Here is a 144,179-nt window from a genome sequence, read left to right as displayed (position 1 = left end):
TTGTGGAGGCAATTTGAGTGGGAGCAGGGACTGGAAGAAGGAATCAGCCTGGGACTTTTGGGTCAATGCAATAGCCGAGGCCATTAGCAATAACAATAAGCACTAGAACTTAGTATAAGCTACAGAACCGAGGACAATAGCTGCAATGCCTCAGAGCAATAAACACTTTAATCTTATCGTTTACAATTGGCTGGAATATTTTTAACATTACTAAACAATCTTAAAATGTGTGTTCCGTTAATGAGGTTCCTCTCGCCACTGCAACACATTAACTTCACAAAATCAGCCAAATGATCACACCTAGATTCAGGTAATAAAATGGTCAAACTCACCACAGAGTTATGGAGGTGGTGAGTGAGAAGAGAAGTCCCAAAAGGCCAGAACATTGCAAATCCATCCATCCATCCATCCATCCATCCATCCATCCATCCATCCATCCATCCATCCATCCATTTTCTTCCACTTGTCCGTTGCCGGGTCATGGGGGCAGCTGTTGGAGCTGCACCAGCCCCTGTGGCTCCTCCTGTAGGTGATGGGTCCACAGAAGGTTCAAACCGGGCCTGTTGGTCTCTCATAAGGGGCTTCTGAACCGCTCTCTGTCTGATCCGTCACCTAGGACCTGTTTGCCCTGTGAGACCCTACAGGGGCACGAAGTCCCCGACACCAGAGCTCCAGGATCATTCAGGCTCAAACCCCTCCACCACGTTAAGGTGGCGGTTCCGGGAGGGGACATTGTAAATCCTTTCAATGGAAACCTGAAGCTTTTCCAAACTGCACTGATGACGAGGAGCAGGAGGGTCAACTCCCAACATGCACTTCTTTGCAAACATTTGTCTAAAAATATAAGGTTCTGTGGGTCCTGGAGGGCGTTACAATAAACTCTTTTCACCTATAGTGACAAATATGATGCGAGGGACAGGAGTAATGTTGTGTTTACTCATTATAAGAGATTATCTGGGAAACAACTCAAGAAAGTGCCAACAGCGGGGGATAAAAGGGGTCAGATGCCTCTGGTGGATGAGTTGTGAAACTACATCCAAATTATGATATGCACGTCATCAGTAGAACTTGCAGTTTCTATTGTGGGCCGGTGTGGTCCAGTACGGTCCAGTCCGAACGGCCCAAAAGTATGTCGGCCTGCTGGACAAACTCCCGGTGCTCCTGATGGCCAGTCCTGTGTAACTGTTGCCTCCACAACGATCATTCTCTAAAAGTTGACTAATGAATGAATGCTGGTGACATCACTCCTCATTGTCCTCCTCAGACGTCACGTTCATATTCCGTCCTCACTTTGTCCCCATTCATTGTGTCCGTGCATGATTTCTGTTTCCTGAAGTTAAAAAGGTGTTGGACGAACCATAAACTGTCCTGAACACCGGGGCCGTAACTCAGCAGGTAATGCTCGGCTGTTTCCTCCTGAATATTTATGTGGTTGATAAAAGCCCGTTGGAGCTGGTCCAGGCAGGAGCGTCCACACCTCCTGTCCTTGAAGAAGCGGAGATGACGAAAGACTTTCTCACTTCAAACATGTTTACTACTTTTTACATGATGTGCTTTAGTTCATGAATCATGGAGCGACTCTTTAAAGGAACAGGCCGCCGTTCTTCCAGACTGAGATCTGTTCTTCCCTGAGCTTAGACGAGTTGAATCCTGCAGCTGTAAGTTCCAGTCAGGGGCGGGACTTAAAAACGGCCCTGGACTCTGACCAGTCTGGCCCAAATTAGCGTAAATGCGACACTTCCACAAAGACATATGCTAACCTCTTACCACCCGCCTTTACCGACCGAGTGTATTTTCTCCAGTTCGGCTTTACCCAAATCTAAAAGCTTCATTACTTTATTGCGGCTTTGTCATGTTCTTTTTTGTTGCCTTTCCACATTTAGTCACGTTTTCATCTTTGTTTTTGTCGCTATTTGATGCTTGTCTTTTGAGCTTTTAGATGTGGATAAAGCTCGGTTAAAGGTGCGTTCACACCAAACGCGGCCAAGCGTCAGGTTTGAAAATACATGGAGGACGTGCCTCAGGGAGCGGCAAAATATCCCGCAGGACGCCTTTGGCGCGTTTTGAAGCTTTTCGCGCATGTTAAGGTTTTGACGTGCCTCCAGGGCATCCAGTGCAGCCCATGCTAGAGTTGAGAAATGTTGAACTTTCTGGAGAAATTTGCGAGCGTCGACCAATCAGGAGCTTTCCCCAACAGTGGCGTACCTTGTAGCTGAGCTACCGGGGCAGATCCTGTGCCGGCCTTCAGATGTAAACAAGTCACAGAGGTTTAGCTTCATTGTGAACCGGAGCTACAGCAGCTCTGGGACTTTTGCAACGACACACATCAGTATTTCATTACCTAAACACCCAGGATTAAAGACGGTGAAAAGAAAACTTATTTCAGTGGCTGAATCTGCGCTGGGAATGTGTTTGGGCCTCGAGGATGCCTATTGTAGCTGACGTGCAGCCAGAGCGTCTTGATGCTTGGTGACATTTGTGACGAGCGTCTGACTTCAGGTAAACATAAGCGTCTAACTACGGGCTTTAGGCGTGTTTTTGACACCCGAAAAGCGTTTGGTTTGTACGCAACTTAAAGCAGGGGGTAGGAGGTTAAGGAGAAAATTGAGAGGCCAAACCGGCGGCCCCAGAGCCAGTGGCCCTTCGGTGCTCTTCCAGAATGGACATATGACCAGTCCGCCCCTAGAAACAATAAGCTACAATTTCTTTGCAACTGCAGCAGAACTCTGCAACTTCTGATCAACTAAATCCTTTTCATTTGGCAAATGTGCATTCGAGCGGCGTAAAGAGAGTGGCTGCTGAGCGGAGGGACAGATTTCTTTCTTTCAGCTTTACAATTAAGCTTTTGCAGGACAAACTAAAACTACATCATTTACAGACAGGCACGAAGAAAGTAAAACTTACACTGTAGATGAGACACAGCGCCCCCTTCTGTCAAACCAACAGGCGAACAGACTCGGGACCTGAGAGGCGACAAACGTGGCCCCGTCCGGTGTTTACGTGTCACAAACCGTGTCCTAGAAAAACCATTACCAAACTCCGGCTCTTTGCTGAACTCTCGACCCGCTGACGGCGCTGGAAAAGTTAGTTTGGAGCCATTTGTCCGCGGAAGAAAGCGAAAAATAAACATGTTTCCAGTGTGAGTACATGTGTTTGTGTGTACTCCTGTGTACTCGCTCCGCCGTTTACGTCGCCGCGCTCGGGCCCTGACTGATGTGGTCTAAAAGAGGCTTGTTTATTTTCCCGCCGTAATTGCACGGAGGAGTGATGGCGTTTGGGAAGAGCGGGCTCGGGGAACAACAGAGAACATGTAAGCAAAGGCGAGGGATGAGAGATGGGCTCCGGAGTCGGCCATGTTTGGGGCCGCGGCGAGAGGAATAAACAGGGATTTACTGTAAACACGTCTGTGGACTTTTGGAGCGCCCGACCTTTGGGGATTTTCACGACCTTTACATCAGTGGTTCCTAACTGGGTTCAGAAATAAAACTATATAACCAAAAATAAACAAACATCTAGATACAGCAAATCTCCCATTCACAAACCGAGCTACAAACTAACCAGCTGCTCAATGTAAATGCAGAGTATACAATTCAGGATCGTCGAATCATGGGATTTGCAGCAATAATAAAGTAAAGGAGATTTTAAAAGGTAAAATACTGTAGTTACTGTTCACATTATAACAATTGGACGCAAGAAGAACTTTATTTTGTAGCACCTTTCACAGACATGGTCACAAAACGCTTTTTTCACAGATTTGTTCGTCACGTTAAAACTGTTTTTTAGACATTGTTTTGCTGCATGCCATTCACGAAAATCCGATCAGGATCAAATGTTTTCTCAGAGTTGTAACCAACGGGTGAGGAAAGAGTCAAAGCCCTTCTCTTTGGTCCTCATGGTGGGGAGCTGACGTTGCTGTAACACTTCAAAGGAACAGGCCACCGTTTTTACATACTGAGATATGTTCTTACCTTAGCTTTGACGAGTTCTTTAGGACCTGTCTGATCTTCCCCCGTGCCTTCAGTCACGTAAACACAGCGCAGACGGCGTTAGCATTTAGCCTCTCCCTCTCTCCTCTATAGCTCCAAAACAGGTCAAGATAGAAGCTACCAAGCTCTTCCACGTTTTCTCTATTTAAATATGGTTACGTGAAGTTTTACACTACAAAGTATAATTACACAAAATTAAACAATGTGGATTTTCTAAGCGGATAAAAGGGGGAACTATATTGTAAGGCGTAATAATACCAGGAGTAGTTCGAAATCCGCACAGTAATCTTCACTTTACTCCTTTTGAGCATCATATCCACGTTATTTATTTATCTTTTTGGCTATTCACCTACGCATGTATCTTTCTTTTGCTTGATTACTGTGCTGAACTCTGTTCCTATGAAGAACTTTGTGGAACTCAGATGCTCAAATAAAAAAGATGAATTGAAAAATGTAATTACTGTGCGGATGCCAAATTACTCCTGGTATTATTACGCCTTACAATATAGTTCCCCCTTTTATCCGCTTAGAAAATCCACATTGTTTAATTTTGTGTAATTATACTTTGTAGTGGAACACTTCACGTAACCATATTTAAATAGGGAAAACGTGGAAGAGCTTGGTAGCTTCTATCTTGACCTGTTTTGGAGCTATAGAGGAGAGAGGGAGAGGCTAAATGCTAACGCCGTCTGCGCTGTGTTTACATGACTGAAGGCACGGGTGAAGATCAGACAGGTCCTAAAGAACTCGTCAAAGCTCAGGTAAGAACATCTCTCAGTATGGAAAAACGGTGACCTATTCCTTTAAACAGCATTATCGTGTAGCTTTGGACCTCGTTTAACCCTAGATCACTATTGCCGGGTTTTCACCCGAGCAAACACATGAATGTGATTTTCCAAAACACACTTTTTCCTACAGGCACATAGGCTGATCTTCACACAGCAATAGTGAAGGTAGGTGCATTTAATCAGGCTCTTGCTCCTTTCAAGATTGACATTCAGGACTGACACATTTACTTTGCTCCTGTCACAGAGTTCGGTGTCTTTGGCCTCGCAGTAAGTGAGGAGCGCACAGATATGTTAGTCAGCTGGTCATATTTACCCATTCAAAATCAGACATATTTAGTTTCTCTGTACTGTGGCTGTTTGGGCCAAGAACACTGAGCTTCACCAGTGTCATGTATTGTCACGTTTTATCGGGTGTATTATCTTCACCCGGCGTTAGTGATGGTGTTATGAATTTGAGCGATAGTGTTCTAGGGTTAAACGGCTTAAAAGTTTGGCTCCAAAGAGTCTTATTTCTTTCTAAAAATCGCTATGATCCATGTGACAACGCTGGGCAAGGTGTCATAACTTTAACTGTGCTGGTTCTTGTGCAGCAGAAACAAAAAGTTGAAGTCTAAAGTCTGAAGTCTTTATGATTGACTGGTTTTGTATGAGGAGATTGAGCCGCCATGTTAATTTCACAGACCACACAGGATCACTATGAATGGAGCACCGGTCATCTCGTGTATATTATGTCTCTAACATACATCACACGGCTTGTCGAGTTGCACTGAATGAAAGCAATGCAACAAAAAGTTTAAATGCAGTTTAAAGGTCCTATATCATGCAAAATCGACTTTTTAGAGCTTTTAGCCATGTTGTTATGCTATTTCCTTATCAAAAACACCCCCAGAGTGGTTTGTGGCTTCATTCACGCAGCTCTCAGTAATCCTCCTGAATCCTGCTCTCTGAGGCTCCGCCCTCTCCTGGTGAACGACTGAGTGTTCAGTTGTGTCGTAACAGCGGAACGGAAGTGCTCGACGTCTGTAATGTAATGTCTTACAGCCGGATTTAAATTTGTAAAACAGCTTTTTCATATTTCTGTTGTAAGAGAGAAACAAAGAGAAAAAAAAAAAAGTGAAGGAAAAAAAAAAAAAAGGATGTGCCGAGGTGCTTCCAGGTCAGCTGAGGCCAAAACAAACACATCCCTGAGCGTCTGAACAGATCAGTCATGTTTTCGCTGCAGCTGAAGATGGAGCTCGTTATAACTGGACACACCTGTTCTTTATTCTTACCTACGATAATGTCACGGAGAAAAAGAAGCGCGTTTGTCTACGAGGACGAGTTTATTCAACCTTTTTCAGGAAGAGGCCACTCAGCTGTTTTTTTCTCCGGGATTCAGCGACTTTCACCAAAATGGTGTTTTTCTGTGACTGTCACTGATGGATGTTTGGTGAACCTTCGCCAGAATCAAAGTGGATTAACTTTTATAACCAACGCGAGTCCCATAATGTGAACAGCGATGGACCAGAGCAGTGAGTCAATCCAAACGCGGGTTAGCTTGTGTGTTAGCATATTAGCTTGTGTGTTAGCATATTAGCATGTGTGTTAGCCATTTATGAAGCTTTGTTGCAGATGTCAACTCCGTATAACTACATCGTGAAGCAATTTCACTTATTGTTGTTTATTTATATTACGGTAAAGTATGTGCGGAGAGAGGGGGCGGAGTTAACTGAATCGAAGCGTTGTGTCTTCCGGGTTTGAAAAATACCTCCAGAAAACACTTATATTTATCACAAAAATGAGTGCCCCATAGTGGTAGAGGTACAATATATCATATATATGCCTGTACTTAACTTTGGAATGGCTAAAATAGCATGATATAGATCCTTTAAAGCAGCCTGAAAAGTTTGGGAACCCATCTGGTCTCGATATAGCTTTTATTTGCCAATCCTTTTTGCTTTCAGTCAAATCTCCACTTCACGAGCTGTAAGATAAACTACCCAAACAACAGGTCGATATCTGTAAATGCATAAATAATGGCACGAGAAATCCGCATTTACACTGACATCTGCAGTCCTGTGGAAACTAAAGCGAGTGAATATTCAGCACACAAACAAAAATGTATGGACGAAGCTCAGAATCTCCAGAACAATTGGAGGCCTGAGAGGGTTGTTTGTGTAAACTGCACAGTTTTAGCTGCAGGATCTGGCAACCGGCAGTGGGACTCATTCAGCGTTCTGTCAGGAAAACCAAAACAGAAAACGTGAACACGAACCGCTCTCACATGGATAAAATGCAGCGGATAAATCGAGTCTCAGCGTATACTTCATATCTGAGGACACGGGGAGGTCAGACCCTACGTGCCCTCGATTTAACGCTTGTTTTGTTTATATATTGAACGCATTCTTCCCAGAGTCTGGCGCGCGCCGTGACATCTGCTAAGACTTTCCGTGCTTGTAAATATCTCCCAGGGATAAAGACTTTGCACGTCTTCTGAAGGCGACGTCTCCGTGACCCGGCGAGTCCCCGGTGAGTCCCAGTGAGTCCCCGCGAGTCCCCGCTCCGTCGCTCCGTGAGGAAACAGGTGTCGCCCCGTCCGATAAATCAGAACAGCATGTGGAGCTGCGGCGGCTGGAGGCCAGAGACACGGGGTCAAGTATGAGAGTTCTGAGCGTCGCAGAGATCCGCCCGGGGAGATGTTTAAGTAATGTCTTTATGAAAACGTCCCCGTGTCCCTCCAGCTCCAAAGAACTTGGACTAAGCGCAGCCAGTCATCGCGGAACGACTGCACTCACAAAGGCAGGAAATTTAAAAGACGGGGGCAAAAGGACACGGGCGACCGAGATCCTCAGAACTCCAGGTTTGTTTGTCGACCAATAAAAAGTCATAAAAATGAAAAGGAGGGATTTAATACGACTAAACCTCCGACCAGTTTGACATTCACTGCCAAAGGAACAAGTGCACGGTCCGTGTGAGAGAACATGAATGAAGACGCTTTCAAAGTCATTAGTCAACTGTGCCAAAATCAAGGCCTGAAAGGGACTATACAGGGTTTAAAAATGTTAAAATTTAGTATTTTCCTACATGTTCCAGCCGTGTCCTGATGTGCAGAATGAGCTCAGACCTGTTCACCACACCTGCCTCTAAAATCCTGCACTGTCACTCAGAAAGGTGTTAATTCAGGTCTGAAGTGCCGTCATGCACGAGCTTAATATAGAAGGCGCAGCTACACGTATGGCCTGAGGTGGCAGTAGTGAGTATAAAATGGCTAACTTGCATCTAGTCCCTTTAAAAAGTTCAGCTTTACCAAATCTACAAGCTTCTTCATTCTAACGCCTCATTTTAAAGCTAAGACCAACAAAAACTGATTAACCTCTTTACTCCCGCCTGAACCGAGAGGATCTTTTTCCTCATGTCATCATTTTTTTGTCATTTTTTTCGTCAATTTTTTATCACATTTTTGTCCTATTTTTGTCACATTTTGTCATTTTTTTGTCATTTTTTCGTCTGTTTTTTATCAATTTTTTATCAATTTTTTATCATTTTTTTGTCACATTTTGTAATTTTTTTGTCAATTTTTTGTAATTTTTTCATCAGTTTTTTATCATTTTTTAAAATCATTTTTTGGTCATTTTTTGGTCATTTTTTGTTATTTTTTTGTAATTTTTTGTCACATTTTTGTTTGTTTTTTGTCATTTTTGTGTGGCATTTTTGCCACTTTTTCATCAATTTTTTGTCACTTTTTGTCAATGTTTTATCGCTTTTTTTGTCAAATTTCCATCATTGTTTTCGTCTCAGTTTTGTTGCTATTTTCACAGTGTTTTTCCCAGAAGCTTTTTGATTGGGGTAAAGCCAAACTGGAGAAAATCTGCTCGGTTCAGGTGGGAGGTAAGGGGTTAAAGGATCTCACGTTGTTGCTGTGTTGTCGTCACTTTTTTCACTTTCTTGTCCACCTCATGTTCACCACGTTCGTGTTTTTTATCACCTTTTTGCTGCACTTTCATCTCTATATTATTTAGTCTATATTTATTTACCCGGTGGTTGTTGTTAGGGTTCGCTGTTTTTATCAGTTATTAATTATTATTACAGAATTTCTGAACAGAATCGCGGAACATGAATTTTGCAGCAGAAATGTGTTAAACGTGTGCGTAAAAGTCTCAAAGGAGGACGACTTTTTCAGAGCATCATCTGCTCGTCAATACATGCCTTTCAGTCATGTGACTTTTGTTGTTACGGCGGCCATTTTGAAAACCGAAGTACAATTATGCAGTACAACATGTAACGATGTCTTTACACAGGAAGAAAATGAAAGACAACTGATTGACAGTGGCATTTTTATGTACTCGTAATCATTGCTCAAGACGCACGTTTATGTGAAGAAACGAGTGAGTTGGTGTTTAAGTTGCTCAAGATGTTAGCATGCTACCGGTTAGCATTTAGCTTCAACGGCTCAGCTCTGCCCTCTCTTGGGGAGTGTCGTACTGAGCTGAGTGTAGTATTTCCTCGTAGTGGAAATCGTAATGAAGCCATTGTCAATAGTTGACAGTCGCTAACCAGTAGCATGCTACCATCTTGAGCAGCTTAAACACTGACTAAGACTGAGACTCTGTTGACATGGCAAACTGTAAAAATCACAGAGAAAGGTTTTTGTTCATTTAGAATTGTAAATCCTGCTGCAGCTCGACAGACCGAGATTTTCTGGTTATTTTACATAAACGTGCGTCTCTGGGGCCGTGTTTTTACATACTTTCATTTTCATCCTGAGTATAAATATTGTTACATGTTGTAGTACTGCATAATGCTACTTCGGTATTCAAAATGGCCACCGGACTATGTGTGCTGTCAGATTTCAGTATCAGAAACAATAGAACTAGAGTCTTTGAAATCTTACCTTCGCATCTCTCTCAGCTCTCTGTGCTTCGTGTATTTTATCCGAGTCCTCTCTCTCTGCGGCGGCGTTAGCATTAGCATCATGTTAGCCCCGGGAAAAGGCTCTTTAAGTCTGTGCGTTTTCTTCAGAAACTTCTCCACGATTCTGTGTAATTAAAACCCATCTCTTTGTTAACAAGACAACAAAGCTAAACAGGAAACAGGAAACATAACCGCCGTCAGTGCGTTTTACGATCACAGGATTCCATCCACTCACCTGCGCATACATTATTTATACACGTCATTATTTTTTAAAGGCGAAACTTCATAATGAACAGAGAATTTTCGCTCTGAACAGCTTCAGGACTCGGATAAAGACATTTATTATGGAGGAATGTGTGTATGTGGTCAGGGATTTAAATGACTCCATGTTTATTATTACAGACTTTGTGGAGGACGCAGTGATTGGGTAATTGGCCAATAGAAAGTTTATGGGCATTGAAAACAGACTGGGTTCATCATTCATTTCACCTCAGGCTCGGTTTAAACTAGATGTACAATAGATCTGATGATTGGACGAGGAAAAAAACAGGGACTAAAACCTAATACTTGGTTTAGGGACAGGACACTTACACAGCACTCACAGCACTGGATCTTTGGGATCTGCTCATTTCAAATTGGCTCAAAAAACTGTTGTTTTGTATTGATTGATTTTAACTTTTGGAATGTGTCATGTGATCAAAACTTTGGGAAAAACTGTAAAATGCTTAAAGAGCTTGAATTAAGAAATAATTGTTGATTTTGCGCAGGTTTGGAGTGACTTGAAGTAAGAGCCAATGGAATGAGCTTTAAAGGGGCTAAATGCAAGTTGGCCATTTTATACTCACTGCTGCCACCTCAGGCCATATGTGTAACTGCACCTTCTATATTAAAGAGGGGGTATTCTGCTTTTTTCAATCACATAGCGCCAGTCTATATCACACTACAATGATGACAAACCTTCTGTTGGTCTGTAAATGCAGTAAATTAGAATAACTGCCTTGTATAAAATGTCTCTCTCAAAATGGCTGTAGTGAATGTCTTGAAATAGGCCTCTGTCTCTTTAAGAACCTCTGAGCCTTTAGACACGCCCCCTCCACTCGCTGTCTGTGGCATCAGTGGGGAGGGGGTTCTGCTGAGGAGCAGTGGTTGGTTACTTGGCTGGTGACGAAAGCTCGGAGGCGTCTCCGGGAGGTGGGGGCGTTCCTAGGAGGACTCAGGCAAACCTACCCCTAAAATGGCCGCCATCAGAGTTTTTACAGATTACACAGTACCACAGTTGTGGTGAACAGGTCTGGGCTCATTCTACACATTAGGGCATGGCTGGAACATGTAGGGCAGGGGTGTCCAAAGTGCAGCCCGGGGGCCAAATGCAGCCCTCAGACCAATTTTTGTTGGCCCTTGGCCTTTTTTCTGAATCCGTAAACATCAGAGATAATCCTTTTTATTTGAAATGTAATAATTCGACACAATTCTAACCTAACAACTAACATTTTATTGTGAGACAGAGCTGGCATGGAGGGAGATCACAGGAAGTGATCAAAACTAGGTAAACAGCAGGTAAACTAAACCTTCTGTCTTTCTAAAAGAACTATAATAGGCTAAGAAGACAGGATGAACCTTTTACATAACCTGGCACAAAGGTTTTAAGCATAAATTACGGTGTGGGGCACATTTTAAACCTCTGCTTGTCAAAGGTTTCATGGCACTAACCACTGATCTATGGCCCTTCACCCCATGTACGCTTCATTATGTGGCCCCCCATGAAAAAAGTTTGGACACCCCTGATGTAGGGGGAGGAAAATACATAATTTTAACATTTTTAAACTCCCTATAGTCCCTTTAAAACACAAAATAAAATAAAAACATACAACACAACTTGTCCTCACATTTACATTAGTAATGGTTGTAGCTCAAAGCACCATTCACGCTCTCACTCATACACCAGTGTGCACAGACACTGAAGATGAGGAGGGTGAAGTGTCTTGCCCAAGGACACAATGACAGTGTGTGTGATTCATAGAAAACTTTCAATCTGATGTCTCTAAAGGATTATTACCTTTACCTTAACCGTCTGAACCTCCACATGGCGCCCGGAGCTGGGAGTGGGTGCTCTGGCGCCGACGCCGCGTCCATCATTAGTTTCTTTAAATCTTGCCATAAACCTCTGGATGTGAGCGGAGCCGTATGGCACGTCTGATCGCCGCTGCACAAAGCCCGTATTGAGCGCGCGGCTCCGCTCATGTAAAAGCCTTTGTGTTTCCTTTCCCTCCTCGGAGAAGTGTGTCTCATTGGGTTTAATGGGCCTTGAGTTTTTCACGGCGCTTTCGGAGCCAGAGACAGAAACCCGAACGCGCACCGGACGCGGATTTGTTAGAGCGAACTCCGATGATCCGTGGTTGTTCCAGACGCGTCGCCAAAACATTGACATTTCCCCGTTCGCACTCACTGCAGGGATATATATAGATTTATGGACGGACATAAAGTCGCTCTGACCAGTCGCAGCTCCAGCCAACTGTAGGTCCTACATGCTCCTTTAGTCTGGCTACCATCAGTCAGGGAGGTTCTGTGGGAGATGATACGATACATGGCTCACGATAACCTCAGGATACACCGATACTGCGATACTCCATACATGGCACATAATTACCTACAGCATATCATTGTACTTAAAGGGATATTTCAGGATTTTTGACATAGGGCCTCATTTCCTAGTTATCCAGAGTGTTGCTGATTTCTGGAGATATTTTTTTTGTTATTCATGCAGTTCTTGTATTTGAAGAGCTTCGTGGCGCTAGGCTAGTGCATTTCTATGGTATCTGCTAGCCTGCATTAAAAACAGTGTGACCCGCTCCACAGAGCACCTGAGGCAAATCACTTATAACACCAGACTAACCATATAAATGTCTGTGTCCATTAGGGCTGCAACTAACGATTATTTTGCTAATCGATTAATCTACCGATTATTTTAACGATTAATGGTGTATGAAAATTGTATTTTTTCATTTATTTTTAATCACATGAAGCTAAAGTGGCATCTCTTGAGGACATGTTGATGGAGTAAAAAAACTGTGTTGTTAAGTGTTTTTGTAGTGCCAGTTCTGCTTTATTAATTGGATGAGACACAGACAGACATCTATGAAATTTTCAATGTACAAAACTCTACAGACCCTAACTTGAAAAACAAAGTAGGTTTCCATCAAAAATAAAAAATGTTCATGTAATTTTTGCTCTTTTTAAGTCTGTGTTTACTAGACAACGATTAATCGATTGTTGAAATAGTTGACAACTATTTCAACAATCGATTAGTTGTCGATTAATCGATTAGTTGTTTCAGCCCCAGTGTCCATAGAGTAATTTTAACAATTTTGCATTTAAAATACCTTATATTTGAGCAGCATCAGCTTCCTGGTTGTATAAGCTAGGCGGCGGTGGAGTGATCTGCTAGAAAATAGTCCCTCAAAATGCGATCATTCATGTGATGCAGGTCAGTTATATTCCAAACATGATTCTATGGACACAGACATGTATATGGTTAGTCTGGTGTTATAAGTGATTTGCCTCAGGTGCACTGTGGAGCGGGTCAGACTGTCTTTAATGCAGGCTAGCTGATACCATAGAAATGCACTAGCCTAGCACCACGTAACTCTTCAAATATAAGAACTGCATGAATTAAAAAAAAAATATCTCCTGAAATCAGCAACACTCTGGATAACTAGGACATCAGGCCCAATGTCAAATATCCCTTTAAGTTTCCTCGTCATAGACTGTTTATATAAATGGACAGCTTCTCCTCACTCCTCCCTGTTTACCATAATGACCACGCTCGTGGGGGAAATCATGCCGGATTTACAGGCTCTGATGAAGCATGTTCCTTAAGGGCATAAGGGCGGGATCTTCACTGTAGACTCCGCCCTTGTGTGACGTGTAGCTCGCGCAGCTCCAATGCTAACAGTCCGACCCTCATTAAGTACGAGATTTCTGAAATTCTTCTTACGAAAACCAGCCTGGTCCCCTTAATTGCAACTAACCCAGCGTTATCACAGGAGGAATATATAGCTCTAGATAGCTCCAAAAAAATTGGGACCAGGCTTTGTCAGGTTAAAACTCATTTTTGACATTTTGCTGTTGATTACTGCCATAAATGTGAGGAAAAAATGAGTTATCATATAAAATAAGGCCTTTTTTACGTAGAAATGGCCAAAATTGCCTTTATATTTGACATCCAGGCATTAATAAGGGATAGAGCCAGGTTTAAATTTATGGTTTTATTTTGTTCCATGTTGTTTGTGAAGATATTTTGGGTTCGGAGCACAATAAATCAAGCTGGAAATAGATATTGGAAAAACAGCTACTTCTGACTCTATTCTTCGTCCACTGGAATCATTATGTTCTCGAACTGCGACAAAACCCCATTCTTTTCACTTGCATATTTCCTCTGGCGGCGCGCGTGTCTTTCCGATGCCTGTCCTTTGCCTAAACCGCGTGTTTCCATGTCGGAGCCTCATTACGGAGTCGCTCAGGCCCAGGTTAGATCTCCCCGAGAGGCTGTTACTCACATGAAGAGCGTGAGAGTCCGACAAGACGAGCTCAGCTTTCTGCAGGAGACACGGGGCTGTTACTGTTGGCAAACCAGGCAGAGGAACATTCTCATACCAGCTCTGAACCGGGCCCACCATTCCAACGCACAAATATTCTATGTTTCCCTGAAGATTTCCCACTAAATAATGCAAAAGGTACAGTTTGAACCATGTTGCTGCGTTGTTCTATCGTCAAAAGGTCGAACTGGAGTAGAATTCTGACTCATTTTCATTTCTTCCACTGAAGCTCCGGTCTGTAGATTAAAAAATAAAACTGTTCTCCACATTTTTAAGGAATATTCAGAGAGGAGGGGCGGAGGAGGGACGCAGCACGCTGGGAGGCGGGGAATGAAGTGCTGAACCGAGCATATTTTCTCCAGTTTGGCTTGAATCTAAAAGCGTCTTGACTGGAGAGTGGGAGAGAGGGGTGGGGAACCTTTTCACATCAAGGGTTAAATAAATATTATAAAGTTCTTGAAGGGCTTAGCTTAGGCCATAGTTCATACAACACTGAGGTAGGACTGATGGTTTGGAGGATAATCATTTCTATGTCAGACTCACATAATGCAATAGAATTGTTTATTCTTTGTCAGTTTTGTGAAAGCTGCTTGCTCTTGACAAAGAGCATTCATTTTATCCAAACGCATTTGTTTTGAGGTGTAATGGTGTAATTCGTGTAATTTGCGTTTTTTCATCACTGCCAGACCCTCGCCACATACAGTGGTATACAAAAGTATCGCCCCCCTTGAACTTTTCTTCACTCACTCTTAGTGGTCGATGCAGCACATGTCAATCAAGTCGGTCCCTGCTGTGCAATCCGTCACTTAACCTCTTACCACCCGCCTAAACCAAATGCATTCTGTCCTCTTTGGCTATTATATAGGCCTGTGTAGCACCTCATTTGAAAGCTAAGACCCACAATACTGATCTTTTTCCTCGCGTTGTTGCTGTGTTGGGTCACCTTTTGTATGTTTTTTCTTTCTTTCTTTTTTTCCATTTTTGTGACATTTTGTTGAATTTTTGTCATTTTTTTCCTTGAGTTTTTATCACATTTTTGTTGATTTTTTGTTGAATTTTTGTCACTTTTTGTTGAATTTTTGTCACATTTTTGTTGAATTTTTGTCACATTTTTGTTGAATTTTTGTCACATTTTTGTTGAATTTTTGTTGCGTTTACATCCTTGTTTTCTTCTCATTTTTTGTGGCTATTTTGTGCTTTTGTCCCAAGAAGCTTTTTGATAAGGGTAAAGCCAAACTGGAGAAAATGGGATCCGTTCAGGTGAGAGTTAAGGGGTTAAAATCACATGACCGTTATCTATACTATAGTAAATATGAGAAAAGCCTTGGGGGCCCGGTCATGTGGTCTGGTGGGACGTATACGGCCCTGGAGCCTGAGGTTCCCCATCCCTGGTGTAATTAATGTCTCATTCAAAAACTAAGGCCTACCTGTTTTCGTCTCTTTTTCTCACATTGGGTTTTTCTTGCATCCTTGCTATTTTGACGCTTTTTTCAAGAATCTTTTAGATTTGGGTAAAGCCAAACTGGACAAAATGACCTCAGTTCACAAGAGGTTTTTAACTCTATGCCAGGATTTCTGCTCACGTTCAACAACCTTTGCTGTCCCACAGATAATGTTGCACTGCTCTGATAACCACATGCAACAAAGATCAAAGTCTCTACATGACCTGTGGAGTCCCCCAGGGGTCAGTCTTGGGACCCCTCTTATTCAACTTGTACATGCAGCTCTGCTTGTATCCAAGTCTTTTCATGGTTTAGTCCAGCTCTGACATGTTACAGCCGTATGAACCATCTCGGGCCCTGAGAACTTCAGGGAGGGGCCTCCTGGTTGTTTCCAGTGCCAGGACTAAACACATTGAGGCTAAAGCTAAAATCTGGAACAGTCTCCTTGAGGATGTGAGACAGGCCTCAACTCTGACAATGTTCAAACCCAGGCTGAAAACAGTTCTTTTTGCCCATGAATATGACTGAAAGTATTTTATCTGCACTCTTGCCTTGTCATTGATTAGTTAATCTGTTTTCTTGTAATTTTATGCAACTGTGAAGCACTTTAAATGGCCTTGTGTGTGAATTGTGCTCTACAAATAAACTTGCCTCGTCTTACATTCAAACATACTGCTCTGTTTGCTCTGAATGCCACGAATGACACAACCCTGAGTGTCATGTTTAAAAACCCAGAGAGTTTGGAAAACAAGCACCTTTCCCTTTCGTCGAGCGTCTCAAATTCCCTCGGAGACGTCGGGTCGAGCCGTCCGTCGCCGCCTCGGCCTCGGCGTCCAGGTGGTCCGCACCCTTTGTCCCGCGCAGGTGTCTCTATTCGCAGACGCTGAAAGACGCGGCGCATTCTCGCTGCGGAGAATGAAGAGACGTTTTTGAGAAACAGATCGGAGACGTGGGCGAGGTGAGCCCCAGGTGTGGCAGAGGTCAGCGATAAGTCCGTCCGTCCACGCCGCATTCCTCACGGAGGGCGAGCACAACGCCGTTTCTGTGGCGGCTCGGGCGGGAAACGTGGAGCTCAGGGAGAAAAGTCAATTTGAAATCACAAATCTAGACGTCATTTCAGTTTTTATAATCAAAAGCTATCAGCAAAAGGGAGAAAAGGGGAAAACATGACTTATTGGTTCATACGGCTGTAACATGTCAGAGCTGGACTAAAACATGAAAAGACTTGTACACAAGCAGAGCTGCATGTACAAGTTGAATAAGAGGGGGCCCAAGATTGACCCCTGGGGGACTCCACAGGTCAGGCTGTAGTAAAAGGCAAAGGTGGGTGATAGGGATTCTATCTAAAAAAAAAAATGTAATTTCTCCATCTGTGAGATCAATAAAGTATCATCTATCATCTATAAATGATGCTGCTGCTTTACTGTGTCTAATTTTTGTCAGTAGGTGTCAGCACTGTCACAAAGTTGGTATTTACAGTCATGCACGAGCTTAATATATAAACGGCAGTTACGCGTAAGACCTGAGGTGGCAGTAGTGAGTAAAAAACAACAACTTCCAACAATGCTCGTGTCCTGAGTCAAAGAGATGTGGCTACAGCCCGTCCCGCTGTGGGGCGTGGCGGCGCTCGCTCGGCCGTAAATGTGTTAACGTGACCAAAACATAAGTACATGTTCACCCCCCACAACCCCTCTCACTCACCCTCCCCGCGGTGTCTGGTTGGAGGAAAAAGGCGACATTGTTTCTCCAGCCCATGTACTTCCCACTTAAAGCAGTACTAAGTAACTCTTGCCCCTAGAGGCCATAAGCGCCACTGCAGGTGTCGCAGCAAGTTGTGATTTTTTTAACTTGTCCGTGAGAGTAAATCCTACGCTGACAGAAAAGACAAAGGGACAGAGGGATATTGTTCATCCAATTACACAATGGAAATATTTTTTTTCACTCAAACTTGGCTGTAAATACTGTTTAAGTGGCGCTAGCCCGCAGTTAGCTTTGCCCGTTAGTCTTTTAGCTTCTTCTTCGTGATTCCATTAGTGTGCATTGGTGACTCCAACCCGGAGGCAGTCAAGTTGCAGTTGTGGTTTTCTGGCCAGAGACACCAGGGGGAGATGAAAGACCCTCCAATCATCCCATTAACACTTGTATTACCCCCAGAGGGACTACGGGAAGGATTTATTAAGGTAAACAAGTTACTTAGTCCTGCTTTAAATGTGCTATGTCTAGGAGCGGCAGGATCTGAAAGTGCGCTCCTAAGAAACGCAAAAAGTTTTGCTTTTTTTGGCATTTAGAACTAGGTTAACAGTGCAGAGCTTTTTTTCCCCCGCAACCCTTGAACGCCTCACAGCCTCCCGGTGCTTTCTGTAAATATAGGGAGGAAAAAGACCAAACGGCTCCCTGTAGATATTGGATTATTAAACAAACAGGAGGATTTCAGCTGCATCAGAGCAGGTCGCTCAGATGTTTATCAGTTCACGGAGAGTAGCTTTAATGTTCTCCTTCATCATTTAATGTTTCCTAGTTGTTGTTAAGCCGTTGTTGAAGAAATGGAACTGGCCCCAAACTGCCGCGTGTCCTCTTGAACGAGCCTCCAAAACCCTCGTGTTTTCATTCAGACATTTCCTTCGTGATTGATGTTCGCTTTTCGAGGCCATGCATTCTTTACAACACCGACTGTGGAAAAAGCCCATGGGTCTGCGGTCCCGTTTAGCCCTCGCTCTAGCGTAACCTCGGCCCTGACCCCGAGAGCGCGCCCGGGGACTCGCTCAGACACTTTCCAACAGCGTCAGGGAGAAAGAGAAGAAAAAAAAACACACAGGCGAGGGCGAGTGCGGTCAGGGATTACCCAAGGACCAGCCCCGTCATCCGCCAGGACTCTGACACGACTCCAACGCACGAGCCACAAGAAAGAGACGAGACGGATCTGCAGAAACACGGCGGAAAAACGAGGCCGAGGCCGGAGGCGGCGGGAGGTCACGGCCTCAGACTGTGACAAAGATCTTACAGATAGCACACTGAAAACACCCAAATCCGACCCACCGCTACATGTCGGAGATCGTTTCCAGGCTGACTCAAATGTGACTGTAAAAATGACCTCACCTTCCCCTGAGCCTGCCCCGTGCCCCCGGGTTCGTGTCCCGCTCTGGAATGCTGAGAGGCACCGGTGACCGTGTTGGCCGTGCGAGCGCTGACAGACGGGTCGCAGAGTCGTCTCATGTTTTTAACCGTTTCCATCTGAGGCGGTGGGTTGTTCACACACTGACGGGCGAGCGGCACCCGCCATACGCAGCTCAGCCTCTCTGCCTGCTTCACATTCACATCTGAAGAGGTTAACGTTGTTTAAAATGTCACTTAAAAGTCATTCAGAGACGACTATAACTTCAAATCAACCCTTTTAATGTCCTTGTGTAGCCTCCTCCCTCCATCCAGTTTCCAGGTTTAAAGGATGTGTGGAGTGACGACGCCGTGTTCCTGGAGCCGCTGTGAATCCGGCAGAACATTTACTTGACCTCTGACCTCTGGATCGTCCCGCAGAGCTCCGTCCAGTCTTCCTTTCCCCCTCGGCTGCGCCTGGTTTAGCGATCACAGAGACGAGCGCGGAGTTTAACCCGGGATGCCCTGACTCCTGAACGCTTCCACACACAAACGGGCCATACGTCGCCTTCAGGTCCAGGAGCTTGAATCTGAAGTTTAGCATCATCACACACATTCACTTATATATACTTTAGTAGCAAACTCACTTTTTCACAACGCTTATTTTATGATGTTTTGTGATGTAGTTTTCCAGGAAGTCACTCCAACATGGCGGTGGCGCTCACTGCTCTTTCCCACGCTTATTCATTCACAAACCCTGACATGTTTGGTATCCATGTGTAGTGCTAACATACATGTAGAATACGTATTTAGAGCAACTGTATTCAGGTACAGTTACTTTTTCATTTGAGAGTATTAAGAATAGAGTTACATTCCAAAAATTAAAGGAATACATCACAGTACTCAATCATTACATTTCATATTCAAGCTGAGCTCTGTCCTTCTGGGCTGTGTGCATTTGCAAAGTGCTTTTACCACTAATTTTTGTCCAAATTAGGGGTAAATAAGTTTGTGGCATGTAACAAGTCATAATTATACACTGCTTTTATGCAATATATTATGCAAATCAACATGAAAGTATTTACAGCACACTGATTAGACCACATGTGTCAAGGTCAAGGTGATGATTTAATGTGGCCTTTGAGGACCATGAATTCCTGAGCATTTAAAAAAGAGTAAGTCTCTAGTCCATTCCTGTGCGGAGCTAAAGAAATAAGGCAAGACAAGGCAAGCCAACTTTATTTATACCGCGCATTTCGTACACAAGGCAACTCAATGCGCCAAATAACCGGTTTGCTCTCTCCAGCCACTAGGGGGCAGCTTAAAGGAACTATACGGTGTTGAAAAATGTTAGAACTAAGTATCTTCCTGGGGGAAACATCTTCAGAATCTTTTAGTCAAGTCTAAATCAGGTCCATATGGATATTTTCCCAGCGGATTGTTCAATCGAAGCGGAAAAGCGGCAGCCGAAGTAAGATCTAGCTTTAGCATTAGCACGATGTTATTTATGTATTTATGGGCTGTTGAAGCACTTTGCTCCTCCCCATGTCTTTGTATCTTTATTGGGTAGAAATCTATATCAATATTTCAGCATTTGTTAAAGTAGTTTTTGAATAATTAGAGAAAGTTTAAATTTTTTTCAGTTGTTATTCATGAAGCCACAGTCCTTTACAATATATGCGGCCCTGGACCCAAACGAGTCCATCTATATATGGTCATTTCCTTTGTGGGAGACGGCAGCGTCTACAGACTGCACCTTTTATGTTCAAGTGTTATTGCTGCTTTTAGATTAGGGTAAGCCAAACTGGAGAAAATGCACTCGGTTAAAGCGGGGGTTAAGAGGTTAACAATAGTATTTAGCCTACAGTCATTATTAGATATTGTTTTCTTTTATTATTGGGGAGAATTGGGGATTAATAAGGAGGCTGCAATGTCTCGGACTTTGGGCTAATGGACTGAAAAATGTTCAGGACTCGGATCGAACGACATTTGAACCCCTTTGCTCCTCTCCTTGTCTCTGTATCTTCATGTAGTACAAATATACATTCATAATTCAGTAGTTTGGTAGTAATGGGAGAAAGTTGAATTATTTCCCTTCTTCTGACTGCTTCAAACATGACTTTTTGGGCGATTCCAGAGCTGCCGTCGTGAGTCCAACACGAAGCAACAGAGACTGAAACATGTGGCTCTGTCTTGAGGTTGAAACATCTCGCCTTGTTCCTCGGCCTGGGCCTCGTCTGATCTGGATTACGTCCCTCTGCGATCGCCCTCTGCTCTTCAGCCCCACACAGACGATGAAACGGCGGGCGGAAGGAATGCAGAAGGAAATGAAGAGGGAACAGTTTGGTATTTGGGAGGCGTCTCGCTGCACTGTTCACCTCAGAGACGCAGGGTCAGGGCCGGGACAGTCTGGGCGGCTCCTGGACAAGTGTCGCGTCTTCAAAGGGCCACGTTATGTCCTAGATCTGCAGGTTTAGAGTCTCTACAAACCTGCTCCCAAAGGTGTTCGATTCTCGTATGAGCTTAGGAGTTCATATTTCAATGAGATGTAGCTTTTAGCATCCGGGTCATTTCAGTGCGGTGAAAGCAATAGTGGTATTAGAAAGTGTTTTTGCCTGTGAATGACAGATTGCATTGGATAAATTGAGTTTTCTCAGTAAATCCTGCATAAATTCTGTTGTGCGCTTGGATGTTCCATTTTGTCAGACCTACAGCTTCAGTCTTGTACTAAGTTAATGATTAGAATCGACGTCTGCAGATCGAAACAAACTGTGTGGATTATGTTTTAAAGTTTAACGTAACTGTACCGGAAACATCAGGCTCCAGATTCCACCATTTACTTTATTAAAAATAAGTCAATCGTTTATTTATTTGGTAAGGTGTATTCAGACCTGCATTGTTTGGTCCACTTTAAACGGACCAGAATTCGTTTTGAACGCTGGTCCGGGTCTTTTATGCAGGTGTGAAAACAACAAACCAATCCTGGTGCGGATCAAAGAACCGAGACCCACTTTTTCAGGTGGTCTCGCTTCCAAACGGACTCTGGTGCGGTTCGCTTCAGGTGTGAATACAAACCAGTGTCGAGCCGAACCAACTCCAGGATGTATGCGCCTTTTTGGGCTTAACAAGCCACCATAGCAAGGCACTGTGGGAAAAATTAGCCCTTCATTGCTGCTAACGCTCATACTGGATGGATGCTACAAACAATGAGCCGTGGACAGAGACACGGAGCCTCCTGGATATTTGGGCACAAACCAAACTGCTAGAAAAGACACAAAAATGTGTTTGTGTTTAGCAGTGAGAAAGTGAAGGAGAGGCTTCAAGTGGTTTCCTGAACAGCCACGTCAAAGTGGAAAAAACTTCAATGCCAAACTTAGATGAAAGTACGAGACGCATTAAAGAAGAGGAGGAACAAGAACAGTTTGTTCCGTGGACATAATAGAAACAAACAGCTCAGACGATCCTTCATCCACACTAGGGCTGTCACGGTATGAAAATTTTACCTCACGGTTATTGTGACCAAAATTATCACGGTTTTCGGTATTATCGCGGTATTTTTTTTAAATGTGTGTTAATATGTTCAGAAAGCATTGATAGTCCTGCACAAACTGAAACCATTTCAAAAAAGTTTAACAGTGCTTGTTACATAAAAAAATACAGACAAAGCCTTTTCACATCAAAGTAAAGGAACTATAACGATGTGTTGTTGATGTTTCGAGGGTGTTACATGTACTATTTATAGCGTCAGAAACGAAGATAGACCGTCTATATCAGGAACATTGTTGTTGTCCTTCCAGTGAGCTTTCACTTTGCAGATTTGGGGAAATACCATCATTATTAAATTCATAAAACTGCGGCGAGAGTGAATCTATTGCAATCTGCCACCGGGAGCTTCGTAACGCATTGTGCCATTGTGCGGAGGTATCCGGACACGGCTTATGCTGGCGGTGGCGCTGCAGCCGCACTATGAGGCGACTCGTTACATTCTCCCACAACCCAAAGTCCCACATCAGCATTTCAGCTAAAACGCTAACGTTAGCTTCCTGCTATAGAGCTGTGGAGACGGTCACGCAGGAGAGTCAGAGGTTCGAAGTATTGCTGCATTTGGAGACACTTTTTCCTGCACGTTCCACAAACTGAACTCTGAGGCTGATAGATCCTGCGCTGTCGTGTCGGACATGATTCCAGCTTCGAGAAAGTTTTGTTTGGGTTGCAAACAACAAAGTGCGCATGCGCGGAAACTGCAGCAGATGAGACGGTGTCTGGTGAGGCTCACCGTGCCGACACCGCGGGTGCGGTTATTCACCCAGATAATAATAAAAACACAAAACAAGACGTTAATTTTCACCGTCAAAATTTTTACCGGGGTTTACCGCTACACCGGTTACCGTGACATCTCCAATCCACACAAAACTCCTCTTCCTCCAGCTGCTCCGGTGAAACTGAGGTTCAAGGTCAGTGGTTTAGAAGAAGAAGATCTTTATTTATATAGCGCCTTTCACAGACATGGTCACAAAACGCTTTTACATGAGACAATTGTACATTCACTCCATACTCGGTGGTGTAAACTACGTTTGTAGCTTCAGTTCCCCTGGGGGAGACTGACAGAGGCGCTTTCGCGACTGCACACGTCTGACCACCACCATACAATCACTCACACACATCATTCATCCTGGCCTATTGTGCATGTTTTTAGTGGTAGGGGAAACTGGAGCACCCGGAGGAAACCTACGCAGACACGGGGAGAACATGCAAACTCCACACAGAAAGGCAGGTGGGAATCGAACCCGGACCTTCTGAAGCGAGAGCACTAACCGCTGCGCTACCGTGCCGCTCTTAAGTTTCTTTTATTATCATAATAAGCGTCAAATATTCATTTTTATTTCATTTGTTGTGGTCACTGCTGCTCAATGGGAGCCTCGATTTTCACACACGTGTCTGTGTTTACAAAATATAGTTCACTTGCAAAATATAGTTCACTTGCAAAATATAGTTCACTTGCAAAATATAGTTCACTTGCAAAGAGTACAGTCTGAATGCAAACTGCACCAAACGAAAATAAAAAGTCATCTTTTGATCCGGACCAAAGGACTTTTCTGGTCTGAATGCATCATGCTAAAGCCGAATAAACTAGAAAGAACGAAGAGCTTCTAAAACATTTTCTCGTCAGTATTACGTTATCGTATTCACCTCCGCTTTATTTGTGACGTAATATCATAACTATTATTATATTTCAGAACATAATGGTCGGCTCCACAGTCTCCCCTCATGACATTATTTTGGCACAATGACTTGACTGAGTTGCTGTTCCGTGTTTTCTTGCTTGTTCTGGCGTTGACCTACATTTTCTCGCTCCTGCGCTCCTTCCTCGCCTCCGTGACCCTCCTCCGTGACCTCCCCGTGCGCCCGTTATCCCGTTCACTGCCCCCCTGTGGCTCGTTACCCCGGGTTTCCCACGCCTCGCCCGCCTCGCCCGCCCGCACTGACCCCCGACCCGGGTCACATCTCACAACATTTGGGTTAAAACCTCAGCACTACGCCGTTTAAAACCTTACACAAACACGAGGAAAACCTTTGACAAATCCCCGCGACCCCTCCCTCTCTGTGAAGAGTGTCAGGAATCCGTCCAGTTTCCGTCCACGGGTCGGACGGGGTTTTGGGCGAGCGCTAACGATTTGTTTTAGCGACGGGGGGCATGTTTGGAGAAGCTTTTAAGGGCCCATTCGCCGCGTCTTACGAGGGGTTCATGAACTGAGGCTGAACCCGAGCGGCAGAAGAAGAAGAAGGAGGAGCCCAGCCCGTCTGAAGTCCACACGTCCTGCAGAAAAGAGGCTTAAAAACGAAACATTGATATTTAACGTGTGAGGAAGTGGATTTTTGAATGATCCTGGAGAGTGAAAAACAACTATTCCTTCTAAAGGGATCATGGATGTCGCCTTTAGATTTTAACCTCTTACCAATGGTTGCTCTGCTTTATGACCACGATGCTAAGTAGATACTGCAGAACCTCCATTTAGGGGCGGCAGAACAAGCTAGTTCTCCATAAGCTCCATGAGGGTTTTCGAAAGGAACATTTAAGAAATCTCGTCTTTTAATGAGGGCCGGACTTTGAATGACAGGCCGTTAGCATTAGAGCTAATTGTGTGGGTACGATCGAACTACACGTCACGTGAGGGCGGAGTCTACAGTGAAGATCCCGCCCTTATGCCCTTATTAGGAACATCAGAGCTAGGGAGGAGGAGTCTTTAAATCTGCCAGGGCTGCTCGATTATTGAAAAAAATAACAATCACGATTATTTTAGTCATAATTGAAATCACGATTATTCAAACAATTATTTGTTGCCTTTAAAAAAAAGACTTTTATTTATATATGTATTAATCAAAAAAACTAATCACTGAATATTTTCTGTTTTCTGAACAGTCATAAAAGTACAAATGATTTCAAGTTTGCCTTGATTAAGGAGAGGTCTCTGTCTCACACCTGCGCAAGTAAACTGAGCAGCGCGGCCTGATGACATCATCACACAGCGCCGTTTGTTTTTATGTCAGGCAAAAGCATGAACCGTGGCACGTGGAATGTGAAGGGAAAATAATCCCAGCGCCGTGAAATAATGCAAGTCTGCGACGGGAGTCTATTAATATTATGTCTATGCCCCTTACACCCTGCCCGAACCGAGCACATTTTCTCCAGCTCAGCTTTACCCAAATCCATAAGGTCACAGTCTATAAGCCACTGTAACGCCTCATTTAAAAGCTAAGAACTGCAAAACCTCCAAATGGAGCTTTTTCCTCATGTGGTCAATCACTTTTTTGAAATCGCTTTTTCGCATTTTTTTTCAAAGAAGCTTTTAGATTTGGGTAAAGCCGAACTGGAGAAAATGTGTTTGGTTCGGGTGGGGGTTCAGAGGTTGAACCCGCTGAGCTGCTGGACTCTACGCCCAAAAATAACCTCTCACTTCTCGCCTTAACCAAGCCCATTTTCTCGACTGGAGCTCACAGACTATAGACCAGACCTCATTTGAAAGCTAAGACCCACAAAAATTATTACAACTTTTTGGTTGCATTTTAAAAGCGTTTTTGTCGTGTTTGACGTCGTGACGTTTTTGTCACTTTCACTCTTTAGTCACGTTTTTGTTGCTTTTTTTTTATCGTGTAATTGTTGCTTTTCCGGCACATTTTTGCCACTCTTTTGCCACTTTTTTGCTTTTAGATTTCATTTCATTAATTCATTTAATTGAATGGGACAGTGCATATTAATGAACAGACAACTATTGCTGTAAATATGCCGGATTTAGCTCAAGGCTAATTTCCATCCGCAGTCCCAGATTTGAGTAAAGCTGAACTAGAGCAAATGTGCTGGGTTAAGGTGGGGGGTAAGAGGTCTAACTGATCAGAAACTCAGCAAAATTGCGCAGAAGTTGTAGAGTTAAAGCAGTACTAAGTAACTCATGCCCCTAGAGGCCAGAAGCGCCACTGCAGGTGTCGTAGCAAGTTGGGGAGATCATTTTCTTCACTCTCTAAATACTCTTTAAGTGGCGCTAGCCTGCAGTTAGCTTTCCCCGTTAGCCTGTTAGCCTCTTCTTCGTGATTCTATTAGTGTGTATTGGAGACTTCGACCCGGTGGCAGCGAATTTGCAATTGTGGTTTCTGTCCAGAGACACCAGGGGGAGATGAAAGACCCTCCAATCATCCCATTAACACTTGTATTACCCCCAGAGGGACTACGGAGAGGATTTATTAAGGTAAACAAGTTACTTAGTGCTGCTTTAAGGAACAGTTGCCAAGGAAATTGCAGATTATTGGAATAGTTTTGGAAAAGTTAATCCTGTAGGGACTGATAATTCTCGTTGATGGCAGTTGAAAAGTTTGCAAATACTGCTCAAAATGTTGAGTCTAGAAAATCTACTGGCTGTAAATTGGGTGTAATATTCTTTGCAAACAACATAAAGGTCTGACCCTGTGGTTTACAGTCCACTAATGACCTCTGCTGCTGCGCTCTGACAGGACGGGGACAATATTGACTGGCGTCGAACCAATTGCTATAACAACAACTTCTGCACGACACTTCGATGTTAAAATTCCTGCTCCGTCTGCGTCACTTTCCGCCGCCGCGTCCGTCATGTTTCGCAGCTTCACAGAGAAGGCGACGCCGTTTGAGCAGAGCCGTGTTCCGCGGCTTCGACTTGACGTCAGCGAAATGCCACTCTTCATAAAGTCAGCGGAGCGTTGTGTAAATGTGGGAATGTTACAAATCAAACACATGGGCCGCGGAGAGAGGGCCTTGCTTTTGAGTGGCGGCTTCAGAGCGTTTGAGAAATGAGGGGCTAGAACCTTTCCTTAACTTCTTAGTTTAACGTCAGGGAAAAACAATAGACTAAACTCAGCCTTTACCATGTTTATTGTATTATTTCTTGAGTAGCTCTTTGGAGTTTTTCCAGGAAATCTCAACTCAACCTTTGTCTTTCCCAATGCTTATTATTCACATTAAATTAACCTTTGTATCCACTTGACACATGCAATCCTCCTGACAAGGCTTTCATCCAAATATAGTCATTTACAACAGCAGCAGAGACACATACACGAGGCCCATGTGCAGACCAAGTGACTAAATCTGATCCTTGCAGTCTTCAGTATCATACCTGGTGCAGAAAGTGGGCGGGACAGGACTGGACAGACTCTCATGGTCCTCCTCATGCTTTCCCCAGACTGTTTCTGCAGAAGGAGGTGGGTGTGAGGGGGGCAGTTTGTCCAGCAAAAGCTTAATAATGTTTAATAAAGCTGCGCCTCCGCTCAGCTCAGTCAGATCTGAGACGAGCGTGAGGCGGGAAAGAGGCAGCCCTCGGCGTGGGACACTGCTCCAATGTGCACATTTCCATCTATCCATTTTCTTCCGCTTTATTCGGGGGCGGGTCGTGGGGGCAGCGTCTCAGCAGAGATGCCCAGACTTCCTGATCCACACACACCTCCTCCAGCTGTTCTGGGGGGACCTCAAGGCGACACCAGGCCAGCTCGGAGACATAGTCCCTCCAGCGTGTCCTGGGTCTTCCACGAGGCCTTGTCCCAATAGGACATGCCTGGAACACCTCCTGAGGGAGACGACCAGGAGGAACAGATTCCCGAGCCACGTCAGCTGCTCACTTCGACGTGATGGAAACGCAACTCTACTCCGAGCTCCTTCCGGGAACCGAGCTCCTCACCTGATCTGGAAGGGTGCGTCCAGCCACCCTGCAAAGGAAACTCATTTCGGCCGCTTGTATTTGTGATATTGTCCTTGTCATGCTCAAGTTTACCAAATGAAAAGGATTTCATTGATCAGAAACTGTCACACTGGCTGCAGAGAAGTTGCAGTTTATAGGAACAGTTGCTTCAGCTGCAGGATTCTTGCAGCGGCTGCATAATGAAAGTTTGCTCTGCGTCCTGTTGAAATGCCCGACTTAGATTTTGGACTGAGCTGCTCACGAGAAACAGAAAGGACGAGGTTTATTACGACGACCACGGCTGATGCTCCTCATTCATCAGGAGGTTAACACAGCTCCGTGGCTTTACATACGCTGTAAATATAGCATTTTCTCAGTTTTCCAGCGTGGCAAATGCGGCCGCTCAGATCAGCTGCTTGTTTGCATGGACATGAAAGTGTGAGAACGAAGAGAACGCAGCGAGCGCTCATTGAAGTCAGCGCTGCCCTCAGGCGAACGGCGAAAGCGCTGCCGCAAAGTTGTGTTTGTGTAAGATCGTAGACTCGCCTCGACCAAGACTGTCCTCACGCCTGGCACAAGATCTGACCCTTTAGCAAGAATTTGGAGGTTTTTTCAGAGGGATTTTGAATTATCTAATTCCTGCCTGATTTAGTGAGCTTTAAACCCAATAAAACAAGACAAAATTAAACAATATCCAAACTCTTTGTAGCAAATATATCAATAAAATAAAACTGTAAATTTAAATATGTCTCCATTCATTATTTAGTTGTTGAAAATATAGGCAATTTTCAGGTTTTGAAATGAAAACATGAAACATTATGCCTTCACATTTAAAGTATGTTCATTTTCATCTCTACATTTTATTATCGCCCTGATGAACAGAAGAAAAGAAAAATACTATTTAATAACACTCTTGTGAATACAAAGTCTAATTGCTAATGTGATAACTCCTAAAAAGATGTAATAATCTTGGCGTCTGAGCGCAGTAAAGTGGGCACATCGGGTCCAAAACTATTTCCCTGAATGAAGCCACAGCGCGGACACTTAATGTCACTCCTCTTCACTTGTAAACAGCTCCATAAAAAGCCCTAAGTGTTTTGGATTTACAGTGTCGCTCCAGCCGCGCGCCGGCCCTGATATACGAGTCACGGGCGGCCGACGCTAACCCCGGCGGCGAGCCCCGATGATGTCAGCGCGTCTGGGCCGTTTAAAGTGAGCGTTTGGCCCCGAAAAAAGGCGCGCAGTAAATCTCCGCCGCCTCCCGAGGACGAGGCCGATGCCGCGTGTGCAATTAGCGGCGGTGAAATGAAACGGGAGCGTGATTTACGGAGAATTAGCCCAGATCAGAGGCGGCCATTACGCGGCGCGCTAAATCACGGACATGCTAACGCGGCGCGCTGTGGGTTTTAGACGGGAATTAAAGGGACGGCGTTTATATCTGCAGCCACTGTTCGACTGGGGAAGTATAGAAACACGTCTGAGGGCCAGGCGTCTGCGCTTTTTAACACAGGCTACACATCCACTACCTGATGTGCTCACCTTTTACTGTGTTTGGTCCATGTAGGTCAGGGGTGTCCAAACTTTTTTTCTTGTGGGGCCGCATACTGAAGCGTACACAGGGTGAAGGGCCATAGATCGGTGGTTAGTGCCGCAAAACCTTTGACTAGCAGAGGTTTAAATTGTGCTCAACACCTTTATTTCTGCTCAAAACCTTCATGCCAGCTCTGTCTCACAGTACAAGGTTAGTTGTTAGGCTTGAATTGTGTGGAATTATTACATTTCAAATAAAAAGGACTATCTCTGATGATGTGTCCCGATTCAGCAAAAAGGCAGAGGGCCACCAAAAATTGGTCTGAGGGCCGCAATTGGACACCCCTGATGTAGGTGAAAGAGGCCAGCGCTGCCTGAGGGACAGGCTATAAGCACGAGACTCCGAGTGGATCCTGACGAGGCGCTGCTCTTCCAGTCCCGTTATTTACCTTTGACTTTGTAGAGCTGTCTTGTCCTAATAAAGGACAGTGGAGGCGAGAAGTCGAGATGGAACCAGAGGCGGAGGGAGCTGCGCAGGAGGAAGGAGGTGGAGGAGCTCACCCAGGACTGAAGGCAGTACTACGGTTTCCCCGACCTATAAAAACATGCTGGTTCGGTTGGCCCATGGTGGCGGCTCAGGACTAACACCTGATCTACACTATTTTGTTGTACAATTACACAACGTCCAGTCCCTCCAGGATTTTGCGACAACTATTAAAGGAACAGGCCACCGTTTTCCATACTGAGACGAGCCGATAAAAAGGGGAACTATATTGTAAGGCGTAAAAACACCTTAGGAGCACTTTGACTTTACTGCATCGAAGTGCTCCTAAGGTATTGTTAAGCCCTACAATATAGTTCCCCTTTTTATCGGCTTAGAAAATAGGCGTGTTTAATTTTGTGTAACTACCTGCCGGGTAAATAAAAGCCCGTCTCTAAAACAGGCCGGGGCTATTATTAGAAACTATTGATGAAGACAAGAACCAGGAACAAGGGGTTAGAAAGGCAGTTCCTCGTTGACTATAATGCAGCTTTGAGGCTTCGTAGCTTTTATATTTTACGCTTTATAAACTAAACATAGAAAGGACAGATGGTGTAACGACCTCCGGAAACAGTTATTAAGCGGCTACTCTGGGAAACGTTGTATTAACTCTGTATTATGATCAGTTTATTTTTCCTGTAGCATTAGCATTTAGCCTCGAACAGTGCAAATTATGAACAATGCAGATGTTTTCAGCTGTTCGTCATTTAGATGAAGTCAAAGCCGAGTTAGAAGTCAGTAATGAAATAGTTAATAAGAAAATTAAGTGGCTTCTGATTAAAATGTTGAAACATATTCAATTTTTAGCTAATTGTGGGTCGGGTTCACTTCCAACGGCCACTAAACATCATCTAATAATGTGTTTCTTATGAAGGAACATCGTAAATGATATAAATGCCATAAATGGACATTCTTACCTCGCCATAGTCGGCAAAGGCCTCACCGTTCCAGACCATGCGGTGAGAGAAAGTTCTGTATACAGGTCTGTGAAGCCGATTACAACGTAAATGCGCATTTGTAGGAACAGGCTCAGAAACTACCACAGTTTATGTGATTTTCTTTGGTGAAACCTGACAATAAATACCAGTTTTGTGCGTTTGTGGCACAGACGCCCATAGGAATTAATGGAACAGCTTCTACGACGCCAACATGGCGGACGTCGTAACTAGGGGGATACGTCAGAAATACCCGGATTGCAGTCTTTATCAATAGTGGTAGAAATATTCACCATTAGGAATTTGGGGAGGAGCTGATCCAAGCGTCACTTTGACACAGATTTAGCCACTTTTCAAACCTTCTGTGACTATTTGTGGAAACAGTTGTGTGACCCTCCAGGGTTTTAATAAAGTCTCCATCGCGTCTTCAAGGCACGTCCAGCTGCTCCGTGTGCAGGTCAGTCCCACGCCTCAAAATAACTCCTCCCATCAGCGCGAGCGTCTCGTCTTCTCTCGGGTCAGTCTCATGATCGATCACAAACACAAACGCTCCGTCTAAACTCGCCTTTTACACAAGATAACAACAAATAATCCGGTCTGCGGTAAAAACGAAACAGAAACCTGCAGTGACACTGATGTCAAAGCTCCGCTAACAACAACGAAACACTTGTTGTCCCGAAAAAGATAAAAGGAGTCAAAGTTCTGGGAGAGTGTTTGAAATGTTAATTAATAAATGAACTTAATATTTTACGTTCAAATGGACACAGATCTCGTTTTTCTTCATTTTCCTGGTCGTCCATTTTGCTCAAATAATAATAAAGGCCTGTCTCTAATTGTGGCCTGGTTCCAATAAAGGCCTGGTCCTAGATGCCCGTGAGTAAATAAAGGCCCCGCCCGTATTAGAGCATTTACGGTAGACTTGGATCGTGTAGCTACTCATGTAACCGTATTTAAATAGGGAAAACATTTGGCCCCATAGAGGAGAGGAGGAGGGGCTAAATGCTAACAACATCTTTGGTCTTTTTGACTGAAAGACAGGTACGCATCAACTCGTCTAAGCTCAGGTAAGAACAGACCTGGGGTTCAAACACACACATTAAACTCCTCCAGTAAAATCTGATGTTGTCGTTACGTCTTTCCACAAACAAGTTTATTCGCCGTTAATAAACCTGGTCTTGTTACAGCCGAGCGTTTTTATCGTGGGCCATTAAAGCCGATGAGGTAATTAGCCTTTTATCCTGTAAATAAACCTGACTTTTATCTGAACGCCGATATTCGTATCACAGGTTTTATCGTTTTTATAGCGTCGTCCGCGCGGCTCGTAAACAGCTGATTTAGTGCCTGTCGCCGTAAGTGCGCGCCGCCGCTTCACGCTTTCACCATGACGCCATTTTGCCGAGATCCGGGACGGTGCGAGGACTGGGAGGAGGGTCAGGCGGGGACGGGTTTATTGGATATTCACGGGGCAGGGGGGGGGCAGCGGCGGAGAGGCCAGAGGTGACACCAGAGGGCGACACCGGGATTTACAGAGGTGACATCATCACGCCAACAGCTGCGAGGCGTTTGAGGAGTAAAAGTAGTTCAGAGTAAAAGTAGTTCAGAGTAAAAGTAGTTCAGAGTAAAAGTAGCTCAGAGTAAAAGTAGACCAAACTCTCCCATTGTGGCGCTTCAGTGTCTCTCCAACATGGCGGCCTCCCTGGTCTTTCTCACGCTGATTCATTCATAAATACTGACATGTCTGGTATCCATGTGTAGCACGAAAGCTGAGATCTGTAGTTGAAGTGTAGAGCGTTTTGCCTCAGTGATCATCTGAGATCAGGGCCGTTCAGACTCAGGTGTGAGTTCAGTCGTTAGGACTTAGAACTACAAAGACTCATAAGCTGTTAACCTACAGGTGAGAGTAGCTGCTGACAGACGGGAGGGACTGAGCCAAGCTGAACTCCTCCCTGTGGTCGTTATCTGGTTTGCGGGCTGAGCTTAAAGGGGCTGGATGCAAGTTAGCCATTTTATACTCACTACTGCCACCTCAGGCCATATGTGTAGCTGCAGCTTCTACATTAAGCTCGTGCATGACGGCACTTCAGACCCGAACTAACACCTTTCTGAGTGACAGTGCAGGATTTTAGAGGCAGTTGTGGTGAACAGGTCTGAGCTCATTCTACACATTAGGACATGGCTGGAACATGTGGGGGGAGGAAAATAATTTAAACATTTTTAAACTCCCTATAGTCCCTTTAAACTTTAGTGTCACTGACGAAGCCTTTCGGATGAAGAGGCGAAACGTTCTAGACTTCAACTACAGTGTACAGACGATGACTCAAGAACCTTCATTGAAGTTTTCCTAAGTGGTCTTTGCACCAGTGTTAATTTCGTCGACTAAAATATTTAGTCTTAATTTTAGTCAAAGTGTTATTTTTGACGACTAAAATTGGACTAAAACTAAATTAAAAGTTTTTCATGAGACTAAAACTATGACTAAAATGTCCAGATATTTTAGTCGACCAAAATAAGACTAAATAAAAATGAAAAGGAGAGACTAAAATAATCCAAACTTCTATTGACCGTCTGAAAGAGCCTCAGATCATTTAAATTCACTGTCAAATGAACAGGTTTGTGCTTTATTCATGTGGAGCAGCTCCATTAAGTCGAGGACCACGATTAAATATGATTATAATGAATATTATAAATATAAGTCGACTAAATTGGTCTGAATTTTAGTTGACTAAATTGACATGCAATTTTAGTCGACTAAAACTAGACTAAAATTGAAAAGTTTTTTTTGACTAAATCTCAGGTAAAATTAAAATACATTTTAGTCAAAAGACTAAGACTAAAACTAAAATAAAATATGTTGTCAAAATTAACACTGCTTTGCACCTCCCAAACACTGCCTCGCTCCAAAGAGTTTATTGACCCATGTGATGACTCTGGGCTGGGTGTCATGTTTTTGTCCACGCTGGTTTTCGCTCTGTGGAGGCTCGGAGCTGGGGCTTCCTGACTTTATGCCCCTTTAATGAACATGCTCTGTAGGAGGAGCAAGGCGGGCCATGTCACTTTCACAAAAACACAGGACAATGACCATGAATGGGGGGAATGTCTACCCTCTGTATATTAAATCAATCATGCATCCATCCATTTTCCATTGCCGGGTCATGGAAGCAGCTCACACTGCACCAGCCCCTTATGGCGCCCCCTGCAGGTGGTGGGTCCACAGGAGGACGGCCTCACAATTAACCGGGCCTGTTGGTCTCTCATAGGGGGCTTCTGAACCGCTCTTTGTCTGACCCATCACCTCGGACCTGTTTGTCCTGGGAGACCCTACAGGGGCATGAGAGAGCTCCAGACAACAGAGCTCCAGGATCATTCGGGCTCAAACCCTCCACCACGTTAAGGTGGCGCCTCCAGGAGGGGGGCGGTATGGGGTTTATAAACGCCATACCGCCTTTGCGATGCCCAATCCCATCAGACCTTGGAAGCTAAGCAGGGAAGGGCCTGGTCGGTACTTGGATGGGAGACCGTTTGGGAACACCAGGAAGCCTAGCGAATGTAGTGAGTGAGTGGTTGGTGGTGGTCGGAGGGGCCGATGGCGCAGACTGGTTGCCTCGCTTCCGTCAGTCTACCCCAGGGCAGCTGTGGCTACAATAGTAGCTTACTACCACCAAGTTTGGAGTGAATGAATAATGCAATGTAAAGCGTCTTTGAGTGTCCAGAAAAGCGCTATATAAAACCAATGCATTATTATTATTATTATAAAATCATGCAGATGTTACTAAACTTTAGGACTGTTTCTCCAAACTAAGTTTTCATTCCACTCTGGCTTCAGCATCTCCACTTTAGTTGCTCCTACAGACTCCACACATAACAGGCTTGGACTTGATATTTTGAATTTTTTCTTTTCAATATCTAATCCCTGCCTGCTTTGTTGAGCTTTGGACCCAATAATCAGGTTTAGCCACATGTATGTCCCATCTGAATGGTTTTCATGACCCATTTGTTCTGAGACTCCTCTCCACAGCGTGTTAAAGCCTAAACTCCTGAGCGATATGGCCTCCTCTTGTGGACGGCCGTGGCACTGCGGTCTGCGTCTCCTGCTCCTGCACAAAGCGTCCTCTGTGTGGGAGCGAGGCCCGGGCGCTGTGCCGTTTCCATATGGCTCTCGTTGGCCCGCTGCAAAGAAAGACATTATTGTAGCGGGGCGCGCCGTTAAAGCGCCGCAGGGGCCGCTCTGAGAGGATAATGAAAACCCGGCCCTCAGCAACCTGCCTCTTCACCTGCGCCGCAGACACGCTTATACAAGACACACATTTAAATATGAGCCTCTGAAACGCACGTGTCAGTCCCTGCACACTCTAGTCTCTTTAACAGCTTTGATTTAGGGTTTGCTTCATCTCAGTTTCAGTTCCACAATGTGACTTGGACTAAAGTGTTGATGGAATATTCTCGCCTCACTTGTTATTAGCTTAGACACACATCCAAAATGAGAGTTTAATCTGTTATATAAGATGTGTTTTCCTGCTAATTAATACTTAATAAAAGGTAAATGAACCTGTAAAGCTAAAATTATGATTCAAAAACACTTGATAACAGTTATTTTATGAGCTCTGGGCGTGTTTCGTGTTTCTTCCAAAGGTTGTGACTTTTTATCTCCTTTAAACATTCTCCTTTTTACATTAAAATTAAAGATTTCACCCAATAGGACATTACTGCACACAACACCCTGTACAAGAAGGGCCAAAGACGCCTCCACCTTCAGAGGAGGCTGAGGTCCTTCAGAGGAGGCTGAGGTCCTTCAGAGGAGACTGAGGTCCTTCAGAGGAGACTGAGGTCTTTCAGAGGAGACTGAGGTCTTTCAGAGGAGACTGAGGTCTTTCAGAGGAGACTGAGGTCTTTCAGAGGAGACTGAGGTCCTTCAGAGGAGACTGAGGTCCTTCAGAGGAGACTGAGGTCTTTCAGAGGAGACTGAGGTCTTTCAGAGGAGACTGAGGTCCTTCAGAGGAGACTGAGGTCCTTCAGAGGAGACTGAGGTCTTTCAGAGGAGACTGAGGTCCTTCAGAGGAGACTGAGGTCTTTCAGAGGAGGCTGAGGTCTTTCAGAGGAGGCTGAGGTCCTTCAGAGGAGACTGAGGTCTTTCAGAGGAGACTGAGGTCTTTCAGAGGAGACTGAGGTCCTTCAGAGGAGACTGAGGTCTTTCAGAGGAGACTGAGGTCTTTCAGAGGAGACTGAGGTCTTTCAGAGGAGACTGAGGTCCTTCAGAGGAGACTGAGGTCCTTCAGAGGAGACTGAGGTCTTTCAGAGGAGACTGAGGTCCTTCAGAGGAGACTGAGGTCTTTCAGAGGAGACTGAGGTCTTTCAGAGGAGACTGAGGTCTTTCAGAGGAGACTGAGGTCTTTCAGAGGAGACTGAGGTCCTTCAGAGGAGACTGAGGTCTTTCAGAGGAGACTGAGGTCCTTCAGAGGAGACTGAGGTCCTTCAGAGGAGACTGAGGTCTTTCAGAGGAGGCTGAGGTCCTTCAGAGGAGACTGAGGTCCTTCAGAGCAGGCCTCTGCTCAGGACCTTTCATGACTCTGTGGTCGCCTCTCATGTCCACTAAACTGCCGGGGACAAGAACAGACTGAACAAGCTGGTCAGGAAGGCCAGCTCTGTCCTGGGCTCTCCCTGGACTCTGAGGAGGAGGTGAGGGACTTAGCCAAGCTCACCTCCATCATGGACAACACCTCACCCACTGCACAAGACTGCAGAGGAGCTGAGCAGCTCCTTCAGTGGAGACTGAGACAGTATAATAATGTGCAATAACTCCAGTGCAAAACTATGCGCAATAATAAGATAAGATAAGCCTTTATTGATCTCACAATGGAGAAATTGTTACATTCAGCTCTTAGAAACACTCAGGGTGTGCAAATAGGCAGAACATGTGAGGAAATAAACTATTAAATAGTGGTTTCTTATGTATAAAGACTACAAAAAGTATAAAGAGTAAATAATAAGTAAACAGACTATAACAAAAATGTTACAGTCAGTGTTAGCTGTGCAGGTTTACAGTGGATAAAGTGACTCAGATAAAGTGACTCAGATAAGTGATGTAAACACAGAGATTATTGTGTGTATATTAATGTTTGTATCAGCGTCACTTCATTAATCACCATCATCAGTTACAATAATGCACTGAACGTCACAAAATCCCTCAGTGAATATTGACCTGAGCAGGAGCTCCGTCTCCGCCGCCACGATGCTCAGAGACGCCTCAGGGAACGACTCAAAGGTTATTGAAAGAAGCACCAGAGCGACTCGAAGCTCCAGGTCTGGTTTTGATGAGAGAACATGTAGGTCAGAGTAGAAGCAAAAAGGCCCAAAACCTCCAAATGAAAAATGATTTGTTTCACCTGAATCTGAAACAGAAAACAAAGACATTGATACAATCGATCAAACCTGGACTAAACTCTTCTCCTTCGAAAGGCTGTACATTGTGTCACATAAACTGCATTTGAAAAAGGGCTGGAAAGTCCTCTTGGAAAGCGCCTCCCGGTAATGGCCTGGCCTCGCGGCTCGCACACAGAGTTGTATTAAGTACGAACAGGCGGAGTCGACGGAGTAATGTCTCCCCCGGGCTCCGACCTTTTTAAGTGGGATCGAAAACAACGGCGGCAGATTTACTGTGATGGAGTGCGGCGCGCGGGGCGTCCTGGCAGCCGCCGCGCTCGCCTGTTTGTGTTGGTCCCGGGTCTCGTCTCGGGTCTTTCCAGCTTCTCCAAACATTTATTTATTTTAGTCCCGCTTTTTCTCTTGCTACTTTTCTCTCTCTTTTTAGCAACAAGGAGTCAGTGGGAGAAGGTCCTATATGTTTAACACTGCAGGCGTAATGTTGGAGATGTTTCAGATGTCTCAGATGTTTGGCTTCCATCTTCAGAAGCTTCTTCTCTCTCTGTTATAGGGCTGGGCACAGTTACATTTATTTCAATACCAGTACTTTAACGATACTTCAGTACATAAACCTGAATGATACTTTTACTGATACCTATATGAAAATATTTGTCACTTAGAACCAGGAAACAGAACAATAATGTTTGGGAGATCTAAAAATTACCAATATCAGACTCATCTCCAATGTCAAGCAATGTGTGAAAAATGGGGAATAATTTGGGGAAAATGAGGAGAAAAAATGACTGAAAAAATTGGGTAAATTAAAGAAATTGGGGCAAAAATAAGTTTAAAAAAAAGAAAAATGGGGCAAACATTGGGCAACAAAAAATAAAAAAAACTGTGAAATAATTAAAAATAAATTGGGAATAAAATCATTTATTTGAGCTGAAACAACAAAGTCACTTCCTTTAATGCTGCCTCTGCACAAACAGCATCAACACTTGGATCTAAAGATACAAGATTATTTTCAGTTCCTGCTTTTCATACAGTTAGTTTTTCCATAACAGTAGTGCCTAAACCTTTTTTTTTACGATGCCATACTGGTGTCTTTAAACGGTACCAGCCTTTATCCGGAACGGGGTCACGGCCCAGTCTTCCCGATCCTCCAGCTGTTCTGGGGGGCCCCCCAAGGCATCACCAGGCCAGCTTAGAGACAAAGTCCGTCCAGCGTGTCCTCCTCCCAACAGGACATGCCTGGAGCACCTCCAGAGGCGACCAAGAGGCTCCAAAACAGACGCCCGAGCCTCCTCAGCTGCTCCTTTCAACATGAAGGTTCTTCTCCGAGCTGCTCCCGGGTAACTGAGCTCCTCACACTATGAAAGGCTGAGGTAATCCCTCTGTAGTTGGACCACACCCTTTTATCCTTCTTCTTAAAGAGAGGGACCACCGGTCTGCCAATCCAGAGGCACTGTCCTGACCACCACGTGATGGAGGACAGCTGAGGTCTGTCAGCCAAGACAGTCCCACAACATCCAGAGACTTAAAGGAGCTATCCTTGATTTTTTTAAATTTTCTGTATTGGAATAAAAATTGTTTTATCCTTTAGTATATGGTAAAAGCAGATATTTGTTCAAAAAACACTAGTTTTAAAGCCTTTTAAACAGTCATTAAATGTCAGGCTAGTGGGCATATTATACAGTGAAGTGACAGGTTTCCTCCTGAAAGTTGTGAAACCTGGTTTAAACTCAGTCCTTGTGACGAATTGTGATGTTGTAAAAGCATTAGGAAAGTTTGAGATGAGTTTAGACCAGAAAATAGCGATATGAAATTTGAGTGACTCTTTGTACAATCAGGTGTAGCTGCTTCAAGGTACTCAGGCCGGAACTCACCCAGCCCGGGCCCTGCGAGGAGTCCCTCCGAGTCCCAGTGTCTGAAGAAACTGGGCCCTCCACGACGCAAACTCTGCTTCCCCTGCTTTACTGCATGTTCCTGTTCTCCTGTTGTAAAGCACTTTATGACCCCATCTCTGAAAAGTGCTTCAAGAATAAAGCTGACTTACTCGCTTGCACCAGGCTCCATCTTGGATCGATTTGAAGAAGGATTTTGCTCGTTAAGCATCTGTTCAACGTAGCAGTCGTTGATTCTCACAGTTACACAGAAAACCATAAACCATTTTACTCAAAGTAATTACAAATGATTTAATCCGATCTCAGCGTGAACAATTTTCCCCAAACTGCAGAAATGTGTCGCCTGACCTTTCGAACGCCCCCGAAGTCTCCCATTAGTCTGAATCCCGGCGTCACGGGGGGTGTCTCCGCGCCGCCGTGGGACCGGCCTACAAACGGGGAACACATGGATTTGCCTGAGATCGTTTAGCTCTGAGAGAAAATCACATTACGGAGAACAATAGACGCTAAAAGGCGCAGAGGGAAACATGTGTCTGAGGCGGGGCGGGCCAATAAAATGCCCCCGGTGGCTGGGGCGAGAGCTGCGGCGTAATTGGGGGAGAGCGGTGATTGGCCGCTGGACTCGTGCCAACAGCCAGTGAGCGGCCGCGACAGAGCGCCGTTAAAACCACAGGGGGTCGAGCGAGTGTGTGGTCACCCACTACTGCCAGATATACGGCGTATTTAGGGCTCCAGGCGAGGTATTTCTGAGGAATGAGACGCCAGGGGGTACGAAAACTAGGCTAATAACCTACAACATGCTCAATGGGTGACATTCACATCAGTCTATAATAGGTGTAGGCGAGTTTGCTTAGTGGAGGGACGATTTTCTTAATTGTTAAAAGACCAAGGACCGAGCCTGCCAATTTCAACATAATATATGACCATATTTCTCACATTTTTATAGTAGTTTAACTCTAAAATGTTTAAGTTCTCTCTGATTTGTGTAATATTTCTCAAACTCATCTTGAGGGCCAGAGGTTCTGTGCTAGAGGGCCGGATTCTGTCACTGGGCCTGACTTGTCCTGGAGTATTTATTTATTTATATTTAAAGCTGTTTTGCAATGTCCGTCCCTAGAAGGGCATAGAAACATTTACAGTCACATTAATTCTGGCATTACACAAAGGAAGCGCATTTCTATCTAAAAATAATCACACACTTGGTCTCGCTTGAGTTCAATCTCAAAAGTCTCCAGATCTAAGTCCTGTTTCAGCTCAGGAGACGAGGAGCTCCAGAGTTTAGCTCCTGGACAGTAAAGGCCGACTGCCCAAAGGTCTTTTTTCTAAGGGGAACTTTCACATTTTTTCATGAGCAGCTCCTCGTGTGATGGAGCCACAGATCGAAGTGGGACCATGAGCCGTCTAAGAACATCAGGGGCTCGACTGTGCAAAATTTGTACCTTAAAGGGACTATACAGAGTTTAAAAATGTTAAAAATTAGTAGTTGGTGCAGTGGCTTATGGGATGGCACATAGCTCCTAATCACCAGTTAGTTAGCACCAGAGGTTCCTATGCTAAAGTGGCTATGATAGTTAGCATTGAGGCTCCTCCCTCTCACTACTTCCTAACTGACAGCCCAAATCGGAAGCTTCTTATCATGGCGGACGCTGACAAACATCCGGTTTGGCGTTGGAGCTCTTACCAATCTGCTCATTTCGGAAGGAGCCAAGGCCTATCCAAGCTTCAAGAGCTCCGTCCCAGCTTCAGCGACAGACGTGAGAAGAGGGAAATAAAATACAGCGCGTCCATGTGAGAATCTCCTGGTTTCTAATAGGGATGGGCGATTCCACATTTTTTGGAATCAATACGATACCGATACTTTTGGGGTCATTTTTGTCGATACCGATACTGGTCATTTCATATGGGTGAAACTGGTTATCTTATATATTTAACTGGTCAATTAAAATTATATTACTTTAACTGGTTAATTAAACAATACTAATGTGAAATGAAATACATACTTAAATGACAAATAGAACCTAAACCAGAATGATCAGCCTGGCTCAGTTCAATCCTTTGCTGTTGTGACTGTTTTGGCTCAGAACAAAGAAATAAATCATCCTTTTGGGTTGATAATTGCTGCCCCTCCTTCTTTTTACATATGCAAATTAGCATAGATACTTTTTGCCCAATATCGATGCTTAAAAAGTAGCCGTTTGGTATCACCCATCCCTAGTTTCTAATAACCTGGATCGGCATATCCAACTTACTTCAGGATATGTTTACATGACAGACGCCAAAGCAGGGACACTCGAGCACATGTAAACAAACTCACTGATCGTTCACATTCATCTCTGATACTTCGTAAAACCACTTCATTGTTTACAAAATACGCCTCTTGCATCACATCGGGCTTTTCTCTGATTGGTTAATACGCTTGCCAGTCACTCCCGTTGGGAAATTGAAGAAATCCCCCCTGATCCCAGACACACGTCCTTGTAAAGAGCAGGAAAAGTGTGTATTCCAGCTGCTTAGCCAAACCCATTTTGAACGTCGATGCTTTTTCCTCCTTATTTCTCAACGTTCCGCGGCACAGAAGTACAAAACGTCTATAATTGAGGCCGTGAAAGGAAGTGACATCGTTTTGCCGGCGTCTGATTGGCCGTCCCTCGTTCCCTGGGCCCCGAGTCGAAGCAGTCATTGAACTTTTTACTGCGCTGCGTTTAGACCCTCGTTTCGGGAATTATGTGGAAAAACTAATACTAACAGGAGCAGTAAAGTGTGCGTGGGAAATCACAGGAGGACTGTAAAAAAACACCAAAGCAGGAGCGTTTCAAAGAGCGAGGAAAGCGGCAGACATTGTTACAGCCCGTTCTACATATTTGACATTATGTAGGGAAGTGTTTTACCGTGATTCCCGTGAACGCGTCTGGAGGAGGGTCACAGGTATTTGCTGCTTTACGGGAGCGTGTCCGATGGGGATTGCACGCGTCAACACAGACTAAAGCGTATTACGACTCTTATAAAGACTTTAACACGAGCAGAGGAGTTCTTTACGGGTTTATCTGATGGTTACCAATAAAAGTTAGTACGGGGATGAGTGAGCAAAGCGCCGCTGTTTTATGAGCGACAGACGGACTTCAGTTCAGTTACTGCGCAGCTCTGTCCAGATGATGTCTCAGAGTTGCTTTTGCCTTCAGTTATCGGAGTCAGGCCCTATATTTAAGTATGGCGATGTATGACAGGTCCATTTCAGGGCATTTATATCATTTATGTCGATTCTTCATCGCTAACCTCTGACCCCCCGCCTGAACCGAGCGCTTTTTCTGTGACCTGCATTTGTGGTTTCTGCTCCACATTGTTTTTCTGGATACTTTTGTACGTCTTTGCGGTGTAGTTGTGGAGGTTTGGTGGATTTGTTTCTTTTGAGAGTCCAAAATGGTGCTGAAAAAAGCAGCTTTTTAAAGATAAACAAAATGCTAGCTTATCAGATAAACCCATTTGAGGCCTATAAATGTCTTCTTCTGAGACACTGAAGAGGGACCGAGAGCCCCCCCTGCAGCACAGAGGAGGCGTCACAAGAGGAGCTACAGGAAAACAAGGAGGGGAAAAACAAAGAGATGAAAGTGAAAGACTGTTGTGGAGCAGAGGGAGCTGCAGCAAGGCAAGGCAAGGCAACTTTATTTATACCGTGCATTTCGTACACAAGGCAACTCAATGCGCCTATGAGCAGGAAGAGGAGGGAGGAGGAGGTGGAGCTGACCAGTGCTGGACACCACGCTCTGAAACAGGGACAAACCCAGGAGGCGGGGCACTGTTTCAGAGGATCAGAGGAGACAGAGGGCAGACAGGTTTCTTCCGAGTGCTACAGTTTCCCCGAGGAAGGACACCTGAAGTGAACACTATTTCATAATACGCTCGTACAATGACAATAAAGCTCTTAAATATAAAAGTGTAACGCCTCATTTGAAAGCTAAGAGCTACAAAAGTGATTGTTACTTTTTTGTCACATTGTCGCCACGTTTTTGTCAAATTTTTGTCATTTTTTGTTGCTTTTTTGTTGCAGTTTTGTGGATTTTCCAGCACTTCTATTTTTCTTGCCCTTTTGTCTGTTCTTTGTCGCTTTTGTGTCATGTTTTTGCTGTTTTTTTCATTGCTTTTTAGTCATTTTTTGTTGCATTTTTTTTTTAATTCTTACGCTTTTTGATTTGGGAAAAACTGGTAAATATGTGCTGGGTTCAGGTGGGAGTATATTATATATTATAGGATGATGTTTCGGGTCCACCGGATGCAAATCAGACCCACATGAAGCACAAACATAATATGATTTTGCATGTAGCTCAGAGGCCACTTTTATATGCTAATTCTTAACTTCTAGAAAGGTCTGTACATTCATCAATGATTTCTAATGAGGCTTTGACCTCACTTAAATGTGATCGATGTTTTGATATCAGCAGAAAACATCTGGATCATTCATCATTTGTGATGTTTGGTGGCTAATGCTAACGGCTATAGGAAAAATACACTCAACCGGCTAAGGCTAAAGAACTCTGAAAAGTTGCCCCAACTTGCTAACTGTCGTCTTACTTCTGTGTTTTCTGCGCTTCTGTTTTTATTACTGTACCTGTTTTAACCTTGAAGCTAAAGGCTAACGTTAATTTGTCGCTAACAAATGGTAAAATAGCACCACTCTCTGAAATAACTTTTATAAAACACACTCAGCTTCACGTTTATTTAAGTTTTCTCATGTGTTTTAGATCATTTCTCAATTATAATTTACGTTGAAATATTGACAGGAAGTAGTTTTCATCCTTCACTGGCAAACAGGAAGTTAGCCAAAACATTAGCCTAAATCGTCAATGACATTCAAAGTATATTTGACTTGAACTTGCCTATTTCAAATCTGTGTGCATAGAAATGTCTTGTTTACGGATTATAAAGCAAATAAACAAAAATCCTGAGCCTCACCTTTAATATCGGTGTTTCTCAGGTCTGGAACCATCTTGAAACTTCTTGTTTTCTGAAACTGCAATAAAATGAGTGAGTAAAGCAGCACGTTGCACGCCACATTTCAGCACAGACGTCTATTGTGTCTGCTCCTCCGGGCCTGTGTTCTTTGGGCGAGATCTGCCTCAAAACAGTGGCACATCGGGGAATTAGCATTAGCGCTAAAGTGATTCAGCGCCCCGTAAATGGCACCGCTTTACGACCTCCGAGTCCGACCGTAAAAACTTTAAAACGAAACCTAATGTGTTTAATGACCGCGGCGTTATTGTCTTAATCTATTTTTCCGACCCGCGCTCCCCTTGCTTTTGTTTACCGCGTTGGCAGTTCTGACATTTCGCCACATTGCCTCGGCTAAGCTAAGTGTTGTTTTATTGTTAGCGTAGCGGTGGTCGCAGTTGCCCAACAATGGATGGTAAAGTGCGCAGATTGCTCTATAAATCTCGAGTGTGCTCTTATTAAAAAAGCTCTTTGTCCATTGTTTTGAGTTTGGCTCGAGGCGAATGCTTTTGGAGCTGACCACAAACTGTCACAGCACAAGTTATATACTCATAGGTTTCGTTTATGTCGCAACATGCTAAAGACAGCCTATAGTTTAGCATTGAGGCGGCGCAGCTACGGAGTCCACGGTGAATATCTCTGCCGTTCCTGGGCCGATCCACGTGAAACAAAAACTGGCACAAAGTTCAACATCTTCTCTGTCTTCATAAAGGAACTGAAGTTGAAATATCTCATCATAACTTTGTCCAAAAGGGGTGACAATATTAAACAAAAGGGTGATGCTCTTTCAGCCAATGTGCAACGCCACGGGAAATGCACTGTTTTTGAACGAAATCTCCAAAAAGAAAATGTGAAAATGTTTCCCTGATCATAATTTGGTCGTCCAACACAGAACCTGTGGCCCCCAAGATGATTTTGGGAAATATTATTGTGCAAATAAGAGATAAAATACTAGTTAAAGTTGTCTGAAAATGCTAGAAATAGTGTCAGTATTTTACAAATAAGTCAGAACATCCTGCTTGGTCATCTATAATGTTAAACAGTGATTTTCTACTGGTGGGTCGGGACCCAAAAGTGGGTCACAGAACCATTTTCAGCGGGTCGCGAGTCTAAAGGGAACTTTTATTCAACATTTTCCATCTGAAACTGCACAGAAACTCTAACTGTGTCTGTTAAAATGAATGTTATTGGATTGTTTTGATCATAATTTCCAATTTTCCTTGCTGTAAAGCGCTTTGAGTGCCTAATGTAGGTGGAAAAGCGCTATATAAGTTGAGACCATTTACCATTTACCATAATTTCAGTCTTAAAGGGAAATCTACGACTTGTGTTGAACATACAATATTTTATACAATACGAAATTACAGTTTTATTTGGGTCCTCGGTTCGTCATCCGAGGGTAATGGTGGAAGCCCTGCCACCAGAGAACCACGGATGTAAAACATTGGCATTTGCAGAAAATAGTTCTTTACTTTAGGCTACAATGTTGAGGTTCGGCCCTTGGATGTTTAAGCAGTGATACAAATGCCCCCCCCCCCCCCCCAGATCCAGATGCATCGTGGTCATAGCGTTATTTCGATCACATCTCTGGTTTCAGGTGTATCGAGATGTGAATCGCATCGGACAGAGGCCTAACATTCCCATCCCGAGTGTGCAGTCGTGTTCCCAGTGGTTGACTCAGTCGTCTAAAACAGGGACCTCGAACTGGCGGCCCGCAGACCAAATCCTTGTAGACTTGTAGAGCACAAATTCAAAAGTAAAAAAAAAGAGTAATAATGAAAATAACAATAATGCATTTTATATAGCGCTTTTCTGGAGACTCAAAGACACTTTACATTGCACTATTCGTTCACTCCAGATCCGGTGGTGGTAAGCTACTATTGTAGCCACAGCTGCCCTGGGGTAGACTGACGGAAGCGAGGCAACCAGTCTGCGCCATCGGCCAATCCGACCACCACCACTCATTCACTCACTCACGACATTCGCCAGGCTTCCTGGTGTTACCAAACGGTCTCCTGTCCAAGTCCTGCCAGGCCCCTCCCTGCTTAGCTTCAAAGGTCTGACAGGATTGGGCGGAGCAAAGGCAATGTGACCGAGTACGTCTCTAACCCATTCCTGTGCGGAGTTATGAACTTTTAAAGAAATAACCAGAGTGCTCACTCAAGCCACTAGGGGGCAGCTTAAAGAAAGAGAGGAAAGAATTCCACACATGTCCAGCAGAGGGCACTGACATAAGAAGAGATCAGGATAGAAACAACACATTATAGCCATGTGGTAAATGGACAGTCTGCCCCTGGGCGGCTGTGACTACAATAGTAGCTTACCACCACCAAGTGCTGAGTGAATGAAAAATGGGACTTGTGACAGAGGCTTGTAAAGTGTAATACAAGTGTAAGCCGTTTTTATGAGGCTACAGTCCTGTCAGGCTCATTATTATTCGTTAATTGAAAAAAGTTTCCTCAATAGTATTTTCTCAATCAAAACATATTTAACTGGAGCTTTTGTTTATGGACCCCAGCAATGCACTCCCGATATATTTAAGGTGCGAGTTAAAACCTCTCTTTAATGCATCCTGTTGAATGTTTCACCATGTTGACCACTGGTTTGTGTTGCTCAAAACTTAACAAACTTCAAAATGCTTTAGAATGTGGTGAACACACCTGTTGTAATGTTGATTTGTTTGTTTGAAGTTCGAGTGCTAGATCTCGCTCCTCTGTTCTGTAAGTGTTTATTGCTTGTCGTGAATATCTTTAGCTTTACTCATCATCATTATATCAACAAAAGTATTACAGAAACAAACACGTTTCTCTGCATCAAAGTGAGACATTCTGTAATACAGCAAACCATAAAAACCTGGTATTTTCTTCATCCTCTGCCAGGTTCTGTGCTGGCCTCACTTTATGAACTTTCACGTTTGTTTCCCCGAAAGATCCTCTCGTTTACGGCTCGTTCACACGTGTTTTCCCGTCGGCCTTGACTCACGCGGGAGGTCAGAGGTCAGTGAAAGATGCCCGCGGGCGAAACACGTCGGGCGCTTCATTATGGCGTCAAACGACAGACGCCGCTGTTTAGAGCCACAAAGACGTCGACTGTTTGCGAGATCCAGCGGTGGTAGTTTGTTGTGATTAAAGTGATCGTCTGTAAGTTTGCAAAGTGAGGAGAGATAAAGTGAAATCTGAAGGTAAACAATCAGATTCCTCCCCGCCTTAACCAGAAAGTCACCCCTGTTTGCAAAATGAAGACGAGCAGGAACAGAATTTTCAAAAGTGAACGACCAAGCTCCTCCCCCTCACTCACCTGATTGGACCTGACAGGCCGGTTCACAGGAAAAGCTTGTCTCATTGGTCAAAGCGGTATCCCGGGGATTGTGATTAGTGGCTGAAAACGGCGAAGGGAGGGACTTAAAGGGACTATACGGAGTTTAAACATATTAAAATTAAGTATTTTCCTCCCCCTACATCAGGGGTAGGCAAGTTTGCGTCGTGGAGGGCCGATTGTCATCATTGCCAAAACACCCAAGGGCCGAACCTCAACATTGTAGCCTAAAGTAAAGAACTATCTGCAAATGCCAATGTTTTATATCAGTGGTAAAAAGTGGCAGGCTCTGGAACCCAGCATTCCCCTCGGATGACAAACCGAAGTAATTGTAATTTGTCATATATCGTATAAAATATTGTATTTTCAACTCTAGTTTTTGTTGAACAAGCAGTAGATTTACCTTTAAGACTGAAATTATGATCAAAACAACCCAATAACATTCATTTTAACAGACACATTAAAGGCTTCCATGCAGTTTCAGAATGAAAATATTGAATAAAGGTTCCCTATAGACTGGCGACCCACTCAAAATGGCTCCGTGACCCACTTTTCGGTCCCGACCCACAAGTAGAGAATCACTGTTTATCATCATTTATGACCAAGCGGGATGTTCTGACAGGACATTTTTAAAATACGGACACCATTTCTCACATTTCAAGAGTACTTTAAAAAGGTATTTAATCGCTTATTTGCATATTAGTATTTCTCAAAATCACCTTGGGGGCCAGAGGTTCTGTGCTGGAGGGCCGGATTTGGCCCCCGGGCCTGACGTTGCCTACCCCATGCCCTACATGTTCCAGCCATGTCCTAATGTGTAGAATGAGCTCAGACCTGTTCACCACAACTGCCTCTAAAATCCTGCACTGTCACTCACGAGTTTAATATAGAAGCTGCAGTTACACGTATGACCTGAGGTGGCTGTAGTGAGCATAAAATGGCTAACTCGTGGTACAGCTGCATTTGCATTTTTTTACTGCAGAGACTCCATAATGGTCCAGAAGAAGCAGCTTCTGAGCTAAAGACATTTGAGACCGACACATTTCTTCTTCTGAGACACTGAACCGAGAGCCCCCACACCTGCAGCACAGAGGAGGCGTCACAAGAGGCGCTACAGGAAGCAAGGAAGGGACAATAAGTTGTGGGGCGGAGGGAGCTGCGCAGGAGGAAGAGGAAGGAGGAGGAGCTGACCAGTGCAGGACACCACGCTCTGAAACAGGGACAAACCCAGGAGGATGGAGAGGATCAGAGGAGACTGAAGGCAGGACTATACGGTTTCCCCGACCTATAAAAACATATGGCTCAGGTCGACCACAGCGGCTCAGGACTAACACCTGTTCAAATAAAGCACTCACTTATATTTAATCACAATAAACTACGACTTTATGCCTTGCCTTTTTCTTTTCAATAACTCTATTAGATTTGATTCAGATTACATTTTCTGCTGTTTTGCTCTGACAGGACTTGATTCATGTATTAACTTTTATTATTTTGACTTTAATGCTGGAGTATGTTTGTATGTGGGGCCCTGCCCACTGAGCCCCCTCATCTGATCCGCCCCTGGCCTGTGCGCTCAGTGCCTGCAGCTTTGTCCTGACTGGACTGTGCAGGGAAAGGAGCCTCTGGAGTCTGAGATTCTGTCTTATGCTGCATTTGTTACATGTGAAAGAAAAGTCAGTGACCTTTTATAACAGGGGTGGGCAAGTTTGCGTCCTGGAGGGCCGATTATCATCTTTGCCAAAACACCAGGGGCCGAAACTCACCATTGTAGCCGAAAGCAAAGAACTTTTTTCTGCAAATACCAATGTTTTACATTAGTGGTTCTTAAGTGGCATGGCTTCGGGACCCAACATTACCCCATTACCTCAAACAAAACTGTAATTAGTCATTTACCGAATAAAATATTGCATTTTCCACACAAGTTTTTGTTGTACAAGACTGAAATTATGATCAAAACAACCCAATGACAAATATTTTAACAAACTGTTAGTGTTCCAATGCAGTTTCAGATGGAAAATATTGAATAAAGTTCCCTTTAGACTCACGACCCACTGAAAATGGTTCCACGACCCATTTTTGGGTCAAGAATCCCCATTTTACATTATATAATATGACCAAATGGGATGTTTTGCCAGGACATTTATAAAATACTGACACTATTTCTCACATTTCTAGGGTACTTTAACAGGTATGTGCATAATAATATTTCTCAAAATCATCTTGGGGGCCAGAGGTTCTGTGCTGGAGGGCCGGATTTGGCTTAAATTAAATTAAATTACTTCAAATATCGGTCATTATATCGGCCACATTCATATCAGTTATTGGTCTCGGACCCCACGGTCTGGCCCTACTCTGTAATTGCTGGACCCATCCTATTCCCTCTCAACACATTTGAAGATCTGAGGTCACATGACTGTCTTATAAAAGGCGTCCAAAAGCAGAGGTAGTTTTCAAAACGCCATGAGACGAAGGTGGCAGGTTTATGAATCCAGTCACTTCCAGATAATGATCTTTACTTTGTTTGCAGCTTTGAAAAGAACGAGTTTCGGCATTAGCGAGCATTAAATTTAACTCGCTGCTAACCTTATAAAGCCCAGCTCTTCCCTGTCCACGTTTTGTCTTGTTTTCTGTCCGAAACGAAGCACCAATAAACTCATTTTTACGCGCCGCGCTCCTCATTAGCCCCCGTGTTAACTAGCAGCGAGGAATGTACTTGAACGGCCCAATGGAAAAAACTATATAATTTAACAAGATGCTAATCGCGGATGGTTTCGGCGTGTCGTCACCGTCAGCGTCGGGTAAAAATACTCCGCAGATGTCGAGGAGGATGGGATTGTTACGGAATGAGGTGCGCTCTCGAACTCTGGATCGACCCCCGAAAAGACGAGTCGAAAGCACGTGAAGGCGGCGCAGTTGTTTTACATTAAAGCTTCCACACCGCGCTCGTTAAGCTCAAGCGTTTACTTTGTTGTCGACAGTAAAAATGATCCGAGCCGAGAAAGCGCGATTTCAACATTATGCAGCCAGATGGGAATTCTCTGTTTGATATACAGGGTCAGGGGCCACTTAAGGCGAGACGCTGCAGGTGAAAACAGGATTATTCATGTAGTGACTTGAAGGTTTTCCCCGTCAACATCTTAGTTTTAATGTCAGAGTAAAAAAATAGACTTGCCCCTCTTTACGGAGAGGCAAGTCTATTATTAAGTCTATTAGGGATATATTTGCTTCATCGTTAAAAGACGTTGTTAAAGGGCCGGATCCTCCTATTATAGAGTTCGGGAAAGTCCACAGTTACCATGGAGATCCGCCATCTTTGCAGCTGCTAGCTTACATTGCCATTGACGAACATTACATTAAACAGTATAAAAAGTGTAGAAAGCTGCTGAGTTACTGCTGGTAAAAACATCAAACTCACTGTGGTGTCCAAGTGTTTTAATGTGAACAATGACTCCAGTAATGACTCCATTTGTTTAACCTCTTAACTCCCACCTGAACATGTTTTCTCCTGTTCTCCAAATTCTCCAAATCTAAAAGCTTCTTCAAATCAGCGACAAAAAATGACAAGAAAATGAGGACAAAAACAAAAAAGCGATACAAAGTGACAAAAGAGCACAAAAAATCCAGAAAAAAAAGACAAAAATCCAGAAAAAAATGACAAAAATCCAAAAAATAAAAAAGACAAAAATCCAGAAAAAAATTGTCAAAAGAGCAACAAAAAAGTAATAAAGTGACAAAAACTGAAAAATGGAAGATAGATTTTTCTCCAACTTATTTTCTCCACTGTTTTCAAACATGACCATATGATATGGGTGATTCCAGAGATGCCGAGGTTAGCAGATATTTTCTCTAATAAAAAACGTATCAAGATCCCAAATTCCTTTTTTAAATGTACTACATTAACAAAATAAACATCTGTTTCCATTATTTAGATTTTCTCGTTGAATGTTTCAGCCATTTTGGCCATTTTTATTCTTTGTACGACACAACACAAGCATGAAATGACAGCAGAAGTTTCCACTGCACTAAAAAGAGACGTCCGAGGTATTTTCCTGGTGAAGCAAAAGGTCAAATAGTAGAAGCGTTTGTGTAAAGTACAGTAGTGCCGTATTTAGCTCCCGGAAGCGTTCTGTATTTAGCTTTAGCGCCGCCGCGACCTTCACGGCTTGGCGGTGACGTACGTTTTATTCTGAAGGGACTCGGACAGGAAGTGGCCGGCGACACAAGAGCGGCCCGTAAAAAACACTTCAAGGCCGAACGCGGAGGATGTAATAATGATAAAAGCCACGCCGGGGGGAAAAACAAGTCTCAGAAGAAGAGGCGACTTCCTGCGCCGACAGGAAGTGGGGGTCGGACCGACGGGTCGGACTGACAGTGGGACCGCGACCCCCGACACGTCCCACGCCTCGCTCGGGAATCCCAGCCACGCAGCTTCAAAACAACATGTGGTTTACGGGGGGTCTGAGGAGACGGGGGCAGGTCTGACGCTCACGGACTCAACTATATTTACAAGCATTTTTTCATCAGATCTAATTCCAAACCTGGATTTCATGGTGAGTGTGAGTGTGTTTCTGTGGGAGGAGGCAGGTGTGAGGGGATGGTTTTAAATCTGTGAAGCAAAAACCACTTCATAGATAAAGATTGAAGGATTTATTGAAAATAAAACATACATTTAAACCTGGCTCCAGAATTTGTTACAGAAAAAATGGGAAAAATGTTTAGCCATGAAACCTCTTCTTTGTATCATTTGTTTTGGGGATGTTTTAAATATTTCCAAACGTTGTGAAATGTTGCTTAAAAGAACTGTTAAAAGGACTGTTTTTTGTTGTATAATAACATACTTTATATTAAATGGAAGTAGAGACTTCAATCTTTGTTGAGAGAGAGAGAGAGAGAGAGAGAGAGAGAGAGAGGGGGGGAGAGAGAGAGGGGGAGAGAGAGCTGGGGGGGGGGGCTGATGGGAGTCACGGTCGTGTCCAAAGTTTGGATCCATGTTTCAGGTTGGGATAGGCTGGCGCCTCGGTCCGGATCTCGAGAGAGAGTATAGGGGTGTGGGTGGAAAGTGTGTGGGTATGGGGGTGCGGGTGGAGGGTGTGTGGGTATAGGAGGGCGGGTGGTGTGGGTGGAAGGTGTGTGGGTATGGGGGTGCGGGTGGAAAGTGTGGGTATGGGAAGGCGGGGACAGAAGATGGAAATTAGCTTGAGCTATAATCCTGCATTTTAAGTATACCGTACTTTTTGTAAATGCATTGTCCCTTTAAAAAAATAATAATAATAATAATAATAAGAGCTCAGGATATGAACACATTATATAGCCAAGTGTTAGATGGACAGTCTGCCCCGGGGCGGCTGTGGCTTCAATAACAGCTTACCACCACTGAGTGTTGAGTGAATGAATAATAACTATGTAGTACTTTGAGGAACTTGTGACACAGGCTTGTAAAGTACAATACAAGTGTAAGCCGTTGTTATTAATGAAGCTACAGTCAAATCACAGCTCATTATTATTCATTTATTGGAAACAATTTCTCTATTATATTTGGCCCGTGACCCGCCGTGGGAGCTGAATTTCGGCCCGCGACCCTAAATGAGTTTGACACCCCTGCTTTAAGAGATTAAAAAGTTTCCCTATTCACCTGCAGGGTCTTGTCGAGGAGTAAAAATATAATAAAAGAGTAACATTTATTCCTGTGATGTTTTCTCAGACTGAAAGGGTCTTTGAGAAGCGGCTTCACCACAACTGTTTTCCTCCGAGCCGCCGCCACCGCCGCCGCCTGCGCCAGTGGCTACAGCTCGTATTAAACTCCTGCACAAATATCAAACCTAAATGAAGCGTATATTTTCTGAGGTGGATCAGCCTCGCGTCCCGGATCGAGTTCTGCTTTTCCAAAACAACGCCTGACCTCGCCTCGAACCCGCGTCGTCAGCAAAAAAGAAAAAAAAAAAACACAAAACCCCGCGCTGACGGATGACCCCACGAGCGGCGGCCGAACCCCAGCCTCTCGCGCCCCTCGGCCCGGGACACAGGGGGGGCCGTGATGGAGGAGCGGGCGGCTGAACTCGGGGCGACCCTCTGGGCTGCGGTGAGAGCGCGTGTGTGGGCCCCGGGAACCTTGACTCCGCTCCAGGTTTCACTGGATCCGCCGTAGATCAGCGCTGTCCGATAATGACCCGTCCCCGTCGGAAAACTCGCCCACGGGGCTGACAGGTGATCGTTAAAGTCTGCGGTGGATTCGCCGGGATTAGCGGCCAGTGACGCACGATGCCCTGACGAGAATGTCCAAACAATACTTGATGTATATATTTCTGAAGGATTTCTTATTGACTCACTGTAACTAAAAATATTACACGGAATAAAAATCACCTGTGAACTTCTCTGGCCATTCCCCCAGCTCCATGTTACACATTATTAAAAAAGAACTTTAAATATTGACCTGTTTTTCCTCCTAAAATAAAATAAAGATTTAAACGCCTCAGTTCATACAAACTCAAGCGTCACATGATGCTGTATCTGCTGCTCCATTGGCCGACCGAGTTAAGAGCTCATCATTACAGTAGCTTGTTTACCTTAATAAATCCTTCCGTAGTCCCTCTGGGGGTAATAGAAGAGTTAATGTGATGATTGGAGGGTCCTTCATCTCGCCCTGGTGTCTCTGGACAGAAAACCACAATTGCAACATAACTGCCACCGGACCGTAGCAACCAATACACACTAATGGAATCACGAAGAAGAAGCTAACATGCTAATGGGCAAAGCTAATTGCGGGCTAGCGCCACTTAAACAGTATTTACAGCCAGTATAATTGGAGGTACAGCGTAGTATTTACTCTCCAGGACAATTAATAAGTGCTTTAAAGTGCATATGACACATTAGACTACATTGTCACAGGTACGTAGTTAACACAATTTCATTCAAGATTCATGTTAAAATTTTCCCTAACTCTGACAAAAAATACCTTTTTACTTTGGGAAAAAAAAAACACTTCCGCATTGGCCATGGAGACCGGAAGTGACATTGACAAAACTAAAAATTGTGTCTCTCACACAAACATTTAGTGAAACACAACTATATCATCATGAACCTGGGACTAAATGTGACAGACTGAGGACCAACGATAAGAACAAATGTGGAGCTCTGACATTTACAAAGGTCTTGATGCAATGAATGGAGATGAGCGCTGATAACGCAAAGAAGCTAGCAGGCTAAAGCTAACTAGCCCGCCGGCTGCTCGCAGATTCATTCAGGATTAGTTTTTTTACGTCACACCACTTTTATGTTGTGCTTTGCGTTAACGGGAGTGACTCACTCACTGTAGAAATGTAAAATGACAGTGGCTGATGATAAACTTGGCCTCTACTCTGTGGCACACAGTAGCCATTACCAAAGCTAACCACAGTAGCCATTACCAAAGCTAACCACAGTAACCATTACCAAAGCTAACAACAGTAACCATTACCAAAGCTATCCACAGTAACCATTACCAAAACTAATCACAGTAGCCATTACCAAAGCTAACCACAGTAGCCATTACCAAAGCTAACCACAGCAGCCATTACCAAAGCTAACAACAGAGATGACATCCACGCGGCTCACAAAAGCGTGAAAAGGCTCACAAACACAAACCGATGCATCAGACCAAGCACAGATCCACACGTGAGATCACACGTAACCTGTGCCATAAACAGCAGGATTTCACTCTGGAAGTAAAAACACCGCTAGCATCCGTTAGCATGCGGCCGCACACGTCTGTAGCCTGATATTGATAAACATTGGTCTTGACCACAATTCTCTCTTTGAACTATGCACACTGGAGACAGAGCAGCTCACGATTTTACAAACCCGACGTGCATGCAATGTGACATCTAAAATCTTACAAAAAAAATAATTTGCACATTGAACACCAGCCCTAACGAGCTAAGAAGCTAACCTCCACAAAGCAGCAGTATCTTACAGCCACTTGTTGATTCACTAAACATGCAGAAAAACAAAAACTTACAGTACTCACCAAACGCAGACATCGCTCTTCCATTGTGTTAAAGCTTCAAAAGTCCTCAGAGTATCCCATTTATAATGTCCAAGTTTTGGAAAACATCGCCTCCTTAGCCACAGCGTAGGTTTGCCTCTGTTCCACACGCAGCTAAAGTATCCATCCTGGTGGATGCAGAAAAGCTAATCGTCCCGCGGGCAAAATAAAGTCCTTGTGTGCGCAGATAAACTGTTGTTCCGCTGTTCCTCAAAATGCCGATACACGTGTGTCCTGTCAGCATGGTGGATGTTTCTGATACACGTGTGTCCTGTCAGCATGGTGGATGTTTCTGATACATGTGTGTCCTGTCAGCATGGTGGATGTTTCTGATACACGTGTGTCCTGTCAGCATGGTGGATGTTTCTGATAGGGTCCAGTCAGCATGGTGGATGTTTCTGATGCATGTGTGTCCTGTCAGCATGGTGGGATGTTTCTGATAGGGTCCTGTCAGCATGGTGGATGTTTCTGATACATGTGTGTCCTGTCAGCATGGTGGATGTTTCTGATACACGTGTGTCCTGTCAGCATGGTGGATGTTTCTGATACATGTGTGTCCTGTCAGCATGGTGGATGTTTCTGATACATGTGTGTCCTGTCAGCATGGTGGATGTTTCTGATACACGTGTGTCCTGTCAGCGTGGTGGATGTTTCTGATACACGTGTGTCCTGTCAGCATGGTGGATGTTTCTGATACACGTGTGTCCTGTCAGCATGGTGGATGTTTCTGATGCATGTGTGTCCTGTCAGCATGGTGGGATGTTTCTGATAGGGTCCTGTCAGCATGGTGGATGTTTCTGATACATGTGTGTCCTGTCAGCATGGTGGATGTTTCTGATACACGTGTGTCCTGTCAGCATGGTGGATGTTTCTGATACACGTGTGTCCTGTCAGCATGGTGGATGTTTCTGATACACGTGTGTCCTGTCAGCATGGTGGATGTTTCTGATACACGTGTGTCCTGTCAGCATGGTGGATGTTTCTGATACACATGTGTCCTGTCAGCATGGTGGATGTTTCTGATACACGTGTGTCCTGTCAGCGTGGTGGATGTTTCTGATACACATGTGTCCTGTCAGCATGGTGGATGTTTCTGATACACATGTGTCCTGTCAGCATGGTGGATGTTTCTGGTAGGGTCCTGTCAGCATGGTGGATGTTTCTGGTAGGGTCCTGTCAGCATGGTGGATGTTTCTGATACACATGTGTCCTGTCAGCATGGTGGATGTTTCTGATACATGTGTGTCCTGTCAGCATGGTGGATGTTTCTGATACACATGTGTCCTGTCAGCATGGTGGATGTTTCTGATACACGTGTGTCCTGTCAGCATGGTGGATGTTTCTGATAGGGTCCTGTCAGCATGGTGGATGTTTCTGATAGGGTCCTGTCAGCATGGTGGATGTTTCTGATAGGGTCCTGTCAGCATGGTGGATGTTTCTGATACACGTGTGTCCTGTCAGCATGGTGGATGTTTCTGGTAGGGTCCTGTCAGCATGGTGGATGTTTCTGATGCATGTGTGTCCTGTCAGCATGGTGGATGTTTCTGATACACGTGTGTCCTGTCAGCATGGTGGATGTTTCTGATACACGTGTGTCCTGTCAGCATGGTGGATGTTTCTGATAGGGTCCTGTCAGCATGGTGGATGTTTCTGATACATGTGTGTCCTGTCAGCGTGGTGGATGTTTCTGATACACGTGTGTCCTGTCAGCATGGTGGATGTTTCTGATACATGTGTGTCCTGTCAGCATGGTGGATGTTTCTGATACATGTGTGTCCTGTCAGCATGGTGGATGTTTCTGATACATGTGTGTCCTGTCAGCATGGTGGATGTTTCTGATACACATGTGTCCTGTCAGCATGGTGGATGTTTCTGATGCACGTGTGTCCTGTCAGCATGGTGGATGTTTCTGGTAGGGTCCTGTCAGCATGGTGGATGTTTCTGATACACGTGTGTCCTGTCAGCATGGTGGATGTTTCTGATCCGTGTCCTGTCAGCATGGTGGACGTTTCTGATACACGTGTGTCCTGTCAGCATGGTGGATGTTTCTGATACACGTGTGTCCTGTCAGCATGGTGGATGTTTCTGATCCGTGTCCTGTCAGCATGGTGGATGTTTCTGATACACGTGGGTCCTGTCAGCATGGTGGATGTTTCTGGTAGGGTCCTGTCAGCATGGTGGATGTTTCTGATGCACGTGTGTCCTGTCAGCATGGTGGATGTTTCTGATACACGTGTGTCCTGTCAGCGTGGTGGATGTTTCTGATACACATGTGTCCTGTCAGCATGGTGGATGTTTCTGGTAGGGTCCTGTCAGCATGGTGGATGTTTCTGATACACGTGTGTCCTGTCAGCATGGTGGATGTTTCTGATACACATGTGTCCTGTCAGCATGGTGGATGTTTCTGATACATGTGTGTCCTGTCAGCATGGTGGATGTTTCTGATACATGTGTGTCCTGTCAGCATGGTGGATGTTTCTGGTAGGGTCCTGTCAGCATGGTGGATGTTTCTGATGCACGTGTGTCCTGTCAGCATGGTGGATGTTTCTGATACACATGTGTCCTGTCAGCATGGTGGATGTTTCTGATACATGTGTGTCCTGTCAGCATGGTGGATGTTTCTGATACATGTGTGTCCTGTCAGCATGGTGGATGTTTCTGGTAGGGTCCTGTCAGCATGGTGGATGTTTCTGATACATGTGTGTCCTGTCAGCATGGTGGATGTTTCTGATGCACGTGTGTCCTGTCAGCATGGTGGATGTTTCTGATGCACGTGTGTCCTGTCAGCATGGTGGATGTTTCTGATACATGTGTGTCCTGTCAGCATGGTGGATGTTTCTGATACACATGTGTCCTGTCAGCATGGTGGATGTTTCTGATACACATGTGTCCTGTCAGCATGGTGGATGTTTCTGATACATGTGTGTCCTGTCAGCATGGTGGATGTTTCTGATACACGTGTGTCCTGTCAGCGTGGTGGATGTTTCTGATACACATGTGTCCTGTCAGCATGGTGGATGTTTCTGGTAGGGTCCTGTCAGCATGGTGGATGTTTCTGATACACGTGTGTCCTGTCAGCATGGTGGATGTTTCTGATACACATGTGTCCTGTCAGCATGGTGGATGTTTCTGATACATGTGTGTCCTGTCAGCATGGTGGATGTTTCTGATACATGTGTGTCCTGTCAGCATGGTGGATGTTTCTGGTAGGGTCCTGTCAGCATGGTGGATGTTTCTGATGCACGTGTGTCCTGTCAGCATGGTGGATGTTTCTGATACACATGTGTCCTGTCAGCATGGTGGATGTTTCTGATACATGTGTGTCCTGTCAGCATGGTGGATGTTTCTGATACATGTGTGTCCTGTCAGCATGGTGGATGTTTCTGGTAGGGTCCTGTCAGCATGGTGGATGTTTCTGATACATGTGTGTCCTGTCAGCATGGTGGATGTTTCTGATGCACGTGTGTCCTGTCAGCATGGTGGATGTTTCTGATGCACGTGTGTCCTGTCAGCATGGTGGATGTTTCTGATACATGTGTGTCCTGTCAGCATGGTGGATGTTTCTGATACATGTGTGTCCTGTCAGCATGGTGGATGTTTCTGATAGGGTCCTGTCAGCATGGTGGATATTTTTGTTTTGATGCAGGCGACGCAAAGTGAAGGAGCTAATTTCCTGCACAGAACCAACTTCGCAAAAAATAAATATATTCAAAAGAAACTAAATAAGCTGCCTTTTCATATATGCAACATTTTAATGAATGCAAAGAATTGTATAAACATTATAAAGTAAAAAAAATAAAAAATCTACACCTGAGCTGAAGAAAACTCCACTAGAAGTGCATTTTATACAAATAATGGCTGACTCCACACACACAATAACTTACATTAATTTGCAGTAAATTACCAATATCTTGGTGCAAACATGACATCTGTTCATAGCTAATCAAAAAATCTGATCAAAAATATCAAAAAACACAAACACATGTAAATAAGAGCGCCATCTGCTGTATTTTCATTGCACATACCTTCTACGTCACCACTGAAGAGCGTTCTCCTGTTGCTTAGGTGTTGCTAAGGACAAATTCAATCAAAGTTTTGACTTTTTAATCATACTTTCTCCACAAAATGATATTTTATAGGTGTAAAACTGTGATAATTTCCTTATCACAGGTATTATCTCAACAAGCTCACCTGTTTATGGAAACAGCTGTGGTGGAGTCTCTTACACCTGGGCCCCCCCAACTCAAACTTCTATGTTAGACTTTACTAATCCAGCCAAATATGCTGAAGTGCTGGATCATTTTACGTCTGAAAATAATGAATAGTGCCTTAACCGATTTCAGTAGAAATGGAAAGCTCATATTTAACAGCAGGCTAACAGCTGCTCACTCTCCTCTACTTCACATTCATCAAACGTTTTGTTTTGGCCAAAAATATTGAAATTAAACCACCGAATCCATCTCATTTGTTCCTGTCAGTCACTAATGAAGAGTTTATCTGAGTCAGCTGTGTTACGCGTTGCTATGGCGATGCCTGCAGTGGAGTGATATCCCAGTGATTTAAAGTGATAGTCTGGAAGTCTAAATGTTTTACAAATTATATAAATGGTCTTGCATTTTGATGTTGAGTCAGTAATAATATAAATTTAATTAATAAATAAATATTTTTTTTGTCAAGTCCCACCTTCCCGGAGCTCAGCAACTACTCAGAGTCTAGTCTCCTCCCGCGTTGACCAATGAGATGAGCTTTTCCTGTGAACCAGCCTGTCAGGTCCAATCAGGAGGGAAGGGGGAGGGGCTTGATCGTTTATTTAAATTTCTGTTCTTGCTTTCCTCACTTTGCAAACTAAGACGGGCCTTCTGGTTAAAGATGGGAAGAATCGGATTGTCTACTTTCAAATTTCACTCTATCTCTCATCACTTTGCAAACTTACAGTCTATCGCTTTACCGGACCTAGATCCATGACCTATACACGCGTTTCCAGTGACGGCCATTTTGAATACTGAAGTAGCATTATGCAGTACTACAACATGTAACAATATCTCTACTCAAGATGAAAATGAATGCACGCCTGTTTGCACCCATCAGCCAATCAGAATCGAGTATTCACCCAGACCGTGGTATAATAGGTCTTAGCTGTAACCTTTTAGATTGAGCTAAAGCTGAACCGGAGAAAACGCACTTGGTGAAGGCGGGGTTTAAGAGGTTAAAGGAGGAGACGTCTGTGTTGCCTTGAAGCTAAAGGCTCACATTATTTTGATGCTTTATAAATATAGTTATCGAATATGAACAAATCTGCAGTAAAATACAACATTATATCACAAAACACTTTCCATTTTAAAGTGACATTTATTGATTTAATACTGTCGAATATAGTGCACAAGTATTGCTTTTGGATGTGACAAATTCAAACACAAAAACATTCACAAATCTCTACAAAAATACCACTTATATTCCCGCTCGTCTCGTCCGTCTGAGCCGCAGCGGATTTCAACTCAGCGCTTCCGTTTTTTTTCTTTTTTCTTTTGCTTTAGTGCCGTTTTTGCCGCAGACCGGAAGAAAACCGCTGCAGAAAAGGGAATATCTTCAACAGGCTGCAAAGAAAACAACAAGAAAACACTTTTGCTGAAGATATTCCGTTTGTGCAGCGATTAAATCAAGCTTTCACACATATATTTATTCTTTTGGCGTTGTTAGCTCAGCATAGACAGAATCATCAACATTACAGCAGTTTTTACGTGAAGGCAGCGAGATTTAAAGGCACAGCACATGGAGGAGTCCCAGCTCTGTGTGTGGAATGTTCCGGCGAACTTCCGGCTCCCGTAACTGCTGTTTCAGTCTTAATTTACTCTTTAACTCATGGACTGCCAATGACATCTATAGACGTCAATTAGGTTTTTCAATGGGAGCGGCTGCAGCAAAGCCTTGAGCATGTCTGGTGTTAAAATCTTAGTTGTAGTTCTTTTATTGAGTCACTAGGCGGCAGCATTGCGATTGGATGCGATCACAGTCACTGTTTTGCTTGATTACAAAAAGCTCGTTTTCTCAGCTCTTTGGTCAGATTTTCTACAGACGATTACTAAAGAATGGAAAGAGGTACAAACAAACTTCTTTTTTTTTTAGATGAAAGAAGAGAGTCTAATCTGTCTTTTGGTGGGGTTCATGTTGACATAGACCTAGACCTAAATTTTCTGTGGGTCAAAATCCTGAAAAACCTCCGGCAGTGGGGAGCTCTCTGATTTGAAAATGGCTGCCAGTCAATGAGTTAATTGCGTTAATAAATGTGGACAGGAAGCAGTTACACAAACAGGAAGTTAGTCCCAACATTCAACGGTTAAGGCGATGCTTTCACTCTCATAATAAAGGCCATGGCTATAATGAAAGTGTGAGTTTAAAGCTAGTTTTTCCTCTGCTCTTCACTCATTCACTGTGATCTCGAAACATTTAGATTTGATAATTAAATGCCAGCAATTAAATAGTTGTAATTATGTACAAATGTCTTCAGTCGATTCTTAATGACTTTTGTTTTGGCTGGACAAAGACAGTGATGACGTTTGAGCACAAATATAAATCTTCATAAGTTAAAATGACTGGGAGTAAGAATATCTGAGTAAAATCAAGTAATAAGTAAAGTAACTAAAGAAGTATTCCCGCGGGATTAGAAAGATAAAAGGACTGCAGGTAAAAAGTAAAAATGACTGATGGTGGGAGTAAGTCACTAAATGCAAGTCCAAGTCAGTCGGTCACTCAGAAAGTTGTTACTTCGGGGCTGAAGTGCCGTCATGCACGAGCTTAATATAGAAGCTGCAGTTACACGTATGACCTGAGGTGGCAGTAGTGAGTTTATAATGGTAAGAAACGTCTTTTCCCACTAAAGCAAAGCTCATAAACAAACATATTTAGTTAGTACTCGCTTCACGAATGAATTAAAGTCTTGTTGTCATATCCGGGAGAAAAAAAAAAGTCTGATCCTGTGGGAATGGCCATAAAAATGACCGACGTCCCCAGGTCATTCTTTAACCGTGCAAAAAAAGCTGAATCTACTTTTAAAGGAGTCAATCACATTCCTTTTTTTGGTAGTTGTGTACAATTAGTGTTTGAATGTTGAAATGTCCCCTCATCTCTGTCTGATGTAACAGATACATAATCTTATTCAGGTGAAAAATGACTTTCTCTTTACTTACTCAAATCCAGGTTAAAAAAAACGTAAATTGAGAAAATGTAGATTGATTGTTCAGGACGCAACACTTAAAGGTACAATATAAAAACCAAGTTGGAACAAAATACAAGTAAAAACATGCTTTCGAGGCTCGATCCTTCCCTGATGCTTTGTGATTTCTTTCATGTCGTCGCCCTGGTGTTGCTGATTATGTGAGTTCATTCCTTCTTCTTCTTCTTCTTCTTCTTCTTCCTCTTCTTCTTCTTCTTCTTCTTGTTGAAATCCCGAACAGTCTCCTCGGATCAGAGACGTCTCGCCGGAGTTTCCCTGTTTGAAAGTGCGGCGTGTGGAGCGTCTGAAAAACTAACTCAGGGCTGAAGCTGCAGAAACAGACCGACGAATCCAGGGCTTAACCTCGTGAACTCGGCCGTGGACGAGGAGGAGGAGGAGGAGGAGGAGGAAGAGGAGGAGGAGGAGGCGAAACGCAGTGAAATGTTTAAAAAGTAAAGGCAAGCGAGTGGCGGATCCTCATTGTTCGGTCTTGGCCGGTCCAAACGGAGCCACCATCTTCATGGCGGCGTAGTTCTGCAGGAGAAGAGACAGGATTAGTTTAAAACACAGGAAAGACTTCTTAACTGAGCGCATTATCCTCAGTTCAGCTTTACCCAAATCTGAAAAGTGATGACGACAGTTTACAGGCCAGAGTAACGCCTCATTTGAAAGCTAAGATCAACAATCAATAAATAAATGTATAATTATTCTCACTTTTTAGACATTTCTTTTCGTTGTTTTTTTGTTTCTCTATTGTGGCATTTTTGTCAATTTTTCGTCACATTTTTGTCAATTTTTTGTCACATTTTTGTCACTTTTTCGTCACATTTTTGTCACTTTTTTGTCAATTTTTCGCAACATTTTTGTCACTTTTTCATCACATTTTTGTCAATTTTTCGTCACATTTTTGTCACTTTTTCGTCACATTTTTGTCACTTTTTCGTCACATTTTTAACACTTTTTTGTCAATTTTTGTCACTTTTTCATCACATTTTTGTCACTTTTTCGTCACATTTTTGTAACATTTTTTGTCACATTTTTGTTACTTTTTCATCACTTTTTCGTCACATTTTTGTCACATTTTTGTCACATTTTTGTCACATTTTTGTCACATTTTTGTCACATTTTTGTCAATTTTTCGCAACATTTTTGTCACTTTTTCATCAAATTTTTGTCAATTTTTCGTCACATTTTTGTCAATTTTTTGTCACATTTTTGGCACTTTTTCGTCACATTTTTGTCACTTTTTTGTCAATTTTTCGCAACATTTTTGTCACTTTTTCATCACATTTTTGTCAATTTTTTGTCACATTTTTGTCACTTTTTCGTCACATTTTTGTCACTTTTTCGTCACATTTTTAACACTTTTTTGTCAATTTTTGTCACTTTTTCATCACATTTTTGTCACTTTTTCGTCACATTTTTGTAACATTTTTTGTCACATTTTTGTTACTTTTTCATCACTTTTTCGTCACATTTTTGTCACATTTTTGTCACATTTTTGTCACATTTTTGTCACATTTTTGTCAATTTTTCGCAACATTTTTGTCACTTTTTCATCAAATTTTTGTCAATTTTTCGTCACTTTTTCATCACGTTTTTGTCACTTTTTTGTCACTTTTTCATCACGTTTTTGTCACTTTTTTGTTGCTCTTTTCGTGTGTTTTTTTCTGCTTTTTTGTATCAAATTTTCATCATTTATACGTCACATTTTTTGTCCATTTTTCGTCACTTCACTTCACTATTTTTCTTTTTTTCTCTGCGTTTTCATCCTCGTTTCTGTCACACATCTGTCGCTATTCTGACTTTTAGATTTGGGTAAAGCCAAACAGGAGATAATGTCTCTGTTCAGGTGGGGGTTAAGAGGTTAATGCCTGTGCACATTCAATTCTCCAGCTCCTCCCAAAGACCAAGATAATCTCAGTTTAATCACTGCACTTTTGATAAAGCCTCTGCTCAAATCAACGTGTTTGTTTCACTCACGGGGAAGGCGTAGAGGAAGACTCCGAGGAAGAGGAAGAGCAGGAAGAGCAGGAAGAAGAGCAGAATGAACCACTTGAACCTCCTCCACACGATGAACCTCAGAGTCTTGTACGGCGAGGAGAACCAGAGGAACGAGGTCTCAGGGCGGCTGGAGGAGACACACAGGGAGTGAACGTTAAAGAGTGAACGTGTGGATGGTAAAGGTTAAAGAGTGAACGTGTGAAGGTTAAAGAGTGAACGTGTGGATGGTAAAGGTTAAAGAGTGAACGTGTGAAGGTTACAGAGTGAACGTGTGGATGGTAAAGGTGAAAGAGTGAACGTGTGGATGGTAAAGGTTAAAGAGTGAACGTGTGGATGGTGAAGGTGAAAGAGTGTGGAAGGGAAAGGTGAAAGAGTGAACGTGTGGATGGTAAAGGTTAAAGAGTGAACGTGTGGATGGTAAAGGTGAAAGAGTGAACGTGTGGATGGTAAAGGTTAAAGAGAGAACGTGTGGATGGTAAAGGTGAAAGAGTGAACGTGTGGATGGTAAAGGTTAAAGAGTGAACGTGTGGATGGTAAAGGTGAAAGAGAGAACGTGTGGATGGTAAAGGTGAAAGAGTGAACGTGTGGATGGTAAAGGTGAAAGAGTGAACGTGTGGATGGTAAAGGTGAAAGAGTGAACGTGTGGATGGTAAAGGTGAAAGAGTGAACGTGTGGATGGTAAAGGTTAAAGAGAGAACGTGTGGATGGTAAAGGTTAAAGAGTGAACGTGTGGAAGGTAAAGGTGAAAGAGTGAACGTGTGGAAGGTAAAGGTTAAAGAGTGAACGTGTGGATGGTAAAGGTTACAGAGTGAACGTGTGGATGGTAAAGGTGAAAGAGTGAACGTGTGGAAGGTAAAGGTTAAAGAGTGAATGTGTGGAAGGTAAAGGTTAAAGAGTGAACGTGTGGATGGTAAAGGTTAAAGAGTGAACGTGTAGTTGGTAAAGGTTAAAGAGAGAACGTGTGGATGGTAAAGGTTAAAGAGTGAACGTGTGGATGGTAAAGGTTAAAGAGTGAACGTGTGGATGGTAAAGGTGAAAGAGTGAACGTGTGGATGGTAAAGGTTAAAGAGTGAACGTGTGGATGGTAAGGGTGAAAGAGGGAACGTGTGGATGGTAAAGGTTAAAGAGTGAACATGTGAAGGTTAAAGAGTGAACGTGTGGATGGTAAAGGTTAAAGAGTGAACGTGTGGATGGTAAAGGTGAAAGAGTGAACGTGTGGATGGTAAAGGTTAAAGAGTGAACGTGTGGATGGTAAAGGTTAAAGAGTGAACGTGTGAAGGTTAAAGAGTGAACGTGTGGATGGTAAAGGTTAAAGAGTGAACGTGTGAAGGTTAAAGAGTGAACGTGTGGATGGTAAAGGTGAAAGAGGGAACGTGTGGATGGTAAAGGTTAAAGAGTGAACATGTGGATGGTAAAGGTTAAAGAGTGAATGTGTGGATGGTAAAGGTTAAAGAGTGAACGTGTGGATGGTGAGGGTGAAAGAGTGAACGTGCGGATGGTAAAGGTTAAAGAGTGAACGTGTGGATGGTGAAGGTTAAAGAGTGAACGTGTGGATGGTAAAGGTTAAAGAGTGAACGTGTGGATGGTAAAGGTTAAAGAGTGAACGTGTGGATGGTAAAGGTTAAAGAGTGAACGTGTGGATGGTAAAGGTTAAAGAGTGAACGTGTGGATGGTAAAGGTTAAAGAGTGAACGTGTGGATGGTGAAGGTGAAAGAGTGAACGTGTGGATGGTAAAGGTTAAAGAGTGAACGTGTGGATGGTGAAGGTTAAAGAGTGAACGTGTGGATGGTAAAGCTTAAAGAGTGAACGTGTGGATGGTAAAGGTTAAAGAGTGAACGTGTGGATGGTAAAGGTTAAAGAGTGAATGTGTGGATGGTAAAGGTTAAAGAGTGAACGTGTGGATGGTAAAGGTGAAAGAGTGAACGTGTGGATGGTAAAGGTTAAAGAGTGAACGTGTGGATGGTAAAGGTTAAAGAGTGAACGTGTGGATGGTAAAGGTTAAAGAGTGAACGTGTGGATGGTAAAGGTGAAAGAGTGAACGTGTGGATGGTAAAGGTTAAAGAGTGAACGTGTGAAGGTTAAAGAGTGAACGTGTGGATGGTGAAGGTTAAAGAGTGAACGTGTGGATGGTAAAGGTGAAAGAGTGAACGTGTGGATGGTAAAGGTGAAAGAGTGAACGTGTGGATGGTAAAGGTTAAAGAGTGAATGTGTGGATGGTAAAGGTTAAAGAGTGAACGTGTGGATGGTAAAGGTTAAAGAGAGAACGTGTGGATGGTAAAGGTTAAAGAGTGAACGTGTGGATGGTAAAGGTTAAAGAGTGAACGTGTGGATGGTAAAGGTTAAAGAGTGAACATGTGGATGGTAAAGGTTAAAGAGTGAACGTGTGGATGGTAAAGGTTAAAGAGTGAACGTGTGGATGGTAAAGGTTAAAGAGTGAACGTGTGGATGGTAAAGGTTAAAGAGTGAACGTGTGGATGGTAAAGGTTAAAGAGTGAACGTGTGGATGGTAAAGGTTAAAGAGTGAACGTGTGGATGATAAAGGTTAAAGAGTGAACGTGTGGATGATAAAGGTTAAAGAGTGAACGTGTGGATGGTAAAGGTTAAAGAGTGAACGTGTGGATGGTAAAGGTTAAAGAGTGAACGTGTGGATGATAAAGGTTAAAGAGTGAACGTGTGGATGGTAAAGGTTAAAGAGTGAACGTGTGGATGGTAAAGGTTAAAGAGTGAACGTGTGGAAGGGAAAGGTTTAAGAGAGAACGTGTGGATGGTAAAGGTGAAAGAGTGAACGTGTGGATGGTAAAGAGTGAACGTGTGGATGGTGAAGGTTAAAGAGTGAACGTGTGGATGGTAAAGGTGAAAGAGTGAACGTGTGGATGGTGAAGGTTAAAGAGTGAACGTGTGGATGGTAAAGGTTAAAGAGTGAACGTGTGGATGGTAAAGGTTAAAGAGTGAACGTGTGGATGGTAAAGGTTAAAGAGTGAACGTGTGGATGGTAAAGGTTAAAGAGTGAACGTGTGGATGGTGAGGGTGAAAGAGTGAACGTGTGGATGGTAAAGGTTAAAGAGTGAACGTGTGGATGGTAAAGGTTAAAGAGTGAACGTGTGGATGGTAAAGGTTAAAGAGTGAACGTGTGGATGGTAAAGGTTAAAGAGTGAACGTGTGGATGGTAAAGGTTAAAGAGTGAACGTGTGGAAGGGAAAGGTTAAAGAGTGAACGTGTGGATGGTAAAGGTTAAAGAGTGAACGTGTGGATGGTAAAGGTTAAAGAGTGAACGTGTGGATGGTAAAGGTTAAAGAGTGAACGTGTGGATGGTAAAGGTTAAAGAGTGAACGTGTGGATGGTAAAGGTTAAAGAGTGAACGTGTGGATGGTAAAGGTTAAAGAGTGAACGTGTGGATGGTAAAGGTTAAAGAGTGAACGTGTGGATGGTAAAGGTTAAAGAGTGAACGTGTGGATGGTAAAGGTGAAAGAGTGAACGTGTGGATGGTAAAGGTTAAAGAGTGAACGTGTGGATGGTAAAGGTTAAAGAGTGAGCGTGTGGATGGTAAAGGTGAAAGGGTGAGTAATGTCTCACTGCGGCTCCTCCAGGTGAGGGTTCATGTTGGGCTCGTCTCTGCCCAGCCCGGCCGGTCGCTCGTCCTGCTCCTGCTCCGACACCAGCTCCAGGGACAGCTCCACTTTGCCCTGAGAGAGTGGGAGAGTGTGAGCACAGTGCAAAGGCTTCTCCAGCACATCCTCAATGGGGTTAAAACGTGTTAAACCCCGCCTGAACAAGAGCACATTTTCTCCAGTTTGACTTTACCCAAATCTAAAAGCTTAAAGGGACTATACAGAGTCTACAAATAAACCCTGCAGTTACGCGTAAGACCTGAGGTGGCAGTAGTGAGCATAAAATGACCAACTTGCATCTTGTCCCTCTGGTCCCTTTAACCCCTTAACTCCCACCTGAACCGAGCACGTTTTCTCCAGTTTGGTTTTACCCCAGTCTAAAAGCTTCTGGAAAAAAGCTGTGAAAATAGCAACAAAACTGAGACGAAAACAATGATGGAAATGTGACAAAAAAGTGAGAAAACATTGACAAAAAAGTGACAAGAAAATTATGAAACAGTGGCAAAAATGTCACAAAATTGACCAAATAATTACAAAAATATGACAAAAATGTGAAAAAAATTCGACAAAAAAATTGCAAAAATGTGACAAAAAAATTACCAAAATTTGATACAAAAATTGACGAAAAAATGACAAAAATGTCACAAAAAATGACAAAAATGTGACAAAATGTGACAATTTTTTTTTACAAAAATGTGATAAAAATTTGACAAAAAAAAATACTAAAATGTGACAAAAATGTCATAAAAAATTGACAAAAAATGACAAAAATTAGACAAAAAATTGACAAAAATGAGTTGAATACCCAACAAACAAATGATGGAAAAAAAAACCTGATGAAGGGAGGAAAAATATCCTCTTGGTTCAGGCGGGAGTTAAGAGGTTAAAAAAAAGCATCAAAATACCAGCAAAAACTTGATGAAAAAACAATACAATGAAAACACACAAAAAGAAGTGATGAAAAAGCAACAAAATCATGACAAAAAGCGGCCGAAAAGAGAAAAAAACGTAAGAAATGTGACGATAAAGCGACAAAAAAAATGATAAAAAAGAGACAGAAATGAAAAAAAAAAACACAAGAAAAAAACGCTTCAAAAACTTCACAAAAGAAGCAATGAGAAAACAACACAAACATGACCAAAAAGAGACAAAAATGTGATGAAAACGTGACAAAAAAGGAATGGGGAAAAAGCTATGAAAAAGCAACACACACATTAAAAAACAAACAAAAAAGAAACAAAAACACGACAAAAACAATTCAAAATAGAGACACAAAAAGTGGTGAAAATTCGATACAAGAGTTTTGCAGGCCTTAGCTTTCAAATGCTGCTCGCTGCACTTTCAGATTTGGGTAAAGTGCGGGGGTGAAGAGGTGCAGTGTGGTGTGTGGTGTTCCCCTCACAGCCAGGATCCGGGCCCCGTCCTGCTGACACACACAGGGCCACCAGCCTCTGACCGTCTTCTGCTCGAACAGCGACACCCGCGTTTGACCCGGCTGCTCCAGCAGGTCCAGACCGCACTTCTCCGGAGACTTGGCCGGGCGCTGCATGTGGTTCAGGTCCAACACCATGTGGCCTGCGGAAAGAGGAGAGAAGAACACGAACAGGGGGAGCTTTAGCCTTCACTACTTCACTTTAGGGGCCGTTCAGCAGATACATAAGGAGGCAGTGAGTACAGTGTGTGATGGGGACGCCACAGTTAGAAAGAGGAACAAAATGATTAACAAAATTAAGGAAGAAAATACAGTATGAGAACTTCTCCTGACCTTTACAATACTGTCGAAAGGTTCACAAAGAAGAAACATCGTGTACTTTTAAAAATGTATTAAAATGTTAAAATGAAGTATTTTCCTCCCCCTACATGTTTCAACAATGTCCTAATGTGTTGAATGAGCCTAGACCTGAAAGTTGTTGCTTCCGGTCTGAAGTGCCGTCATGCACGAGCTTAAAGGGATATTTCAGGATTTTTGACATAGGGCCTCATTTCCTAGTTATCCAGAGTGTTGCTGATGATAACACCAGACTAACCATATAAATGTCTGTGTCGATAGAGTAATTTTAAGCATTTTGCATTTCAGAGACCTTATATTTGAGCAGCATCAGCTTCGTGGTTGTATAAGCTACGCAGCGGCCATAGAAATGTGCTAGCCTTGCACTAGCCTTGCGCCACGAAACTCTTCAAATATAAGAATTGCATGAATTACAAAAAAAAATATCTCCAGAAATCAGCAACACTCTGGATAACTATGAAATGAGGCCCTATGTCAAACATCCTGAAATATCCCTTTAATATAGAAGCTGCACAGGGGCGGGTCTAGAGGTAAAAGTCTTGCAAGTTTGAGCTTAAGTTTCCTCAGCAGGCTTTGAAAGCATCCCTTAAAGGGGCTAGATATAAGTTTGCCATTTTTTATCAAATCAAATCAAATCAAATTTATTTATATAGCACATTTAAAACAACTGCTGTTGACCAAAGTGCTTCACAAAAAGGCCTACAGTACAGAAACAAATAAAAATATAATAATAAAAAACAAAACACAATATACAAAACAGCAAAGCACTAACAGCTTAGATTTGGCCAGATATGTGCTAGACAGTGTTAAAAGCTTTTGCATAAAAGTGTGTCTTAAGCAAAGATTTAAATTGGTCAAGTGTCTGAGCAGCTCTGATGTGGAGAGGCAGGTCATTCCACAGTTTTGGAGCTGCAACAGAGAAAGCCCTGTCCCCTTTAGTCACATATTTGGAGCGGGGAACCTCTAAAAGCAGCAGATCAGCAGATCTCAGAGCCCGAGCAGGGGCGTGACGGACCAGAAGCTCAGACAAATACAGAGGAGCAGCGCCATGGAGACATTTAAAGACAACGAGTAAAAGCTTAAACCTTATCCTATAATACACAGGGAGCCAATGTAGAGCAGCTAACACAGGGGTGATGTGCTGTCTCTTTCTGGTCCCTGTAAGGAGACGAGCGGCTGCATTTTGTACCCCCTGGAGGCGACAAATTGAACGCTGACCAAGACCAGTGTACACAGAATTACAATAATCAAGTCGCGAAGTTATAAAAGCATGAATGGCTTTCTCAAAGTCACAGGCAGGTAGATAGTTTTTTACCTTGCTTAGGGTTTTAAGATGGAAAAAGCTTGATTTGACAACATGATTTATATGTTTCTCAAATTTAAATTCACTGTCTACAAACACACCGAGATTCCTTGCAAAAGGGTGACAGAAGGAAGCTAGAGGGCCAATGGCGCTGTCACAATTGTCAAGAACATTAGAAGAATTTCCAAATATTACAATTTCTGTCTTATCTTTGTTTAAACTTAAAAAGTTGGCCTCCATCCATATTTTAACTTCTTGAATACAATCCAACAAAGGATTCAATGATCCCTTAGAGCTAGACTTAAGTGGCATGTAGATCTGCAGATCGTCAGCATAAAAAAAAATAAAAAATAAAAAATTTTTTACTCACTACTGCCACCTCAGGTCATACGTGTAACTGCAGCTTCTATATTTAGCTCATGCATGACGGCACTTCAGCCCTGAAGTAACAACTTTCTGAGTGACAGTGCAGGATTTTAGAGGCAGTTGTGGTGAACAGGTCTGAGCTCATTCTACACATTAGGACACTGTTGGAACATGTAACGGGGAGGAAAATACTTAATTTTAACATTTTTAAACCCCGTATAGTCCCTTTAAAGATCAAACTGTCATCAATGTGAATGTCAAGGTTCATTTATAGCTACAAAATCAATAAACTGTTCTTGTTTTGTGATCACTTTAGGTTCTTTCTGTTAGCAAATAACAGACCTTTCGTTTTGCCTGCGTTCAGTATCAACCGAAGACTTTAGAATGGCAGAAGATCACAGAATCACCAGCACCTTTAAGAGCATGGCCCTGTTTGTTTATGTAAAGAGTGAACAGAGTAGGCCCTAAAATGGAGCCCTGAGGTACTCCATTTGTCATGATCTTTCTTATTTCTGCGCCGTTTCTTCAAAAATCTTGGCAATCTTGGCCCGTCTGCTGAGGGATCCTTCGGCCCTGGGTCTCTATAGCCTGTCCGTCCATGGGAGTGGATCTCTCCTTCTGTGGTTCTCCCCAAGGTTTCTCTTTTCTCCTGCCGGGTTTTTGAGTTTTTCCTTGCCGTGCTGGAGAGTCTAAGGACGGGGGACGCCCACGCCGCTCGTCGCTACCTCCTATTGGACATTATATTTGCCTGGATTCACCTGAACTTTAAATTGTCATATTTATTGCTCTGTTTTATTGCCTTAATGTTTGGTGCAGCTGTGAGGCGACTTCTGTTGTGATATTGGGCTATACAAAACCATTCAACTTAAACTTAAACTTAAAAACCTGGTAAATCTTGACGACGACAGTGTGTGAAGCGTGAAGTACGAGGTGTTCCGAGACCAAACAGAGCCCCCACATGAGCTGCAGTGTTTCATGTTTCAGAGCGACTCCTCTCCGAGCGAATAGTGCCGACGCGGTGGAAACGCCCGGGACCTTATTTCAAAGGTAAATGTTATGGCAGCAGCTCGAGCGCGGATCAGCCCCGGAGCGTTTTCGACCCGACAATCACGGCGTCCCCCAACGAAACACGAGTATTTAAGGAGCGAGTCGACAGGGTTCCAGTAAAAGCCATTAGGACGTCAGGCGATATCACAATTACAGGCCGAGACGGAGCTCCTGCTGAATACAGTTTCAACGGGAATAAGAAGAATAAGAAGGTGAAAAAGTGAACGCAGAGAAAGAGGTGAGCGATATATCGTCTACAAGATCGTGTCAAAAGTGCAGTTCGGAAGATGCAGACGGTCGACATTTAGTCCAGTCTGTTTACCGAGATAGTCGTCGAAGGAGAACTTGTCGTTGTCCCAGATCTGGACGGTGAGTTTGGGAGGAATCTTCATCTCCGCTTTGTCCACACTCCAGAAGTGCTCCTGCAAAAGAGACACAAAACAATCTCAAGTCCGAGCCTGTAAAGTGTGGAGTATTTGTGAATGAAAGACCAGGGAGCGACAAAGACATGTAGGTGATACTCATAAAACGTCATAAAACAGCAGCGTAAAGGTGAGTCTAAACTAAGAAGTTCATCTCTTAACCCCCGTCTTAACCGAGGGCATTTTCTCCACATTGGATTTACCCAAATCGAAAAGCTTCTTGAAAAAAGTGACAAAACAGGGACAAAACAGTTATAGAAAAGTGAAAAAAATGTGACGAAAAATTGACAAAAATAAATGCAAAAGTGACAAAAAAGTGACAAAAAAGTGATGAAAAAGAGACAAAAATGTGATGAAAAAGTGACAAAACAGTGACAAAACAGTGACAAAAAAGTGACAAAAAAGTGACAAAAAAGTGACAAAAAAGTGACAAAACAGTGACAAAAAAGTGACAAAAATGTGACGAAAATGTGATAAAAATGTGACGAAAAAGTGACAAAAAGTAACAAAACAGGGACAAGAAAGTGATAAAAAAGTTACAAAAAAGTTACAAAAAAGTGACAAAAAAGTGACAAAAAAGTGATAAAAAAGTTACAAAAATGTGACGAAAAAGTGACAAAAATGTGATGAAAAAGTGACGAAAAAGTGATGAAAAAGTGATGAAAAAGTGACGAAAAACTGATGAAAAAGTGATGAAAAAGTGACAAAAAAGTGATGAAAAAGAGACAAAAATGTGCTGAAAAAGTGACAAAAAAGTGACAAAAAAGTGACAAAAAAGTGACAAAAAAGTGACGAAAAAGTGATGAAAAAGTGATGAAAAAGTGATGAAAAAGTGACAAAAATGTGATGAAAAAGTGACGAAAAAGTGACAAAAAAGTGACAAAAATGTGACGAAAATGTGACAAAAATGTGACGAAAAAGTGACAAAAAGTAACAAAACAGGGACAAGAAAGTGATAAAAAAGTTACAAAAAAGTTACAAAAAAGTGACGAAAAAGTGATGAAAACGTGACAAAAAAGTGACAAAAAAGTGATAAAAAAGTTACAAAAATGTGATGAAAATGTGATGAAAAAGTGATGAAAAAGTGATGAAAAAGTGACGAAAAAGTGATGAAAAAGTGACGAAAAAGTGATGAAAAAGTGATGAAAAAGTGACGAAAAAGTGATGAAAAAGTGACAAAAATGTGATGAAAAAGTGACAAAAAAGTGATGAAAATGTGATGAAAAAGTGACAGAAAAGAGATGCTTTTTTTTTTTTTAAGTGACGACAACAGATCAGTTTAGATCAGTTTTGTCGGTCTAAGCTTTCAAATGAGATGGCCAAATCGGCAGTAACTTTTAGATTTGGGTAAAGCTGAACTGGAGAAAATGCACTGGGTTAAGGCGGGGCTTAAGAGGTTAATTCATTATCAGATTCGTTATGAGAGTCTTGTTTTGATCTAGTGTAGAAACCTGTCTTGTTTGAATTCACTGGAGCCGTTGTGAGTGAAACGCCGTCTAACCCCTGTGCCACCCTCTCCATCCCCTCTGCAGACAGCCACTTCTCTGTCGCCCCAAATTTAGCTCAGACTTTCCACTCCCCTCCGCGCCCCCTCTGCAGTTTGTCTACGCTTTATAAAGAAAAATACCCCAAACGATTGATGCCTTTTCACACTCGAGACCAAATCGCTCCCGGGAGATTTGCAGCAAATGTCAGAGCCATTTTTTTCCCCTCCCTCCAAAACACGAAACCGAGTCCGAGGCGGAGCGCGGGTCCAAGCGTGGATTTGTGTAATCCCGAGCAGAGGTCGGAAAATACCGCCTTTAAACGCGGCGCACAATGTAAGTATTTTTCAGGACTGGCAGCTCGCAGTGGATTTGCCAAAGGAGAAAATAATTGCACCGATCAATTGTTTGTGACATTTTTCCAGCTTTGAAAACCAGACATTTCGAGTAAAGAGAACGGGTCAGATTTACTTGTTTTTGAGGTCATTTTAATGCCACAAAAGCAACAAGTTTGAGGGATATTTAACGCTGTGTTATGCAACTTTTCATCTGGAAAAAAAAGTTGATACTAGTGCGTATTTGACCTTGTAGTATCCCTGAAAATATGTTTATATATGTTTATAGATGCCTGGAAGACTCATTTTAGCGCCTCCTACCTCCAGCTAATGATCGTACCTCCACCGCAGCCAATCATCGCCCTCGGTGCTTTGTTTAACCTCTTAACTCCCACCTGAACGGATCCTATTTCTTCAGTTTGGCTTTACCATAATCAAAAAGATTCTTGGGAAAAAAGCACCAAAACAGCCACAAAAAATGAGAAGAAAACAAGGATTAAACGCGACAAAAAAGTGACTAAAACTCAACCAAAAAGTGACAAAAACTCAACCAAAAAGTGACAAAAATTCAACAAAAATGTGACAAAAATTCAACAAAAGTGACAAAAAATAACACACAAAAAAGGTAACACAACACAGCAACAACGTGAGGAAAAAGATCAGTTTTGTGGGTCTTTCAAATGAGGTGTTACACAGGCCTATATAAGAGCCAAAGAGGACAGAATGCATTTGGTTTAGGCGGGTGGTAAGAGGTTAAGCTCCAGTGTCATGGCTCGACTGTTTTCCTGATGTGCTGCGTCCCACCTCCACCCCTTCACCACCTCTTCTGTCCGCGGCTTCTCCCTGCTAGATCCTTCACCATCTCCCAAACCACCACCTTCAGGGTCCAGGCTCCGGAGGAAACTCTAACTCTAACATCCAGACTAACTATAATCCGTATATAGATAGTTTGGGGTCTGATCGACAACATATTTATGGTAATAAATCTTTCTAATCGCTGCTTTTGTCTCTGAGTCTATACAGGTTGAAGTTTTCTGTTGGTTTATGGCATATTACAACATATAAAAGGCCATATGTTCAGCAACAAAATATAAATAATGGATGGAGAAAGATTTGAATTTAAGGTTTTATTTTGTCGTGGTGAAGAGGGAGCTGAGTCGGGGCAAAGCTCTCGATTTACCGATCGATCTACGTTCCCGCCCTCACCTATGGTCATGAGATCTGGGTAATGACCGAAAGGACAAGATCGCGGATCCAAGCGGCCGAAATTAGATCAGGTGAGGAGCTCAGGTACCCGGGAGGAGCTCGGAGCAGAGTCGCTGCTCCTTCACGTCGAAAGGAGCAGCTCGGGCATCTGATTCAGAGCCTCGTGGCGGGAGGTGTTCCAGGCATGTCCTAGTGGGACAAGGCCTCGTGGAAGATCCAGGACACGGTGGTGGGACTATGTCTCCGAGCTGGCCTGGTGTCGCCTCGGGGTCAGAACATCTGGAGCAGGTGTGTGTGTGGATCGGGAAGTCTGGGCATCTCTGCTGAGACTGCTGCCCCCGCGACCCGGCCCCGGATGGGTTTTATTTTGTTGATATATTGATCACAGAGATTTTTTTTTCAATTTTGAACTAGATATTGAAAAATCTCTTCCAAATGTTGTTGAATCTAAGCCCGTAAGGGTTTTACTGAAAGTTAGAGTTACTGAAATGAAGACGTGCAAGAGCGGAATGGAAACATCTCCACCATTAACTGTATGTTTTTAGGCTGTTATTGCTCCTCCCCCATTTACGTTGATTTGATTTTTTTGTTACTTTTTGATTGTATGAAAACATGTTTTTGTCTCACTTTTGTCACTTCTTGTTGTGTTTTCATCCTCCCTTTCCTTATTTTTTTTGCAGATTTGGGAAAAGCCAAACTGGAGTAAACGTGCTCAGTTCAGATGAGGGTGAGAGGTTAAAACCCGCCTCCTCACCTTCTTGTCGACGACGCAGAGCTGCTCCGCCGGCAGGTAGTGGAACGGAAACACGAATCTGAAGTTGAAGTTTCCCTCTCCTCCCAGCGAGCGGTAATGCACGTCCGTCTTCTGCCGGATGTGCTCGTGTCCGTCCAGCCATCTGCAGCAAACACACGTCAACACAACGGTCACCAACGCCTCTGTGACCAGCGTCTGTAATCACCCTTTGACGTAGATGTCGCTCATCCTCTCCCCCGTGAAGCTGACGTCGTCCAGGATCACGTCCTGAGTGTTCCACACGATGCAACGGAGGAAAAACCTGACAAGAAAAGCACAAATAAGCAATGAAAAAGCAACGTGACAGGAGCGTAGTGAAAACGTGAGCCTCACTTCTTGGCTTTGCGGGGGGTGACGTTGAACGGGGGTCCGGGAGGTCCCATGGACTTCGGGAACAGGTCGACCCACATCATCAGACGGCCCTGAACGGACAGGAGCAACAGCCAATCAGCACGCAGCGAGCACGGGCCGCAGAGCTGAGGGAGGGCGGGCGTTTTACCTGCTGAATGTCGGGCTGCAGCGGGCTGAAGAGGCGCCGCGTCTCCACGTGTTCAGGGACTAAACCCAGGCGTCTCAGACACAGCAGGGCCAGACGCTCGTCCAGGGGCCCGAGGTGAGGGTTCAGCTGCTTACTCTCGTCTGGAGCAGAAACACACGGCTTTAAGGAGGGAGCTCTGAGTGTCTCATAATACAAGGGTTGTGAGCTTGGATCTTGTCTGTTTGAAAGGACAAGATCACGGTTACAGGCGGTCGGAACGATTTTCCGTCGCAGGGAGCTCATTTACCTGGGAGGAGCTCGGAGTAGAGCCTCTGCTCCTTCACAGAGGGAGTTTCAGAGCCTCCTGGTCACCTGTGTCCCACTGGGGGAGGCAGGACCATAGACTATAAAATGAAGAATGGATTTATTGTGAACTTCTTCTTCCTGTAACCGTAAAGAAATGGCGGCTGGCTCCGTAAGTTCCTGGCTCCTAAAGACTTTCCATTGAACCGTCTTTAAGTCATGACGGAACACAGGCTTGTCATTCTGACCTCCACGTGTTTGTCTGAACATGGGCAACATCATCCTAACTTTATCCTTAGTTAGGATGATGTTGCACATGTTCTACTGTATAAATTCTTTATACAGTATTTTTGCCGTATTGTATACTAAATAGCCCCTCTTGGAATCACCACCTTATGTGGTGGAGGGGTTTGAGCGCCCGAATGACCCTGGAGCTCTGTTGTCAGGGGTTCGTGCCCCTGGTAGGGTCTTCAATGACCAACAGGCCCAGTTTGAATTGTGAGACCGTCCTTCTGTGGGCCCACCACCTGCAGGAGGAGCCATAGGGGCTGGTACAATGTGATCTGGGCAGCTCCTACAGCTGCCCCCATGACCCGGAAACGGAAAAGTGGAAGAAAATGGATGGAAGGATGGATGGATGGATGATGGATACTAAATGGAGCTGGCTCTAGTCATCATGAATGGGCTTCAGCCTGCGCTGAATGCTCTGGGGGACGTCCATTCCTGATTATACAGTTTCTGCCCAGGACACGCTGGAGGACCATGTCTCTGTGGCCTGGTGCCGGCTGGGCTGGAAAAAAAAAATGTGTGTGTGGACCCGGCCCCGGAAAAAGCGGAAGAAAATCAATGAATGGATGGAATCTACACATTTCACAATTTTTCTTCAATGTTCTGAAACTTTCACAAGCCGTCTGCAGACTTCTTGTTCTAATACTGTATATTATTGATCCACTTTATCCGGGTCGCAGAGGCCGCAGTCTGAGCAAAGACGCCCAGACTTCACATGCCCAGAACACCTGCCCCGGGAGGCGACAGGAGGCGACAAGAGGCGACTGAAACAGAGGTCTGAGCCGGTCAGCTGAATCCTCTCGAAGGAGCCTCACTCCTCACTGCCTCCCTGTGAAGGAAACTCGCGTTGACCGCTTGTATCCGCGATCGTGTCCTTTCAGGTCGTCGGACATTTCAGAGAAAAGTCAGATTGATGCTTTATCACATTAATGGCCGACTTTATTACACGATTTGCATCTTGTCATTCCCAATCATTATTACGTTATCGGTTCCCACAGGGTCTAAGCTCCAAACTGGACTCACGGAGGTCTGCGGCGCTGAGCTCCTCTCCTCTGAACACCACCTTGTTTCCCTGAAACACGGGTTTGCGCAGGTTTCTCCTCTCGCACACGCGGTTCAGCAGCTGACGAGGAGAGAGCTGGTCCCGCCATCGGTTCAGCCCCGACCTGGGACAAACACAGAGAAAAACCTTCAAAGGATGCTCCAAAGCAGGCCTTGATCTGGTCATTAACTTGGCTTCAACGTTCAGGAGAAGAACAGGTGAACTGATGGATGGATAGATTCCTGTTTCGATCTGTTTTTGTGACATTTTTGGGATGAAACATGGATAGAGTGTCCAGAGTTTTGCGTCTCACGTGCAGTAGGTCTGGGGCAGCCCGCACGCCGCTCCGTGTTTGGACAGGAGGCGGTTCTCCAGGTCGATGACGGTCTCCCCAATCTTCTCGTCTTTGGTCAGCAGGTCGTGGTCGTACAGAGCCACGCGCAGGTCCTTCTCCAGCGGCAGCGAGCAGCTCAACTCGAACATCCTGGAGGCACCGGCAAAAACAACAGGATCTCTACAGGAACTAAAGAGAGCTGACCACATGTGCAGCAGAGGCTCTTAAAGGGCCGGTACGCACTTTCCAAACACCGGCTCCAGGGTGCAGGGGATGTAGTTGTCGTGGTCGTTGATGGTCTTCTTCCCCAGAGTGATCTTCACGTACGGGTCGCACTGAGGTAAAGAAATATAACCACAAATTAAAAAAGATGCATGAAGGCCGCAGTTGTTCGCAGTACCTTCCCGTTGGGGTCTTTGGGCTGCAGTCCGTCCGCCTGGATGACGTAGACTCGCACCACGCACTCCTCCACGCCGTTCGGAGGCAGTTTGGTGAAGTACTTGGGCGGCGTGGGCAGAGACGGGTCTTCGGGCAGAGGGTAGATCTTAAACATGCCCTGGACATGCAGCACCAAAGTTCATTAGTCAACACTGGTGCAAGAGTGGGGATGGATGCCGTTCATATTTTTCAAAAAACAGTGCTTTAACGATACTTGGTTTCTGTTACCAATACCTGAACGATACTTTTCTGATACATGTACTAAAGTATTTGTCGTCTAGAGCCGGAAAACAGGACAATAATGTGTGGAAGATCTGCACATTGACAATATCCGGTTCCAATGTGAGGAAATGGGGAATGATTTGGGCAAAAACGGGAGAAAATTTGGAGAAATTGGGGCAATAATTACAAAAGAAATTGGCAATTAATTGGTAAAAATTTGAAAAATATGGGGGAGAGATACGGAAAATAATGGTGATAAAAAATGGGCAAAAATTAGGGGGAAAAAAATAGGAAAAAAAGAAAGAAATGGGGCAAAATAATTTAAAAAAAAATCATTAAAAATGGGGGAAAACAGGGAAAATATTAATAAAGAGGAAAACGAGAATAAAAAAAAAAATGGGGCAAACATTGGGCAAAAATATCTCAAATTGAAAATAAAGAGAAAAAAAATGGCCACAAATGGGAGAAAAAAATATATTTCTTTGTCACTTTACTTCCTTTAATGTTGTCCCTGGACCAACAGCATCAAAATTTGTATCAGAAGATTAAATAACTTTTATTCAGGCGAGTCGCTACAGGTGAAAACTTACATTTAAGGTAGAAATGACCTGATCTATTTGAATCTAAAGTTGGAGGTTTGGTCTGGTCGTAGATAAACTGACTCAAATGTTTCCCCTTTTCACCTGCAGCGTCTCGCCTTACTGACGCTTTAGGGTCGACTCTATGGCGTCACCTTGAACTCCCCGACCACAGACGGGTCCTCGCGCTCGTCCTGGCTCCGCCCCCTGAACAGTTTGAACGTCTGGCAGAAATCGGACAGGCCTCCGAACGGCTCCACGCGCTCCAGCTCCCGGTCGTACACCTGAGGGAGACACGAGCATCAAGAAACGGAACAGGAGACAAGCTCGCGACGGTTTTCACTCATCTCAGAGTCGGTACAGGCAGCAGGAAGTCACATTAACACGACACGACCAATATCTATGGAACATACATGGGACAGTGAGACAGTGACCTCTGAACCCTGGGAATCAATAGAGAAAAACAGACAAAGAAATGACCCGAGCCTGACTGAGAAGTAATAAACCGAACAAACAAGTGTATGTCACGTTGCTGTTTTGCATTGGTTGCTATAAGGGTTAGCTTCGCTGGCCAGTCACAAGATGGCTGCCATGTTTGCCCTGTCAATAGCGTCACAGAGCTTATTGAATCGTTACAAATCTTTACCAAGGATACATGCATATATCTATCGTAAGGCTGGGCGATATGGACAAAAAAACAAATCTAAATTTTTTTACTGACCAGGAAATACGACCATATTAGTCCAGTGCTCCGGTCTCTGCACTGGCTTCCTGTCGCTCAGAGAACAGACTTTAAACAGCTCTGCTTGTGTACAAGTCTTTTCATGGTTTAGCAACAAAGTACATCTCTGACATGTTACAACCGTATGAACCATCTCGGGCCCTGAGAACTTCAGGGAGGGGCCTCCTGGTGGTTCCCAGAGTCAATAATAAACACGGTGAGGCTAAAGCTAAAATGTGGAACAGTCTTCATGAGGATGTGAGACAGGCCTCAACTCTGACAATGTTCAAATTTTATCTACACTCTTGCCTTTCACTGTAATTGATAAATTCTATGTTGATGTTTTTATTGATTCTATTTGCTTTCTTGTATTTATGCAACTGTGAAGCACTTTGAATTGCCTTGTGTATGAATTGTGCTCTACAAATAAACTTGCCTCGCCTTTACTCAGTTTGGACGATCACGATTTTAATCGATTTTATTTGAAATAAACTTTAAAAAGTCTCCTGATCTTTCATATGAAGAAACTGCTCAGAGTTCTGCTCATTAATATTTCATAATGTAGCTACAGTTAGGCCCACAAACATAACATAACCCTTTATTTAAAAATAGTTATTTCTGTTTTACCCCTCCTTGAGCCGCCACCTTAACATGGTGGGGGGGTATGAGCGCCCGAATGATCCTGGAGCTCTGTTGTCATGGCAAACAGGTCCTATAGGTGACGGGTCAGACAAAGAGCGGTTCAGAAGCCCCTTATGAGAGACCAACCATGAGGCCGTCCTTCTGTGGACCCACCACCTGCAGGAGGAGCCATAAGGGGCTGGTGCAATGTGATATTTGAGCAACTCCAACAACTGCCCCCACGACCCGGCAACGGACAAGTGGAAGAAAATGGATGGATGGATGGATGGATGGATGGATATTTCTGTTTTAGATGTTCCTTGTCTGCTCTAAAAAGTAAAACCTTAAGGAGTTTTCAAAAGTGTTTTAGTTTTATCGTCTTCATGCCTCTGCTCTGATTGACAACCGTCTCCATGGGGACTCAAGGGAAAGGGGCGGAGCTAAATGGTCGGCTCAGAGCAGAGTGAGAGAAAGACACAGGAGCAGAAACTCTTCAAACACAATCTTTATGAAGCAGCAGATGGTCAGAAAGCCTCTGCTTCTCCGCTGGAGTCGTTTCACTGCAGAGCGTCTGAAACCCTTATAAATCGCTGCTGTTTTGTCTTTAAAGTTCTGCGTCTTCTTCCTTTTAAACGTGACTCTGTGTTGTCTCACCCACCGCCCGCTCCTCCCTCACAAACCAATGTCACATAATAAATAGCATTCCGACATATTGAACTCCTTTTCCACTGGCGCCGCCTCAAACATGATGCCATCCACATAAAGCTCAGGGGCAGAAACCCGATATTAGCGCTCGGACTGGCAGCGCCGGTAATTGTAAAAATGATCAGGACGTGGGAACCAACGGGATTTAAATATATATTTTACTGGAATGGATACAAGTGTTTAGAAGTAACAAATCATTCAGTGCATTCTCTCCACTTCAGCTTTACCCAAATCTAAAAGTTTACAGCCAGAGAAAGGCCTCATTTCAAAGCTAAGACAAAACTGTTGTTGCCGTCAATTTTTTTCAACTTTTTTTTGCTGCTTTTTGTGGCTGTATTTGTTGCATTTTCTACACTCTTTTGTTGGGTTTATGTGACTTTTTCATCCATGCTTTATCTCGTTTTTGTCGCTATTTTGACACTTTTTTCAAGAAGGTTTATAGACTTGGGTAAAGCCGAACTGGAGAAAATCTGCCTGGTTCAGATGGGGGTTAAGAGGTTAAAAAAGTACAGAAATACTGTTTTAACCTCTTAACTCCCACCTGAACGGATCCTATTTTCTCCAGTTTGGCTTTACCCAAATCAAAAAGCTTCTTGAGAAAAAAGCACCAAAATGAGAGGAAAACAAGGATGGAAACGCGACAAAAATGTGACAAAAATGTGACAAAAACTCAACCAAAATGTGACAAAAATTGAACAAAATGTGACAAAAACTCACCAAAAAAAGTGACAAAAATTCAACAAAAATGTGACAAAAATTCAACAAAAAAAATGACAAAAATTCAACAAAATGTGACAAAAACTCAACAAAAATGTGACAAAAACTCAACAAAAAAAGACAAAAATTCAACACAAATGTGACAAAAATTCAACAAAAATGTGACAAAAACTCAACAAAAAAATGACAAAAATTCAACAAAAATATGACAAAAATTCAACAAAATGTGACAAAAACTCAACAAAAAAAGACAAAAATTCAACAAAAATGTGACAAAAATTCAACAAAAATGTGACAAAAACTCAACAAAAAAAAGACACAAATTCAACAAAAATGTGACAAAAATTCAACAAAAATGTGACAAAAACTCAACAAAAAAAAGACACAAATTCAACAAAAATGTGACAAAAATTCAACAAAAATGTGACAAAAATTCAACAAAAATTGACAAAAAACTCAATCAAAAAGTGACCAAAATTAAAAAAAAAAAAAAAGAAAGAAAAAAAACATACAAAAGGTGACACAACACAGCAACAATGCGAGGAAAAAGATCCGTTTTGTGGGTCTTAGCTTTCAAATGAGGTGTTACACAGGCCTATATAATAGCCAAAGAGGACAGAAGGCATTTGGTTTAGGCGGGTGGTAAGAGGTTAAAGCAGTACTAAGTAACTCATGCCCCTAGAGGCCATAAGCTCAACTGCAGGTGTCGTAGCAGGTTGCGATTTTTTATCGCATTAATTGTCTTGGAGAGTAAATACTACACTGACAGAAAAGGCGAAGGGACAGAGGGATATTGTACATCCAATTACACAATGGAGATCATTTTTTTCACTCAAACTTGGCTGTAAATACTGTTTAATTGACGCTAGCCCGCAGTTAGGTTTGCCCGTTAGCATGTTAGCTTCTTCTTGTGATAGATTGGAAGGGTTTGAGGAAAATCCATGAACAAATAGCTTAAGTCTGCGCCTCATTGTTAACAGTCATGAAAGAAACACAAGCGCCTGTGAGGAGCCAGAGTCCAGCCGGTCACACACTCTCGGACTCTTGGCGTTCACCTTCCTCTGACTCGGTGACATTTATTCAACACCAGAGTCACACCTAATCCTCACAGCACACCTCAGTGTCGGCCGAGTGTGAGAGAGACGCATTATTTCATCAGAGGAGGAGGAGGAGGAGGCTGGAAACACCACATCACCTCCTGGACCCAGCGAGCCACGAGAACAAGGACCCACAGAAACGCGGGTCAGGAGGAGGTTTATGTCCAGGAACAAACCGGAGAGGGACATTAGAAGGGAAAAAATACTACACTTTAATGCCTCAAACTGTCAAAAGCTTTGCATACATGAGATTAAATGAGAGTCAAATGTGGATGTTTTTAAGGACTTCAATGTGCAATGTTTTTATTTCATCCAGAGCTAATGTAGCCGCTGTTAGCTGAAGATGCTCCTTATGCTTCCCTCGCCTGCTTTAACGTAGTATCTGTTCAAAAGCAGGACGTTTATTCTGACTGACCCACACCCCTGCACTTTCACAACAGGAGAAATGAGAAATAAGGGAAACACAGCACATTTATTTATTACTGATAGGCCTGTCACAAAAACAAACTTAAAATTTGATATATTGAGGCGGGAAAGTATCACAATAAACGATACTGGAAACTGCATAGACATAATAACAGACTGTCCCTCCTACCCTGCTGTGACGGAGCATGTTCCTAAAAAGGGCATAAGGTCGTTAGCCGCGCCCGTGCCATTAGCTCTAATGCTAACGGCCTGTCAATCAAAGTCCGGCCCTCATCAGTATACGAGATTTCTAAAATGTTTCTTTTTCGAAAACCCGCCTGGTTTCTTTAACTGTAACTAACCACAGGAGCAATATCTAACTGTAAAAAGTAAAAAAAACAATTGAAACCAGGCTTTACAGGTGCTTAAAATGTGTGTAAAGCGCAAAGCTAACTATCAGGAAACTAGCATGTTTTGCCACCCACACATGGAGGCACGGTAGCAATGGCGGACATTGTCGGGCCTGAGTGTCGTGGTCTTAAAGGGATATTTCAGGATTTTTGACATAGGGCCTAATTTCCTAGTTATCCAGAGTGTTGGTGATTTCTGGAGATATTTTGTAATTCATGCAGTTCTTATGTTTGAAGAGTTTGGTGGCGCTTGGCTAGTGCATTTCTATGGTATCAGCTAGCCTGCATTAAAAACAGTCTGACCCGCTCCACAGAGCACCTGAGGCAAATCACTTATAACACCAGACTAACCATATAAATGTCTGTGTCCATAGAATAATTTTAACCATTTTTGTATTTAAAATACCTTATATTTGTGGTTGTATAAGCTACGCAGCGGCGGAGTGATCTGCTAGAAAATAGTCCCTCAAAATGCGATCATTCATGTGATGCAGGTCAGTTATATTCCAAAAATGATTCTATGGACACAGACATTTATATGGTTAGTCTGGTGTTATAAGTGATTTGCCTCAGGTGCTCTGTGGGGCGGGTCACACTGTTTTTAATGCAGGCTAGCTGATATCATAGACATGCACTAGCCTTGCACTAGCCTAGCGCCACGGAACTCTTCAAACATAAGAACTGCATGAATTACAAAAAAAATATCTCCTTTAAAGCAGTACTAAGTAACTCATGCCCCTAGAGGCCATAAGCGCAACTGCAGGTGTCGTAGCATGTTGCGGTTTTTCAAGTTATTAATGGTGTGTAAGAGTAAATACTACGCTGACAAAAAAGGGAGAGAGGGATATTGTTCATCCAATCACACAATGAAAATATTTTTTTCACTCAAACTTGGCTGTAAATACTGTTTAAGTGGCGCTAGCACACATTTAGCTTTGCCCGTTAGCCTGTTAGCTCCTTCTCCGTGATTCTATTATAGTGTATTGGTTGCTCCGGTCCGGTGGCAGTCAAGATGCAAGCATGGTTTTCTGGCCAGAGACACCAGGGGGAGATGAAAGACCCTCCAATCATCCCATTAACACTTGTATTACCCCCAGAGGGAAAACGGAAAGGATTTATTAACGTTAACAAGTTACTTAGTAGGGTTGGTCCATATCATACCGTGCACGGTAATACCGGTATAGATTTTGGACACCGGTGTAAACTTTCATACCGCGGTGGATGAGATCATTTGCCTGCGCAGCTCATGTCAGAACCACACGGAGATGCTGCTCAGAGTCACTCAGAGCATCATAAACATGACTGTGGAGCTTCAGGGGCAGCGCTTAAAGAATCTAATGATATGAATGAAGTATGCTGCTTTTGTCGCTCATATTTACGAGGAAAAGGCTCAGGATTTGCGTCTTGGATGAACTCCGGAGAGCTGTAGCATCACCTAGCTCGCTAGCTAACTTTCTGGCGCTAACAACAACAGAGACAACCACGTTGCAAACGCGGTTAAAGGCTAATAATATCCTCCTCATCACAAGCGCTCAAGGAAAAATAGCTGTAAATGAATTTTCCCCATCGGCTAAAGGTTTTGATTTTTATGTATTTTGCCAGGTGTAAATTATATCGCCAAATATACCGTTATCATGATATTTCTTTTTCATACCGTGATATACATTTTTGGCCATATCGCCCTGAGCTATAACGTAGTCTCCCAATGGCCGCTGGTTGCAGTTGCTGTCGCCTCTAAAGCATAAAAATGACAGTAAACCTTTGTTCTAAAAGTGCACTGCATAACCCGGACAGGTCTGCTGTTGTGTAAAGTGTGACTCGCCGTGAGCGTGTCCAGCCCTTGCTCCAGGTACGTCCCGCACTTGTTCTTGACTCCAGTGGAAGCGTAGAACTTACTCCACCAGTCCACGAACTCCTCCACCTGCAGCACACACGAAGAACAAAGAGATTCAGAAACTCGTCACCACGTCACAGATTGACCTTTACGAATCCCAGTGACCTCTGCACTCTCTGAACGAGACATGGTTAATCCAGTTTGTTATGGCCACACACCCGAGCACATTTTCAAAATCACACTCGAGAAACGTAAGGTCAGCTTTTACGGCTCGGAGGGAAATGGAAATGGCACTTTTGGACCGAAGCGACGTCAAAAAAGGTGGAATAAAAAACCTGCATTTAAGTTTTGCAAATATTCCGTTGAGTGATATACAACTGCGGGGCGTATTTACGAGCCTGGGAGACGGGGCATTACCAGCGCGAGGACGAGTTTAGCCAAAGTTTAAGCACCAAACTCTTCAGGCCAGTGTTGGTCAAATACCCAGTGACATAAATAACAAGCTTTTTTGGTCCTGTCGTCTGCGGAGGAGAAGGAAATAACGGGATGTTCATTATATTCACCGTTTATGCTGTGAAGACGAAAGAAATGAATAAGGCAGATCTTTAGTTCATCATGAAATAATAGGAGCATTTACAGTGGGAACCAGATGTTTATATACACTGTATACAAAGACACATTTGTTTTTTTCTCAGTGTCAGACATGAGACCAGAATTAACTTTTATTAACCAACTATTTTAGGTCATTGAGAGTTTTAAACAATATTTATAGTTGCTAAATGCCAAAAGAATGGGAGATTTCTACAAAGTCAGAAGTTTACATACACTAAGATTATTACACCCTTAAACAATTTGGGAGATTGTCATTATCCAGAGTGAAACGAGTCCTGACCCGACAGGGGCTGAGAGGGAATTCTGCAGGAAGAAGCTCTGACTCCAGAAGAAACATCAGAAACACAGCTTGGAGTTTGCAAATAAAAAAAGGATAATGACCATGGTCACGTTTGGAGGAAAAGCCTGAGAACACCATCCAACTGTGAATACAGGGGGGCAGCATCATGCTGTGGGGCTGTTTTGCTGTGGGAGGGACTGGTGCACTTCACACAATAGACGACATCATGAAGAAAGAACTCTATGTGGAAATATTGGAGCAACATCTCAAGAGCAGGGAGTTAAAGCTCGGGGGCAGATGTTTCTTCAAATGGACAATGACCCAAAGCCAAACTGGTTACAAGTGGCTGAAGGAAAACAAAGTCCATGTTTTGAAATGTCATCACAAAGTCCTGATCTCAGTCCAGTTTAAATGTCTGGGCAGAGCTGAAAAGGCATAGGCACACAAGGTGGCTACAAATGTGCCTCAGCTACAGCAGTTCTGCTTGGACGAATGGACCAAAACTCCAACTGTTGTGAGAAGTTTGTGGAAGGAAATCCAAAACGTTTGACCCAAGTTACACAGTTTAAAGGCAATCCTAGCAACTACTGATGAAATGTATGTAAACTTTTGGCTTTGTAAACGTAATATAAAACCGAGTAGAAAATTGTATCTCTCATTCTTCTGGCATTTAGCAAATACAAATAATTTTTAAAATTCTAATTGACTTAAAAAAAAAAAAAAGTTAATTCTGGTTTCATGTCAGACAGTGAGAAAAAATGCATATGTGTCTTTTTGCCATTCGTTCAAACATATTACCATGGCCATGTCCTATCTAGAGTTCTATTAAAGATCTTTGCCTTTGGGTTTAGAACCACACTCTTGGAATTAACTCTGAATGAGTTTCAATTGAAAGAACAGTAACCACGACTTTAACCTGCAGATGTTTTACCTGAGGGCATTATCTGGAGATGTGAACGTTTCTGTCTGTAATTTTCCTCTGACTCTTGGCAAGAGTAAAAAGACATTTTTAATATTTAGAGAGAGAGACCCAGTGACTGGAGTAGAACAAGTGTTAGTGAGTGAGGATGTCATTTGCAAAGCAGTTCATTTTTCCTCATAGATAAATATACATTAGATAAACAGAGTCTTTTTCAATGCCAGTGTAGATAAATATTAATGTTACTAATATTATACTCACCCAGTTGAGCATCTATCGAGCGCATGCAAGAAAACAGCACAAAGTCAGAGACTCAAATGACTTTTACATTTCACAAACTGAACTTTTCACACTGGACCGCACGGTCTACACCAGCGAGACGACAAACCAACACAAATAAACCCGCGCGTTAAACAGAGTGGGTCTTGGCAACGGCGAGAATATCAACCGTGAAGTTTTGAAAATGAGTCACGAGCGTCTGACGAAGCGGCCAAGTGTCAGAGAAAAACGCCGATATTTGCAAACGCCGCTGATGGATCTGTGCGGCAGGTTTGAAAAGTTCTGCATTTCACTGAAGGACGGGTCAAAGAGCGTTCACGTGACGTCACCACATCGTAAACAGACCGTCATTTAAAACAGAGAATCATTCTGCTGTGGTAACTTTGGTTTATGGTTAATATATCTCTGTAACGGCTGGAACTGTCCACATGAAACAAAAACTGTCACAAAGTCCAGCGTCGTCTCTCTCAGCACAGATGAACTAAGGTCACATGATGATATTCAAAATGAGAGGACTTTCAGGTGAGAGTTTTCTCTCATAGATACAGACGGCATCTCTGACTCGCCCTCATATTAGAAACAAAAACGCCTTGAATCAGCTGGTCAAGTGGTCGAGTAAAAAGTCCTCGACCAGTTTGGACTTTCTGATGATGAACAGTTAGAGAGGACGGCACGAAGCTTCATAAAAGACACTGAGCATCCTTTGCATTCAGAGATTCGATATCTTCCATCTGGGCGTACAAACCGCTTTAGGAAAAGTTTTGTTCCCGCTGCCCTTTCCTTGATGAACAAGTAGGATCTAATGGCTTTTTATCTTTGTTACTGTCCAGTGGCTTACATTTCTGCTGCATCTTTAGCCGTTGCCTCTTTTTATCTTTGTATAATGTGTTTTAATGTTTGACTAGTTCTCAGAATTGCAAGACAAATTTACCTGCAGGTACAGATAAAGTAACCTGACCTTATATGGTCATGTTTGAAGCAGTTGAGAGGGAAAACAAATAAGAGAAACACCTAAACTTTCTTTATTTACAAAAAAAACGCTGAATTATGAAAGTACTTTTCTACCCAATAAAGATACAAAGACATGGAGAAGAGCAAAGTGGTTCAACAGCCCATAAATACATAAATATAGGAGAACAAAGAAGCTAATGTGATGGTTCATGTTAGCATCGTGCTACATGCTAACACTAGCTATGACTGTCATTTTATTCTGCTGTAAAAAAAAACATCCATATGGACCTGATTTAGACTTGATTTATTTGTGTGTGATATATAAGTTTAGATTCCACCAGAAAATGGCTAAAAAGAGTGAGAGATTGTTTTCCCCAAAACATACTTCCTTCCCCCTCGGCGAGGCCACGGCCCCTTGTATGACGCGATGCCGTTTGTATCTATAAAGGCTCTATTAAAGGCTCAGTTTGAAATCTTTTTGCTCTGTATCGGCTTCTGTTGTTTTGACACTTCTGGGAGAGCTTGAAGTGTAACGCTTTAAGGGGATGTTTCAGGATTTTTGACATAGGGCCTCATTTCCTAGTTATCCAGAGAGTTGCTGATACCTGGAGATTTTTGTTTTTGTAACTCATGCAGTTCTTATGTTTGAAGAGCTTTGTGGCGCTAGGCTAATGCAAGGCTAGCGCATTTCTATGGTATCAGCTAGCCTGCATTAAAAACAGTGTGACCCGCTCCACAGAGCACCTGAGGCAAATCACTTATAACACCAGACTAACCATATAAATGTCTGTGTCCATAGAATCATTTTAACCATTTTGCATTTGACTTATATTTAACTTTAACTTATATTTGAGCAGCATCAGCTTTGTGGTTGTATAAGCTACGCGATGGCGGAGTGATCTGCTAGAAAATAGTCCCTCAAAATGCAATCATTCATGTGATGCAGGTCAGTTATATTCCAAACATTATTCTATCGACACAGACATTTATATGGTTAGTCTGGTGTTAACAGTGATTTGGGGTCAGACTGTTTTTAATGCAGGCTAGCTGATACCATAGAAATGCGCTAGCCTTGCACTAGCCTAGCGCCACGAAACTCTTCAAACATAAGAACTGCATGAATTACAAAAAAAAAAAAATCTCCTTAAATCAGCAACACTCTGGATAACTAGGAAATGAGGCCCTATGTCAAAAATCCTGAAACATCCCTTTAAGTTTGCTTTGTTTTATGATGATTCAAGTTGTGTATGGTCGACCCATTTTGTCACATTTTCACTCCTTGATCTCCTTGGTCTTTCCTACACTTATTCATTCACAAATACTGACATGTTTGGTATCCACGTGTAGCACAAAAGGCTACGACTGAGATGACATAATAATCCAAATATGGTCGTTTCCTTTGTGGGAGACAGCAGCGGCTAAAGACGGGAGGAACACACACAGGGACTAAACTTTAGGGCCGTTTTCATCCCACTCTTTAACAACATCTGCACTTTAAGCCTCCACACGTAACACCACCCAGAATCCCTGTGAGCAGATCTTTGTGTTCTTCTAAACAGGCTTGATGGATGTGTCGCCTCATGGCCTCAGTGTTGGACTCCTCTGCTCCGACATGACTTCAGTGGGACAGGATCACTCAGAGCGAGGGCGAGATGCAGCGCGGTTAAAAGCCGAAAAAGCGTTGACTTTGCTTGATCTGAGCGGAGCCCGAGAGCACGCGGGGCCTAAATGAAGCGTGTGGTATGTGCGCAGATACTTGGGCGAGCGGCTCATTCTCTCCGCTGCGGTTTCTGGAGGAACGGCACCAAAACCTCAGCCAAAAATCTGTGGCATTTTCACATAAATACTGTCTGCTCGCCGCGCTCTGACAGGCAGCAGAGGACAGGCCCGGGGAGGACTGGAGCTGCACCAAACGGGACGAAAAACTCACGGCAAAGGTTTGTGTGGTAACAAGTCAGAGAATAGTCTCCTAAAAACATATGTGGACAGTAGATGTAGATGTTACTGTCCCTGTAGGGAGATGAGTCCTCTGCATTTGACCCATTCTTCAACCAGTGCCTTTGAGGAGCCCGTCAGGAGCAGGAGAGCAGGAGAGTTTAAAATAATAATAATAATGCACTGGCTTCTCCAGACGCTCAAAGTCACTTTACTAAAGTCGCTTACTTAAGAATTACATGTATGATGCCACAGAATGCTTGAAGTGGCATTTATTACATACAAAACATAATAAACAATGTTGATTAAAACTATTGTGGCTCCTTGAGACTTTGATTTGGTTGGAAATGTTTCAGACCCATGATCTACTCACTCACATTTGAAGAGTTAAAATACTTTGGGTAGTTCAAAAATCCATTAGTTTAATCACTGCAACAGTTCAAAAGGAAGAGCTGATAAATTACAACAAAAAACTTTTGTGAGGCACATGATTTTTACTTTGTGCCGTTCTCTTAACCTGTTATCTGCCATCTTAAAAATAATAATAATAAAGCATTGGTTTTATATAGTGCTTTTCTGGACGCTCAAAGACACTTTAAATTGCATTATGTAAAAAAAAAAAAAATTACAAAAACATGTACAATAGGTGAATCCTCCAGCCAGGTGTCTCTGACCCCAGTCTGGCTCCACATCATGGAGACGGGTCCCCGAGCGCCGGCCCACGCTGGGGGGGTCACTGCTCCTACAGGTCGCCCAGAGACACTGAGGACGGGTCAAATGCAGAGAATGAACTTCCCTACGGGGATTAATAAAGTATAACTTAACCTTAACCTTATTCATTCACTCCATACTTGGTGGTAGTAAGCTACTACTGTAGCCACAGCTGCCCTGGGGTATACTGAGGCAGCGAGGCAACCAGTCTGCACCATCGGCCCCTCCGACCCCCACCAACCACTCACTACATTCACCCAGGCTTCCTGGTGTTACCAAATGGTCTCCCATCCAAGCACCGACCCGGCCCTTCCGAGGTCTGACGGGATCGGGCCGAGCAAAGGCCACGGGTTAGCAATTGAATCCAAATCTCAAAGTGTATAGTGTGATACCTCATTTGAAAGCCAAGAACTTCAAGTTTCTAAAACCATCACATGTGCTGTTCCTTACCGTAATCATAACCCGAACTCCCTGATTAGGAGAGACAGCAAGTAACAAGTTAAGAAAACTACACCAGTCCCATAAACTCAACTTACGTATCAAATAATAAAAGTGCCTGTGTACAGTCGAGCTGTACCAAAATATCAATCCAAGTGATGTTACAAGCTGCCAGACGGGCACAATTGTAAGACAATAATTTGGCAAAACCAAAGTGACATGAACTGTGACCTAGATCAGCTCATGAAAGTTTAACAGCAGATTTGTTGTAAGACCCAGCGTGTCACTCAGTAAAGTTTAATGAGGACAAAACATCAGCAAAAACAAGTGACAGTGATATAGGACCTTTAAATGTCCACTCCTTCCCAACGCCATGATCTACATGTTTCACTCTCTCTTTAATCTCGCCTACATTACCCCATCTTAAGCCCATCCACATGAAACGCATGTTATAAATTAGACGGCGAGTTTCATCCAATTAGCATCAAACGAAGACACTTAACGAGACCATAAACTCCCCGCCTCGGATTACCAAACCCGGAGAGATTTAGCGCGCGCTGTCAGTGGAAACGTCGCTACAAAGGCCTGAATTGTCCGTCGCATAAATCACAAACCAACGAGATCGAGGCGAAGATTTACACACCCCGGCGCTTCGGGCCCGGTTTGACGGATTTCTGGCGGCGATTTCGAAAAAGGTTTTGATGTGATTTGCGGAGAAGAATGAGGCATCAGAGGAACCGCAGGAGTTTGAAGCGGGCGGAGCTGCTCGTCCGGCTCGAAGGACCGATTATGACGTCGTTGAGCGTTTAAGGGAGAAAAAAAGAAAAACGCGGGGATAATTTTCCTTGAGGTCGGCCGCGACAGAATCCATCACGGCGCGGGGAGAGGGGAGATGGGAGTCGACGGGCGGAGGTCGTTTTTCATTTAAGGCTTGTTAGATCTCGGCGTTTTTCTTCGGTCCGTCTTCTGCGAGTTTTTCCGATAAATGCGTTGTTTTGGGATGTTGCACGGGTGATTTCTCCAGTGAGATCAATAGAACAAACGTAGGCTGCGATTAGGCCAAGAACCGCGGAGAATAAGTTCACACAGTTAGGGGAAAAGGACCTGGGGTTGTTCTAATGTAGGTGCAGGTGAATAGGGAAAAAAAACAAACGTAGAGAAATCAAACTGAAACTTCGGCTGTAGTTCACTAACATGAATCTGAGAGAAAAATGTATTGCAAGTTTTCTGTCATTTTATGTTTTCATGTAAATATAAGACATACATACATATATAAGACTACATAATGAGCACATCCAGGTTTAAATGTATGTATTGAGACATATTTGTTAAAGAGATTGGCTCAGAGGGATTTTGTATCTTGTTTAGTGTCTGAATAAGCTTGCTATCAGTGGGAAAATCTGTAAACATTCAAGTTTCTCCTTGTTTTTGAGGAGAAACTTGAGGTTTATCCGATAAATGCGTTGTTTTGGGATGTTGCACGGGTGATTTCTCCAGTGAGATCAATAGAACAGACGTAGGCTGCGATTAGGCCAAGAACCGCAGAGCATAAGTTCACACAGTTAGGGAAAAAGGACCTGGGGTTGTTCTAATGTAGGTGCAGGTGAATAGGGAAAAAAAACAAACGTAGAGAAATCAAACTGAAACTTCGGCTGTAATTCACTGACATGAATCTGAGAGAAAAATGTATTGCAAGTTTTCTGTTATTTTATGTTTTCGTGTAAAAATAAGGCATTAAATGTGCTTGTATTTCTAACAACAAACTCTACATAATGGACACAACCAGGTTTAAATGTATGTATTGAGACATATTTGTTAAAGAGATTGGCTCAGAGGGATTTTGGATCTTGTTTAGTGTCTGAATAAGCTTGTTATTACTGGGAAAAATCTGTAAACATTCAAGTTTCTCCTTGTTTTTGAGGCTCAAAGCTCCATAAATCAGGCAGGAATTATATATTTAAAAACAATCTCTCTGAGAAAACATTCAAAATGTTGTAAAGTCAAAGTGTAAAGCAACGTCTGCACCAATGGCTGCTCTGCTTTGTGACGACGACATTGGGGGTCGCCATTGCAGTAGTACCTCCTTTTCACTGCTAGTCTCCCATTGGAAAGCATTGCACTTTAGACACGTTAAAAACAACTTCAAAGCCTGGTTTCTAAGTTTCATAAACTTTCTACAGCTCGATGTTCCTCCTGTGATAACGCTGGGTTAGCTAAAAAAACAGGCATCTCGTACTGATGAGGGCCGGACTGTTAGCATTGGAGCTGCGCGAGCTACACGTGACGCAAGGGCGGAGTCTACGGTGAAGATCCCGCCTCTTATGCCCTTTTTAGGAACATGCTTGCTCAGAGCTGGGGAGGAGGAGTCTGTAAATCCGTCATGATTGTGGTAAACAGGGAGGAGTGAGAAATCTAAAAAGTCTATTATAATATGTCTATGGTCTGCACCCGGCGTATATTTCTCTTATATTATATACATTTTCTTTCTCCGCTATAAAACATTTTCCAAACTTTTCAAAACCACACTTTTTAACCCCTGTCCAGCCGCCACATTTTCTCACAAGCTTCTCAACTGGAGCTTACAGCCTATAGGCCAGAGTAACGCCTCAGTTGAAAGCTAAGACCTACTAAACTGATCGTGTCTTTTTTGTCGCATGTCACCGTTTTTTTGTCACATTATGGAAGTGTTTTTGTCGTGTTTTCATAGTTTTTTTGTCATGTTTTGGTCACTTTTTCCTTGCGTTTTTGTCACTTTTTTGTCGCTCTTTCTTGACAATTTTTGTCGGTTTTTTACTTTTAGATTTGGGTAATGCCAAACTAGAGAAAATGTGCTCGGTTCATGTAAGAGGTTAAAACTTTTCCATGCGCCTTGTGTGTATATTCCTCCCGTCTTTAGCCGCTGCTGTCTCCCACAAAGGAAATGCCCATATTTGGATTACAGCGTCATCTCGGTCACAGCCTTTCCTGCTACACGTGGATACCGAACATGTCAGTATTTGGTGGCATCAGTGAGCGACACAGACATGTTGGAGTCACTTCCTGGATGAAGCTGGACTCTCAGACTTGTTACCTACACGGAGACTGGCAGAGGAGGCCGACAGGTTAATGATGGCCGAGCCGGCGCCGTCTGCGAACTACAACACACAAGCAACACAGAGACAAGCACACGAGAAGACAGGTTAGCAGGTTAGCATGTTAGCGGGTTAGCGGGTTAGCACACGCAGAAGCAACGAGCAACACGTCAGTATCGACAGCAAGACGTTCAACTTGGCCCAGGGGCCCAGCAGACTGAGGGGCCCCTGGGCATAAGGAGAAAAGGAGAGTTCCCTCTCTCTTTGCAGACTCCCTCACATGTGCCTTGTACCCGAGACTAAATCAGGATTAAACCAAGACTAACCCAGGACTAAACCAGGACTAAACCAAGACTAACCCAGGACTAAACCAGGACTAAACCAGGACTAAACCAGGACTAAACCAGGACTAAACCAGGACTAAACCAGGACTAAACCAGGACTAAACCAAGACTAAACCAGGTCTAAACAAGGATGGGCCCTTTTCATTGAGTTGACACTGGGAAAAAATAAAATGAGAATGCACTAAATTGCACCATTAAAATAAAAAAGATCTCTGTGGAAGGACCCCCAGACCCCCCTTTGAATATGTCCCCCCACCAGTCTGGCAGCAGCAAAGGTTCTTAACGTACTTTGAGAAGAAGTAGTTTCTCCTGCAAGAAAAAAAAATCTGTTAATTGTAGAGGGAGATAAATCAGACAGACATACACTAGATGGGGGCCCTGAAATTCAATTATCCCTGGGGCCCATTTTAATTAAATCCGGCCCTGCATACAGATACATTTACTTTTATAAAAGCGTGTTAAGAACTTTGCACACAGTCCTCGGGAGCTGCCGCTGTTCAAAGCCGCTCTGAGTTGGGTTTGTGGTGAATCGCTCGAGGCTTTTGATTAATCTAACCCGCGCTTTGCTTTGTTCCTCCATAATATTTCAACAGTGAGAGCAATAAACACAATCATATCTTGACTAAAGTAAAATCTCCAAGGAGTCTGCGCATTCATTAATGATTTCGAACAACAGTCGACGGCAAAAAACATCTTAATCGTTGATAATTTGTGATGTTTCGTGGCTAATGCTAACGGCTATAGGGAAAATACATTGAGCACGCTAACCGAGGATCCAACGCCGCTTCTGCCATTTCTATGTTTTGATCAACTGGGAACTTCATCAGCAGATTCTTCACTTTTATTCACAACTATCTTTTGAACGGCAAGAAATCCTCAAAACAAAGTCCAGATCGTGATGAATCCACAGAGCAGAGTTTGAGCAGCTCTTCCACGTTCAGCACATTTGAACCCGGCGTGTCTGTTTTGGTCTGTCGTCTTTGTTTGCTTAATCTAACGTGAAGTAAAGCCCCGCCGCCGCAGAACCGCCGCCCGCTTGCATCATGCTTTTGTTTGGGAGGCCTGTGTGGCTGAAACCAACTAATGAAGTAAATGCCAGGGCGTGTGCAGCCGTTTCCACACACAGACCGCGGGAAACGCGATCCGCAGAGCGTCAGCGACTGTTCGAGACAAAAGGACGAACCGTGAGACGCTCCGTCCCAGGAGGGTTTGGGGAGGGTTACGAAAGTTTAATATGGACTTCAGCAGATCAACACAATTAGTACTTTACCAGTTACAAAGAAAAGCCTGAGCAAATGCCCCTCAGAAGAGTCATAAACCCAGCAGAAAGGCTAATGTTTTCTAACCCGCTTTTCCGTTGTGGTTGTGTTTGTAAAGATCTAAAGCACAGTCTTTACACAGTAATTAAACATGATTTTGACTGTTTCACACACAGGTCTTTCCCCGCCTCTGTAACATACGGATTATTCAGCCCAATAGCCGATGTAAACGTAGCTAAACGAGGGTGATCTGGTCTCATTGATCTGCATTGACACAGGCCTTCACTGAGTAATATTGCTGAGGCGACTCGTGTCATGTGAAGAGCCCGTCTCTTCATGTGAATCAGCGATAGTGAAGATCTCTCCAGCTTTATGTAAAACAGTGGGTTCTTTTCCCGAGGTGTGACGTCATGGCCCCAGTCGGTTTGTGTTCTGGAGCTTTTTATGTTGGAAAGTGAGGATTTTGATGAGAGCAAATAAAACAGTCTTTCATTACTCCTTTAAAAAGTGACCGTAGTTACTTGATTTTAAAAGACACTAGAGAGAATTAACAGTGGTTGTCTTATACAGGAGAAGTTTATTTACCCGGGACATGAACTCGAGACATTGCGCTCGTCCTGCCATTCAAGTCTGTCTGAGCCTCCACAGAACAGGGATAAATCCTCTCAGAGCGTCAGACTGATACAAACATTCAGTGTCTGAGAGTCTGAGCTCCACAGTCAAGGCAATGACAGAGATATTACGACTGTACAGCCTGACCCAGTGTGATAAACAGTGATTTAATGTAATCCACTTAGATTAGAAGTTACTTTTTAATTACATTAATCAGCTGCCAGCATCACCTCCCCGTCTCAACAATTTTCTTAAGGAAAATAACAGAACAGTAACTCACAGAGACTTGGAAAAGTCACTTTAATCTGATTACTGGTCTGGATAAAGTGATGCGTTCGATTACTCATTACTGTAAAAGTAATCAGATTAGAGAAACTTGTTACTGGCAACACTGAGTCAATCACTGAATCATTGAACAATGTGGCGTTAGCGTCTCAAAAGCTAAACTTAGGTTTGGTCATTTTATACATTTTCTTTTTGCAAACATTTGCATTTCTCTTGCAAATATGTTCCTCCGAGGACAACGACAGCTCAAACTAAAGTCCAGAAAGTAGCAGAGTTTAACCTCTTACTCCCCGCCTTAACCGAGTGCATTTTCTCCAGCTCGTCTTTACCCAAATCTAAAAGCTCCTCGACTGTAACTATAGATAAACGATAACGATATGTATATAGTTTGATAGTTCAAATTTGCATTGTAATATTTACGGAGTTTTGTTGTACAGTGTTTATGTTTACATTTTGTTTTCAATAAAACTACTCGTATTTGACTTTTACTTGATATTTAATTCCACAGCTCTCACTTTGCAGAAAAAATATTGTGATATATGTCGTATATCGATATTTAAGCTATTATTAGATATTAGGGCATCTGTTCCGGATGCCTCCTGGTCGCCTCCCACGGGAGGTGTTCCAGGCATGTCCTAGTGGGACAAGGCCTCGTGGAAGACCCAGGACACTCTGGTGGGACTATGTCTCCGAGCTGGCCTGGTGTGGCCTCGGGGTCAGAACAGCTGGAGGAGGTGTGTGTGGATCGGGAAGTCTGGGCATCTCTGCTGAGACTGCTGCCCCCGCGACCCGGCCCCGGATAAAGCGGATGAAAATGGATGGATGGATATCGGGATTGGACTTTTGGTCCATATCGCCCAGCCCTAGAGTAACTTTCATTTGAAAGCTAAGACCTACAAAACTGATCTAAACGGTTCTTTTTCCTCGCGTTGTTGTCACGTTTTTTTTTTCCCAGCGCATTTTTGCCATTTTGATTGCATATTTGTCACGTTTTTGTCGCTATTTTGCCGCTTTTCTCAAGAAGATTTGGGTAAAGCCAAACTGGGGAAAATGTGCTCGGTTCAGGCGGGGCTTAAGAGGTTGAATAATGAGACGATAAAAGAACAACAATAAAAGAAGCTTGTTCTGACCCGAGTGCCCCAGTTATTAACCCCTGTCGAGCGTTCATGTGCATTTTCCAGAGGTCCATGAACGCAGCACGTGTTTAAAAAGGAGGCGATGGGCGGCTGCAGACTCCGTGCTGGTAACCATGGTAACTGATATCTCTGTCATTACTGGGAGAAAACACAAAAGCAGAACGAGAGCTGAAATAATGACGAGTACGTGGAGAGACATTTTACAGCAGAACTCCCTCAAAATGAACAAGGAGGCCCCAGTCTCAACAGCTGCTCCGGATGGAAAAGAAACGTCGCTAATGAGAAAACAAACTGACGGGAGACAACAAGACGGAGGAAAAAATCAACTTAAACCTGTCGTCTGGAGGAGCCGCAGGAATCCGCGCGACGCTGATGACTTTAACCTTTGCTTTAAGCTAAAGACGCGCACGAGAAGCGCCGGATTCTTTCCCCTGCGGATCTGCAAAGGTCTGTCGCTCGCCGTTAGCTCGACCCCCGTTAGCGGCGGACACGGCGGTTTTCCACGCTGCAGCGCATTAGCCTCAAGCGGCGCGCGCTCCAACGGGAACTTTTTCCAAACGCGGGTAAATGAGGCGGCGACGGACCCAGCTCATTTACATTCACGGGAGGTTTACAAACGAGAGGCGCCGGGCGAGAGGCGGGAGGCGCAACAGGCACATTCTGTTCTTTTCAGACTAGGACTCATCTTCATCAGCAACGTGCAGATATGTGCATTAGCTGAAAGCATCACAAACCAAGAGAAGAACTAGAAATGTACATTAAGTGCCTGTTTGAATCCAGATAAGTGAGTTTTGAACGTGTTTTATTACCTGATCCGGAATGAGCGGCTCCTCGTCTCCGATGTTCACCAACACGTCTCCACAGAACGAGTCCGGTCTGTGGTCTGGGATTCAAACACAAGGTCAGGGTTTTATATAAAGGTCACCGATAACAGCCTACGTAGTTCTGTCACATCAGGGAATTTATGAGAATGAATGGGAATAATCAGGGAATTAACTGGACTGAAGGTTACTTCTTTACAGACAGATATAAACTGAAGCATAATGATTTGATTGTTGCACACTGAAGAAAAGGGCTGAGCACCGTTAAACGATATCCGTTTAAAAAGTACTAGTATCGGGGCGGACTGGGACTGAAAAACGGCCCTGGACTCGGACTAGCCTGGCCCAAGTGAGTGTAAATGCAGCACTTCCACAAAGACATTAACCTCTTACCTCCCGTCTTAACCGAGTGCCTTTTCTCGAGTTCGGATTTACCCAAATCCAAAAGCTTCTCAACTGGAAAGCAACGGTGTAACGCTTAATTTGTGGCTTTTTGGCGTGATTTTGTGACTTTTTTTTCTACACTTTTTATTCCTTTTCCATCGCTTTTTTCCCTGCCATGTCGTCATGTTTTCGTAAAGTTTTCGTCACTTTTTTGTTGCTTTTCCGGCACATTTTTAATGCTTTTCACCCTCGTTTTCGTCGCTATTTCAATGCTTCGCTCTTATTCTTTTAGATTTGGGTAAAGCTCGGTTAAGGTGGGGGGTAAGAGGTTAAGGAGAAAATTAAGAGGCCAGACTGGTGGCCCGAGAGCCAGTGGCCCTTCTGTGCTCTTCCAGAATGGACATATGGCCAGTCCGCCCCTGACTGGTGTTGAAAAAATTAAAGCAGTACTAAGTAACTCTTCCCCCTAGAGGCCATAAACGCAACTACAGGTGTAGCAGCAAGTTACGATTTTTTAACTTACTAATTGTCTGTGAGAGTAAATACTACGCTGACAGGAAAGACAAAGGGACAGAGGGATATTGTGCATCCAATTATACAATGAAAATATTTTTTCTCATCCAAACTTGGCTGTAAATACTGTTTAAGTGGCGCTAGCCCACAGTTAGCTTTGCACGTTAGCATGTTAGCTTCTCCTTCGTGTTCCCATTAGTGTGTATTGGTGACTCCAGTCCGGTGGCAGTCAACTTTCAAGCATGGTTTTCTAGCCAGAGACACACACTTGTATTACCCCCAGAGGGACTACGGAAAGGATTTATTAAGGTAAACACGTTACTTTGTACTGCTTTAAGGTATCAAAAACAGGTATAGTTTTGATGATGCTGGTTCAGGAACAGTAGAACAATTTTTTCCCCCATTTTTTTTTTTTTTTTACCAAAAATGTCTAGTTTTGCTCAATTTAAAAAAAAAAAAAGAAAAAATCCAATTTCTGACCTATTTTTTCTCCTTTTTATATTACTAATGGAATTGAAATTTTCTCTATTTCCCCAATTTTTTCAATTTTTTTTTAACCTAATTTATTCCCCTTTTTATACAAAATTTGTCCTTACTTTTGCGACAATTTCACACATAATCCCCCAAATGATTCCCCATTTTTCACCCAGTTCTTGACATTGGAGATTAACCTGATGTTGTAAATTTGCAGATCGTCCCGATAGGTCGACTCCGTGATTGGTCAGATTCATGAACGCCTGAAAGACACTTTATGTAACTCCACTTTCCTGAAGGTCAGGGTCCGGTACACGGTTAGTTTGGACTAGTTATAACTAGCGTTGTTTTGTTGTAATGTCATGGTTGGAGCTTCACTATCATTGGCTGCCAATATTGGCAACTGGCCAATCATGGAGCGGCCGGCCTTTCCCATCCTAGGAAAAAAAATCACCCTCTGCCCCCTTCACTTCCAGTCCTGACAGAGGAGCCTCTCGATCTCCCACACATTATTGTTCTGTTTTCTGGTTCTAGACGACACATATTTTATTATAGGCATCAGGAAAAGTATCGATCAGATATCGGTATCAAAAAACAAGTATCGTTAAAGTACTGGTATAAAAAAAAAGTAATAAATGTAATGAAATGATCTTGGCAGAGAGAGAGTTTAACAGTGTATAATTTGGGTCTGTGCGTCTCTCACTTGTGAATCCCGGCGCCTCCTCCTCGTCTCCGTGCTCCGGGTCCTGGTTCTGACCCGGGTCACAGCGATAGTCGTCCAGCGCCCGGACCGAGCACTGTCCCACCACCGGCCGCCGCCCGAACTGCCGGTTATCGATGACCTTCACCACGATGGGAGGCATGTACAGCTCCTCACGAGGGAGGCTCTGAGAGGAGACACAGAGGAGAGTCAGGAGGAGGCACAGAGGAGAGGCTCTGAGAGGAGACACAGAGGAGACACAGAGGAGACACAGAGGAGAGTCAGGAGGAGGCACAGAGGAGAGGCTCTGAGAGGAGACACAGAGGAGAGGCTCTGAGAGGAGACACAGAGGAGAGTCAGGAGGAGGCACAGAGGAGAGGCTCTGAGAGGAGACACAGAGGAGAGGCTCTGAGAGGAGACACAGAGGAGACACAGAGGAGACACAGAGGAGAGTCAGGAGGAGACACAGAGGAGAGGCTCTGAGAGGAGACACAGAGGAGACACAGAGGAGACACAGAGGAGACACAGAGGAGAAGCTCTGAGAGGAGACACAGAGGAGAGGCTCTGAGAGGAGACACAGAGAAGAGGTTCTGAGAGGAGACACAGAGAAGAGGTTCTGAGAGGAGACACAGAGGAGACACAGAGGAGAGTCAGGAGAAGACACAGAGGAGAGGCTCTGAGAGGAGACACAGAGGAGACACAGAGGAGAGTCAGGAGGAGGCACAGAGACATAGTCCCACCAGCGTGTCTCTTCCACAAGGCCATGTCCCAATAAATTCATGTGTAAATATTATATCGGGTGACAAGAGTTTTGCTCTTAAAAACTGGGACACAATTTGTTGCTGGGAGCCGAGTCTCGACTCTTTTCCCGGACTGAGAGGTAAAACTGTCAACATCCAAAGCACTGATATAAATTGCTTTGATAGATTTTTGAATTGGTAAAATCTTTGTAATTGACATTGGCCCATACAGTGATTTTCAAGCAAAGTGTGTTACTTTGGAATCATAGCGACCAAATCCAATCCCACCCGGGACAAAGCCAGAGCAAAACTGACTTTCAATGTTGTGATGTTTCCTGAAACTCAGCAATAAACTTAAAACTGGCTCTCTCAAATGGATACCCTCCACCTGCAGTGTCTCAGTTGTCACCTTCCCTGTGGAGCGATGAAGACGAAAGCAGAAGAACAGCACGATCAGGCCCTTTGTATTTGGGGGAAAGCTGGATTCGGTTGTCGTGGAGTGAAAACAGAGATGAGGGAGGATCTTCTAAGGACCATTGCCAGTGTGGAGGAGCCCGAATGATCCTGGAGCTCTGTTGTCGGGCCCCTGGTAGGTTCTCCAAGGGCAAACAGGTCCAAAAGAGACCCACCACCTGCAGGGGGAGCTATAGGGGGCCATCGGTCACCCCCATGATCAAGTGGAAGAAGATGGATGGATGGCGTTTCTAAAGACTGTGTAAGAAAGTCAATATTTTGAAGGAAACCCCTCAAAATGGCGCCTACAACAGGAGAACCCATGTATAGCAAATCCACAGAGCTCGTGTCTGGACCAGTTCCAGCTGCTTTACGTATAAACTCTGGCCTGGCCTTTAAACACTGAGCCCTGTGTTGCTCCACGCTGATGCTCCACACTTCACTGGATCCACATTTGGACAAAGCTGAAACTTTTTAACATAATTCCGCGTTCGCCAAAACCAGGATCGTCCGACGGTGAAGGTCAGAACTTTACGTTTCCATTCCGAGTTTGTCAGGAGAAACCTCAGAGGCGGCTGATCTCTGGAAAAACCGGGACCTATATTTCCAAACTTAAGGACGAGGGGTCGAACGCGGCGGCGCCAAAGAAAATGGAACCCTTCTCAGCTCGTTTGAGGAGAAAAGTGCGGCTCGTGAAGGCTGCGGTTTGACTCTAATATAAACTTTACAAACTCTTTTCACCGGATAATTACCGTATCCATTTGCCGTTTTGTCCTTGGGCAAGACACTTCACTCCACAGCGCTCAGATATGTTTGAAAAATACACGTTATAAACACGTCCTGGAGCTTTGAGAAGACTGAAAACCTTCATAGTGGTAGATATTAAATGTGTTTTCATGTGCGCTCACCACGACCAGGAGCATGGTGTTGACGTCGAAGTTGGGCTTCTTCTTGACGCTGCGGATGACGCAGCTCTGCACCACGGCGCCCCCGCACTCCACCTGCAGGCTGGGGGAGGTAACGCTGGCCAGCTGGAAACTCTTCAGGTTACGCACGCCCCACGCCAGGACCTGCAACAGCGGGAAAGTTCAACGTCTACGTGAAACCTTTATCAGGACATTAGTTTGTGCATCGATGCAGTAACTTCAGCTTTAACCTCGTGTTATTAAAGGAGACACTGCAGGAACGTCTTCAACACACACGAATAAAGTCAAAACCGGGTCCGAATGGTTTGTCTCATTCAGGAAATTAACCTCTTACCCCCACCTGGACCAAGCACATTGTCTCCAGTTTGGCTTTATCCAAATCTAAAAGCTTTAAAAAAAAGAGCGAAATAGCAATGAAAACGAGGATGAAAACACGACAAAAAGTGACAAAAAGAAATGGAAAAAAAAGATGAGAAAGCCACAAAAAAGCTGCACGAAAAGAGCGAAAACACGACAAAATGTTTCAAAAATGTGACAAAAAGGTTATGATCACTTTAGTAAGTCTTCGTTTTCAAATGAGGCGTTACACTGTTGCTCTCCAGTTGAGAAGCTTTTGGATTTGGGTAAAGCCGAACTGGAGACAATGCACTTGGGGGAAAGAGGTTAAATCTTTGTCATTGACTCTGGCCCAAAAACAGTGATTTTCAAGCACAGTGTGTTGCTTTGGAATCATATCGACCAAGGGAGGAATAGCTTCTCTATGGTCCTCATGGAGCTGACACTGCTGTAATACCGCCCCCTGGTGGCCGGGGCGACTCCAAGAGACGCTTGGGAGCATTGATTCTAATGGGACTTCAAACGTCCCAAGAACAGCTTAAAAGCCTGGCTCCAAAGAGTTTTTCTTTTTCTAAAAATCGCTCTGACCCATGTGACCCATGTGACCACGCTGGAGGAGGTGAAATATTTTTAACCACGCTGGATTTTGTTTAGCAGCCCAAAATTTTGAAGCATTTTCAGTGCAGTGACTGGCTCCAGAGCCTGTCAATCAAGCTCTGGAGCCAGTGGAGGCCCCGCCCACTTCTCGAGTGCAGGGCTTCCCGCCTTTTTGCCATTTTAAGGAACAGGCTGTGTAGGGGGAGACAGAGCGACCATTAAACTTCACACAGGACTCGGGACCTTTTTCAATGAATGGGGCTGAATGACCCGCTCTTCTTTATTATATTATATCTATGATATCGACCAAATTCAGTTAAACTACAGACTTTTGTTTCCTGAAACTCAGAAATAAATTTAAACCTGGCTCGGAAATAAATTAAATGAGACAATACATTCTCTTTTAAATATTTTCTCCCCTCTCCGCCTGCAGTGTCTCGATTAAAGATTATTTCACAGTTCTCACCTCGATGGCCGTCCTCTGCAGCACCGGCTTTATCCCCTGTGGAACCACGAACACGTTTGTTTCTCTCTGAGGAGGAGGAGGCGGCAGGTCTGACTCCTCCGGCTGCAAAACATCAACCACGTATTTTTAGTTAGTTTGCAAAGTCAGGTCAGTCAGCTTTTTGCAGGTACTTTTCACAGAAGTAGATTTTTGTACCCATTCTTGCAGATGTTCAGAGAGGAAACCCGGAAACATCAGCTGAGCCAAAACAAAAACAACAAAAAGTGAGCAGAGTCGGACAGAAGATTCATAAGTTTGATTTATCACATGTTTAATTTCTTACCTCGTCCAAAACATGGGAGGAGGTCACGACGTCTCCCTGTAGGAACAACAAGTGGATCGATTAAAAAGTGGACAAATCCTGCACAATTGAGGCTTAACAATGGATTATGAGCTTTGAAAATGGCTAGAAATAAAGTAAACCCACCTCCTGCCCCGGGATGTGATGAACCGCCGGCTGTGGAGGAGAACAGGCACATGACATGACACTGACTGGAGGATCATGCGTGTTGTAGATGCTGTATGTAACACGTGTCTCTGACCTTGTCCCTCTGTATGATGTGGAAAGCGGCCAGCAGCTCCCCGGCCGGACGCCCGTCCCGGAGCACGGGGAACCAGGACAGACGGGGCGCGGGGGAGAAGGACGGCTGGCACACGCAGCGGCCCAGGAACTCGTCTGCGCCCTGGGGTCACACAGGGGTCAGGGAGACATAAGGCAAATTCTAAAAGTCCAGGACATCAAGACCCCTTTTCCGTCTGAAATCCCCCCAATAATTATAATTTACCAACACTTTAAAATCAGAAATCAGCTATATTTTCATACTGGGAAGAGCCAGGATTAAATGTATGGTTTTATTTTGGATCATGTTTTGTTTTTGAAAAAGATATTAAACTCTTAACTCCCGCCTGAACCGAGAGGATCTTTTTCCTCACGTCATCAGATTTTTTTCCCATAATTTTTTTGTTGGATATTTAACTAATTTTTGTAACTTTTTTGTCATTTTTTTGTCATTTTTTTGTCACTTTTGTCACATTTTTGTCTTTTTTGTTTGTTTGTTTTTTTGTCATTTTTTTGTCACTTTTTTGACAAATTTTAATCACATTTTTGTAATTTTTTTTGTCACATTGTGTCACATTTTTTGTCATTTTTTTGTCATTCATTGTCACATTTTTGTAATTTTTTTGTCAATTTTTTTATCACATTTTTGTCACATTTTTGTATTTTTTTTGGTCCAATTTTTGTCATTTTTTCGTCAATATTTTTTCAATTTCTTGTGACATTTTTGCCACTTTTTCGTCACTTTTTTGTCAATGTTTTCTCACTTTTTTGTCACATTTCCATCATTGTTTTCATCTCAGTTCTGTCGCTATATTCACACCTTTTTTCCAGAAGCTTTTGGACTGGGGTAAAGCCAAACTGGAGAAAATGTGCTCGGTTCAGGTGGGAGTTAAGGGGTTAATGAAAACATGAGTGAAACTTTAAATTTCAGATCAATATATTAGATATTGACAAATCCCTTTAGTCTGAGCCTGTGAAGTGTGGAGTCTGCAGGAGCGACTGAAGTGCAGATGTTGTGACCGAGTGGAATTAAAACCTGGTTCAGAGTGAAACTGGTGAACGTACGTAAGAGTCCTGGTCGAACAGCTCCACCACCACGTTGGGCGGGCTGGTCCTGGTGCTCTCCACGTCTCCGAAGATCTCCACCTCGTAGAAGATGAGCGTCTGGTCCCAGGTCGGGTTCAGCGTGTTGCGAACCGTCACCGTCTTCTGGGACTGGTGCAGGAAGGAGACGATGGCGTACGGGTCTGCGGCAAAACAGAGGAACGATTATCCATCAGGGAGCGAGACACTGCAGAAAATCCAACATGGCGGCGATTCACTGAGATTAAAGGGTTGTTTCAGGATGTTTGACATAGGGCCTCATTTCCTAGTTATCCAGAGTGTTGTTGATTTCTGGAGATATTTTTTTTTGTTGTAATTCATGCAGTTCTTATGTTTGAAGAGTTTCGTGGCGCTAGGCTAATGCAAGGCTAGTGCATGTTTATGGTATCAGCTAGCCTGCATTAAAAACAGTGTGACCCGCTCCACCTGAGGCAGTTCACTTATAACAGTGGTTTCCAACGCTTTTTGTCTCGCGTACCCCTTGAGTCGTGGATTTATACTCTGAGCACCCCCTACCTTGAGGATTTTGCCAATATTATTACAAAGTGACCAACTAAATTTATATTATACAGTATTTAACAGTGTGTTGTCTTCAAAATTAAGCTAAAATACTCTCAAAATCAAACATAATTAAAACTAACTTTCCTTTGAAATTCATATTGAAATTCTTCTTTTTCTATCTGAAATAATTCCAAGTACCCCCTGCTAAGTGCTCAAGTACCCCCAGGGGTCCCCGTGCCCCTGGTTGGGAAACACAGACTTATAACACCAGACTAACCATTTAAATGTCTGTGTCCATAGAATAATTTTGACCATTTTGCATTTAAAATAACTTATGTTTGAGCAGCATCAGCTTCGTGGTTGTACAAGCTAGGCAGCGGCGGAGTGATCTGCTAGAAAATAGTCCCTCAAAATGCGATCATTCATGTGATGCAGGTCAGTTATAATCGACATTTATATGGTTAGTCTGGTGTTATAAGTGATTTGCCTCAGGTGCTCTGTGGAGCGGGTCACACTGTTTTTAACCTCTTACCACCCGCCTAAACCGAATGCATGCTGTCCTCTTTGGCTAAACGCCTCATTTGAAAGCTAAGCCCACAAAACGTTTTCTTCACGTTGCTGCGGTGTTGTGTCACCTTTTTTATGTTTTTTTTTTGGAGTTTTTGTCATTTTTTTTTTGTCACTTGGTCGACTTTTTGTTATATCTTTGTTGAAATTTTGTCATTTTTTTGTTGAATTTTTGTCACATTTTTGTTGAAATTTTGTCACTTTTTTGTCAAATTTTTGTTGAATTTTTGTCACATTTTTGTTGAACTTTTGTCACATTTTTGTTGAGTTTACATCCTTGTTTTCTTCTAATTTTTTGTGGCTGTTTTGGCGCTTTTTTCCCAAGAAGCTTTTTGATTAGGGTAAAGCCAAACTGGAGAAAATGGGACGAAGCTGATGCTGCTCAAATATAAGGTCTTTTAAATGCAAAATGGCTAAAATTACTCTATGGACACAGACATTTATATGGCTAGTCTGGTGTTATAAGTGATTTGCCTCAGGTGCTCTGTGGAGCGGGTCACACTGTTTTTAATGCAGGCTAGCTGATACCATAGACATGCACTAGCCTTGCATTAGCCTAGCGCCACGAAACTCTTCAAATATAAGAACTGCATGAATAAAAAATCTGCAACACACTGGATAACGAGGAAATGAGGCCCTATGTCAAAAATCCTGAAACATCCCTTTAAAGCTGCACAATATTATGAATCATATTTCGGTGGATATTCTTCTCCTCTTCTGTCCTGAACCTTTCGTGTTATCAGCTTCGGTTATACTCGGGTTTATTTTTGTGCCGCAGTTTCAAAGCCGAGAGGAAATGGTGAGTAATGATGATTTAAAGAACGGAGATTAAAAGCATCAACAAAATCAGAGCCGTGTTTTCCTAAAGTTTCCTCAGACCGAGAGAGCAGGCGAAACCGCAGCGAGATGATCAAATAATGGAGTTCAGAGGCGGAGATCGGGGGATTGGCCGATCGCTGCTTCCCGTTGTCGCCGTTTCAATAATAAGCCTCAGACTCAGAGCGCTGATGAATCTGTGTTTGCTCAGACGGAAACGCTTCGCTGGAGGAGATGGATCACGGCGAGTCTCCTGCTCCGGCGTCATTAACCAACTGTTCAAACCTCTTAACAACTATTTTAGTCATTTAGTAATCTGTCTGTGTCTCATCCAATCAGAAGCAGAATTTGCGCCAAAAGCCTCCGACAAAGATTTACTTTAAAGGGGCTAGATGCAAGTTGGCCATTTTATACTCACTACTGCCACCTCAGGTCATACGTGTAACTGCAGCTTCTATATTAAAGGGGGGGTGTTATGCAAAATTGACTTTTTCAAGCTTTCCATCATGTTATTATGTCATTCCCTCATTAAAAACATGCCTGAAGTGTTGCCTTGGCACATTCACGTATTTTGGAGTAATCTGTAAAAACTCTGATGGCGGCCATTTTAGGGATAGGTTTGCCTGAGTCCTCCTAGGAACGCCCCCACCTCCTGGAGACGCCTCCGAGCTTTCGTCACCAGCCGAGTAACCAACCACTGCTCCTCAGTAGAACCCCCTCCCCACTGATGCCACAGACAGCGTGTGGAGGGGGCGTGTCTGAAAGGCTCAGAGGTTCTTAAAGAGACAGAGGCCTATTTCAAGACATTCACTGCAGCCATTTTGAGAGAGATATTTTATACAAGGCAGTTATTCTAATTTACTGCATTTACAGCCCAACAGAAGGTTTGTCATCATTGTAGTGTGATATGGACTGGTGCTGTGTGACTGAAGAAAGCAGAATACCCCCTCTTTAAAGGGGCTAGATGCAAGTTAGTCATTTTATACTCACTACTGCCACCTCAGGTCTTACGTGTAACTGCAGCTTCTTTATTAAGCTCGTACATGCATTAGAGGCAGTTGTGGTGAACAGGTCTGAGCTCATTCTACACATTAGGACATGGCTGGAAAATACTTAGTCTTAACAATTTAAGCTCCGTATAGTCCCTTTAAGTTTACTCCATCAACACGTCCTCAAGTGATGCCACTTTAGCTTCATGTGATAATTAAAAAAAATAAAAAATGTTCATACACCATTCACAGCCAAGCGACTAATCGTGAAAATAATCGGTAGATTGATCGATCACCAAATAATGGTTAGTTGCCGCCCTAAGCGTCATACTGGCCGACAGGCTCCAGTCCAGAAGATTTGGATAAAGCTGAACTGGAGAAAATGCGCTCAGTTCAGGCGAGACGCTGCGGGTCAAGAGGAAAATATTAAATGTAGAGAGATCAATTTGAAACTTACTGTAGATTAGGGACAGAAATAACATTTTAAAGAGACTAGACGCAAGTTAGTCATTTTATACTCACTACTGCCACCTCAGGTCTTACGTGTAATTGCAGCTTCACTCACTTTCTGAGTGACAGTTGTGGTGAACAGGTCTGAGCTCATTCTACACATTAGGACATGGCTGGAACATGTAGGGGGAGGAAAATACTTAATTTTAACATTTTTAAACTCCGTATAGTCCCTTTAAGCTGTCACAAAAAAGTGACAAAATCTTAATAACGGGTAGAGCCAGATTTAAATGTATGGTTTTATTTTGTTGGTATATTAATTGCATAGATTTGCTCAGAGGGATTTTGGATCTTGTTTAGTTTTTGAATAAACTGTAGATATTAGTGGAAAAATGTCTCCTTGCCTTTTTGTTCAAGACTCACTAAATCAGGCAGGGATTATTAGATAAACAGAAAAGGGAGAGATAGAAACTAAAGTTTAGTCACACATATATTCCTCCCGTCTTTAGCCGCTGCCGTCTCCCACAAAGGAAATGACCATATTTGGATTACAGCGTCATCTCGGTGACAGCCTTTTCGTTAAGGCGGGGGTTTAGAGGTTAAAGATTGTTAAAGCCTGAGGACTCTGCTTTACCGGAGAAGCTGTCCTTGTCCATGGCCGGGAGGTTTCTGGCCTGGTACAGGTAACAGCGCAGATGGAACCGTGTCCCTCCTGAAACACACCAGTTCAGATCATGGTCATTACACAGCGCTCTTCGTCTGTAGCCTCGTCTTCCTTACGGTCGAAGAAGCAGGAGATGGTCGGCCGGTTGACTCCGAACGTGGTGGTGACGGACTTGTCTTCGCTGCGATCCTCGATGCTGCTCTGAGGACGACACAGTCAGGTCGAAATGAATGACTTTTAATGACTTAGCACCAAAAGAAGATACTTTCAAAGCCACACACACAAAGATGAAGAGAAATGAAAAAAAAGAGAAAGCACTTGAAATGAGACAATAACAAACACACACACTGCACTGGGAAAACGGCCATCTTGAAAACGATAAATGACTTAAATCGCTTGTATGAAGGTGGGTTAAAGCCAAAGGAACGAGCAGAAATCCCACTAAAATCAGAGAAATTAACTTTTCCTGTGAATGATATGAAATAATCTGAATTGAGACAAAAAATGCACTTGTTCCATTGGAAATTGTCCGATAAAAAGGCCGATATTTCTGGAATCTAAAGTGATCGACTTCCCGGTTTTTGCACCGGAAATTGTTTTACTCAGAAAATCCCACGGTGTCATTTTGGAACCAGAAGAGCTTTAATCAAATTAAATGACTTAAAAAAATCGGACTCCAAAAATCCATGTCAGTCGGGCCCGACTTAAAACAATAGAGAAAAATTAACTAAAATAAGATGAAAACATTTGAAATAAAAAAAAAAAAAATAGACAAAAAAGGCAAGAAAATATCTGACACTATTACGTCATTTTTGTCTAAGATAAGATTTATTTTTTCCAGTCTTCCAGCCAGACCGGGATAATAACCTTTTAACCCCCACCTGAACCGAGGAGCGACGAAAACTAGAAGAAAATGAGGAAAAGAAGGCACAAAAAAGAGACAAAAAAGCAGTTAAAGTGAAAAAAATGTGGGGCAAAAATGTGACGAAAATGCAACAAAAAAGCAACGAAAAAGTGACAAAAAAGAGCATGAAAAAAGTGACGACACTACGGCAAAAAAATGAGGAAAAACATCCATTTAGATCAGTTTTGTTGGTCTTAGCTTTCAAATGAGGCGTTACACTGGCCTATAGTCTGTAAGCTCTAGTCAAGAAGCTTTAGAATTTGGGTAAAGCTGAACAGCAGAAAATGCACTCGGTTAAGGCGGGTGGTAAAAGGTTTTAACCATCACTAAACCATTTGAGGGTTTTTGTTTTCAATTAAAAAGTAGCAATAACATGTACAACAGGGTCTTCTTTGTTTGTTTCAGTTTTAAATCATGAAAAACCAGTTTATGTTAAAGTTCTCTGACCAGGGAGCACTCCAGGTCAAAGATGGCGGCCGGGCCGGTCCTCTCCTGCGGCTCCATGCGGTACCTCCAGCGGCGCCGCCTGAAACTGTCCGTCTTCCTGGGCTTCATGTGGAAGCTCCACCCGAACACGGAGGCGTATTCCCAGCCCTCGACGTCCGGGTCGTCCACGCGCTGCTGCACAGACACAGGACACGAGGGCTTTACCACATTTATATCTTTATGTTCCTCTTTATGTTCCTCTACATTTACCACAGGAGAGGGACCTGGAGGATTCTTCTTCTTTATGAGGGAACTGATGAACAAGGAAAAGAAACCTGGACTTGAGCCTCAGAAAACTCTCATTTGTTAGAGCACACTGCCCTCTTGTGGCTGACACACGCCACAGCAGGATTTAAACTGCTGTGGTTTAGTCGTTTTGTTTGTGAAATTTAACCCTCTGCACAGCATAAGTTTCAATAAAATCAAAACTTTATAATAATATATACGTATACATATGCACTGGGTACGTTTTAGGACATGTAGAACATAATCTCGTGCAATTTAGTTCAAATTTACCAGTAGCAGGAAGTCAAATGAATGCTTTTTTTATGCCACAACTGCAAAACCTCTATGCGTTTGTTATGAAAGTGTGTTTTTAATGTGTTTTTTGTGTTGCTGTGAGGCACATTGAGTTGAAATGTGCTATATAAATAAATTTACCTTACAGTAAACAGAAAAATGATGGTAAATGTTTAAATGAATGTTACTATTTGCTCCATAAAGTGAATTTCCTGTGTGTAATCGTTCTTGTTCACCTTCCTGAGCGCCTCCGTCTTGTTCATGTCCCGCCTCCTCAGTCTGATCCAGCGTCTGCGCCGGTTGGTGTGGTACATCTTCTCCGATGGTACCCAGGACTTGGGCCGGCGGTCGGGGGGGATGGTGATGCCGTACTCCCAGCCTGGAAGGACACACATTTAAACTTTCATTTGTTTGCTTAAAATAAGATAAATTAACCTGTGCGCTTACAATACATGAAAAGAGAAAAACATGAAATTTAATCTAGCGCATTACTATTTCCAAACAAGTACTAGATGAAAGTTGTGACGTAATGTACAGTCGGAACCAGATGTTTCCTAAAAAGACACATTTGCATTTTTTCTCACTGTCTGACATGAAACCAGAATTTACTTTTCCTTTTTTAGGTCAACTACAATTTTCAGCTTTTATATGACTTTTCACAAAGCCAAAAGTTTAGCATTGCCTTTAAACTGTATCATTTGAGTCAAATGTCTGATGCGCGGGTTGCAGGTTCCCTAGCGGTCTCCGCAGCCATGCCTGCAGATCGGGTCATACAATTGGGGCAGGTTGGGGCGAGTTGAACGGCCTGCTGCCACACGCCGCCGCCCACGCGCGTGAGTCCACTGTCCGCAGCCACGACTCATTCTATCGTGTTTACAGCAGGTGTTTCACGTCAATATGCAACGGATTTTCATTAAATAAGCAGCGTTTTGTTGCCTGTGATCCAGAGAAGCCAAATGTCTCCTATTTTCCATGGCGTGTGCGTCTGTGCACGAGTTTGCGTTACCTACATCCAAAGCCTGCAGAGTCCCTTCCCAACACTGGACAACTGTGAAGTTGGGTTTTCCACACTGGTTGGTTTGACTGAAATTCTTTTTGTTAAATGTGTAAAATCCCAGTAGTTGCAGTGATGTTGGACATTAAGGGAAGCATTTTTTCCCTGCATTATTTTTACCATTTTATTGTGATCATAGTTACGACCATAGACTTCCTATAGCCACAACCTCGGTTTGAAACTATTGGCTCTTTAGAATGACATTAAGGCTTTACAGCAGCTTTTTTGCACATGTTTTGTTGTTCATATTAAGATGCAGCTCATTTCACATTTACTTTTTCATAAAAAATGAAATTCATATGAGAATTTCTGATCATATCATTGCATTTGTGTTTGAATAATTTGTTTTTGATATGAAATAGTTGCATATTAAACATCAATTTAGCTTATCCTTCCTATTTTGTTGTTTTTTGGGGGGGTGCTGGATTGGGATTCTGTGGTCCTCAGAAAAAAATTGGAAGTTAAAGTGGTCCTTGGGCTGAAGAAGTTTGAGAAACACTGATTTAGAAGATCCTTCTGCTACAACCTGTCGTGGCGTGTTGACCTGCGTGCAATCATGTATGTTCCTGAACCTGTCCCGACCAAATAAACAAATAAATAACAGAACCTGACCTTGTTCGTCCACGGCTCTGTTCTTGTCCTCGCTCCACTCGGGGTCGTCCCAGACCCAGCCCGGGGGACAGTCCACCTCGTCTTTGGGCACCGCCTTCTCCCCGTTCTGCAGGAAACACACCACCAGAGCATCAACACAGACAAGGCAGTGGGAACCCAGGGTGCTGAGGGCGCTGCAGCACCCCCTGGTGGATAGTTTGTGAACTGCAGGCAACATCAACCCCTTAACTCCCACCTGAACCGAGCACATTTTCTCCAGCTTTACCCCAATCCAAAAGCTTCTGGAAAAAAGGTGTGAAAATAGCAACAAAACTGAGACGAAAACAAGGATGAAAATGTGAAAAAAGTGAGAAAACATTGACGAAAAAGTGAGAAAAAATGCACAAAAAATGACAAAAATGGACAAAAATTAGACAAAAAAGTGAGAAAAATTTGACGAAAAATTGAAAAAAAAAATGGACGAAAAAGTGATACGAATTTGACAAAAAAATGCGTATAATTTGACGAAAAAGTGACAAAAAAGTCACGAAAATTTGACAAAAATGAGACGACTGCCCAACAAAACAAAAAAAATCTGATGTGAGGAAAAAGATCAATTTAGTTTTGTAGGTCTTTCAAATGAGGCGTTACACTGGCCTGCAAGATTTGGGTAAAGCTGAACTGGAGAAAATGCTCTCGGTTCAGGCGGGAGTTAAGAGGTTAATAAATAGGATTTATGCACAGAAAAAGTATTTTGGGGGTAAATTTTGTCCCTCAGCGCCCCCGAACTAAAATATCTTCCCACGGCTCTGAACACAGAAGGTTCGAATGACAGGGTCCAAATGCTGGAGTTACTTAATGGAAATCACATCAAAATGTCATAAAATAAACATCACAAAGGGAGGGTCTGTTTTTTTTTATGTTAAAACTAAGATGTTCCGGAGAAAACCCTCAACATGAAAAACCCTGCAGGTCTGGAACCCGTGTGTCCTGGCTCTCCTCACCACGTCCGTGTAGCCGTCCGTGATGGCGATCCACTGTCCTCCAGGGAGACGCATCTGGTTCTCGAACACCTCCTCGGTGAAGGTCATGTGCCCGGCGTCGGCGTCCAGCAGCAGCCTGAGCAGCACAGGTCATGGTAGGGCATCTGGCACACGGGAGCTGTCACATGTGTCTTACTCACGTCCTCTCGGGGCTGATGTACCAGTCTCCCGCCCAGCTCCAGCCGGGGCTCGGTTTGAAGGCCTCTCTGGGCAGCTTCACGCGCCCCGTCACGTCGCTGAACTTCGGGTAGGTCAGGCCCGTGGTGCCCCAGCTGCCCACCAGCGCCAGCCGGGTCTGGTTCTCGTACTGGGCACACGGGCAGAGGACACTTTAACACCTGACATCTTACATGGTTCAGTGTTTGTGTTCAGGCCGACACTCAAAAAGAGTCGCCTCCGTTATTTCTACGAGAGTGACCACACCTGACAGGCAGGGGGCGCTGTTAGGGACCAATGGGTGAAAGTACTTCTCTTTAGTCCTCACCACGGGAGCTGACACTGCTGCAATACCACCCCCTGGTGTCGACTTTACTGTTTCTATACTGTTTTCTCAGGTTTACAACTTTTACAAACTTCAGCAGCTCGTGTTCTGACGAAGACCAGGAGGCGGGACCACATAACACCGGTTTGAGAATCGCTGCATTGGCTCCCCGTGTGTTTCAGGATCGATTTTAAAGTTCTTTTAATGGTTTTTAAATGTCTTAATGGTAACCTTCACGGCCCTTTTGCTCCTCCGGCAGGGGTCTCCTAGTTATTCCTAAAGTGAACAAAAAGTTTTAGCTTTGGGCTTTGATTGAAAGGCCCTGCAGCACTGTGGAGTTTCCCGCCTGTTTGTCCTTTTTTGGAACATGCTCTGTTTGAGGAGTCCAGAGATTTAATATGCATGAAATAAGCAGTTTATCCATTCAGCCCCAATGATGAAATGAATGAAGATGGCTCAATCTCCTCCTACGAAGCCTGTTCCTAAAAAGGGGCTACGAGCCTCCACAAAGCTCCAGAGCCCGTCAATCATAGTTATAGGATGACACTTTTTATTGTTAAAAATATGACACCTACCCCAGCGTTGTCACAGGGGTCAAAGCATTTTTAGAAAAAAATTAAACTCTTTGGAGCCAGACTTTTAAGCAGCACAAACAAGGTCCAAAGCAACATAACAACACTGTTTACAAAACGCTCCCGGCCACCAGGGCGATGTCAGCTCCCGCCATGAGGATCAAAGAGAAGGGCTTTCCTCGACTGGAGTCATTCCTGTAAATGTGAGGAGTGAGCGATGACAGACCAGTAATATTAAGTCTATAGGAGGGACGAGAGGAGCAGCAGAGACAGAAGGCACTGCGTTCTTAGAAACTACACGAGTCTACGAATCTACGGAGACGTCTGAATATGATCATTTGATTGTTTGATTGTTTATTTGTTTTGTTTTATTGTTTATTGTGAACCCCATTAGATACCACCTAGTCTTCCTCGGGTCCAGGATTAAAAAGCATTTACAATATAATAACATGCATAAAAACAAACAAAGCACAACAGTAATACATGACAAGATATAATTACTGAAACCAAACCAAAGATTTTAGTGCATTTTTGAAAACAAGTAAATTGGATGAATCTCTCAAATTCACAGGCAGCTTATTCCACAATTGCGACAATCTAAAGTCAACAGTTTTTAGTAGCAGACTTGTTCTAAAAACTTGTTCTTCTGATAAAAGTTAGAAGTAATTAAAAGTCTCACCGTCTCAGCGAACACGGACAGTTTCCCCTCAGCGCATTCGTTAAAGTGTTTAACTTCTGAGTTCAGCCCGAACCAGACTTTGACCCGGAGCTGCCCGGGCAGTTTCACCTCGGCCCCGGAGCCCTGGGGGTACTGGGACAGATACATAAATGCAAATAATCAGTAAGCTCACAGAACAGTCCTGCAGACGCCGGGACACAGACTGAGTACACATACATGTTGTGTATATTTGATAAAGTAACACCTTGAGGAAGACGGTCTGCAGGCGTCCGCAGAACGGGCCCCTGTGCTGCGGCTGTGGGGAGAACATGACGGTGTGAGCCGGGACGCGGTGATACGCCACTCTCCTGTCGCCCTGGAGCATCCAGATCACGATGTCCGGCAGACTGTTCTGAGGCTGGACACAACAAATCAAAGAGCGGGATCAGGCTTTGTGCAGGTATTAAAGTAATAATCTCAAACTATCACCGTGCTACACTCAGAGGGTTAGAAAGTGTAATATTATATTAAAGAGGGGGTATTATGCTTTTTTCAATCACATAGCACCAGTCTATATCACACTACAATGATGACCAAACCTTCTGTTGGTCTGTAAATGCAGTAAATTAGAATAACTGCCTTGTATAAAATGTCTCTCTCAAAATGGCTGCAGTGAATGTCTTGAAATAGGCCTCTGTCTCTTTAAGAACCTCTGAGCCTTTCCGACACGCCCCCTCCACACGCTGGAGGCGTCTCTACACTGCAAAAAGTACCCGACTAAAAACAAGGAAAATAAATCTTAAAATAAGACATTTTGTCTTGTTTGAAGGAAAAAATTCTGCCAATGGGGTCAGCATTTTTCTTATATTTTTCTTATCATAAAACAAGAAAGAAACACTAAATTTAAGCAAATAAATAACTAGAATTAAGCAAAATGTCCTATGAAAATGGAATAATTTAAGGAAATCATTCTTGTTTAGTGAAAAATTGTGGGTGTTTTACTTCAATGTTGCTTGATTTAAGTAAAATGTTTTAAATTACACACATTTTTGAGCAAAATGTTCTTAATAAATACTAATATTTAAGGAAAATACTGCCCACGCCCGAAGACCCATCTCCATGATGTGGAGCCAGGCTGGTGGTCAGAATCACCTGGCTGGAGGATTCACCTATTGTACATGTTTTAATGGTAGACGTGAGGAGAACATGCTCCACACAGAAAGGCCCCGTCCTGGTGGGAATTGAACCCAGGACCTTCGAGCTGTGAAGCTGAGGCTCTAACCGCTGTGCATCAGTTCTTAAATCAAGAGTTGCTGTGATCTTTTCTTCTTTTCTTCTAAAGCTGAAGAAGATTCAAAAAGTTTTTCTTTCTTGTTACAAGAAAAAAAAAATTCTCAAGAAAACTTTGCTCGGCAAGACATTATTACTTTTTAGGGAAAAAATAAGAACTTATTTCTTAAAGTAAGACATTTTTTACTTGCTTAGAATCCACTTTTTGCAGTGTAGGAGGTGGGGGCGTTCCTAGGAGGACTCAGGCAAACCTATCCCTAAAATGGCCGCCATCAGAGTTTTTACAGATTACTCAGAAATACGTGAATGTGCCAAGGCAACACTTCAGGCATGTTTTTAATGAGGGAATGACATAATAACATGATGTAAAGCTTGAAAAAGTCCATTTAAGATGAAGCTTAGCGAGAGATGGAGAGGAGCATTATGGGTTTAAAGCGTAGTCTCCTCCTGTACCTCCTCGGCGAGCCCCTTGAGCCGGTTGGCCCAGTCCTCCGCCTGCTCCAGGACCACGCTCAGCTCGGTCTCCGGGCCGTGTTTCAGCGCGAGCGCCGACTCCACGATCTGCTGCAGCTGGAGCGTCCGCAGGTGCCTGAGGGCGCGGTCCAGGGCGGTCGCACACGGCCACCCGGTCAGAGACGGCAGCTCCTGACTGAGACACAGGCATCAAAGTCTCACATCTTTAACGGGAACTCGGTCTGGCTCTCTGTGTCTGACCTGCAGTCCTCGATGACCTGGTCCAGCAGCTGCACCACTCGGTCCTCCAGGTGGTCCAGGTCTCCGCCCGCCTGCACCTCCAGCCGCACGGAGGCCAGGTTTCTCTCCTGGAAACAGCCGCCAGTTGAAGCGTCAGACAGAAGAACTCGCCTCTGTGTGAGTAAACAGTTCAGGCCTCACCAGTCGCTCCGTCGCCGCCAGCAGCAGGTTCAGAGCCTGGATCCTGGGGCGGATGTCCTCCCACTCTGAGGACAGCACCACCACCGGCTTCACGTTCCCCCACGGCAGGTAGTAATACTGACACCCTGAGGACACACGGCACAGACATCACACTTTAAAACAGTCTTAAAAAGCACATTCAGCCAGAGAGATGTGGAAACAGGAAGACAAAAGCTCCAGACTCCATATTCCTGTACCATGTACCCTAAAGCAGGGTATCTGCAGAGATGGACAAGTCAAATTTAAGACTTTTTAAGACCTTTTAAAGACCACAAACTCAAAAAACCTGTTTTTGAACGCGCAATATATAAATGGACTGTAAAGAAAATCACTCACAAAAATCCAAGTGTCAAACTGTTGTTTCTGATTTCACAGTGGGATGTACATTTTAACAACCATTCAAGCTTTAACAACCTTATCCCATAATAAGAATATTGAATGAAAGAAAACAACAGATATTTATTTTTTGTATTTAAAATGCTTTGTAATACTTGAGCTGATAAACATTCACTGTTTCTAAAAATAAAAGCAGCTTTTCCACTCGTTTGCAAAGAACAACACAAAACACTGTCAACTTTACAACTCATTAATTATCATTTTAATGATATTATTATTAGGCCAGAATCTAGTCTCGGTTTTATGTTTTCTAAACTTGTTTGTCAGATGTTTTGATGAACAAAGTGAGAAACTTGTTTCTAAAGTAACAGGACTTTCTCTTTCCTTCTGTTCCTGAGCAGAGGAGCGTTCGCTTTGTGTTTCCCAACATCTGGACAAACTTTATTGTGAATGATGCCGTTCATTACCTTGAGTTGGATTTTTACAGTGAAGGATTATCTCCACGTTGTTTCATATTGGACGTATCTTTCCCCCGACAGCAGCAATACGGATCCATCAGCGACACCTGGGTCATGTTCTGGATTCCTAAACTCTGCTGACTTCAGTGGTTTGTTTGGGCGGATAAAGCTCTGAAGGAGAGTCCTTCTGCCTCGCTCAACTATCGCTGAGTTTACGTTGTTTGTGGCGGCGGCCAGTGCGTCAGCATCGCTTCGCCCTCTCGGACCATGAGCAGCACCGGCGGCTCCTCATCGCTGCTTCTGTGCATTCATTTGTCTACTTTTTAAACTAAATTGTGCGCAAATAATTGGGTCGTTGAACGTTAATTTTTAAGACCAGTTTGCCATGGATTTAAGACCAAATAGGCCGAATTTTAGACTTTTAGACTTTTAATTTGGATTCTTGAATTTTAGACTTTTTAAGACTTTTTAAGACCCCGCGGACACCCTGTTAAAGGGACTATATAGAGTTTAAAAATGTATTTTCTTCCCCCTACATGTTCCTCCATGTCCTAATGTGTAGAATGAGTTCAGACCTGTTCACCACAACTGCCTCTAAAATCCTGCCCTGTCACTCAGAAAGGAGTTAATTCGGATCCGAAGTGCCGTCATGCACGAGCTTTAATAGAAGCTGCAGTTACACGTATGACCTGAGGTGGCAGTAGTGAGTATAAAATGGCTAACTTGCATCTAGCCCTTTTAAGTAAATACATGAGTGAAGGATGCTGACCGTCGAACACGGCGCGGCTGAACTGCGTGGTGGAGGCCAGGGGCAGGCAGCTGGTGTCGAACTTGTTGCCGTAGTTGCCGATGCTGACCTCGAACTGCACCGCGGCGTCCACGTCCTGCAGCAGCGTCGCCGAGTAGAACGCCACGAAGAGAGAGAAGCGCCGCTTTCGCAAGAACTTCTGCACGAAAAACAGTCAGAGAATATTGTGTGTCAGAGACAGGCTATTAAACCAAACATGTCTGTGTCGAAAAGAAGGTTTAGATACTTCTATAGAAAACATAAAAGAATCTGAAACCTTTAGGTTCAAGTGTTGATGCTGTTGGTCATCAGGAATTGAGGAAAAAAAGGGGAGGGAGTTGGTGGTGAGGATGAGAAAAAAGGGACAAAATATACAGTCGTGTTCAAAGGTTTACAGACCCTGGCAGAATTTCATCACAGGCCTTGTTGACAACAAAACAACAACAGCAACAACTAAATTTGACATTTGAGAAGGGTAGGGGTGGGTAAAGACTACAGAGGAACAAGCTTTCCCTTTCATAAAATGTACTTTTAAAAAATTGTATATAAAATGTAAATACTGTCTGTAAATATTATGAACTGTATTGTTTTATGTTTTCTGTAGTGTTTTGTAATTGTCTGTCTCGGGGACTGCAGATGGAAATGAGCTCCAAGAGCTAAAGTCTGGTACAAAGCATCTTTTCATCTGCTGATTAATGCTCCTGTACATGTCCCTGTCAAATAAAAAAAAAGGAAAAAAAAGGGCACCATAACTACTGTGCAATATGGAGGTGTTTCACTGATGCTCCAGCAGAATAAAGTGAAGGTCCCGTTAGTTCCATCTCAGTCTGACCTCAGTATCATTGATCACTGTGGGCAGAGCTCAGCCCAGGAACTCACAGGAACTGGAGGCTTTTTGCCAATAAGAATGGGCCGTTTTACCATCAAAAAAATAATGAACCTCGTCCACAACGACTACAAAAGACTGACTAAGCTGTTATTGATGTTAAAGGGGAAATACATGGTATTACAAACTAGGGTGTGTAAACTTTTGATAAGGGTCATTTTTGGAGATTCTTATTTCAGCTGTTTCACCATAAATGCCTTCACACAAACCACTAACTATGAGTGAAATAAAACGTTTTGTGTTATCTGTGTTAACTGTATATGGAAAAATTGCGGAAAGAAGTGGAAAAATTGGGATAATTGGGGAAAATCTGGGGGAAAAAACAGGAAAAAAATGTGGGACAAATTGGTCAAAAATATGGAATAAATTAGGAAAAATGTGGAAAGTGTTTTTTTTTTCCTTCCCTTTTGTCGTTAACGGGAGTATCTAGATTGTTTCACCTCAAATAAATGAAATGAATAAATAAAAACATTATTAATCTGTTTTCTGGTTCTATATGACTAATATTTGAGTATAGGTATCGTTCAGGTATCGGTATCGAAAACCAAGTATTGTTGAAGTACTGGTATTGAAGGAAATGTACCGGTACCCAGCCCCCTCCATCAGTTTGCCCCAGGGCAGTAAAGCGTGTAAAGTGCAGCTCTACCTCGACCACCAGCAGCTCGTCCGACGTGACGTCTTCAGTTTTCTGCTCAGGTTTATCCGCCAGTTTAGTGCTGAGCTCCAGCAGCACTCGGCCGCGATAGGCCACGCCCTCGCCCTGAAAACAGCACATTTTTATAAACGAGACGCTGCAGGTGAATAATTCAAACAATCAGGTCTCACTTTTCCGAGGTTGAGCGCCTCGTGCGGGTCGTGGAAGGAGCTGAACTCTCGCGGGCTGCCGTAAAGATTCACGAAACACGGGCCGAACGTGGGCAGGAAACCGAGGCCGTCGTCGACTGAGGAGGAAACGTTAAAGACGAGACGGTCAGATTCAGGTGATAATGATGTAAAGGAAAGGAAATGAAGTGGAGGAGAAGAGGGAAAGGAACATACGGCCGGAGTGGAGCGTCCGTGGAGTGAGTTCGTCTGATGCATCGAGAAGAATAAATAAAGAAGAGTTTTTACAGGGAATAAAGCGGGTCTTTGAACGCCACACAAGCTCAGGATTAGGAAAACATGCAGTCGTCACATGAAAAAAGAAAATATTAGTTTGTTATTACTGCTAGTATCGCCAAATTGGTGTCAACCCTATGTTCCCCAGGTCAGCAAGCAAGAACCTTTTTCTATAGGGGGCGCCGAAACACCGGGTAAAAACTGTTTTCACCTGCAGTGTCTCACTTTTAAAGGGGGGTATTATGCAAAATGGACTTTTTCAAGCTTTCCATCATGTTATTATGTCATTCCCTCATTAAAAACATGCCTGAAGTGTTGCCTTGGCACATTCACGTATTTCTGAGTAATCTGTAAAAACTCTGATGGCGGCCATTTTAGGGATAGGTTTGCCTGAGTCCTCCTAGGAACGCCCCCACCTCCTGGAGACGCCTCCGACCTTTCGTCACCAGCCGAGTAACCAACCACTGCTCCTCAGCAGAACCCCCTCCCCACTGATGCCACAGACAGCGTGTGGAGGGGGCGTGTCGGAAAGGCTCAGAGGTTCTTAAAGAGACAGAGGCCTATTTCAAGACATTCACTACAGCCATTTTGAGAGAGCCATTTTATACAAGGCAGTTATTCTAATTTACTGCATTTACAGACCAACAGGTTTGGTCATCATTGTAGTGTGATACAGACTGGTGCTATGTGATTGAAAAAAGCATAATACCCTCTCTTTAACACAACACAGTCTCAAGCCGAGGTTATAATAATGTGGCTCATGCATGGACAAGACTCCACTCCACTGACTCTCACACAGGTCACATGCATGTCACAGGGAAAAAAACAAGACCAGACCAAGACCAGACCAAGACCAGACCAAGACCAGACCAAGACCAGACCAAGACCAGACCAGACCAGACTAAAGGAGTCTGAAGGAGTTTGACCAACCGTCAATCTGTCCTCCAGGAGCGGAGACCTTGGACATGCAGAGCTGAGAGGTTCCGATCACGTCGTTGTGACTGGCTCGATCCCTAAAGCAAACACACACTTTACTCATCTCCAACAGGAAAGTTATTTGGGCAATGATTTAAATGTGAACTATTAAAAGATGAGACAACTGCATTTTCTTCTTTAAAGCAGTACTAAGTAACTCATGCCCCACAACAGGTGTCGTAGCATGTTGCGTTTTTTTAACTTATTGATTGTCTTGGAGAGTAAATACTACACTGACAGGAAAGGCGAAGGAAGAGGGGGTTACTGTGCATCCAATTATACAATGGAAATATTTTTTTTCACTAAAACTTGGCTGTAAATACTGTTTAAGTGGCGCTAGCCCGCAGTTAGTTTTGCCCGTTAGCCTGTTAGCTTCTTCTTCGTGATTCCATTAGTGTGTGTTGTCTGTCCAGAGACACCAGGGGGAGTATATCTTGCTGTTTGTTTGCTAAATAAGTAAAGAGATGAAGCATTACCAGTCCAAAATCCGGATCCTCATCTTCTCACACATCGAAGGGAACTGAAAAAATCAAGACAGAACCACAGTGAAGTCCTACATTAAAGCCCAACTCATTCCTAACACATCTCACATCCCAATTCCAATTCCAAACTACAATACTCTACTAGAAAACATGCTTTAACCTCTTAACTCCCACCTGAACATGTTGACGAAAATCCAGCAAAAAAAATTACGAAAATCCAGCAAAAAAAGACAAAAATCCAGCAAAAAAAGACACAAAAACGATTGAAAAAAAACAAGACAAAAAGCATCAAAACACAAAAAAGTATTTGAAATAAAATTACCCAAAAAAAGCGATGAATATTTGACAAAAACATAACAGAAAACCATCAAAATATCACAAACAAACGCCATAAAAAAGCTGAAAAAAGTGCTGAATATGTGACAAAAACTACTAGAAAAATGGGACAAAAACGTGCCGGAAATGAACAATGAAAAGCGAAAAAAGCACAACAAAAAGACATGAAATATTTGCCAAAAAAACTTGTCAAATATGTCACAAAAACGTGCTGGAAAAGCAACAGTGAAAAAGCGACAAAAACGAGTCAGGAAATGATATAGAAGCAAAACAATAAGACAGAAATGTGGCACAAGAGCGGCAGCAAAAAAAAAGTTTCGATCAGTTTTGTCGGTCATCTTTCACATGAGGCGTTACACTGGCCTATAGGCTCCTCGAGAAGCTTTTAGATTTGGGTAACGCTGAACTGATTAAGACGTTAACAGTAAACTATAGTAAGAGAGTTGTTTAAAGGCAGATGTGGTTTACCCGGATGGGCATGGTGAGGCTCTGGTTCCACTGAGGGTTGGCGTTTTTCTCCAGGATCTTGGTGCAAACCTGGACAGAACAATGATCACATGAATACAAATCTCACAGCAGTTTTAAATAAAGGGTCAGTGAAGTTTCAGACCGTTTTTCCTGCAAAGTGAATCTCCACCATCGGATCCACCAGGTTTTTCCTGTTGCTGTCGAAGCCGAAGAACTGCCTCATGCCGTCCATGATGGCGTCGTCCACTAGAGGGCAGGATGACGGGGAAACGTTTCACACATAATCATAAACAAACACATAAAAGCAGTGGGGGTAATACTTTGAGGCAGGTCTTCGGCTCTGTAGATCTTCACGGTGAAAGTGGCTCCTCTCAGGGACAAACCGGCCGGACGCAGCAGGTTCCCCTCGATGTCCTCCTTCTCCTCCACACACTCGCGTTTATCTGCCTGAAAGGGAAAGCCAAGGTTGAATGAGAGAGTTTTAATAGCGATGACAGCGATGGTGGACGTGACACTCACCGGAGGCTCGTCCCCCGCGGCCAGCACGAACAGGCTGACCTTCAGGTACCCTTTGACCCCAGCCGAGAGGTCGTCGGGGTCACACAGCAGCAGCCATTTCCTCAAGAAACAGTGTCCTACGATAAACACACAGAGTGATGTTTTTTAGAGAGCTGTAAAACGACGGCACCAAGGTTTAAACACATGACACTCACTGTGTTCATTGTAAACGGTTCCAACGTCCAGCTGTGGAGAGAAACATTTTATAAACAAAAGTAACAAATACATGTGTAAAAGTGTGAATTATACCTTAAATTCACCGATCACGGCGTCCGTTCTCAAAGATCGAGAGTCACAAACCTGAAAATGGATAAAGGATTTAGAGGAGGTGATGTGCAGTTCTGGAAGAGTTTGAGCAAATGACAATGAAAGGACTCTAGGGGGCCCAGAAAAGCGAGTCTCTCTAAAACCGAAAAATCGGATTCAAAATCATGGACTCAGACCTGGACTTTATTTGAAAGGAGTCTTGATTTTAACCTCTTACCACCCGCCAAAACCAAATGCATTCTCTCCTCTTTGCCATTGTCACTTTTGTCACTTTTTTATGGCACTTTGTTACTTTTTTGATGCATTTTTGTCACATTTTTTGCTGGATTTTTGTCACTTTTTGCTGGATTTTTGTCACTTTTTTTCCTGGATTTTTGTCACTTTTTTTCCTGGATTTTTGTCACATTTTCGTGGATTTTTGTCACTTTTTTCTGGATTTTTTGTCACTTTTTGCTGGATTTTTGTCACTTTTTTGCTGGATTTTTTTTTTTTTCTGGATTTTTGTCACTTTTTTTCTGGATTTTTGTCACTTTTTTGCTGGATTTTTGTCACTTTTTTTCCTGGATTTTTGTCACTTTTTGCTGGATTTTTGTCACTTTTTTCTTGATTTTTGTCTTTTTTTGCTGGATTTTTGCCTTTTTTTGCTGGATTTTTAACACTTTTTTTCCTGGATTTTTGTCACTTTTTGCTGGATTTTTGTAATTTTTTTGCTGGATTTTTGTCACTTTTTGCTGGATTTTTGACACTTTTTGTCAATTTACATCCTCATTTTCTTCTCGTTTTTTGTCGCTATTTTGAAGAAGCTTTTAGATTTGGTGAATTTGGAGAACAGGAGAAAACATGTTCAGGTGGGAGTTAAGACTTACCGTGATGAATATCGGTTCGTCGAACAGATCTGACGGGGTTTCGAAGAAGTTTAGGAAAAATGTCTGTTGAGAGAAAGTACAATATTTAATAATCTCAAAGCTATTTAATTTTTTACGATCATTTTAAAACCGTAAATCGAATCAAACCTCGTCAAAGTCCGGGTTGTTGCCCTTCCGGATCCGCGTCCTCCTGGTCTGCCCGGCGACCGTTACCTTGACGACGGGCTTGATGTTGATGCCCGGCAGCTGGCGCCCCTCGATCACCCGCACGCGCACCTGGAAAACACGCATGTACGCGGGATAAGGCTCGGGCTGGGCACCGTTAAAGGAGCTTTACCTGATTGTGCAAAGAAACAGGGTCACTCAAATGTCAAATTGCTATTTTCTGGTCCAAACTCATCTCAAACTTTCCTAATGCATTTACAACATCAACATCATCACAGGGACTGAGTTTAAACCAGGTTTCACAACTGTCAAGAGGAAAACTGTCTACTGCCCACAAGCCTGACATTTTATGACTGTTTAAAGGCTTTAAAACCAGTGTTTTTTGGATAAATGTCTGCTTTTACCATATAGACCGGGGTGCCCAAAGTGGGGCCCGCGGGCCGGAACAATTCCGTTGGCCCGCCAGAGAGTGACCTACTTTTACACCGCATAATAAGGTTAACACTAACTCTCTTCCCATTCATTCTCAGTGGTAAATATGGATGCAGTACACTTTTTCACCACTGGCGTCAAATTGGGGGCGCTGTTTCACTCCTTTCGAAAAGCTAAGGAAACCCTGTTGTGATGTCTAGGTTTTTATCAGAGCGTTGTATCATCAACTTTCCCAGTTTTCCAACTTTTATTTCAAAGGTTGTTGACTTAAAAAAGATGGGTGTTAAAAATTGACTTATAAAATAATTTATGCTGAACTGACACTTTCAAAATAATCTAACAGAGCATTTTCTTTGAGTTAACAAATGAATAAGGCAAAGTCACTGTCGGTGCTGCAGATACAGGTGTTGTTGTTTACATTTTGCACTATATTTCTACAGTTGTTGATTTTGTTCGACGAAAACCAGGCTTTTGCCATAGTTAACATTTGTATTAATGTAACATGTTATTTGCATAGGCAGAATCAAATGCACATGTATACCGAACATGATACAATATTATAATATAATGATAATATTATAATTTGCAGTTATATGTGTTTCACGCTTGACATCGCCGTGTTTGGCCCACGACCCACAGGAACCTTTTCATTTTGGCCCTCGGAGACAGAAAGTTTGGGCACCTCTGGTCTATACTAAAGGACAAAACACATTTTATTCCAATACAGAAAATGTAAAAAATCAAGTGTTGCTCCTTTAAGGGCTGACTTGATAACAGTCACGTCTGGTCCCGGTACCTGCAGGTCCTGTGGCTTGTTGGGCAGCGGTCTGCTCGGCGCGCTCCCCCCTCGCCGCCTCTTCCTCAGCCCGCTCTGGCCTCGGTACGACGGGGGCGAGCGCTTGGGCGTGTGGGCGGGGGGCGAGTCGTGGCCGCTCTGCCCGGGATGCTCCACCAGGACCAGGGAGCGGCCGTCCTCCGCCCCCGGGTCGTCGGGCACCTCCACCATCAGCATGCTCTCCGTGTCCTCCTCGCCCAGCGTGTCCAGGGAGATCACTGCGGACGAGAACGGTTAGACTCCACACTCAGCGCGGTCTCTCGTTAAACTGGTCTCACTGGTGACGGTGTCCAGCTCCTTGGTGGGGGTGATGTGTGGGATGGGCTCCGGCGCGGGAGGGACGGGGAACACATGGTGCGCTCCGGGCGGAGGGAGGTACGACACCTGCAGCGTCAGAGTGGCCTGGAACAAGACCAGAGGACGGAGTTTTCAGACGGGGCTGTCACCTTAAAGGGATAGTTCAGGATCTTTGACACAGGGCCTCATGTCCTAGTTATCCAGAATGTTGCTGATTTCTGGAGAGATTTTTTTTGTAATTCATGCAGTTCTTATATTTGAAGAGTTTCGTGGCGCTAGGCTAATGCAAGGCTAGTGCATTTCTGTACAGTAAGACTGTGAAGTAACGCCGACTGTAACAAGTGAATTTCTCCTTTGTGAGATCAATAAAGGTTTATCTTATCTTATCTTCTATGATATCAGCTAGCCTGCATTAAAAACAGTCTGACCCGCTCCACAGAGAACCTGAGGCAAATCACTTAAAACACCAGACTAACCATATAAATGTCTGTGTCCATAGAATATTTTTTGGAATTTTTGGAATATAACTGACCTGCATCACATGAATGATTGCATTCATTCATGTGATGCAGGTCTTTTCTAGCAGATCACTCCGCCGCTGTGTAGCTTATACAAGCACAAAGCTTATGCTGCTCAAATACAAGGTATTTTAAATGCAAAATGGTTAAAATTATTCTATCGAACGACATAAACATTTATATAGTGTTTCAGCACCTCGTGTTTATTTGTGATCATCGTGTTGTTAAATAATGTCTTTTTAGTTGTAGTAGTCCAAACAGTGAAGGGGGGAGCGATTCAAGATAGATTCAGGTGTGTTTGTAAACTAAATACTGTGAAAATTCAGCTTGCTAGTGAGGTGAATATCGACTTAATATAAAATAACAGAAAAACAATACGTTGGGGCTCAGTATTTATTGTCATTAGCAGCATTTTCCCTCTTATTTTCATATAAAAATAAAGCATTTTGTGCATTAAAATGGCCACAATGGTGATATGTTCAGTGACTAAGGCTAAATAATGGATAGAGCCAGGTTTACATGTATGGTTTTATTCTGTCACATTAGAAACAAAGACTTTTTCAGAGGGGATTTTGGATCTTGTTTAGGTTTTCAATAAGCTAAGTGAAAAAACTGTGGAATCTAGCATAAATGTCTTTGTTGAAAGTTTTGTATCTGCCTCATAAATCATGCCTCAGGAGTGGCCGACGAGGCGCGGTTGTTTTTGTGAGATATTTCCAGACAAAACCAGGAAGAGAAGGAGATTAATGCTCACATTCATCTGGCTGGTTTGTTTTAGATATAGAAGTCACTCACGCCGGTGTTGTTCCTCTTGGTGTCCTGCAGGGAGACGGTGAAGGTCGCGGCAAACGATGGAGAGTTGAGGACGTCTCTGAGGGACAGTCTGGTCTCTCCCAAAAACCTGAATTAAACAGATATAAAGATCTCAGAACACACGGCCTTCATGTTTCAGAGTGACCTGTACCTGTTTCTCCCCATCTTCTCATGGTCTTTGACGACACAGTGCAGTTCAGCTCCAGAGTCCAGAGGGATCCCCTTCAGGTCCCACTCGAAACCCTACGAACGATCAAACACAAAGGTTATTAGACACAATAAAGACCAAACATACACAAATATATATTTAGATGAGTGACACAAACACCCATGTGGTTTAACGTAATCGTACCTCGTTCCACACCGGGTTTGGGTTGTTCTTGATGACTTTCGTTTTCTTCTTGGACCCTGAACGAAAGACAAAAATGAATAAATAAATAAATAGATGTATTAACGCAGTGGTCCCTACAGTGGACAGCTCTTCAGTTGTTGTTTTCTCCTGTATGAAGTGTCACAGGAGGATCAGTCGGGGGTTGTTGTTGCCTACCATGAGCACTGACAAAAACAAGATGGCCGACAGAAGAGCAGGTGTGCCTCACAGGGGAGGAATGTCCGTCCATCCCTTCTATTCTAGGAGACCCAGGTACTACATAGCCTTCATGTGCAGTAATGTTTTGGCCACAGCTCTCTGCCTGGTCAGAGAGTCAGGTGGGCAATTATTTTTATGTTTTGATATATTGTTGAGGGCCATAGCTTTGTATGAAGGGTGCAGTAGTTCGAAATCCACGCAGTAATCTTCACTTTACTGCGCAGTAATCTAATTTAGTAATTTCATCCGCTTAGAAAATCCACATTGTTTAATTTTGTGTAAATATACTTTGTAGTGGAACACTTCACGTAACCATATTTAAATAAGGAAAACGTGGAAGAGCTTGGTAGCTTCTATCTTGACCTGTTTTGGAGCTATAGTGGAGAGGGGGAGAGGCTAAATGCTAACGCCGTCTGCGCTGTGTTTACGTGACTGAAGGCACGGGTGAAGATCAGACAGGTCCTAAAGAACTCGTCAAAGCTAAGGTAAGAACATATCTCAGTATGTAAAAACGGTGGGCTATTCCTTTAAGGCTTTAGTTTTTAAGCTCCTGCTGACGTCGCGTAGTAAATAGTGCACTAACACTTAATGAAAAGCCACAAGGAACGTTTGAATGCATTTGCTTCTTAAAGTGAATAAAATATAAAGTATTAGTACAACTGTGTGTCTAAGGCCAGTCGCCCTCTGGCCCAACTCGACTTTCACTGCTCTGACACTGAGAACAATCTTGTCTTTAGCATTAAAACCACATTCTGTATCTGTGAGCCACTTCCTGTTACAAGACAATCCATGCTCTTACTTCCTGTCTGCAGCCACTGTCACAGGAAGTGGCTTTGACTGAGCAGATTTACAGACCGTTCAACTCAAATCACTTATTCACACAGTCTCACACAGGGAAAGTAGTCGGTGTAGTTTGAGCTTCAGATCTCAGAAACTACACTATCACGTTATCGGCTCTTTACATTCTGAAACGAGCCACATTCATAATGTTGCATCATCAGCTGTAATACAGGACTGCATGATATAGAAAAAACTTGTGATAAGCAATACAGATGTGCAATATTACTTTAACTTCTGACCCTCTGCGGTGCCCGGTTCAGGTGGGACGTTAAGAATATTACTGCAATATTTCAATAATAAATAAACCGTTTCCACACAGTATGTCCCGTTCAACTTAGAAGTGAAACTCTGCATTTTTCTTCTGTCTATGTCACAGGTTTAACTTCTCTGGAGATCTGTGTGTGGTGTAGCCAATGATAAAACCAGCTTAACATTAAAATACAATTTAATGTAGTTAAAAGCACGGTTAAAACATACATTAAAAGGAGGACTAAAACATAGGGGTTAAAACGGACTGAAAGTGGGGAGGGTGTGCTTTAAGGTGCAGTATAGTCGAGTCTCCAGAAAGGGGTTAGGTCGGCTGCGGGAGACTCCCAGGGAGTCAAGGGTCCTCCTCGGGAACGTAAAGCCCGGAGAGCGTGCTGCTCGATCCCGCCGCTCCTGTCCGGGGGACATCATTGGCCTCGGCGTGGCGGGCCGTTCCTCATGGCGCAGCCCCTTCCGGTGCGTGGGGTCCAGTCCGTCCAGTTGTTGCCCCGTTTACACGGTCCCTTCTTGCGCCGGCAGCCAGTCCTTCCTCACCCGTGCCTCTTCCCTCTGGTCCTGCGTGCGGGAGTGGTTGCGTCGCGTCGCGTCGCTTCGTCTCTATCTCCGCTGCCACCGCCGCAGCCCATCACGGCCCATGCCGCCTTGCACCGACACTCCTGCACCCTCTCGTCCCCTCTGTCCTGTCTCTCCTCTCTTGTGCCAACCCGCTTCCGCTTTTATATCCCCTGCACAATCAAGGTGCAGGTGTGTCCCGTAGGCAAACAGGGCGGGGCCACCAGGGCAACGCACTTAAAACATGCACCATAAAACACACTAAACACTTAAAACCAGTGCGCTCGTGCCCGTGACATTGTTTCTGATGTATCGACCAAACCACATTCCCTACAATTACAGCTGATCCAAAATCAATCTGTCCCTGAGAGGCTTCCATGGAGTAAGGTTCCCCCAAAGCTGCAGAAAAGAAAAGACCGACTGCAAAAGATCGGAGAGAAATGGTCAGATTGAGGACGATCTTCTCAAGCAAATGAGTTTGTTCCTCGCTGTTGTTAAAGGGATGTTTCAGGATTTTTGACATAAGGCCTCATGTCCTATAGTTATCCAGAGTGCTGATTTTTTTTGTAATTCATGCAGTTCTTATGTTTCAATAAAAAGCGCCTTCCTTCTCCCTCTGCCTCACATGAACCTCCTCCTCATCGTCTCTGGTGGATCTGATTTGACTTGACGCCAGCGTTGTTCTGAATCCCGTTTCTCTCCGCTTGATTTGTTTCCTGTTTTCACACAAACACTGCGTCAGCGCGAGGGGTCAGGGTTCACCGCGGCCCGAGTCCGGTTTATAAACGCACCCGTTTGAAATACGAGAGGGCAAACCTGACGGACAGGAAGTGGCACTGAGCTCACTTCCTGTTCCAAACACTAGCGCCCGGAATAGAACGCTAAAGTTAGACCTTTCCTCAAACGAAAGGGCAAAGATAACGGAGATTCATGCTGCCTTTGTGCACAGGAGGTTTCAGAGACTGGAGAAGATTAGAATCCTGCCTCACAGCAGCAGGGTGAAGAGTTCGATTCCCAGGCCGTTCTGTGTAGCATGTAGCGTTAGCATGATCTTCCTCACCTTTTACAAACAGTGCACACGGCTCATATGTGGCTTTTATAGACGGATACTCTCCTGCTCATGTTGCAAACACGTCTCATTGATGAGGAGACTATGGCGGCTCATACCCCCCATTTTCACTGTATAAGAACTACATTCTGGTCACACCGGATTGTAGCCTTGGGCTGATTTCCATCCGTCGTCCCCCATGCGTAGCCTGGCACGAGCCAGACTGATCCTCCATGTTAAGAGATACATGGGGATCCAGTCTGGAATTGTGTGATTTGAATCAGGCAGAGCCAATCATAGCGCAGGAGGCGGGAGTTAACAGTGCGTCATCTTCCACGCCAGGATTTCCAATAAACACCTGAGCTCCTCCCGCAATCAAAACAGTGAAGATGGCGGCGGCCGCGACACAGCGATCTTTTACCAGTGCCCTTTCTTCTGTTTTAAATGAGCTGGACTTTTCGTTAAAGCCACAGAAAGAAGCTGCTCTGAGGACTTTCACCAGAACATTTACTCGACACGTGTGAACACAAACAATCATGGCGGAGGACGTGAACGCAAAGCGTAAGTCGCTTTTGGTTTGCTATCATTCAAACCGTGATCATTAGCCCCGCCTTTAGTTCGATTACCACAATTCCAGACTGTCCTTATATGTATTTATGAATACATAAATAAAATCAGTCTGGCTTTTGCCAGGCTACCCCATGCACACTCTCAAACACTCTCTCATTCATCCCGGCCTATTGTACATGTTTTTAGTGGTATGGGAAAGCGGGAGAACCCGGAGGAAACCTACGCAGACACAGGGAGAACATGTAAACTCCACACAGAAGGGCACATTACATGCATTAATGAAATAATAACAAAAGTAAATGAATAAAAGTGGTTTCTGATCCAAACCGCCCAAAAGATACAGAATTTATTTTTCAGTTTTTTTAACCCGCGGCAAAGCTTAAAGAGCCGCCCATTTCGACTTGGCAACCCTGATGGGCCCGGTCCTAAACCTGAAACAAGGGTTTAGGACCCTTAGGGGTGCCACTGGATGAAATAGGGTCTCAGCATGCCACTACCTACCGCATGGAATTTCAGGGCCAAGAGCATTTAACCAGGCCCTTAAGGCTCATGTTTAATCATATAAATCAGGCTCATGTGATTTTACATGACGTGTCGCTCTACAGTGACTGACTTGAGTGACAAGTTCTGCATTATGGCGACCGCTAAGAAAAGGAGGACGGATCTTCAATACCGCGTATTCCAGGTAAGTGAGTGAGTGAAAAGCTGACCAGTGTGCCCAGTATGTGACGAGGAGCTGACAGAGATGAAGAAGGTAAATCTCACACGCCAGAACGCCTCGAAACAAATGCATTTGGATAAAAACATTTTAAATTGTAAAGCCCTCTGAGCACTTTATAAAAAAATATTTGGCCCTTGATGTGAAAAAGGTTCCCTGCCCTGGTCTATCACAAAGCTACAATGTCTTTGGTAAATCTGATCTTGTATTAGTTTCTTTCAGTCTTGTCAAATGTTAAAGCCATGTGTAAAACTAAATCTTGACGTTTAATTATTTTCCAAAACCCTCTGCTCCACTGGTCCCATTATTGGTCCCATTATTCCCTGTGTGACGGATGAGAGGAAAGTCCTGGCACCTCCTGGGCCGCTCCTGTTTGTGCGACGGTGATGGCACCAGGAAACCGCCGCTCGGACAAAGGCAGGAAGAGAAGCGCCTCATTAAAAACAGGAGGACGCGGCGGGAAATCAAGGCGCTCGGGCAGGTAGCGTTCAAGTGCGAGGGGAAATAACAGTCTGAAAGTAATCCAGATGTGTTCGAGCTCCTGGATCACGCTCAAAATAACAGATTCATTTTCCTGTAAATCATTTTATCCATTTTGAGAACTTACTACTTTTACTACATTTCTATCAAGGATCCAAAGTATAAATATTCCCATGTGTTTTTGTCATTTGAAAGGCCTGTGCATACTCCAGAACAGTAGATGGCTCTGTGCAGATGTACTGTTAAATGGACTTCTTCTTTGTGAGTCAGTGGCTTTTGGCAGTACATCTGCACAGTGCCACCTACTGTTTATACACTGTGCATTATTAGGCTTTTAAAGGGAGGCAGTGAATATTTAGGACCGGCGTTCCGTTGAGACGAGCTGGTTATCCTAACCCTGAGGTATTTGATTATGAAACATTTTTAATTGGGAAATGCAGCTCAGAAAATGAAAACCGGCGATTAATTTCCACATTCAAACAGTTAAAAAGTTTCAAGTGGAACCACAGCAAGTTACGGTTAATTATTATCGAAAATCGTTTTACTTTAGAGAGACTAGAAGCAAGTTGGTCATTTTGTACTCACTACTGCCGCCTCAGGTCTTACATGTAACTGCAGGTTCTATATTAAGCTTGTGCATGACGGCACTTTGGACCTGAAGTAACACCTTTCAGTGCAGGATTTTAGAGGCAGTTGTGGTGAACAGGTCTGAGCTCATTCTACACTTTAGGACATGGCTGGAACATGTAGGGGAGGAAAATACTTAATTAAAAAACATTTTTAAACTCCATTGGTCCCTTTAAATTGATGAATTAGTGTTTTATTTTTATTGTAGGTAAGGTGGGTAAATTATTTATTATACATTGTACAACAGTACAACGACATTGTGTTCAGGTGCTAGTCCTGAGCCGCTGCGACTGAGTGCCACTGTGGGTCAACCTGAGGATCTCCTCTGATCCTCTGAAACGGTTTTGTCTCTGTTTCGGAGCATGGTGTCCTGCACTGGTCCAGCTTCACTTCCTCCTCCTCCTGTGCAGCTCCCTCCGCTCCACAACACTGCTTCACCATCTTCTGGGAGGAGCTTAGATGCCTTCACTGTGCTGCAGGTGTTGGGGGCTCTTGGTGGCTCATCAGTGTTTCAGAAGGAGACATTTGTAAGCCGCTGAGGTGGCTCGGGCATCTGTTTCAGATGCCTCCTCGTCGCCTCCCGCGGGAGGTGTTCCAGGCATGTTTTGCTGGGACAGGTCCTCGTGGAAGACCCAGGACACACTAGTGGGACTATGTCTCCGAGCTGGCCTGGTGTTGCCTCGGGGTCAGAACAGCTGGAGGAGGTGTGCGTGGATCGGGAAGTCTGGGCGTCTCTGCTGAGTCTGCTGCCCCCACGACCCGGCCCCGGATAAAGCGGAAGAAAATGGATGGATGGAAATCTGTAAGCCTGGTTATACAGGGGGGCAAAGGGTGCATACAACCTAATTTTGAAATGTTTGCACCCTCAGTCTTAGTGGCATCACCATATGTTTTAATGATGAGAATCTCAAGACGCACCTTCTGGAAACTCCAATGCACCCTCAGTCTGTTCTGGAGCCGTCACTGTTTGTCTGTCACTAATTTTCTACTCACTGGTTTATTTGGTTTGGACAGCGCTTTAACATTCGGATTGTAGCATCTGTTGTTACAGCAAAGTTTAAAATGTAATGGAGAAAAAAGACAAAAATACTACTCATGTAAAGTACAGATCTTCATACTCTGTAACTGAGCACCTCTGGTTTCGGGTTGATGAGGAGGAACTAGCACCGAAAGGAAACTCAGAGCATTAACACTCCACACAGACCCCCCCGCACAGTCCACTTTACAGCGACTATACTTTTTACCACAATCACAGAATCCCATTTCACTGTCCAATCACCAAGCGCCCATTTTTCCTCTTACCCCTGAAGGAGACGCCCGCCTGAGGGTTGCAGTGGTGCGAGTGGTGCAGGTTCGTTGCCCGTTGGAGAAAACACTGCAACATGGTTGGAGCTTAATCCGCGACGTAAAACCGTATTTCCATAAAGAAAAATCCAGATTCTGCAAAGTTTCCGGAGGTTTTTTGAACAGCTTCTACTCGTGGTCCGATCCCAGCATCACGAGAAGATACTCAGCCACAAAAGTCCAAAAGAAAATCCAAGAAAAGACGAGTTTCTTGCTTCAAACTTCAGCCCAACATCTCCTGGTCTTCTGATTGTTTATGTGAACGTTTCCCAGCCTCGTCCCGGTCCACCGGTTGGGGAGGATTTGTCCGAGTGTGTGCGGACTGGAGCGGGTGCGAGGGCCTGCTGGGAACTCCTCGCGTCCAGGAAACGCTTCACTTCCTCTGGACGCTTCCTTCTGCCGGTCCCCCTCTCCTCCACACACCTCCAGGATGAAGGCTCTTCAGAAATCTGTGCTATACTTCGCAATTTACCGATCAAAGACGCTGCAGGTGAACAGGGGAATCATTTCAATGTAGAGATATCAATTTGAAACTTTCCCTGTGGTTTACTGAAACAAATATGACGAAATAATGTATTGCAAGTTTTCTGTCATTTTATGTTTTCATATAAAAGTGAGGCACTTTATGCATAAAAATTGACAAAATGCCTTTATTTCCAGCAACAAAATCTAATGGATGAAGCCAGGTTTACATTTATGGTTTTATTTTGTTGTTATTTTGTTGATATATTAGTCACAAAGGCTATTTCAGAGAGATTTTGGATCTTGTATTGTTTTTAAATAAGCTACCATGGTAAATGTTGCCTTGTTTATTGCGGTTCAAGCAAGGATTAAACAACGAGGAGCCGTGCATTAGACGGTTATAATGCACAACGTGGAGTCAAGAACACCACGACGCGCAGTGGAGTGGTGTTACTCCTGCATTATAACGTCTAATGCACGGCTCCGAGTTATTTAATCCGCTTATACCAGGGTCCCACAAACGTAACATTTATAATAAATGTTTTTTTCATTGACTAAACTCACTAAATCTGCCAGACTACGGGACTATTTTGTGTGGGTTATTAGCCGGTCACTGAAGGCTGGTCTCAGAGCGAGTCATTCTCCGCAGCTATTACGAGGATCTCAGTCAGGCTCAACGACACAACATCAGCACAGAATCACAACACAACAGGACTAACCCGGAAACACTTTTCCCTGGAAGTAAACACCGATATGCGGCACTCGTGGGCAGGAGTTATTTCACTTTTACGCTGTTTAACCTGAAGCTAAAGCTAGCTAGCTCAACCAGCTCACCTGTTTATGGAAACAGCTGCGGTGGAGTCGCTCACACCTGGGCCCCACGAACTGAAACTTTTATGTTTGACTTTACTAATCCAGACAAATATGCTTAAATGCAGGGTCATTTTATGTACGCCTTAAAATGATGAATAGTCTTAACCGTTTTCAATAGAAATGTAAAGCTCATATGTTATTAACAGTAGCTAACCTAGCTGCTCACTCTCCTCTACAAACATTTAGCAAACGTTTTGTTTTGGCCAAAAACGTTGAAATTAACACAAAATCCATCTCATACGTTCCTGTCAGTCACTAATTACGCCTTTATCTGATTCAGCTGTGTCATGCGTTGCTATGGCGACGCCACAGCGGAGTGATATCCCAGTGATTTAACTACCGGACTACGTGTGCGGCTATACCAAAATAATGCACCAGCCAATCAGAATCGAGTATTCACCCAGACCATGGTATAAAGCTCAATAAATCAGGCAGGAATTAGATACTACAAAAATACTTATTAAAATAACAATGTTGAGTCCAATCCTGTGCAAGAAAGTGCAGATGTTGTTAAAGAATGAAAACGGCCCTAAAGTTTAGTCCCGTTCACTCCTGTCTTTAGCCGCTGCTGTCTCCCACAAAGGAAGTGACCGTATTTGGTTTAAAGCGTCATCTCGGTCACAGCCTTTGGATACCAAACCTGTCAGTATTTGTGAATGAATAAGCGTGGGAAAGAGCAGGGAGCGAAACAGCCTTATTGGAGTCGACAAAACATCATCGTAAAGGGTGAGTTTGGTCTATTTTATATTCTTACATTAAAACTAAGATGCTAAGGGAGAAAAATAGCTAAAAATCTATAGTATTTAGATATTTATAAGCATTGAATTTGACTTGCTGCTTCCTGCATAAACCTGGGCAGACCTAATGTATAATTTCAGGTATTTTCACCGGTGTGATTGAGTGAAATGAACACAGTGTGATCATGTGAGGAGGGAACGAGGTCACATACATGATGGATATGAACATACAGTAATCATTATGTCGCGGTGTAATAACATTATCTCTGCTGCAGCCTGTGAGGAGACAGAGGAGACTCAAACCACAGCTCAACGGGATTACAAGTGATTTCTGAAACAGGAGACGGCAGCTAAAGCAATATAAAGTACTTCAAACTGGACAAATCTCCTCTTGTCCAGTTTGAGTGTAAAAAACTTGCCCCAAATTGACCTGTTTCAAGAATATTTTACTCATTTCTACATCATTTTTCAGGGTGAGCTTACCCTCTGTTTGGGTGTTTCTACATGATCAGGAGAGCGTTGTTAATGTGTTGTAAATACGTCACTATAGCTCAGTGCAGTTATGCCATGTGCTCCATTCCAGCCTGGATTAACGGCCTTAACCTCTCTCTTTGTCTCTCTCTCTCCCCTTTCCCTCGCTCTCTCTTTCCCCTGTTTCTCCTCCCTTTCTCTCTTTCCCTCTCCCCTCTCTCCCACCTCTTGCTCTCTCTCTTTCCCCCCTCTCTCTATCATTTCCTTTCCTCACTTTCTCTCTTTCCCCCTCCTTTTTTCTCTCTCCCCCTTTCCCATATATCTTGCCCCTCCTCTCTCATTTTCTGGTCCCGTTCCCTTCCTTTCTCTCTCCCCTCTCTCCCTCCTTCCCTTTCCCCCTCTCCTCTTCCTCTCTTGCTCTCGATCTTTCCCATATCTTCCTCCTTCGCTCTTTGTCCCTCCTCTCTCTTTCTCTCCCCTTCCTTCCCTTCCTTCCCCTGCTTCTCCCTCCCTCCCTCTCTCTCTCGTTCTCACCTCCATCCCTCCCTTTCTCCCTCTCTTTCTCGTCTCCCTCTCTCCCTCCCTCCCCACACCTCTCTCTCTCTCTATCTCTCTCCCTCTCTCAACAAGGCGTCCTGTGTAGAGACAGACAGTCATGAGTTTATCCACTTGCTCATACATTTCAAACTATTTATACTTTTACTTTGTCCCTGAAGCCCATTTGCTCATTCATTTAATTACATGCATATTTACATCATTCTGTGTTTATTTTTTCTTCAGGGACAGAAAACCAGGAGGAGAGTGATTGAGCAGATATTATAATACAGTATAAGAGTCAAGCAATGCCATTATTTTTGAAGAAATGTCTATTTAATCCTGAAACTGTGAGATAATGATATAAGGATGTGTTGGGATTGTTACCAAACAGGGAAAGCATAAAACTGCTTCTTTTATGCTACTTTGATGAGCAAAAACTGGAGTCTTTTGCCACAAACACCAAAAATCTGTGCATATTTCATTTTATAAGATCTGCAAACATTTCACTTTCCACATGAGGGGAAATTTCAATATTCAAAAGTAAATTGGACACAATAAGGGAAGCTTTTGAGCACAAAAAAAGTGCACAACTTCAGCCAAGACTGCATCTGAATGACAGTCTAAACCAGGGGTGGGCAACGTCAGGCCCGCGGGCCAAAACCGGCCCTCGAGATGATTTTGAGAAATATTATGACCTCAGAGATCGAATGCCTGTTAAAGCACTCTAGAAATGTGGAAAAATACTGTCAATTCCTTAAAATGTCTTAGCAGAGCACCTTTTAAGGCCATAATCCTAAAATAATAATCATCTAAAGGAAGAAATGACCGAAATCTACTTGAATTAAAGGAATAGGCCACAGTTTTTACATACTGAGATATGTTCTTACCTTAGCTTTGACAAATTCTTTAGGACCTGTCTGATCTTCACCCGTGCCTTCAGTCACGTAAACACAGCGCAGACGGCGTTAGCATTTAGCCTCTCCCTCTCTCCTCTTTAGCTCCAAAACAGGTCAAGAAAGAAGCTACCAAGCTCTTCCACGTTTTCCCTATTTAAATATTTGTTGTTACACTACAAAGTATAATTACACAAAATCAAACAATGCAGATTTTCTAAGCGGATAAAAGGGGAACTATATTGTAAGGCGTAATAATGCCAGGAGTAATTTGGCATCCGCACAGTAAAGTGAAGATTACTGCGCAGATTTCGAACTACTCCTGGTATTATTACGCCTTACAATATAGTTCCCCTTTTATCCGCTTAGAAAATCTGCATTGTTTGATTTTGTGTAATTATACTTTGTAGTGTAACACTTCACGTAACCATATTTAAATAGGGAAAACGTGGAAGAGCTTGGTAGCTTCTTTCTTGACCTGTTTTGGAGCTATAGAGGAGAGAGGGAGAGGCTAAATGCTAACGCCGTCTGCGCTGTGTTTACGTGACTGAAGGCACGGGTGAAGATCAGACAGGTCCTAAAGAACTCGTCAAAGCTAAGGTAAGAACATATCTCAGTATGTAAAAACGGTGGCCTATTCCTTTAAAATGTCTTAGCAGAGCACCCTTTAAGGCCATAATCCTAAAATAATAGAGGAAGAAATGACCTAAATCTACTTGAATTAAGAGATTAAATCTAAAGTTTCAGTAGATTTGGTCTGGCCTTAAAACCTATTCTGGCCAAAGAAACCAGCACGTTTTTTTCAAGTGAAAAAGAAATGTTTTTTACAGTAAAAGTTAATTTGTCTGATTTCCAGTGGGATTTGTTCGATTGTCATTTTATCTCATCTTAAATTTACTCACATTTAACATAAAAAAAAAACTTTATTCAAGCGATTTTAAGTAATTTATCTAATTTAAGATGGTCATTTTCCCAGTGTATGTGATGTACAACACTGGCATATGTAGAAAGTGATGCTTTACGTCAATGGCTTCAATTGGAGGGTCCGGCCCTTGGTTTTTTGACGGCCCTCCCCTTAGCAAACCCTGGTCTAGACCTTTTTTTTTTTTTTTGTATAATTGACAGATTGAAATCAAGCAATGTCATTATTTCCCAAGTAATGTCGACTTCTCCTCCTGCTCATCCCAATGGCCCCTTGTCACGGGCTAAACGTGCTCCTCTATTTGCAGTGCGCTTTTGGCCCCGCCTCAAAACAGAGCAGCCGCACTGACAGACACATGGCTTTCCAATAATAACCGCACCTGCTGTGGACTTGACCCGCGTCCAAGACAACAGTTACTTCTCCTAACGGGGAGTTCTGTGGGGAATCGGGCTAAAGATCAGATCACCTTCGAACGTGACGGTGCAGTAGGCGTCGCTCACGTCGTCGTCCGGCGTCTGCAGCCGCTCGCAGCAGAGGATGAAGACTCTCAGCATGGCCTCAGGGGGTCCGGGACAAGTCCAAGCGTACGAGAGGGAGCATTCAGCTGGTTACAGGGGAGAGGGAAAGTAAAGTGTGATGAGGAGAGAGAGAGAGAGAGAGAGGCTGAGTCACTCTGCGCCTCAGTCACAGCGGCTTAAAGCGACACACACGGAGCGGGATTACGCTGAGCAACGCACAATCACAGCAGCCCGTGGAAACCAAGTACAAGAGTCACTGGATAAACGACATCTTGTATTTTGTTGAGAACTTTTTTTTTTACTTTGCACGACTATATTTGAAAGATAAACATAATATTTCTACTCCACTGCACATT

General features: G+C 43.5%; 1 protein-coding gene across 5 annotated transcripts; it reads right to left on the bottom strand.

Annotated features, from left to right (window-relative positions):
* Positions 1-62,934: 62,934 nt before the first annotated feature.
* dysf (dysferlin, limb girdle muscular dystrophy 2B (autosomal recessive)) lies at positions 62,935-143,863 on the bottom strand. Of its 5 annotated transcripts, none has more exons than XM_079579852.1 (58): positions 143,772-143,863; positions 131,728-131,783; positions 131,527-131,618; positions 131,358-131,463; positions 130,026-130,149; positions 129,709-129,965; positions 128,463-128,591; positions 128,316-128,378; positions 127,432-127,482; positions 127,338-127,368; positions 127,144-127,259; positions 126,945-127,071; positions 126,767-126,870; positions 126,625-126,693; positions 125,815-125,858; positions 125,294-125,376; positions 124,304-124,336; positions 124,091-124,206; positions 123,912-124,025; positions 122,362-122,539; positions 120,760-120,884; positions 120,580-120,686; positions 120,319-120,514; positions 118,841-118,993; positions 118,597-118,728; positions 117,005-117,171; positions 116,826-116,940; positions 115,843-115,948; positions 114,413-114,555; positions 113,619-113,792; positions 112,384-112,468; positions 112,238-112,315; positions 108,242-108,423; positions 107,160-107,300; positions 107,045-107,074; positions 106,901-106,936; positions 106,774-106,815; positions 106,579-106,680; positions 105,162-105,323; positions 103,064-103,247; positions 100,978-101,051; positions 96,536-96,595; positions 89,409-89,420; positions 87,325-87,423; positions 80,982-81,110; positions 79,989-80,144; positions 79,832-79,923; positions 79,568-79,738; positions 79,236-79,378; positions 77,643-77,782; positions 77,477-77,565; positions 77,310-77,405; positions 77,105-77,246; positions 73,226-73,325; positions 69,801-69,973; positions 68,364-68,473; positions 64,770-64,917; positions 62,935-63,320 (listed from the first exon to the last, which is right to left on the bottom strand). In XM_079579852.1, the coding sequence occupies exons 1-58, from the start codon at positions 143,857-143,859 to the stop codon at positions 63,264-63,266; spliced, it is 6,432 nt and encodes a 2,143-aa protein (XP_079435978.1). In that variant the 5' UTR covers positions 143,860-143,863; the 3' UTR covers positions 62,935-63,263. The 5 variants fall into 5 exon arrangements, with proteins under 5 accessions (XP_079435978.1, XP_079435979.1, XP_079435980.1 ...); XM_079579853.1 differs by having other exon boundaries at positions 113,619-113,789; XM_079579854.1 differs by lacking the exon at positions 143,772-143,863 and adding an exon at positions 138,369-138,453.
* Positions 143,864-144,179: the final 316 nt, after the last annotated feature.

This window comes from Gobius niger (assembly GCF_951799975.1).
Source record: "Gobius niger genome assembly, chromosome: 21".
In the NCBI taxonomy this organism is placed as follows: domain Eukaryota; kingdom Metazoa; phylum Chordata; class Actinopteri; order Gobiiformes; family Gobiidae; genus Gobius; species Gobius niger.
Note: the sequence above shows the minus strand (reverse complement) of the source record. Positions and strands in the feature narration are given on the sequence as shown.

Coding starts and splice junctions, on each gene's coding strand:
- dysf (XM_079579852.1), bottom strand. CDS start 143,859: ATGCTGAGAGTCTTCATCCTCTGCTGCGAGCGGCTGCAGACGCCGGAC. Junction 81,111..87,324: donor AAGGGCTGGACACGCTCACG/GCGAGTCACACT, acceptor TGTCTCCCTCAG/GTGTACGACCGGGAGCTGGA. Junction 68,474..69,800: donor ACGGGGCCCGGATCCTGGCT/GTGAGGGGAACA, acceptor CCACTCTCTCAG/GGCAAAGTGGAGCTGTCCCT.